Source organism: Hemibagrus wyckioides, linkage group LG02, assembly GCF_019097595.1.
Source record: "Hemibagrus wyckioides isolate EC202008001 linkage group LG02, SWU_Hwy_1.0, whole genome shotgun sequence".
NCBI lineage: Eukaryota > Metazoa > Chordata > Actinopteri > Siluriformes > Bagridae > Hemibagrus > Hemibagrus wyckioides.
The window spans coordinates 8,521,761-8,646,427 of record NC_080711.1 but is presented as its reverse complement, the minus strand read 5'-3'; the positions used below and the strand labels follow the sequence as shown (position 1 = coordinate 8,646,427).

The 124,667-nt window shown below is 41.0% G+C and overlaps 9 protein-coding genes and 1 long non-coding RNA gene across 21 annotated transcripts; 1 reads left to right on the top strand and 9 right to left on the bottom strand.

Moving 5' to 3' along the window:
• Window positions 1-1,564: 1,564 nt before the first annotated feature.
• On the bottom strand, window positions 1,565-5,792 carry ndufa4a (NDUFA4 mitochondrial complex associated a). The gene is made up of 4 exons (XM_058412577.1): window positions 5,635-5,792; window positions 3,059-3,147; window positions 2,532-2,592; window positions 1,565-1,864 (listed from the first exon to the last, which is right to left on the bottom strand). Exons 1-4 carry the CDS (start codon window positions 5,674-5,676, stop codon window positions 1,808-1,810), a joined length of 249 nt encoding a protein of 82 aa, XP_058268560.1. The 5' UTR covers window positions 5,677-5,792; the 3' UTR covers window positions 1,565-1,807.
• Window positions 5,793-8,953: 3,161 nt separating this feature from the next.
• slc35b1 (solute carrier family 35 member B1) lies at window positions 8,954-18,885 on the bottom strand. Its single transcript, XM_058412430.1, has 9 exons — window positions 18,403-18,885; window positions 15,008-15,111; window positions 14,775-14,905; window positions 14,006-14,036; window positions 13,652-13,812; window positions 11,933-12,059; window positions 10,871-10,977; window positions 10,637-10,790; window positions 8,954-9,742 (listed from the first exon to the last, which is right to left on the bottom strand). The coding sequence occupies exons 1-9, from the start codon at window positions 18,522-18,524 to the stop codon at window positions 9,690-9,692; spliced, it is 990 nt and encodes a 329-aa protein (XP_058268413.1). The 5' UTR covers window positions 18,525-18,885; the 3' UTR covers window positions 8,954-9,689.
• fam117aa (family with sequence similarity 117 member Aa) lies at window positions 18,727-34,115 on the bottom strand. 2 transcript variants are annotated; one of them, XM_058412321.1, is made up of 8 exons: window positions 33,515-34,115; window positions 29,826-30,016; window positions 27,203-27,298; window positions 26,337-26,456; window positions 24,392-24,508; window positions 23,765-23,891; window positions 23,042-23,183; window positions 18,727-21,624 (listed from the first exon to the last, which is right to left on the bottom strand). In XM_058412321.1, exons 1-8 carry the CDS (start codon window positions 33,630-33,632, stop codon window positions 21,372-21,374), a joined length of 1,164 nt encoding a protein of 387 aa, XP_058268304.1. In that variant the 5' UTR covers window positions 33,633-34,115; the 3' UTR covers window positions 18,727-21,371. The 2 variants fall into 2 exon arrangements, with proteins under 2 accessions (XP_058268304.1, XP_058268312.1); XM_058412329.1 differs by having other exon boundaries at window positions 29,826-29,974; window positions 33,515-34,109.
• Window positions 34,116-36,105: 1,990 nt separating this feature from the next.
• Window positions 36,106-55,069, bottom strand: rundc3aa (RUN domain containing 3Aa). The gene is made up of 11 exons (XM_058412310.1): window positions 54,605-55,069; window positions 42,426-42,541; window positions 42,201-42,334; window positions 41,815-41,900; window positions 41,521-41,610; window positions 41,271-41,351; window positions 40,238-40,403; window positions 39,377-39,534; window positions 37,250-37,369; window positions 37,059-37,165; window positions 36,106-36,859 (listed from the first exon to the last, which is right to left on the bottom strand). Exons 1-11 carry the CDS (start codon window positions 54,709-54,711, stop codon window positions 36,717-36,719), a joined length of 1,308 nt encoding a protein of 435 aa, XP_058268293.1. The 5' UTR covers window positions 54,712-55,069; the 3' UTR covers window positions 36,106-36,716.
• Window positions 45,500-49,710, top strand: LOC131367272 (uncharacterized). 2 transcript variants are annotated; one of them, XR_009206918.1, is made up of 2 exons: window positions 45,500-45,770; window positions 47,799-49,710. It is a non-coding gene; the product is annotated as an uncharacterized LOC131367272 (long non-coding RNA). The 2 variants fall into 2 exon arrangements; XR_009206919.1 differs by having other exon boundaries at window positions 46,966-49,710.
• A 3,994-nt stretch (window positions 55,070-59,063) lies between the features above and the next one.
• tlcd3ba (TLC domain containing 3Ba) lies at window positions 59,064-70,932 on the bottom strand. Of its 4 annotated transcripts, XM_058412503.1 has the most exons (9): window positions 68,424-68,710; window positions 67,419-67,532; window positions 65,665-65,825; window positions 64,810-64,893; window positions 63,737-63,953; window positions 62,842-62,937; window positions 62,049-62,158; window positions 61,410-61,692; window positions 59,064-61,306 (listed from the first exon to the last, which is right to left on the bottom strand). In XM_058412503.1, exons 3-8 carry the CDS (start codon window positions 65,787-65,789, stop codon window positions 61,440-61,442), a joined length of 885 nt encoding a protein of 294 aa, XP_058268486.1. In that variant the 5' UTR covers window positions 65,790-65,825; window positions 67,419-67,532; window positions 68,424-68,710; the 3' UTR covers window positions 59,064-61,306; window positions 61,410-61,439. The 4 variants fall into 4 exon arrangements, with proteins under 4 accessions (XP_058268486.1, XP_058268477.1, XP_058268472.1 ...); XM_058412494.1 differs by lacking the exon at window positions 68,424-68,710 and adding an exon at window positions 70,875-70,926 and having other exon boundaries at window positions 59,064-61,692; XM_058412489.1 differs by having other exon boundaries at window positions 59,064-61,692; window positions 68,424-68,697.
• Window positions 70,933-77,948: 7,016 nt separating this feature from the next.
• Window positions 77,949-85,754, bottom strand: nlk1 (nemo-like kinase, type 1). Its single transcript, XM_058412298.1, has 11 exons — window positions 84,383-85,754; window positions 84,142-84,271; window positions 83,045-83,100; window positions 82,832-82,938; window positions 80,868-80,953; window positions 80,369-80,578; window positions 79,406-79,507; window positions 78,870-78,956; window positions 78,514-78,712; window positions 78,263-78,356; window positions 77,949-78,177 (listed from the first exon to the last, which is right to left on the bottom strand). The coding sequence occupies exons 1-11, from the start codon at window positions 84,691-84,693 to the stop codon at window positions 78,129-78,131; spliced, it is 1,431 nt and encodes a 476-aa protein (XP_058268281.1). The 5' UTR covers window positions 84,694-85,754; the 3' UTR covers window positions 77,949-78,128.
• Window positions 85,755-86,841: 1,087 nt separating this feature from the next.
• LOC131367053 (vascular endothelial zinc finger 1) lies at window positions 86,842-93,701 on the bottom strand. Of its 5 annotated transcripts, none has more exons than XM_058412257.1 (9): window positions 92,517-93,701; window positions 92,221-92,377; window positions 91,102-91,484; window positions 90,821-90,886; window positions 90,365-90,729; window positions 89,132-89,195; window positions 88,578-88,749; window positions 87,840-88,238; window positions 86,842-87,710 (listed from the first exon to the last, which is right to left on the bottom strand). In XM_058412257.1, the coding sequence occupies exons 1-8, from the start codon at window positions 92,547-92,549 to the stop codon at window positions 87,907-87,909; spliced, it is 1,572 nt and encodes a 523-aa protein (XP_058268240.1). In that variant the 5' UTR covers window positions 92,550-93,701; the 3' UTR covers window positions 86,842-87,710; window positions 87,840-87,906. The 5 variants fall into 5 exon arrangements, with proteins under 5 accessions (XP_058268240.1, XP_058268248.1, XP_058268257.1 ...); XM_058412265.1 differs by having other exon boundaries at window positions 91,111-91,484; XM_058412274.1 differs by having other exon boundaries at window positions 92,221-92,362.
• Window positions 93,702-94,973: 1,272 nt separating this feature from the next.
• cdipt (CDP-diacylglycerol--inositol 3-phosphatidyltransferase (phosphatidylinositol synthase)) lies at window positions 94,974-98,883 on the bottom strand. The gene is made up of 6 exons (XM_058412553.1): window positions 98,716-98,883; window positions 98,267-98,401; window positions 97,161-97,314; window positions 96,933-97,014; window positions 96,677-96,758; window positions 94,974-95,869 (listed from the first exon to the last, which is right to left on the bottom strand). The coding sequence occupies exons 1-6, from the start codon at window positions 98,756-98,758 to the stop codon at window positions 95,724-95,726; spliced, it is 642 nt and encodes a 213-aa protein (XP_058268536.1). The 5' UTR covers window positions 98,759-98,883; the 3' UTR covers window positions 94,974-95,723.
• Window positions 98,884-100,547: 1,664 nt separating this feature from the next.
• Window positions 100,548-121,359, bottom strand: taok2a (TAO kinase 2a). Of its 3 annotated transcripts, none has more exons than XM_058412213.1 (20): window positions 120,775-121,359; window positions 113,491-113,631; window positions 113,297-113,368; window positions 112,815-112,916; window positions 112,657-112,702; window positions 111,610-111,706; window positions 111,350-111,463; window positions 110,614-110,705; window positions 110,196-110,289; window positions 109,607-109,688; window positions 109,069-109,236; window positions 108,752-108,958; window positions 108,455-108,598; window positions 107,859-108,095; window positions 107,609-107,737; window positions 105,827-106,030; window positions 105,443-105,682; window positions 105,088-105,309; window positions 104,565-104,747; window positions 100,548-104,447 (listed from the first exon to the last, which is right to left on the bottom strand). In XM_058412213.1, the coding sequence occupies exons 2-20, from the start codon at window positions 113,620-113,622 to the stop codon at window positions 103,503-103,505; spliced, it is 3,510 nt and encodes a 1,169-aa protein (XP_058268196.1). In that variant the 5' UTR covers window positions 113,623-113,631; window positions 120,775-121,359; the 3' UTR covers window positions 100,548-103,502. The 3 variants fall into 3 exon arrangements, with proteins under 3 accessions (XP_058268196.1, XP_058268205.1, XP_058268213.1); XM_058412222.1 differs by having other exon boundaries at window positions 105,097-105,309; XM_058412230.1 differs by lacking the exons at window positions 112,657-112,702; window positions 113,491-113,631; window positions 120,775-121,359 and having other exon boundaries at window positions 113,297-113,312.
• Window positions 121,360-124,667: the final 3,308 nt, after the last annotated feature.

The following is a 124,667-nucleotide window of genomic DNA, read 5'->3' as shown; positions in this document are numbered from 1 at the left end:
TCAGGGAGGTTTTTCCTTGCCACCATCCTGCCCATTTGGGATGAATATCATTTCTATTATATCTGTATATTTCTGTAAAGCGGCTTTGAGACAATGCTCACTGTTAAATGTTATACAAACGAAATTAAATTGAATTGAAATGGTTAGCTGACAATTTTCTAGAAAAAAAATAAGCAAAAGGAACAAGCTGATTAATCTTAATGGATTTAGAAGAATCCTATTCAAGAGATTTTCGCTGGCTGTCACTGTTTGCAGCATTTAGCACAAGCCCTACTTTGCTGCATCCGTCCATGGAAGTGTTTTTCCCCCATATTATATCATCATAAGGTATAACAGCATAATTCTTTTCATTTCAGGAACATTCACTTCCAGGACAGATAAAATAAATATTCATGGCAGACTGTGTATGGACATGGACATTAATGCTGTGTTTACAAGAGCTTTTTGGTAGCAGTCAAGTCAAGACGAACACCACAGCTCATACTAAATAATAAAGTAGTACAATTCCTCTGGAGCTACAATGAACTTACTTGGAATGAAGCTAGTTCACAGTCTGTTTTTGGTTTGTTTCCAATAAAACATTTTTAACTTTACATACTCACCTCAGATAAAGGTGCTACAACACAACCACAGCATTTAATCAGATATCTGATGAGATTTCACAGCTTGACCCCCCATCCTAAAGTCACACAACTAGACCAGCAGTGTTTTTTTCTTAGAATTCACATTTACACATCTTCAAGCTTAAGAGCCAAAGGTGGGAATACAGTGTGGATGCGACACTAGTCCATTCACACCAAGGACCAATTTATGTCAGCCAAACTAAAGCAGGATTTTGGTAGGTGGGAGAAAACTGGAGAAGCCAGAGTCAGAGTGGTAGTAACCCACGCTCAGGACCGAACAGTGGATCCTGTGCTGAGCCACCCAATGCACAAGCACACCATCAATAAAAATACTAAATTAAATTTATCTAATATGTCTAACCCAGTGCACCAGCATTAAGCTTAATACAATTGTACATTTCAGGGCATGCAGAACTGAGGTGGCAGTCCCAACGATGGCAGTAGCAGAAATACTGTATGCAACTGGGCAGCACAACAAATTTAACAATAAAGTGCCAAGTCAAGCACTTCCCTTAGTGACAAGTGGCTTTATTCGAAAATGATATCAGACCAGGACGAAATATCCAAAGCACAGGGTTCAAGAGTTTAATTATAGAAACAGCCAGCAGGCAGGACATGCCAAAGCACAATCCCACAGCAGGAAGAGAGCGAGGAGGAGAAGGGTTTTTCTCCAATTCTTCTCCCTGAGCTAAGAATATTAGAGTTTCTGCAGGGACTCCAGGAATGTCTGTCTGTACAATTCTGTCTTCTGGAAGACAGCCATTACTTGGCTCTCTTTGAAAGGTTATGCTGGCAGGAGCTATTCAGGATGACAACGCTGAAGCTAATTAGTTAAGAGGGATGACTTTTCTGACTTCTGCCTTCAGGAACTGAGGATGCTTTTAAAGACTTGAGACCGACAAGCTCTCACAAAAACACAAGCACAACCCAGAGCCATCATGTTCTCTGTACAAGGGAGATAAAACCTCCTTTATTGTGTTGCTGACAAGGAAAATTTTGTTCAAATAATTTATAAAAAAGGTCTTAGCAAATGACTACAGACACCATTGTGCGGTTTATTCCATTTTCTCATGTAGGGTTGGAAGAAGCTGGAGGGGGAAAATGGGCAGATTGCTTGTTTGTCATTTTTCTCAAGCCCTTGGTCCAGCAGTATGCAGGGGGAGGCTCCTCCAGGTCGGATGGGTTTAGAAGTCAGGCCGATCCTTCTTCAGCTTGCTGTAGTCCGTGTTCACGGCGAAAAACTGCGCAACAAAAACAAGCAGAAAATTTAAAAAAAAAAAAAAAAAGAATTTCTAAATTCCCAATTTAGAAACAAGCGGCTGCCTTAACGAGATCTTTGGAAAATTCAATAACTTCGAACGCTCTTTAAGTGTCTAACTCAACTCTGTATCAAATTCACATTAAGGCGAGTGCTTGATTAGATTTGTGACTACTAACGGAGCTTGCATAAAATGAGCTAATGCAAGGTTTAATGAATTAAACTCATTAAGGCTGGAGATTGGGTTCTGATACGGTCATTCGCTCCTGCCAGAACTCTTAATTTGATCCCCTTAGGCAACATGGCAACAGTGCAAGGCTTACACACGTTCAGGAGCCCCCAATCTTTGCTTTCAGTTTACATAAGCGTAATGATCTACTTAGCTCAGCAGCAAAACTTCCGAGATGCGAGCGGATCTTTAATGTAATGTACATTTCATTTTCACACAGATTAAGGATACTAACCTTTCTAACACTATTTGGATTTGTTTTTTTGTTAAAAGCAATATTTTGAGGCATTACGAAACAGACATCATTAATCCAAAATCTGAGGTAAAATGTATAGAAAAATTAAATAAGTAAACAAACACATAGGTGCTGCTTTTAGGTCGGATGTAAGGTATGAATCAGTCGAAGCCTCCATCTTCCTACCTTGTACTGCTGGTTGGGCGCCAGTTTGTTCCAGGGTTCGGGGTTGTTTGCTTTGTCCCAGCTGTGAATGAGTGAATGAATGAGTGAATGAATGGGTGAATGAATAATGAGGGCATGCTTCCAAAAAAAAAAAAAAAAAAAACAGGCTCGATGGAGCGTTAATGCCTTTAACCGCAAGGAAAAACGATGCAATCTAACAACCGTCCAAAGTCATTAGAGTAAAGGAAGCATGTAAAATTGCTCATTAACATTACAGAGATAGATGAACGTTTTGCTTTGACTCTTAAACGTTCCTCTTACTGGCGTCCTCCTTAAGGAGAAAATTGTGGATGGAGGAACAAGGAGTAGATTTACAGAGCAAACATGAAAGTTAATTCCTTTAGCGGAAAGCTTTTTTTTTTATTATTTTATTTTATGCTGTCTTTTATAAGGGCTCCCTAGAGCTAACAGATATCAGCCATTTAATGCATCCACAAATAAAAAGCTGATAAAACGCAGATTTGTGCCAGAGGTGCTGTTGATCTTACCAGACGTCTGGGTTACGCAGAGCCAGTCTTGCCAGGTAAGTCAGAGACATCGTACAGCCGCCTCCGATGAAGACGAGGAGGGGGATCAGCTACAGGGAAGAAAGCAGGAAGTCATTTAGTTGGCAATCCACCCCTCATAGTTTTATACAGTTTAACAAAAAAGCAGATAAACATGCTGAGAAATATTGCCACCAATGTCATGACCATCAGTGGCAGTTTTACTTTCCATAATCTAGATTTGACCTTAAAGGTACTGAGATTATCCGAAACACACCCACCCACCCCCACATTTAAACTACAGCCCGGATTTAAGAAAGCATACATTTATTACAACACAATGACAAATGATTTTATTTATTTTAATAGCTTGCCTTGGCTCTCTTCCTACAAAGATCATGCTGTGTAGAAAGACTTTAATCAAGCTGTTTAAGAGTGACACGTCATTTCAAGAGAGACAAACAATTAAATAATTTAGATAGAACTATAATAACTAAATGTTTGTTTGTAATCAGATACAGGCTGGTAAAAGGTTCCATGACGTCCGTGTCAGAGCAGAGTGTTTATACGCAATTTCCTTTTTCACTTTATGAAGAAAGCAGCTTTTCACTCTTATCTTTACTTCTGGTTAAGATAAATGTGGAAGAGAAACACACTGCAGTTCAGAACCATTTACAGTAATAAATTTCCAATTTTCACTGCGAGAGTCACAAGCATGTAAAACCAAACCATTTACGTACTATTTTAAGTAGTGAGATGGCTGAACCTTTAACAGTTTATGCCAAACTTGCTCATTTTTTAAGCTCATTAAACTGGACTAAGAAAAGGGAAAACATGAAGCGTAATTGTCATTAGGGAGGCTGTGTGCAGAATAAGTGAACAAATAAAGGCAAACAAGTTTGCATTGCTTTAATTTTACCCTCTAAACTTTGTAAAAATCTGATTTAAAAAATTATATATTTATTTATTTATTTCAAGGTCTGAAGTATCAGAGTGTCTTTAATTTCCAGGCCCAGAGGCCATACTCTCCAGGGTACATCAGGATTTGATCTCGTCGTTTGGTGGAAAACATTTTAATGTGATTTGAATAAGTCCTTATCCCAGAATAGTATTAATGAGTCAAGTTTATTCTTCTAAAAAAAAAGTCTATAATAGAATCCAACAAGGCAACATTATGAGCTTCAGCACGTTTGTTCACAGTTAATTGCCAAATTAATGACTGTTTCAAGATTTGACTATTTTTAGAGCACGTCAGTAAATTTATTTAAAAAGTCAAGTCAAAAAACCACAAATCTAGCAACTTTTTTGAGCAGATTTTTAGTGACTCTCCTGCACGCGAAACAGCTCTACAGCACACGATACAGAACACGAAACAGAACACGATGCACGAGCCAAAGTTCAATCTTTACCAGTAAACAATCAGCGATCCCCATTATTCCCAACAACCGACCGCCAGCGTTCGCGACGACCAAGCCACCGACCGCCAGCGTTCGCGACGACCAAGCCACCGACCGCCAGCGTTCGCGACGACCAAGCCACCGACCGCCATTTTTCCAGACAAATAATCGCCAATGTTCAAGACAGCCAATCAAAAACTGTTCCCAACGACTGATCGCCATTAATCCAAACAACCAATCACTGATCAGCAGTGCTCCAATTCACTAATCACCATGGTGTCTACTAACCCGTGTGCTCATTTTAAATTCTCCTACCACGACAGCAAACACGCCACCGTTTTAATCCATTTTCGTTTCTGACAAAACCTATTCTTTTCCTTCTCTCTTCATGCAACTCTGTTTAATGACCATGATAAGATGCGTATTAAGCAGAGTCGCTAGGTAACAAGCAAACGCGCCTTTGACGTCACATGTTGATTTCTCCTGACTTTTGCATGTCAGCTGCTTTCCCCTAGGAAGACGGGAGACCTAGTGCGAGGTTAGAGAAGTTACAGGACAAACCAGTGCACGGAAAGTAAAGAAGTAGGACTGATGATGTCCTTGCTCCCACCAAGTGTGTGTGGCGTGGACGGTGGAAGACAGACAGATGTGATTTAAAGATAGCTGCACGCGCCACTTTTTGACCTCGGCTTGCACACTGAATGTCCTTTATGCCCTCACAGTTAGCAATGCTAGCTTCCAGCGGTGTCGCCAACACGTCTATAGAGTTTTTTTTAAACAAAAAAATGGTTGAGTTTTAATTCTTAAACCCGTGACAATACCCAAAACTGTATAACACGATTTAACCAAACAGCTGTGCTATTTAATCACTATTTTCTCATATAACTTCTCTGCGCATGCGCAGTACACACGAGCGACCCGTAACTTTAACATTTCTTCAAACATCCTTCAAACTTTTTTTTCTTAATAAAAACGAAAAATAAACAAAAGTTGCTTTCGTGTTTCTTTTAAAATATCATGTTAAAAGCGCTAAATGTGCCCACTCAAGACGTACATAATCTCGCGAGCCAGTCACCATGCTACCTTCGAGCTAATCCGGGGTTAGCATGGCGAGCATAGCTGATTAATCTCTTTAAACTGCTAACTAATGCTACATATCGAATCGAGTTTAGCTCTACTTACAGCCGGGTGGCTTTTCAGCTGTCGGCCAACTGTGCCCAACATTTTAGTGCGCTATAAAGTGTCAGAGAACGGGAGCAGGTTTCAGCTGCGGCCTTTGGTGAGAGTCACACTGAACGTTTAGGCTAACTCTACTAGCGACAACACTTCAAGTACACCCTCAGGTACTTTAAAATGTGCCTGTCTTAAATTCTTTTTTGCCCAATTTCTCTAGTCACTGACTGATATTTCCTCAATCTATTCTAAGTAATTATTTAAGTTTTTTTAATGTATATATCTATATATATTATATATTTTTATATCAGAATGGCGAGGTTGTTTCAGTTTTCAACAGGCAATATTTTGGGCACCCGATACCGTCAGTTTAGATAGTAAATAATCATGGTACTTCTCTGAGAGCCGCTGTAACCGTACATGGGTACAGGAAGAGTAAACATGAGATACTACACAAATGCTGGGTTTATTACTGAATATAATGTTGTAGTGACCAAAGTTTTATGTACACCTGACCAGCCTTGACCATTGTGCTATTTCAACATCTCACCCCCCCCCCCCACCCCCCAGCCCTTTACTATTACACTCATAAAGGAAGGATTTTTTTTTTTTACTAGATTTTGGAGCATTTCCTGTGAGGATTTGTGTTCAATCAGCCACAAGAACATTAGTGAGGTCAGATACGAATGTTGGGTGAGGAGGTCCGGTTTGAATCAGCGTTCCAGTTCATCTCAGTGGTGTTTACTGGGGTTGAGGTCAGGGCTATGTGCAGGACACTACATGCTTTCCAGTCCAACCTTGGTAAACCTTGTCTTCATGGACCTCACTGTTTTTATGCTGGAACAGATTTGTGGATGGATGGATAGATACTTTATTCATCCCAATGGGAAATTTACAACTTCCACCAGTATCCATTGTGTGCTTCCAGCATTTGTGTCAACAAATTGAATTTCCCCACTGTGGGATCAATAAAGTTTTATCTTAACAGATTGCGGAAGAACCACATATGGTGACTTTTAGACATTTAGTGTATGTAAGACTAGTATGAGGAGGTGGTGGTTCCAGGTAGGTTTGTATGTAGTCCTTGATTCAGTCTGGATCTCAATCTGTTATGTTTTCAAGTCTTCATTGTTACAAACACGTTTCTGATGCACAACAAATTACTCCTTATTTGTTTAGTATTAAATGAATACTAGAATAAACGACATTTTGCAACCTAAGCTTGATCTACCACCTGTCTCATTTTCCTGAGCTCTCATTTTAATGTACTATTAATTACAGAGCTCAAAGTAATGCGCGATGCCAACTCTCTTCAATCTTACTGAAAATATGAGAGTAATCTAACGTTTAATTGAGGTACTTTTTGTAATAATTTATAATAATGGGCAAGTGTAAGGATTTGAGCGAGTTTGACGAAGGGCCAAATTGTGATGGCTAGACGACGGGATCAGAGCATCTCCAAAACTGCAGCTCTTGTGTCTGCAGTGGTCAGTATCTATCAAAAGTGGTACAAGGAAGGAGCAGTGTGTATATATGACCCTGTCACCGGTTCACCACTGTCCCTTCCTTGGACCACGTTTGATAGATACTGACCACTGCAGACCAGGAACACCCCACAAGAGCTGCAGTTTTGGAGATGCTCTGATCCAGTCGTCTAGCCATCACAATTTGTCCCTTGTCAAACTCGCTCAAATCCTTACGCTTGCCCATGTTTCCTGCTTCTAACATCAACTATGAGGACAAAATGTTCACTTGCTGCCTAATATATCCCACCCACTAACAGGTGCCATGATGAGGAGATAATCAGTGTTATTCATTTCACCTCTCACTGCTCATAATGTTATGCCTGATCGGTGTATATATATATACATTAGGCATTCATTACTATGAACTTAGCATAACATAAACAAGGCAACAGAAATACATATATATATATAAATGTCCACAAGCACAGTCAGAGCACAAAGTAAGATAAAAAATAAAAAACTATATGCAATAATGGAGCTATAATGAATCTGCCTGGATGAGGACACCATTCTATCTTGCAGGAAATGTTAGCAGGAGGGTTTCACTGAGGTGAGATTTTCAGAAGAGTGTAAAAGATTGAAGATTGCAGATTTTGGGGGTGAGCAAGTGTCTAAACCCACACTTAAGGCTCCACCTTCCTGGCAACAAACTACTTTTTCATTCATCTAACCACAAACATAAACAGCTAGAGATGGTCATATCTAGAACCGGGTTCTCTGTTTAGATGAGAACAAGTCTCAAGGTGAGTTTATCATATACAGAAGAATGGCTATACCACTGTGACTGTACCAGCAGACAGTCTGGCAGTTAAAATCTGGCACTCTTTGTAGAGAAGCTACAACTGGGTCATGGTTGGATCTTCCGCACTTGTAGAAATCCTGTACTGAAGACTGAGCTCAGATGCCATGCTCTGAAAAAAACTCTGTTATGCTTCATGTTGCCAAAGAAACATGGCACATAGTATTAAAAAGACGGACGTGGAAATAAGTGTTAATTCTAAGAATAGGTTTATTTCAATAAAAGATTAGATTTCTCTTCCAATGCAAGTTTAATAAGATATTCATACCCATCGTTATTAATTGTGTTAGCAATTCTAGAGCTAATTGAATCTTTGTACACACTTCTACTCTGTTGTTTATTATTTTTTACCTCGCTCATTTTTGAAGGCATTACATGTCACTAAAAACAGCTTTGAAATAAAAAAAAAAATTCAGTTTATGACCTGAGGTTGTACCCTTTATACTGGAGCGAGGAGAAAAGAGCCGAGCAGGGGTTTTGTTGCTCTGCCTGTTCTCCTCCACTGACTCTTTTAATCAGATTGCTTTCCCTGACACCCACTCGTGTTTGTTTCCCTACAATTTCATTTTCTGCTCTGAATTGAGCATTAACCTTTCGCTGCAGCGAGTCCTGGTTAAGCAAGCAGGAAGCAAACAGCAATGTCAGGAATAGGAGAAGTGGGCAGAAAGGATTTCTCCCACAAGGGCCGTTTGACCTGGTTTAAAGGCGACGCTCGTCTGCCATCGCGCCGACAAGTCTGCGAAAAATTAATCATCTAACTTGAAAAGCCAGTACTGTACAGAGAAACCTGGACGTGGAGTAAAGACAAAGATGATGGATTCATTCATGTCCAAAATAAGTTTAATGCCATCTGGTTGGATTTGTCCCCCCCCCCCTCGATGGACAGACGGACAACACGGCTTCGTTGGCAGATTCGAACACAATGTTCATATACAACAGCTGGTATCACACACCCCCCGATAGTCTGGCTGATTTTTTCCCTTTTAGTTAAATATCCAGTATAGTTCCAACTGGTCAAAAAACACGCACACTAAAACCTAATTATTTTCCAATCCTAATTATTCCATTATTTCTCTGAAATGTGTGGAAGAAACAATGATCCTTTCCCCCCACACAGTAAACAAGACACTTGACAGGAACACAAATGTAAGAGGAAAAAAAATCATGTTTAACATTAAAGAATTGACCTTGTACATCAGATTAAATCTGATATGGCTTAGAGATGCAGTGGACGGGGTGAACATTACAGATGTATATCTCAGATGGAGTGGCGGACCGAAACACATTTATAATTATTACACATACTCATGAATGTGCATTATACATTAAAAACCACAAAAAGAGTCATCTGGCAGGAATCAGAGTAAAACTGGCTAACAAATGGAGCTGTCTGTGAGGAACCGGTCAGTCTGAGCTGGTGGACATGCATGCCATGAGTGTCTACATCATGCTCAATGTCCTCTGGCCCAGGAAGTGTGGTATTTTGACAAGGGAAAAAAGAAAACCTAACAAAATTACTATCTATTACTAACCAGTCCTTTTTTTTTTTTTTAAGTTAAGATAATGACCACTGTTTCAGTGATTCATGGGTGGAAAAAAAAAAAAAAAAGCATAAAAATAAGTACATTTTGTTTTTTCCAGATTAGCCACGGATGTAGTGCACCAACAGAAACGGATGTTTCTTCAAGTTTTCTGTCCGTGAGTACAGTACACGCTTCACACACGTCCCCCTTCGTGCTTTAGTGTGTTGTCTTTTTGGGCACTTTGCCAAACTTGGCGTCCAAGCCGAGACCTGTGGGACAGAGGGACAGAGACGCTGTGATGTTCGTTCATTTAAACTTCCGTCAAGCAATTACTGAGTATTAAATTCGTCAGCGGTCTTTAGAACAAGGTTTAGTTGTTAACACAGCGCAGTTTCATTTCCAAACATATTTTCTCTTTAAAAGAAAAAGAAAAGATTCAGTGAGCGAGTGTTATATATGAGCCAGGCTTGAGCTCTGTATAAAAACTCCACTGCTTAAACTATATTATCGTCGTGATCATGGTGAGGTCAGTGTCGGGTCCTCCTCGTGCCTTGTGGATGTGGGAGTGGTCATTCTCAAAGACAGCAGTCTCGGCAGGATAGAAATGCATCACAGGATAAAGGTGATTAGTCAGAATAACTCGTTCTGATTTGCAGTGACTCATCCCTCTAAGGAGACCGGTAAACACAAACCCTTCTGTCTTCCCAAGAGAATAACAGAGACACGACTTTTCCCTTGTTTAATGTTAGCTAGTTAACATGGCTGTATTAGGAGAATACAGGGACGTTTCCAATTAGCATTTTCATGTACATTTTTTGAAATGAGAATAATGTGCTAAGCCCTTTTAGTATTTTCTTGGGGAGCTAAAATAATGTATTCATTCAACCATTCGTTACAAAACATGTCAGAGGTTATTGTAAAATCCTAAAATTAAACGTTTAAACTAAGATTTGACTAGTTGCCTGTATTTTTGGTTCTACCAGACTAACTAAAGTTGTTGTTCAAACTGAGTCACAGTGCAAATGAAGCTTAGGAAGCTGTGGGCTGCACAGGAAGACACAGTTGACCCTGAACTGAATCATTAAAAAATGTATTAAACAGTATAAAGAGGAGGAGTGAATGAGAGGAGAGGTAACGTAAGAAAGAGTGAGAGACACACTCACCTAGGAAAACAAGGATGGTCCCAAGCCACTGCAAGGGGGTGATGATGTTCCCAAACAACAGCACAGAGCCGAGGATGGTGAAGAACTTCCTTGTCGTTGTGACAATGGAGCAGGTGAGGGGCCCAAAATATACAACGGTCATAAAGATGAAGGTCTGAAAGAGGAAGGTGAGGAGAGTACTGGTAAGCAAAGTACTATGAGAGAGATATACCTGTGTGTAATCCTGTGTCTCACCTGTCCCAGAGCGCTGGTGAAGCCAAAGAGCAAAATGTTGTAGATGATGCTGGGGTAGCGTTCAGCAAAGCTTACAAACTCCCACACCTCTCCTGTCCACAACACAGCTAGGAAACAGAGAAAGCATCCAGAAACATGCCTTATTATTAATTAAACGCAACATTTTCTCCACTCTGGCATATTTTCGTACATTGTTATTTTAATCCTTAAAATTCTGTCTGGTGGTTCCACTGAGAGTGAGTCATGAGATTATGTACAGAGTGTGCTGCACTGAAAGATTAAAAGCACAAACTTGGTTGAACAGATGCTGCTTGGACTCAGCTGAGTCTGACCAGCTGTCTTTAACTCCGACTTGTGAAAAACACGCCACTACTGCAGCTACACTGGAACTCCAGCTCCCCCTGCTGGGCAGCGCTGGCAATAACAGGGACAAAAAAAATAAAAATCTGCTGCTGCTTTTCACCACGTGTTACAGATCCACTCTGGTTTAAAACTTGATGCATGGCAGAAGACTGACCTCTGTTTCGGGGTCAAGCATCTTCATGACGAAGATAGCATCTGGGAAACAAATTTATTCCTAACGCATACCTTTTAGATGTTTGTACACATACTGCACAGGTACATAAATGACACCATTTACACCTGGCTGTTTTATGTGTCAGGGTTGGCTATAGATTATGCAGGGGGAGAAAAAAAAAAACAAACAAAAAAAAATACGCAGATGTAATTTCTCCCACATCTATTTTACAACAGATTTGAATCTAAGCAGCCAAAGCAGATGGTCTGGGAAACATTCCGCTAAGCTACATGTTCCAAGACTTTCAGCATATCATGGAGGCTACCGCATGCTTGTAAATGTCACCTGCTGAAGCCTTCATTTGAAGGCATCCAAAGCAGAAAAGAGCAAACCCAAAAAGTATGAATCCAGATACAAGATGCATCAAATTACTACATTTACACAGGAATTCTAATAAAAAACAGAGAGCAACATAACACAGACCTGTGTGCATCTGAACTCTGCTTTATATTACCATACGCCTCGCTTATATGAAAAGGACACACCCAAACCCAACATCAGTGTCGACCACAGATTCACGTTCAGCATCATGTGATTGGCTCCGGTCTGGAAACGCCCCCTCATGTGATCCTGAGCTACACCAGTCAGACCATCCAGAGTCAGGGAGAGTAACTGCATCCAAAAGAGGGTACAAAATGAGTTATACGTTCATGAGTTACTGTCTCTATGAAGTTTCACGTTCTGATCAAAAATACCGCCTGACACGGCTTTTCTTCATGTGGCTGTAGGACAGGATGAATACGTGAATAGTGATTTGGACATCCCAAATCGTGACGCAAATAAACACACACACAGGAAAATTTCCAGTGTGAATGTACACAAATAAATACATGGCCATTTAACAGTTTTCAATTTATAAATTGCTTTCTGACCATTTACGGTTAACGTTGTTACATCTGCAAAACAAGCTAGTTCCCATTACGACTTATCACAGTCATGTTACTGAAAATAAATACATAAATAAAACCTCCTGCTTTCGAACCGATTACTGTTACGAGGTCACTGAACCTGGAGACTGCTCCCATACATAAAGCTTCTCCTAACGTAAAGCTTCACCACATCAGCGTTTATATAGTTCTCTTAACTAAAGAACATTAAATCAATATCGATATACATCAATATATATTTTCATTGTCTGTACTGTCTGTACTGCTTATCCGATCTATCATCGGGTCACGGGGAGTCTGTGCCTTTCTCAAGTGTCATCAGGGATCAAGGCAGGATACACCCTGGACGGAGTGCCAACCCATCGCCGGGCACACACACATTCACACACTACGGGCAATTTAGAGACTCCAATCAGCCTAGAAGCATGTCTTTGGACTGAGGGAGGAAACCGGAGCACCCGGAGGAAACCCACCAAGCATGGGGAGAACATGCAAACTCCACACAGGGAGATGGAGCAAGACTCGAAACCCAGGACGCTGGAGGTGTGAGGTGAGCGTGCCGCCTTATCGTTATTTTATCAGTGTTAAATGATGATGTAGACTGTCCACCATACAAATCCCTGCGAAGGATCTGTTACTATAGAAACAACGACGATGTGTGAAAACAGTGCATCGATATAAACGCATCAGGCTGCTGCAGAAAGTTCAACAATGCCTTCTGATTTAAGAATTCAGCAGCACTGGGAGCACTGGGAGCATAATACAACAGATTATACACCTGTGGCAGGTGGGAGTGAGTCTGCAGGAAGGGTTGGGGAATGAGCAAATTAACAAGGCACATTTGATAGATATCTGGGCTGGGTTTATTAACAAGTTGTTTTCTCTTTCACTAACAGTGTCGGTTTGTGTGTGTGTGTGTGTGTGTGTGTGTGTGTGTGAGAACATGAGCCTGTTGATATACAGATCAAAGAAGCTGGAAAGCAGCCCAAGTTTATAAAGCAGACAGCTATTTTCTTTCTGGGTTTTTCATTTCCATTTAATTAACGTGCTGCTGCACAAGCTCTCGATAACGCTCACATGCAATCTCACCCTGACTCGACTGTGTTCCTGAGCTCAGGCTGCTGTTATTGTCACGCCATATCTCTCAATCAGATAGGAAGTTCGCTTCCATCGCTCTGTTTATTCTATTCTTATTTCCGTGTTTAAGTAAGGGTTTTTAAATTGAGATATCGCTCAGATATTTTTACGGATCATTAAGACTGTAAACAGTAGGATGTAAACATGCTAGATGACAAAGAGAAGGACGGAGGAACTAACCAGCAGCAACTCCCCAAAGCCAAACAAATGTTCATCAGCAGACGTGGAGCCTTTGTTGGGTTTGTAGAGGAAAAGCGCCACGCCAGTAACAATCAGAAGCACACACAGGTACTTGGCCATGGGGTACTTCTTCCTCAGAATGGTCACCCCGAGGATCATGACTGTGGAAACAAGCCACGGAGACGTGAACATTTGGAGTCAGAAACAGAAAATAAGACAATACAATACAACACCGTTCTCTTCAAAATATTCTATGAAATCAAAGAACACATCTAAAATGTTTTAGTGAGTTAAAGAAGCAGTTTCTCATTTTTTAGATATTTTGACAATTTTTATTTATTTATTTTACTTTACCTGGGATAGGTTTACATGATTTCCCCAAAACCTAGGGACAAAACACAAAACATTAATATCATTAATATCTAGAATTGTTTTTATAAATAAATTTAATTACAAACCAACTGGAAGCAGCTTGGACATTATTGTCCCATTAACATCTGCTGTATGTTACTGGACACTTGACCATAACACTAGTTACGGTGTTATAGTCATACATGATTTCCAAACATTCCATTGAGTCCTCCTTTTGCTGTTGAAATAACCTCCACTCTTCCTGGAAGGCTTTCTATGAGATTTTGGAGCGTGGCTGTGGGGATTTGTGCTCATTCAGCCACATGAGCATTACTGAGGTCAGGTACTGATTATGTTTGAGTACGTCTGGTGTTCAGTCGGCATTTTGGTTCATCCCAAAAGCGTTCAGTGGGGTTGAGGTCAGGGCTATGTGCAGGACACTCAAGTACTTCCACTCATAACATGACTGTGTACATGCTGGAACATGATTGAGCCACTTTAGGGAAATTGTAATGCTGCAGCATACTAAGATGTTACACTATACAGCTGTGTATAATGTAACATCTGTATACATACATACATACAGTATACATGGTCAGGTTTCCACACACTCTTCACCACATTTTATCCTAAAAATTAGTTTTCTTGTGTTTGTGGCTTTAGATTCTTCATTGTTTCTTTTGCACAGATCCAAAATGTTCCATGGACACATCTGGAAGGAACTCATACTAGTGGAGGACAAAAGAGACAGAGAGAGGAAGTGTGCTCTGACCTGGGTGGGGTAGTTGACGTACTGCAGAGCAGAGTTACTGGACACCATGGCTCCCAGATAAGACAGAGCACATGCTGCATAGAGCCAGCTCCGCGTGTGGTCCGGCCTGGAGCCCTCGAAAAATTGGATCACTGCGTGAAGAGGAGATAAAAGAAGAAGAAGAAGAAAAAAATGAGGGACAATAAAAGTTAAAGCGGTGGGGAAATGAACAGTGATATGAGGGGCAGACTTACAGATTCGGGCAAAAAGAGCATTGATGATACACTGGATGAAGACAAGTGTAGTGGCATAGCGAAACTTTTCCTTTTTCTCCCCCTGGCTGTAGTCTCCTCGTGTTCTGTAATATAACAGAGGCATTGTGGGATGAAGTTACAGTTACAGTTACAGAATGAGCAATCCTACCTCTTCTACACACTAATACAGGGGACAGTCACTAGAGAGCCCATGAAATAAGATATCACAAGTCCTACAATGGTAAGCATCAGAAAATACCACACAGGCATACTCTTGGTTGTTGTTAAATTGACAACGAGGACAGTGTCTAAAGCTGGACTCATCAAATGGAGCCGATACATTACCTATCACAGTTGCTAAAATGATGTGAGTACTGAATACTGATTAGTCAGATGTTTTCAGAGCAGCCATGTAAGACTACCTCCACTGTGCTGGACCAATGAGCTGGTTTTGGATCATAAAGAGATCCTTTCTTCCTCCACACTTTGGTCTTGTCGTGTCATACACTTCTGCTCTTAAAGTCGTCTTCAAACGGCAGATTGTGATACCTTGACCACTTCCCTCTGCCCTGACCCTAGATCTCACTTCACAGATCACACAATGTGTCATCAACTGTTCCTTGATGAACCTATCATTACCTTTTACTCCCTTTCCCCAGGACATTTCAATTTCTACTGGCTATGCCTTGCAATGGTTCTGATCAATTTGCTCGGTCTTTCCTCAGCTTCAAATGGCTTGCTCTTCTCCCATAAACAGCTCTCTGCTCTTTATGCTGGTTTACACATTTTAGCAACAAATGCAGTCTTCAGAGGCAAAACCCGAGACTCCGACCAAGAGTAGCTACTCAGATATATTTATAGTCTCATACAATCAATCTTCCAGGCCACATCCTCACAACAAGAAATACCTGTTAGTCACATGATCCGGTGTTCTTTGTGCTTTTAACATATCTAGATGTAAATGTCTGGAAATGAAAGTATAAACCGTTTCGTTCATCTTTCGATTTCAAACCCAAATGTCTTCAGTTCACAGCCAAAAGAATTGCCCTTGGCAATTCCCCTACTTTCAGAGGGGTCTGTATATAGTACATTATGACAAGAGATGTCTCTTTCTCTCACGTACACACACACACACACACTCCACTAAATTTCGCCAAAATGATCAATTCATTTAAAGTCCAAATGCAAGCTCGTATCAGTAACGGGGGGAAAAAAAAATACCAGCTGAGGAAAAATTCATTTACAAGCTAGTCTGCCACGAGACGTTTACTCCAGAGGATTAGGATTTCTGACTGTAGACTCTGAGTAACAGCTGTGGGGTGGTGGTTAGTGTGGGTTTGCATACATCACATGAATTTTCTGAAAACCAAACTATTTACAGGAAATAGCTAATGAACTCTTATTATGTATAATTACGGGCTGTGGTTTTGAACTTGCGACGACTTGTTTAACCTCGTCTTGTAATCGCCTTATTTTTCAGTGCCATGTATAGCTCTGAATCATGTACAATAAGCGCTTTGTTTTTCTGTGTGTGATTGGAAACATTGTGTGAGCAGTAAAACTCTTTCTACCTGTATTTTCTTAACCGGAGGCCTTACAGCGCCAAGGCTGTGGGTTCGATCCTGAGCTCAGGTGATGTTTGACTAATTTTTCCAAAATGTCCCCTTGAAATAAATAAACTACTTCTATCTGTCTGACCGTATGTTTGTCAGAGTTAGACCATTTCTAAATTAAATTCCGTCACTTGAGAAGGTGACTCAGAAATCTTCATCTATACCACAGCGGACACTGTGGTGATCCTCAACAGGTTTGAGGGATCGGTAGATAGACAGACTTTTTTTTTTTGGAAAATATAATATAATAATATAGTTTGGTTTACTGTTATGTTTTAGTAAAAATTATAATAATGTCATTAATAAATGATCAAATAAAAAACAGCTGTTGTACTTAAAAATAGGGAGTCTAAGACACTTGCATGTGTGTCTTAGATAATAGGTATGGATAGGATAAACGGACAGAAAGGTTTTCACTGATCCGTAAAAACATAGTCAGATGTTACACTATCACCTTGTCACCTGTGTGCAGGATTGACCCCACAACCTTCTCACTGCGTAACGTGATCTGTGGCAAAAAAGCACACACTGTTTCTTCTTCATCTCGTGACGCACATATATACGCTGCTGAATGTTTATATACGTTTTATAACACTCTCTATCCAGAGACTGATTTGCTGTCAAAGTGCACCACCCACTGCAATCAGTAGTAGGAACATTTACAGGTAACTTTATAGTACAGCGAGAGGTAAGTTGCAGATACACTATATTGCCAAAAGTTTTGGGACACCTCTCCAAATCTTTGAATTCAGGTGTTGTTTTTCAGGGGTTGGGCTTGGTCCCTTAGTTCAAGTGAAAGGAACTCTTATTGCTTTGGACATTTTGGACAATTTCATGCTCCCAACTTTGTGGGAACAGTTTGGGGATGACCCCTTCCTGTTCCAACATGACTGCACACCAGTGCACAAAGCAAGGTCCATAAAGACATGGATGAGTGAATTTGGTGTGGAGGAACTTGAGTCCTGACCTCAACCTGATAGAACACCTTTGTGATTAATAATAGGGAGACTGTGAGCCAGGCCAAAACTGGGACGTCTGCCTTGACATGCACATGAATGTAATATGAAGTTGTTCCGACGTTTGTCGCTATAACAGCTTCAACTCTTCTGTGAAGGCTTTAGGAGTGTGTTCATGGGAATTTTTGATCATTCCACTAGAAGCACATTTGTGAGGATGTTGGACGAGAAGGTCTGGCTTACAGTCACCGCTCTAATTCATCCCAAAGGTGTTCTATCGGGCTGAAGTCAGGACTCTGTGCACTTCCTCCACAACTTCTGGCAGTAGTGTATGTGAAAGCAGCAGCAGGCTGTAACTGAACTACTGAACCAGCTACTTTCTGATGTGTAGCACTAATCGCCCAATAATACATTTTGACATGGGGGGGGGTGTTTGGACTTCTATGGGCAACAGATGTGGGTAGACCTACTCATGGGTTTGATGGTCCTCACACTCGTGTGTGTTACCCAAAAGATGATAATAGTACTACTATAAATAATCACACTACAGTATAGAGTCGCTATTACAGCAGAACAACACTTTAGGTATAATATTATGGGATGCTGGTAATACTATGGGATGTTGCTGAATATATACAGAGTATACTGAGCGTTCTCATCTCTTAAATTAGTTTTAAAATATGAACCCATATTTACAAACGGCTCAGTTTCAGTATTCCCCGAGTTCTCGTTTTGCACGGTGTTTGTGGGGAAATCTTTCTCCTGTCCGTTTCCTGAAAAACACCTAAGGCTAACAGCTAGCTCGTTAGCCGGTGGGTGTACTCACATGGTTTCCTGGAGGATTCCGTAGTAAAAGTAACACACGAACACTCCCAGGAAGCAGACGATGAAGCGCACTCTCTCGTTCTGCCACAGCGACGCTTTCACGCCGCCTTTCCCCGCCGTCATGCTGTCTTTCAGTCGCGCTAGTCCAGGTATGGACACCGACACCGAGCCAGCTCCGCTTCCCGCAGCCTGCGAGCCCGCGTCCCGCTCCACTCTACCGGCTGGCACGAGCCCGGAAATGATGGCGCGCTACGGTACCCCAGTGGGGAGAGTGTTTATAGACTAGCCCGGCTCCGTGTCTACCCCGCGGTCAGGGGATTTCTACTGATAACGCCGCGGATGTGTCCGAGTGTCAGCTGGGTCCTAGAGCAGAATTCCGGTCATGTTTCCCGCAGCATTTCATTAAAACCGAAGAAAATCTGTCTAAAAAAAAAAACCAATTTCGGTGTGTGATGTCCGGCGGCTGGTTTGACGCTCTGGTGTGTTGTTGATGTTTTAACCCATCATCAGACCTGAAGGACCAAAACCGCCTTCAGGAGCCGGCCGAATGCGCCTGATCCTCTGCACGTTTATAGCAGTGGAGTTTAATCCCAAAACATGCACAGGAAACCTTCTCAACATATCATTATGCTGGGGCAACGTTAGCATTTTAACTCTTAAACCACTGAGTTACTGTATTTCCTGTCGTAAATGACCAGGTTCTGGTTAAAATGACTAGTCTGCTCAGACACGGGATGTATTTAACGCCTTTAAATACAACACAGTCCATCCACTCTTTAGGCGTTTCTCTTCAATAAAGCGACACAAACCTACTCTTCTTGTATTTTTGTGTATTTTAAAAACGTTTTTGTGCCACTTTTATTATTCTTTTAGATCAGGCATCTGATTAAGGAGACTGTTTGAACATTCAGCAGGTCCTTGCCGACCGAGTGTGCTTTGAATGTTTACCCTTTTGGATGTGGAGTATTGTGATTGGTCCAAGTACAGCCCCGGGGAGAACTGACTCTAGCCACTAGCAGGGCAGGGATTATGAAAAGGGCGTGGTTTAATAAGCCCCACTGGGAAACTACACGTGTCTCGAAAAGTAATCTCAGTCTCCTATAAACAGTTATTATTGTCTGTATGTGCAAATATTCATATTCAAGTGTGTCAGAATTATTATAATAAAATAACAAACATTTTTTTTTGCGTTATTTTACTCTTTTATGTCATCCACAAAAAAAAATGGCATGAACTGAAAATAGTACAAGGTTTTTTTTTTGTTTTTTTTTGCAGTAGTCCAATCTAAGAAGAGAAGACACTGATGCTTTACTGCAGGTCACAAAAATCATAACAATTAAAAGAGGAAAAATATGTAAACCTAAGACGCAGCTTTCACGAAGCACCTTTTCCGAGAACAAAAACAACGAACTCTATGAAGAAAAAAAAACTACACCCTGATAACCATTCATTTACATGTTCCACAACAGGGAACTGAACACGTCACCCAGCACTGCGTCTGAGGCTGAAATTCAGAACAGAACCAAATCCAAACAAAACTACCCTGAGATCTGGGACGATGACAAGTTATAGGTTTAAAAACAAAAACAAAAATGGCACTACTAACAAAGAAAATCTAAAACGTGCAAAGAAGTTTGCACTGCTACCTTGTGTGAACACACACACACAAATACTGCTGTGTTGACATTGATTATGCAGTGAAATGTGAAAGTTTAGTGGTATATCACAGCAAATACCACATCAGCACACGTTACTTCCTAAAGCTTTCTATAAATCAGTGAGCTTTTCTGATGAGTCAGCTTTCCACCACTGCAAGACTAGTGACAAGAACATTTGAGTTCCCTAAAGAATTCAAAACACACACACACACATTATAACATAACCTCCCCACCTCACCCCACCCACCCACACAATCCATACTGTGTAATGAACACAAGGCTGAATTTCCACTGACTGTTTAGTGCTAGAATACAAACACACTTGTACTTGCTACATTCTAATGTACCTTGATAAATCCACAAGATTTTTTTTTTTCATAACTGGAAAATAGACAAACCAAAGAAAATATTTTTTCTGAATATCAAAAAATATATAGTTTAAAAAATAGGTATTATGAAAGAAATCAGTGCCTTTTTTTTTTTTGTTTTCTTAGGTGAACACCAAATCCATGTATGTCAGCTCTTTCTGGATATTAACAATTTGTCCTTGTAGGAAAAATACTCATTAAATCAATCAGTGTGAATGCTTAACTGAAACACTTTAGTGAACCAAATTGGTCAACTCCGTCCAGTTGACACAGTTTGTTATTTAACCGATTAAATGAAACAGAACGCATGGATTTTGTATTGCACTTCGGTGCCAAGTGATAACTGTGAAGCTGAAAAGCTCAAGGGTGACGTTGAATAATAAATAATAGGATTGTCAGCTCTGTGTCGTGAAACGAATTTAGAGTACTGAAATAACTGCACCCATGGTGGGGATCTTGTCAGTCGTCTAACCCCAGCGTCGAGTACAAAAGGGCCGGGTGGAGCAAAATGAACTTCTCTATAGAAAAAGACATTATGTAGGGTACGAGGTCTTTCTTTTGAGCGAAGGCTGACATCTTCACTAGGAATCTCTGTAAGTGCAGGTTCAAAATCCACTAAACCTTATTAAAAGCAGCTTAATGAAATGAACCGTTATTTCGACTGAGAAACAGAAGAACAGAGGATATTCAGCATTGCATACACATTTGGTACCTTCCCATATGGGGAAATGAAATATGAGGGTTTGTCCTGAGAGTGACACAGCTCTTCCTACTGTCTTTTGGCGAGAGGATGTCTTTCCTGTAGTCTAACAGAGTAAACCCTTAGTGCTTGCTACATCTACTGGTAAGCCATTGCTTGGTCAGTTCTATGATGAGATGGCACAAAACCTCAGTCCACTGGTTACTACTTCCTCCTTTTTTGCCATCTCATATCTTCCATCGTTTTAAACGGAGGAGTCTGGGAGGGGCAGGTATTCGCTCACTGGATGTGCCGTCGTCATACAGGGGGTGGCGCTTTGGCCCGAGCAGCCAGTCACAGGTGAGACTGACAGGCCACGAAAAAGCAAGTCCATGGAAGGAAGAAGGGGCTTCAGAAGACTGACAGGGCAGAAAGCTGAGCCTCCATGGGGAGTGAAGTTCACTTTGTTGGGGTCGGGGCAGGAAGGCAGAGCTGGGGGATCACCGTGGCATGAAGAACTAGACAGAGGGCAAAGAAAAAGTGGAGGTCAACAAGGTCAAGTATAAGTATCACTGATGTCATTTTATATTGAGAGAATATATCCATTATCAGTCAAAGAGTTGCTCGGATACTCATACGGCCGTGTGCATAAACAACTTAATTATCACAAGTAAGAGCAGATCTGATAAAATAGTGTTGGTTATATTATTGGTGAAAAAACCCCACAAAAAACGTTGTACAATGGATATAAAAATTCTACACACTCTGTGATTACTGCAGATATCTGTGATGTAAAAAACTAAAACTAAGCTCAATCATGTCAGCTCTTTTTCCAACTTTACTGTGCTATAGCACCCATCAAAATTTAATGAAACCAAGTTTACTCTGCTGAAATTGTAAAATGGAAACTGCACACATTAGTAGGGTGTGTGTGTTTTCTTCCTCATTCCTTCACATATCATATCCCTCATGTTATTAGTATAGGCCCTCCACCATGACCCTGACCGGGATAAAGCGATTTACTGAAGATGAATGTTTGTATATAATTTGCTGATGTTTAACGGCTGTCTTTGACTGGCTTAAAGGAATATTTTGCTTATGTTGACTTAAAGAGAATGGGGTTATTGTGCTTTTCCTCCTTTATGTCTGATGCACCTGTCTAATAGCGTGGTTGCTGTGGACTTTGTAGGTGTTACACAGGAAGGAGTACAAAAGGAGTAGTGACAGAATAAAGTCAAGCATAAGCCTTAGAAATCATGGGAGAAGTGTGTTAGACTGAACATTATTATACTGCATTCACCTTTTCAGTCTTTTTACACAGATCAGGCATAAAATTATGACCACCTGCCTAATAGTGTGATGGTCTCCCTTTTGCTGCCAAAACAGCCCTGACCCGTCATGCACTGTGTATTCTGACACCTTTCTATCAGAACCAGCATTAACTTCTTCAGCAATTTCAGCAACAGTAGCTCGTCTGTTGGATCGGATCACACGGGCCAGCCTTCGCTCCCCACGTGCATCAGTGAGCCTTGCCCGTCCATGACCCTGTCGCCGGTTCACCACTGTTCCTTCCTTGGACCACTTTTTATAGATACTGACCACTGCAGACCGGGAACACCCCACAAGAGCTGCAGTTTTGGAGATGCTCTGATCCAGTCGTCTAGTCATCACAATTTGGCCCATCGTCAAACTCGCTCAAATCCTTACACTTGTCCATTTTTCCTGCTTCTCACATCAACTTTGAGGACAAAATGTTCACTTGCTGCCTAATATATCCCACCCACTAACAGGTGCCATGATGAGGAGATCATCAGTGTTATTCACGGCACCTCTCACTGGTCATAATGTTACGCCTGATGGGTGTATTTTGCGTTCTCATATGAACCTGTGCTTGTGAGAGGTTAAAGACACCAAGAGAGTGAGAGATTTACTCACAAGGCTTCCTCACACACGCGCACTCTCTCACAGCCTTCTGGAGGCTCTCTCTGGAAGGCGTAGGTCTTGTTGGGGAGGGGGGATGAGGACGCATCAATCACATATAAAGGAGGAGAAGGAGATGGATCCAGTGGCCCACACACTACCATGTACAAGGGGAGTGCAAAACTTGCTTGTTAAATTGTCCTAAAGCATTGCATTTAACGATTAAAAATCTAAAAAAAAAAAAAAAAAAAAATACAAATCTATACAGTATCTTTAACCACATTCAGAATGCCAGTAGAAATTAATATGTATGAATATGCAAAATAAAAAAATCCACACTGTCCTCCTGCAAGCACCGCCCCCTCTGAATTTCTGCATCAGAACAGTAACTAACAGAAGCCCACTGGCTAGTTAACACTTTACAGGTTCGCCTAACAAGCTGGTAATGTCCAGATATCCAGATAGCACGTCTCCCACTAATAACAGGCATTTCAGATCATAAACTCAACTCATTAAACTATGCACAGTTATAAGCATGTTAACAATTTTTTAGAATCTAAATAGCCATCAAAGAGGACTTAACTATTTAAAAAACCTGCATGCACTATAGTATGTCAATTTACAAAATCTCAAAACAATGCATTAGGTCAGCTACAGGTCACTGTGTAAGAAATGGGGCAGCAGATTCTCGCCTTTCAAACTGATCAAATCATGTCAACAACCCGTCAGTGGACTTACCAGACTCTTCAATAGGGCAGGGTGACTGTGAGGGGGTGAGGAGACCAGGGGAAAGGTCACTCTGAGAGCCACTGCTGCACCTCTGCACTGGAACGGGTGCCCTGTGACCATCTGGTACATCCAGAATCTGATCGGTAAACAAACACACACACACGCACACACACGCACACGCACACACACGCACGCACACACACGCACACACACGCACACAGTGCTATTAGAGTTTCCCCTCATAGTCAGGACAGCCCTGGTGTGTAGGACTCACAAGATTGGTGGTTTGTTTGTTTTAATGACAAACAAAACTAAGTAAAAGCAACATCTAAATTAGTCTCACTTCCTTTCTCATTTAAATAAACAAAACCGTTTCTGCCAGATCATTCGTTCTGACCGCTGCTTTTATAGCTGATGAACCACTGTTTCGCGATAGATCCACCTTACAATACACACTGAATTAAAAGAATGGTTTGGAAGCTCTGAGCAGATTAAGAGTAATGTGTAAATATTATCTTATTGCCCTTGTTATCTAATATAGTTTACAGCAGTTTCAAGGATATGCATGTCTGTATGTATGTTTAATCTGAGAGATAAACATGGCCAATGCTTAATCATGTGTACATAATGTCTGACCTTATGCTGTTGTTCTGCTGTTTCAGACACAAAGACCCCCTCCAGCTCCAGGTTAAGCCCCTCTACACTGCGCCTCAGTCTGGGAGCCAGCCTGCTTAGAGGCAACAGAGGGATGGTCTGCACACACACACACACACACACGTAAGTAATCATAAATGAAGTCATGAAAACTTAAAAACTGACAAACCTTCATCTTACCCATAACTGCCTCTTCCTACTTTGTGGAAAATATATATATGCTTTATGATTTGACTTTTTATTAAAATACACTATATTGCAAACCATAGAATTCAGGTGTTGTTTTTCAGGGGTTGGACTTGTCCCCTTAGTTCCAGTGAAAGGAACTCTTAATGCTTCAGCATACCAAGACATTTTGGATAATTTCATGCTCCCAACTTTGTGGGAACAGTTTGGTGATGACCCCTTCCTGTTCCAACATGACTGTACACCAGTGCACAAAGCAAGGTCCATAAAGACATGGATGAGTGAGTTTGGTGTGGAGGAACTTGACTGACCTGTACAGAGTCCTGACCTAAACCTGATAGAACACCATTGGGATGAATTAGAGCGGAGACTGAGAGGCCAAAACTGGGACATCTGCCTTCACATGCACATAAATGTAATATGGAGTTAGCTCCCCCTTTGCAGCTATAACAGCTTTAATTATTCTGGGAAGGCTTTCCACAAGGTTTAGGAGTGTGTTTATGGGATTTTTTGACCATTCCTCCAGAAGAGCATTTGTGAGGTCAGGCACTGATGTTGGACGAGAAGATCTGGCTCACAGTCTCTGCTCTAATTCATCCCAAAGGTTCTAGGGGTGTCCCAAAAGGCAATATAATATATATTATTTGTTAGTTGAAATGTGCTTTAATCTGGAGCTAAATATCATAAAATAAATAACAATGTCCTGACCTCAACCTCATAGAACACCTCTGGGATGAATTAGAGCAGAGACTGCATGCCAGGCCTTCTCATCCAACATGTGCCTGACCTTACAAATGCTCTTCTAGAGGAATGGTCAAAAATTCCCATAAACACACTCCTAAACCTTGTGGAAAGTCTTCCCAGAAGAGCTGAAGCTGTTATAGCTGCAAAGGGGGAGCCAACTTCATATTACATTCATGTGCATGAAAAGGCAGACATCCCAGTTATGGCTTTGCTCGCAGTCTCCACTCTAATTCATCCCAAAGGTGCTCTATCAGATTGAGGTCAGGACTCTGTGCAGGTCAGTCAAGTTCCTCCACACCAAACTCACTCATCCATGTCTTTATGGACCTTGCTTTGTGCACTGGTGAGCAGTCATGTTGGAACAGGAAGCGGTCATCCCCAAACTGTTCCCACAAAGTTGGGAGCATGAAATTATCCAAAATGTCTTGGTATGAAGCTGAAGCATTAAGAGTTCCTTTCACTGGAACTAAGGGGCCAAGCTCAACCCCTGAAAAACAACACCTGAATTCAGTGATTTGGATGGGGTGTCCCAAAACTTTTGGCAACATAGTGTAAATAAGCAGCTCTGAACTGTAGGGGGAGACAATATATGGGCTAAAAAAAAAAGGTATGGGGTGAAAAAACAGCTTGACATATTACACAGTACAGCAATATGACAGTATCTTTTAAATCATGTGTTTATTACGCAACTATAAACACTTGACCATTCCAGTAGTGGTATTAAAGGTTACATAATGGTGTTAACGTGTGCGAGAGTGTGTACAGTGTGTGTAATGTCAATCACGGTAGCTCTGTGACACCACCTCCTAAAATAAGACCCGCTCTATTTACATCTCTGTTGCTGGATGAATGGGAAACTGTTTGTTTACTGAACATCACAACACTTACAAACCCCCCTGAAGTACAATCCCCTGGCCATCACGCCTCTCTCTGTACATTAACTAGCAGCTAATAGGCATGCGTGCACACACACACACAATATCCTGTGTATTTTTACCTGTGTGGCTCCAGGCATGTGTGTATGGACAGTAGGTGAGGGCTGATGAAGGCGCTCATAGCCAGCGGGGGGCGGTGCGTGTCTGGAGCGCTTTTGTAGTGAGTGCCTCAGCTTAGCGACCTGTCACAGAGAAATACGAGATAGTAGATATTTGAAATATCGGGCATACCAGAGTGAATATGCTACGCTCTACAGACCTTTAAAGTGTCCAGGTTCAAGTTAATCTGTTTTAAACGTTCAAGAGCAATCCGTTATCAAGTCTGTAACAAATACTAATACACTCTTCATGAGAACACAAGCAACATGAGGTTTGGAGTGGAGTGTTTAACAGAGCGTCTTTAACCCTTAAGGAGCTCTGGAGATATTTTGCCCGTTCTTGTACGCCTCTTTCGAGTGTCTGGGAATCTTTTGTTCCTCCTAGCCGATATGATGAGGATAATTCCTTTATTCACTGTATCATAAAAATGCACAAAACCCAGATTTAGAAATGTCTTCTTTAATCAAAGCCAAAAATATGCATAGGTCACATTAAGTAGGCCATATTGCGTAGAAGAGTGTTATTTGTTCTGAAACATTGCTATGACTCAGAAGATGATATCAGGAGGTCAGCCATGAAAAGGCTATACTGACACATCTCACTGTATGCATCTCATTAGCCTCAATTTAATACACAGCCCTGCCTCGCACTCTAGTGACCCCTTATTATCCATTGTGTCAAATGTCTTTCATCAAACACGGAAAAAACTATAAGCTTAAACGTAAGATAATTAACTCTTAAAGCCTATATCAATTTTAAGCAGGCTAGGAATGAGATCTATAGAAAATCCACGAATAACAAGGAACCCGAAATGATCATCCGCACTGACCTCTCTGAGGTGCTCGGCGCTGCCCCATGATGCCGAGCGCTTGTGCCCCACCCCACCTCTTCTCCCTCGAGTTTCCTCTGTCCACGAACTGGGGGTCTACCAAAGAGAGAAACAGTGAAAGGTTTGTCATTCATGATCAACCATGTGAGACACAAAGCAAAACAATGAGATTTTCAGCCTGTTAATGAGAATGCTTTAAGTTCTGAAGCACGAGCGAAACCGATGTTTATATCATAATTAGATTTCTGAGTGAACCTTTTCAGCGTATCCCTGACTCTCTGTCTTTGACGCAGGGCAGGCCGTTGAGTACTGTACATAACATGACTAATCCTGCCTTTATTGTGCATCTTGCATCGCGATGCACCAGATCACATTACAGCATCCGGCAGTTAAGGATCTCACAGCTTTGGATGGAAGTGAAAGAGGTTTCCTTAGCTCACTGACTCTATTTGAATATCATACAAAGAACAAGTAACACACCTGTTTTGCACCTGTGACACACTCACACAGCTGCATTAATGCTAACAGAAATAAAATAAACTGTATGCATGACCTCAAGTACACCTTTTGTACCATTTCACTCTCAGCTCCATACCAGTGTGGTGGATCATCCTTATGGGTTTAACTATAGACATGAGCTTTTGTTATACCCCAGCATGCACACACACATACACACACACAGGCCCACACACACATACCGCCATGACAGCTCAGGCCTTTGGTTTGTTGAGAGGAAGTGGTAGGCTGAGAGTATCGCAGAAAGCCTTTAGTGTAGCAACCGTTCAGCTTTACCGGCACGAGTGTCACCCTGCATCACGCTTCCTCTGGGTGCGAGTGTGTGTCAGAGGCTGAAGATGATGTGTATGAGTTTGCTGCATGGATATCCTCTCTCTCCTTCTCCGTCTTGCTCACATTCTTCATCTCTCTCTTTCTCTGATACGAGAGTAGGAATGTTTCACGGCGCTTCACGATGAAGTCATGACACGCATGTCGTAGGCGATCTATAAATTTAACATGTCACAAAGGGGTCACTTGCCACTGACGCGGCATCTCTTGCTTATATGTGGATCAGGAGGCCGGAGGTGGGACGCATAGGAGAACGTCATGTGCCAAACACCCTTCCTATGTAACACTTGTTTTAAATTTAGACTCAACCACCACCACCACCCCCCCACCTTTCAACATCAATCCAAACTTTAATGAAATAAGGAGAACAGGATCACAGGTCAGCGGCTATAAACAGAGCCACAGTATCTGGGCGAGACGCAGAGAGCGACATGACAGGGGTAAAGTTTCAGAGGGGTGAGGGGATTTGGCGTTATGAGAGAGAGTTTTGAGGGGCGGGGTTTGTCCACGAAGCCAAACGATAACACGGGAATGTCTCATTTGTTATAGTATTTTTGTCTTCTGGGCTGACAATTTCATCAGTTAAATATCAGAAATTGGTTAAACAAACACTGACATAATGATCACTGCATCTGTAGCCTACGTATGATTTGTACATGCCTACTTGTAAGACGAAAATGGGGGGAAAAAAAAAAAACAGACATTCATCACATTTGCAATGGCCTAGAATGATTCCGAAAGACGATGCGTTACTGTGTGGCCATCCAAGTTCAAGTTTATACAATATTATACAACATGACTGCCCTGCCAGGCTGATGTTTCACACAAATCCCTCCACAATCAACTCAGAGCTAGAAAAAGCACAGGGCTCTGGTGTATAAGCAATCTTCTTGCCTCATAAATCAAAAGGCCTGCCCTCTGGCCATACGGGGAATGTTTCTTTTAACGCAGCACATGGTGAGATTTGATACAATGCCTCTAAGGACCACATTTATTAAAGCCTTTATCCCAGTTTATCTTTTCCACAGCAATTTTTCAGGCACGGTAAACGATCTGAACATTCCCAAACCCTGGCCGATCCCATGATCCCTGGCTCGCTCGGTGCATTAACTGCATTATGAGGCAAAATCTGACCCACTGAAATGTTACTCTCACGTTGCCTGATGTGAAATCTGCTTCTGGTGGAGTGACAGATGATGTGTTTGACTTACTTGTGTTCATGTTATTGGCGAAAATTAAAATGTGCATAATTTTGTTTTTTAATCTAAAAAGGTATGACAGGACATTTAAAAATCAGCAAAGACAAAAAGTCAAAGCCAGACGGATGGACAGAACTGTCCACTCTCCGACACTGCAAGGACGATTATATGAAAGAATGAGCAAGGATGTGCTGCGTTCTGTATGCTCAAATGCATGCAGCAGGAGGTGGTGAGAGGAAACCACTGAGCTCACATGCACTGCTAGACCTGCAAATTTATCACTGATAGGCTAACATAATACTAACTAGCTAGACCTAGCACCGTGAAGACACCGCACCGTGTCCTAAAACAATGCACTTTCATGCTTTATTCCCTATTTATAGTGTGTAAGTATGTTTACTAGAGTACCATTAATAATATTTGCAAACTTCCAGCCACTGCATGTGTTATGGGCGGGGAAAGGACTAAAACTGTTCAAGAAAATTGACGTTAAACTAAACCTACAGTAAGAACTAGAATATTGTACTATAACTAAACCTTTTGATACTACACTAACTCTGAATTAGTGAAAGCTGTACCTGTGTGGCTTTGTCATTGACGCAGGTTACACTCTGGCTCTCGGGCTGTTTGGGCCACTGTCCCTGCAGGTACGGTCCCACTAACATGTCCAGGGAAAGTGTCCGTCTCAGCGTCGGCTTCGGGGGGCGTGCCTTTGTCTTGGACTCAACTGGAAAGACAGGGAGGTTACGTTTCGTGGCAGGATGATGAACTGCAAGTAGACAACAGCAAGCTAGAAATTCTCACTGAAGAACGATAAGCATGTGATTGTAATCATGGTTCACAAAAAGGCTTCAAAATGATATTGCTCAGCTTTTTGTGGACGACAAAAATAACTGTTATAAATGTTCTCGATTCTGCACCTTATTTTCCAGCCAGTCCAGATTTAACTTATGTTCTGAGCACTACATATAATTTCCTCAGTCAGACAGTCAGTATGAATTTCCTAATAAATTGCAAATGATGTGGTATACATTATGTCTTTATTTCTTGAGCCCTTAAAAAAAAGGAGCCCTTCGTTCAGAAAGCTAAATTAAAGCATGTCAAGGCAAGTATTTGATGCATCTCGTACAAACCGTTTACAGAGGCACCGACAAAGCAGAACTTTCTCAGAAAAGTCCACAAGGAGGAAGAGAAGGTTCCTCCATTTTGGTGGCTGAAATGCCCACAGTACCACCTACTGGTTTCTACTGGGTTACAAAACCAACAGGGAATTCACAAGGCAAAGTTCAGTTAGCTAAAGTCCATGTAAAGTGAAAGCATTTGCTACTAGAAGCCAATGAACATGATTAATGTCCAGTGTCCTTTCCCATTCTGCAATTTTTCTGACCGATGTGAAAAAGCAGAAAGAGCAGTGTTTTCTGGTGTCTCCTGTATTGCTGTAGCAGGAAGTCAGAAAGTCAACATGTTATGGCTCAATCATAAAGATAGCACCAATTCAATACCCAGTGTATATCAGTGTCTGGCCAATACTAGTAAAAAAAATGGTGGATCAGATCTCACAGGAAACATTGAAGATTAAATCCGGTAACAAATAAAAGAAAAGAAAAATAAATATTTAACTGAAAATATTTAAACATAAAGAGACTCGACTGTTGTGGGATAGGGCCTCTGAGGATTGGACTCTTGTCCAGAACATCCCACAGATTCTCGATCGGATTGGGAATCTGGAGGCTACACCTTCAGTTCCTTAAACCAGTCCTGAACAGCTTTTGCAGTGTGGCAGGACACATCATCCTGTTGAAATAGGCCACTGCATTTGAGAGTAATGTTGCTATGAAGTGGTGTATATGGACTGGAACAATATTCAGGCAGGTGGTACATGTCAAAATAACATCCACATGAATGTCTGGATCCAAGGTTTACCAGCAAAACATTGCCCAAAGCTAAACTCTGCCTCAACTGGTTTGCCTTCATTTCACAGTGCATACCGGGTCCATCTTTTCACCAGGTAAGAAATGCACACACACCCGGCCTGTCACATGAAGAAAAGAAAATGTGATTCATCAGACCAGGCCACCTTCTTCTACTGCTCCATGGTCCAGTTCTGATGCTCACATGCCCATTGTAGGTGCTTGTGTGAGTGGGTATGGGTCAGCATTGACAATGCACTACGTGTTCTGACATCTTTCTCTTCCTATCATCTAGCTCTTCTGTAGTTTCAGACCTGATGGGTAACTTTTACTCCTTACAGACACCAGTGAGCCTTAGTTGACCATGACCCTGTCACTGGTTCACGGAGTCTTGCTTCCTTGGACACTTTTGGTAGGTACTAATACTGCATACCAGGAACACCGCACAAGCACCTGCTGTTTTGGAGATGCTCTGACCCAGACCTGCCCATTTTTCCTGCTTCCACACATCTTCAACAACTGACCGTTCACTTATCCCACCTCTTGACAAGTGCCACCGTAACGAGATAATCAATGTTTTAATGTTGAGGCTGATCAGAGTAATCATAATGTGCATGATTTTGATGTGAAGTGCTTCAGTTTAAAAACGCTTAGTAGTGTTTAAAGAATACGTTATCAGATCGGGATCAGTAATATCAAGCTTTAAGAGTCAAATGGCAAAAAAAAAATATGAACTAATGCAAGAGAAAACGCAAAAAAAAAAAAAAAATGAAGAAGACTTTATTCTACCTGAGAGGATGCTCTGACATCTAGCTGATTTCCAGAACTGATATAATTGTTCCTTTAACTCTAAATCGCACAGTTATTTCAAATAAACAAATAACTCTATTTATCTGGACGTATCTGAAATCTGTATATGAAATTTGCTTATAACGGTTCTTTTGGTTAAAAATAATTACGTTAGACTGACAGCATGAAGAGTGTGAACTGTATCAAACAGCTGGCAAACTAGTCAATAAACAGTTTTGTTTTCTGCGACCAACTGCACCTGCAGTAGGCTCTAGTTAATACAATTTTCTTTCCCCCCTCCTGCCAAGTTCAGTAAAGGTTAAAGACGTGTTCAACCGTGTCTTTGAGATCATTTAGTAGCACACAGTGGCTTCAATATGTGAGACAGGTGTTGTCTAGTCCCCAGTGTTAGGACATGGAATGACAAGTTTGCCTCCACCCCTGTGGTCTGGAGACTCCATCAGAGCAGCGCTTCTCCCCAGCCCTCGCCGTCACGCTGTCCTTATTCATTGTGCTGCTAAAGACAAACCGCTGAGAGCTTGCTCGTTGCCAGCAGATGTTAAACCCCAAGTAAAGCGTGCGTTGCACTGTTCTGTAGGTTGCAAAACACCACAAACCCCCTGTGTAATGTCCCACTAGGCTTGTCTTAGCCCCCATCCCCCCTGAGCTCTGCTCCCCGCAAGCATAGCAAGCTGGTTACTAAAATAAACACAGTCCTGGCACAAGGACTTCAGTTACACACACACACACGGCTCCGTTCTGAACTGAACAGAACCGCAACAACTCGGACCTGCTAATGCAATGTCTTCTGTAAGCCAGACCCCAGCCAAAACCTAACAAAATAAACATAACATCAGTGTTGTCACTAAACAACTTCTGCTCAAATAAGTTGGGGATAAGGGAATAGTGTGGATTTGGGGGATTATACCAATCCTAAAGACTACAAAACATCTTATAATAAGAGTTCTACCATCATCGTATGTTTGTGAACTGCTATGCAAAGGGAAGTGAGATCTCAGGCTTAATAGACAAACATAGAAAATGCAAACCCAGCACCTGATAGAATCGTACAACACACACACACTGCTGCTAAAGGGAAAAACACGCCTCTGTTTTGCACAGTAAAAGCTGGCATTTCCACTGTAGCATGCTCAGCAGGATCCAAACAGCCCTAATACGTTGCCTACCGTAAAAGGTTTTGCTGTGCTCTGTACAACTGCACAGTTCTTTTGTTTGCAAAAGACAGAAAAACGCATGCATACATGTAGACAAGAAACATGATCAGTTGATTGCTTGCACAGTTCAGTCCTGCGTGCTGTGGTTGCAAAATAACACACTCTCAACACCAACTGAAAGCATGTGCAATGAGTATTCCCAGACACTCCCTTCTTTCATGTCCTCTAGCATCTCTGAACTCTCTTGCACTTTTGCACACATATGACTAAACAGGAAAACATGATAACGCACACCTCCATTGTATTAGATGAAGGAGGCACATAAAGAAGGAGCTCAGTGATCTCGGATCACATGCATTTCAATGCAGAAGTTTTGAAAGGCCACTTGCATACCCGATTTGGCCTCTCTCCATCTCTGTGCTGGGGTTTTCGTGGTGGTGCTGGTGGTGTTGTTGTGTAGTTGAAAGGGAACTGTAGCTCGGAGAGGCTGCAGACCGCCGCGAGACGACATCCCGAGCGCACGAGCTCACAAGGAGAAGGAGGAGGAGGAGGAGGAGGAGAGCCGCGTATTTATGTCAGTTTGTTCACCAAAACTGCAAAATTCCAGTTTTAATCTCCGGGCTCGCTTCCTCTATCGATTCCTAGATTGTTTGCACACAAATCTGACCTATCTCTGGAGATATTTGTGGCGTTAATGCTAGCTCACTTAAAGCTTAGCTAACACCCAGCTAAGTTCTTTTGTGATTACAGCTAAGCCTGGACAACTTTTTTTTGTTTAATGGCTAATTTTAAAAATACAAAAACCAAGCTCGTTACTACCTTTTAAGGGATACCTGTTGTGTAACTAATCCAACATGATCAAATCGACTGTTACACGAGTCTAAACGCGCGGACCTGCTCGTAAAAATGGGTAAAGTTTCTCGAGTCGTCTACATTGTTGGTGGACTGCCAAAGTTCTCTTCACTCCGATATCTGACAACAGCCAGCCTCCACACTTGTGTCGGGGATGGGCGGAGCGTCCGTACACACGCGCGTAATTTGATTGGCTACTGAGAAATACTACTGCTATCCTATTGGTCGGTGAGTGTATCAATAGGTTCCGGTCTGGGGGAGGGCGATATAGTGGAAAATAAATAAATATCACTGTACTTTAAAATATTCCTGCGATACACGATATGTTTTAAGATATTCCTACGATACACGATATGTTTTAAGATAAACAATTGTTTTGAACACAAATATTTTATGGTTAAGCGTCAGTCAAAACCCTGTTTTACACACACACACACACACACATATATATATATATATATATATATATATATATATATATATGAATTTGTATGGTGACCTTGAGTGACTAGAAAGGTGCCTATTAATAAAATGTATTATTACTATTATTATTATTATTATTATTATTATTATTATTGTTATTGTTATAATCATTATCACCACCATCATCATCATTATTATCATCATCATCATCATCGTCATCATCATCATTATTATTATTATTATTGTTATAATATTATTAAGTACACCTGCTAGAAATTTATAAATTGTAAACGAACAAAAAACCTTGATTTGATTTAACTTTTATTTCTTGTCTACAAACATTAACATTAATGTTTACAATCATTGTTCATGGTATAAGTTTTAGTACCAGGATAAACTGGATGATGAATATAATAAAAGATGAATGAATGAAATGTTAACTATTTAATACTTATTAAAAACATTAACATGTCATGATTAATATTTCTCAATATCTCAGAAAGGTATACAGTGACATCATTTGTTGTGATGCATATATTATATAGTTAAATGATTAAACTTCAGGTCTGTTTCAGACTATGCAGAATAAAATCTTAGTATGACAAAACACTACATCTGTTGCAGTGCACATTATGCCAGTCATCCAGTACCTATACCTGATTTACCGAGGGACAGCTGCAATAAATAGACTAGCAGCCCAGGGCTGATTCATTCTATCCCAGTTCTACCAGTAAGTCCCATGGCAGTGAAATGCCCCCTAGATTTCATCCCCATTTGGTAATGCCTTTAGATAGACTGTGCACACATTGTGCATTTGAAATACGCATTAGAGAAAAGGACAGAGAACAGAATAAATGCAGTGTTTTTGAATAGCCGGGGTTACAACTTTTCTTTCCCCAGTCTCAACTTTTCTTTTTTGTCCTCATCGGAAATACAGCATGAACTCAGCTGAGTGTTAAAATCTGGAATTGAAATCAAATTGGAAATGCAGCTAACTAAATATGTCTTTAAGTGTTTGATATTTTCCCCACATTATGCCATTAAAGAATCTTCATGATATAATGCTATAGATAGATATTATTTCATTTTAGCCTCATATCTAAAACATCTATAAAAGTGTTTTATCATGGGATGGACTACATTCTGCAAATGTAATGTTCCTGATGCTTTCTGTTGCCCAGACTGCCTTCTGAATTTCTACAAACGTTCTACATCCTTATAAATAGCATATGATCAATCCTGGACTTGCTGAACACGTCTGCTTTCTCTGCAAATATGCCTTTTTTTTGCTTTCTTCACACCTAAAATGGACAACACAGTAGTCTGAACTAATAGGGTTTGTCCACTAGGGGTCACCTCGAGTCAACAGAACCAAATGTGTACAGTAGATTACGAATAATTAAGATTCAGCAATAAACACCTTGTTCTGCAGGTTACATTTGTTTAATTTAATCCTTGGTTTCCTCTTATTTGGATCTGCAGAAAATACACACAGACAATTCAGGCAGTTTTCCATACATCTTTAACTTTTTATTGTTCAAAATACATAATGAACACTTCCTGTTCACAAAGCCATAGTCTGAGCTTTATTCCTGAAAAAGAAGACAGATTCCCGGAAATTCCTGACTTTCTCCCCTCAGTAATCTCACTTCAGTAAAAGAAGTAAGGCAGAAACGCAAGCAGTAAAAATGCGGCGGGCACAACGTCAGTCGAGTTAGAATGAAAACGAAGGCCGTTTTATTGATGGACAAAGAGCACTACCACTACATAACAAAATATATCATATGTATAAACAATGCAGCACAATTCCCCAAGCCAGTCAAAGCTTTATAAACAGAAAATAACCACAGGAGATTACATTTTGCTGCTACCTCCACATACACACAACATCAGGCATAACTGTAGGTGGCACAAGCACATCAGTGAATACATGTATAGTCGATCGGGATGGAGGTCTGATCTCATGCAGACGAGCACAATTTCATTCTCTCTCATCACGTAATGAAGCCGAGATGACTGTCGGATGTAAGGAATATAGTGATCAGTGATTATATGGTGTTGATCGGAAATTTGGGGATAATGGTGATTCATGCCAGTATTCAACACTTTCTCAGTAAGGCTACAAACTGAGAAAGACATGCCTCTCCAGAACAGTTAGACTATTACGTATTAATGAGATGATTTGAGAATATGAAGAAATGAGGATGCACAGTGGTGGAGGACAGAAATGATGAATCTCTAGTCAGAAGCAAAGAAAAAATGGAGGTGTGGTCATGTTCGATGTGTTTTTGTCACTAGTGCGGATGAACTCTTATGAGCCCTAGCTGGGGGAGAGGGCAGGGCTGGGCTCAGCGCTGATGTTCACCAAATATTCACTGGACTTAAGACTGGCCAGAGACTTGCAGCTTGGCGAAGAGGCCAGAGACCCACACAGGCCCAGCATAGATGGAGTAGTGTCTTTCACTGGGAGGAGAGGAAAGAAAAACAACAAGCATAATCACATGCGAGAAACAGGATTCTTCTCCCACAGTGGAACTGGCAGACCTGCAGTCCGTCACCCACACGCAGATCCACAGCGCCTCTAAGACTTGTGCGTTTTGGTCTGTTAGGCCATCATTATATAAATATGATTCTGTGTATGTGTGTGTTTACTTTTGTTTACCTCCTGAGCACCAGTCATTGTCCCCATTTTGTTTCCCATCTGTCTTCAGAGACTCTTTTGAGTTCAGGCTGACTTCACCAGAGAGGCTCAAACTGTGAAAACTTCTCCTGAAATCGATGACAGAAAGCACAAGACATAAATATATAACTCCACTCCATTTACACAAACCCAATACACACTTATACACTCACCGGCGGAATATCTTTACGTCCCCTTGGTTGTTTGTAGCGCGTGCGGGTGGCCACTGGTTAACCAAGGAGACTGACAGGTTTTTACACAAATGGGCCGGTTCACACGGAATAACACCAGTCCTTCAAGACACAAGACAGCGAATAGAAAGAAAAAATATAGACAAGAAAGAGAGAAAACGAGAAGGGAATCATATGATTGTGTGGGTCGGAGCTGGTATGCATTAGATTCCATGTCTTAGAAAGCAATGATGCATTTGTTTAAGTTCATGGCATTGTTTAAGTTCATAGCATTGGATGTTTTTCTGTATGAGGTTTGTGTGTGTGTGTGTGTGTGTGTGTATGCGTATAGCACAGCTGAGTGCAAACGTGTGCACACCCTTAGGACAAAGGGAAGAAGACAAAGAAATATAATTTATAACCATGATATTTAGTGTGTGTTAGGTTTCACACATAGTCTTTGCCTTTATACAGTGAGGGAAAAAATGATTTGATCCCCTGCTGATTTTGTACGTTTGCCCACTGACAAAGAAATGATCAGTCTATAATTTTAAGGGTAGGTTTATCTGAACAGTGAGAGACAGAATAACAACAAAAAATCCAGAAAAACACATTTCAAAAAAGTTATACATTGATTTGCATTTTATTGAGTGAAATAAGTATTTGACCCCTTTGCAAAACATGACTTAGTACTTAGGGTTGGTGGCAAACCCTTGTTGGCAATCACAGACATCAGAAATTTCTTGTAGTTGGCCACCAGGTTTGCACACATCTCATATCTCAAGGAATTTGAGCCCACTCCTCTTTGCATCCACGACCCATTTTCAATGCCCTGGCTGAGGGAAGGAGGTTCTCACTCAAGATTTGATGGTACATGTCTCCGTCCATTGTCCCTTTGATGCGGTGCGGTTGTCCTGTCCCCTTAGCAGAAAAACACCCCCAAAGCATAATGTTTCCACCTCCATGTTTGACGGTGGGGATGGTCTTCTTGGAGTCATAGGCAGCATTCCTCCTCCTCCAAACAGGGCAAGTTGAGTTGATGCCAAAGAGCTGGATTTTGGTCTCATTTGACCACATGACCTCTGAATCATTCAGATGTTCTCTGGCAAACTTCAGATGAGCCTGTACATGTGCTTTCTTTAGCAGGGGGACCTTGAGGGCGCTACTGGATTTCAGTCTTTCACGGCGTAGTGTGTTACCAATTGTTTTCTTGGTGACTATGGTCCCAGCTGCCTTGAGATCATTGACATGATCATTCATTCATGATCACTGAAACTCCATGAGGTGAGATCTTGCATGGAGCCCCAGGCCGAGGAAGATTGACAATCCTTTTGTGTTTCTTCCATTTGGGAATAATCGCACCAACTGTTGTCACCTTCTCACCAAGCTGCTTGGCGATGGTCTTGTAGCTCATTCCAGCCTTGTGTAGGTCTACAATCTTGTCCCTGACATCCATGGACAGCTCTTTGGTCTTGGCCATGATGGAGAGTTTGGATCTGATTGATTGCTTCCTTCTGTGGACAGGTGTCTTTCATACAGTTAATGAGCTGAGATTAAGAGCACTCCCCGAGAGTGCTCCTACTGTAATCTCAGCTCCTTACCTGTATAAAAGACACCTGGGAGCCAGAAATCTTTCTGATTGATAGGGGATCAAATACTTATTTCACTCATTAAAATGCAAATCAATGTAGAACTTTTCTGAAATGCGTTTTTCTGGATTTTTTTCTTGTTATTCTGTCTCTCACTGTTCAGATAAACCTACCATTAAAATTACAGACTGATCATTTCTTTGTCAGTGGGCAAACGTACAAAATCAGCAGGGGATCAAATAATTTTTTCCCTCACTGTAACTGCAGTTTTTGGATGTTCTCACTCTCAAGATTTGTCCCCTATTTCTTGTTGACATTTTTGTTTGAACTCTGCCAGATGTTATTTTCTGCAAGATGTTATTTTTCTTCATATCAGGCCTGGAAACCACTAGGGCCATGACCAAACTGTTTTTCTGTTGATTTTGCCTCATGTTTTGGACTGTTTCCCTGTTGCAGGAAAATCTTTCATTTTTAAGCCAAGACACCATGGGAATGCAAACTTTTGCACACAACTTTAAATATATTGTGTGTTTCTATGTACAGTTGTGCTTGCAGCTCCAGAATAATGGCCTCAAGCTCTTTCTTCTCCTGTTGGCTCTGGATTTGCAGATCCTCCAGTTTTGCATTCAGTCTCTTATTTTCGGTCTCCACATTCTTCAGCTGTGACTCTCGCAGTCGCACCAATTCTTCCAGATAGCCCTAAAAATATACACAATACATACTTTCTAAATACAATACTGGTTATATACACCGATGAGGCGTAACATTATGAGCGGTGAGAGGTGAAGTGAATAAGACTGATTATCTCCTCATCATGGCACCTGTTAGTGGGTGGGATATATTAGGCAACAAGTGAACATTTTGTCCTCAAAGTTGATGTGTTAGAAGCAGGAAAAATGGGCAAGCATAAGGATTTGAACGAGTCTGACAACGGCCAAATTGTGATGGCTAGATGACTGGATCAGAGCATCACCAAAACTGCAGCTCTTGTGGGGTGTTCCTGGTCTGCAGTGGTCAGTATCTATTAAAAGTATCCTTTAGGTCCTGTAAATTGCGAGGTGGGGCCCATGGAGGACTTAAAGGATCTGCTGCTATCATTTCGGTGCCAGATACCACAGCACACCTTCAGGGATCTAGTGGAGTCCATGCCCCAATGGGTCAGGGCAGTTTTGGCAGCAAAAGGGGGGCCAACACAATATTAGGCAGTTGGTCATAATGTTATGCCTGATCGATGTACATGGCACATAGTAAAGCACAAGACATATATGAGCTTTATTGCAACTCATTACCAAACATTAGACATTATATTGATATCAATCCTGCTACGTTAGGCTCTTGCATCTTGTATTCCTTCACGCTTTCACATATTGGTCTGTAATGTGTTTTTTTTTTTTGTATTCACCTTCTGAGCATACACGATCTTGAACCTCTGCTCCATCTTGCGACATCTGGTGCTCCAGCTCTCCTCGTCAGTGACCAGAGGAATGTAGGGATGCTCAGCCACGCTGTCTTCACTCGCACTGCTGTCCACACTGCGCCGGTCCTCCTCGTCACTCAGGTAGTCATAACTACAGAGTGCAACATCAGTCAATATGGCAACCAGAGCTACGGCGCAACCATAGCAACAGTATCCCCAGTGATACAGAACGCATGACAATGATTTTAATTAACACAACTAGAGAAAACAATGCATGTTGTCATGAAGAATATAATAATAATAATAATAATACTACATTATAATTGCTAAGATACCAGTTCATTCAAAGGGATGAATGTAGGACACTTTGCATGATCTAACCCTAATAATTAACACATTTTAGGAAATTATTCAAGATGTGTTTGTGCCATAGACCAACTGCTAACGATTAAAAAAATGATTTATTTGATTCTGTAGTAGAACGTAGTGACACTGTGGTTCTTTATATCATTCTGTGGTTAAGGCTACTCACTTAAGATATAGGCCATGTCAGTTTGCTCTGTTCACACTTGTTTTGGTCATTTCATTGACCCACTTCTTATAGGTTTGTGGTGTACAAGCCTTATTTAATCCTAAAATTTGCAATCATCAACACTCATTCACAGAGAGGAACATTTTGTCTACAGTATGCCCCTATAAGGCCTGTGCTTTCAACCATTAAATCAGGTCTTGCTGGTTCACATTGTGTTAGTTTGTTAAGTGGTCTAGGTCATCCACATGGTGTGACTTATTGCGTTAGTAACTAATGCAAAATAATAGGTTTATTGCCATGTTTTGTAGTGAGAACTGCTCTTAGATTTTGTAATGATCATTTTAATATACAAACTAGCCAGCAGCAACCAGAACATCGGCTTCATCAAGCTTGCACACGGGCTACGCTATGGTCAGAATAGTGAAATCGGTCAAATTCCTGTATAAAGTATAAATATGTTGCTGTGTTACGGTTAACTTCCCTCACCTCTGGGTAAATTTCAGGTATGGTGTATAATCGATCACAGCAGGTGTCTTTCCATCCAGTACCTCTCCCTTCAAACAGAAACTGAAAGAGAATGACACATGAAACATGAATGAAACAAGACATGTAAAATATTCCACAGTAGTCTCTGAAATGTTTTTAAATTTCAGTGTATTACAGGAATTATAATGTAGAAGCAAAGGCACAGTAGTATAGAGATCACAGATGAAATACATAGATGAATTATTTTCACCTGAAATCAATGGCACTAAGTCCAATCAGCATCCCTGTCAGGACTGTAGCTTCCTCTCTCAGCATGATGGCACCATCATCGTAAAACTTCCTGCACACACATACAGTATATTGTGTATCTGTTACTCTACACACACGCCTAGCTAAAGTGGCCCCAATATATATCTAAGGACGTCGTACAGTTTTAAAAATCACATTTGTACAGAACTTCCTATGAATTAAATTCCAAAATTACATATTTTTGGATGTCACTTTGCCCAGCTTTTTAAATGTACAATTTTTTGAAAGTTCTAACCTCGTGGTCCGAGTATCTCTTAAAGCCGTGGCAATATATTCAGACAAACGCTTCTCCATGAGAGCCATCCGAATCCATGCCCGGCCCTACAGGAGTGATCAAAAGAATTATTGAAGATAATTCACATCAAAAAGTAAAAATAAACCAAGGATTGCTTCTTCGACAGCACCATGGCCATCACATCATCATGATTAAACATTCAGATTTACTAAGTCAATGGTGCCGTAAATGAAACGAATAAATGAATGAATGATGAAGACATATTTGATGCCATATTTAGTGCCGAATTACAGAATGGTCATTTGTTCTTATTATTTAAGTCTCAACCAATTAGAGGATGCAAGAATCATGTGAGAATAGATATTTTAATATTTAAAGACTCTTGCCTTAGCCCGGGATGTGCTGATGTTTTCAATGTTCTCGATGCTGCTGATGCAGTTGTTGTGAACTTTACTGCAGGCCAGCCGAACATAATCCCAGAAACTCCTCTGTCCATCTGAGCTGAACCAACCGCCTGGACCTGATCAAACACCAAATAACAAACATCTTTTAAGGATCTGTGATTTGCAAAAAGCACTTAATTCTGTACACAAAAGATGACAGACATTCACCTTTGAAGCGGTGACTGAGTATATGCTCCAAGATTGCAGCAAAGTTAACAAACTCTTCCGACGAGTCGTCGATGGGCTCGGCTGTGTACTTCTCCAACAGAGTCTTTACTGAAAACCTGAATTAAACAGGAAGATAAAAAGGACAAAGGGTGAAATAGTTTATGAGTGCACATTATTATAAATATACATTTAGAGAGAAATGCTGTAAAATAGTGTCCACATGCACACACAGGCTTCAATTCTCCACTCTAACTGAAGGACTTGGAGCTTTTGGGAATGGTGCCATGGCAGGCAACTGAGGTCACCCCTGTTTGTCCTGTGTTACTACACAATGCACCTCTTCAAAAGCCCTGCCTCTATTAGCAGGACAGCGATCACAATCAGAGTCCTTGTAGCCCTACCCAATTGTGCAAGGCTATTGTTAGCGTGAGGACCTTTGTCCATTTGCCTGGATCCCATTCTTTTTTTTTTCCCCCTTCTTTATAAGTTCAGCTTCACAGTGAGAAAATGACAGAATACCCTAAACAAACACCCACACACTTTACATCTCTCCACCCACTCACTGAAAAAGCGATGGCCTGATCTATTTAGTGCTGCCTTCGACAGTAGCACAGCTACTCTGGATCTCCTCGGTCTCACAAGGTTTTATAGCACAGGAAAACCTGTAGGGTTCTGGTATGCCGAGACTGCACTGACCCACTCCTACGCAACCAAAGTGCAGAAGAAAGAGAGAGACTGAAACAGGGCTGGCAGCATCTCTGGAGCAGCACCATTCATGCCTTCATGGGGAACACCAGCATCACTGAAGGCAAAACAGCCCTGTCTTTGGGTGGTTCCTCTATAGCTCGTGGCAAGACCTCTATCACCATGGGCAAGTCTTCCATCACCCGCGGTGTGACCACAACTTCCATGGGCGACTCCACCATCACACGAGGCAAGACTACCATCTCCCTGGGCAGAGCAAGCTTTAGCAGAGGCAAAACCACAACTTCTTTCGGAAAGGCTCTGATGTCCAAACGCAGAACCACTTAAATGGCAAAAAGCACCACAACTGCTGGAATGAGAAGCAAGTTGTCGAAAGTGAGGAGGACAGTCGAAGACAGCCAGGAAACAGACAAACAGGAAGAAACAAGTGGCAACAGAAAAGGAGAAAGGGCATCCATTTTGATGAGAAAGACTTCCTTCATAAAAGGGAAGATGAAAATGCTCAGAAGCAAGAACGCCATCTCATGGGGACGAACCGCTGTCTCGAGAAGCAAGACCAAATTGCGGAGGGGAGAGACAGCATTTACGGTGGGTACAACCACAATTACACATGGGGAGACCACTAGTTCCTTAAGCAAGGCCACTTTAAGTCAAGGAAAGAAGTCTGTAACTGTAGTAAAAACGTCCGTCAAAAGAGGCAAAGACACTCAATGGAACGTCTACTGGGATTTTCATCTTTGACTGAAATACATTTACCAAATAGACTTTGGGATTAAAGAACGTTCATGCAAGTTAGTTGATATGTCATATGCAAGTGTACTGTCTGTCTGATCAGATGAAATAGAATCAATTGTTATTGTACCTTAAATCAGGTTGAAGTCTTATATGAAACTTCTGTTCCTGAGGTGGAATATGGTTGAAAAGTCTGAGCTGATTTAAAGAATTACTTTATGCAATGATGGAAATCAGCCAAAAATGCTGATTCTAAGGCCATGGGTGTAGAGTTTGTTTGAAGCAAGTGTTTGTATGCTTGGTGTGCTGGCAGGATTCCAGTCGGAAACAGCTGGTATGGTGTAATGACGAAGTCATGTGTCTGAAGAGAACCAATAATGTAAGAGTCTGTTTTAAGCGGTCTTATCATATATGGCAACAGAACAAAAGAGATAACCAATAGAGAAAGTATATGATACTGTATGCAGATCATAACATCTGCCTTTATTAATGTCAACAAACTAATGGAAAACTCAACTAGGGTACCAAACATTAATAAACTGTACTTTAATGTAGCTGAAAACTTTGCTTGTTTCATTTTTTCACCTCACAATCCCAGTAATAGAATACTGGAGTTCTCTGTGTGGAGCTATTATAAAAAAACAATCAAATGAAAGACTGAAAGCTTGATGACACCAAAAATCTGATTTGATATTGACTTCATTTTACAATTTACTCAAATCTATCAAATCCAATCCGCCCAGGTTGTTTGTTAGTTTGAACTTTGCTGGTTGTGTAAATCAAAAACCCTATATCTGTAAGCACACTTTCAGTACCCATGTACAGTATCACCAGAGACACCATTAGAGAACAGTTCTAGCAGAAAACAATGCCAAGGAACTTAGTGATGTCACCATCGATTGTATCTTTCAACAATGTGTCCTTCAGTTTGGTCCACGGCCTCGCATTGCCATCGGTACAATGGAATCCACTGTCCCACCGGCCCCCAGATAGGGCTGCGGCCTCCTACAGAGGTTTCTATCCATTCACTTCATACAGGGGAGGTATGTGGCCTTCTGGAGCCCACGTCGTCCTTCTCAACAACGGCTTTTTGCTGCTACATGGGGGTTGTACCGAATGCGCTTAGCATTCTGGTCCCATCCCAGCACTTGCTGCGTGGATCCGTCACACCCTGCCAGGCATTGTCTGTGCGAGTGTGCTGCTACAAGGTTATGTGATGAGCCATTACATCTTTGTCCTGTGAAACCAAAGAAGCAAAAAAAAAAAACCTAACTTCCTTAGGGAGAAGAGACAAGATTTAACCCCAACGTGCTCATCATCTCCCAGGCTGGCTGCTGCGGGAGGAGATCCCCTGCTACTCCTCCTCCACCACAAATTGGTTCTCCTCCACCATGGGTAACACCAGCTTCACAGAGGGCAGGACAGCCCTCAATCTGGGAAGCACGTCCATCAAGAGGGAGAAGAGCAAGATTTTGATGGGCAACACCTCAATCTCTCGTGGAAAGAGCACCACATCCTTGGGCTCCTCAACCATTACTAGTGGCAAGACCAAGATCTCCCTGGGGAGTGCTTCCTACAGCAGAGGCACCAAGACCACATCCTTCCGAAAGGCATTCTTGCCCAAAAGGAAGACTCTTTAACAGGGAGTGGGGCCAAATTGTCTGTTCAAGGGTGTGTGGGGAGTGTGCGGGGCACCAGGAAGGTGGAGGGGAGTTTTCTACAGTCTATCAAATACAGAAAATATCAACGAAAACTGAAGCCGAAGCATCATCACAACAGAATTCTGAGGGGGTTATTATGGGCATCAAGTTTATTTCTTTTTTCCGACACCCAGAAACTGCGGGATTGAGTTTGACATCAAGGTTTCATCTGTTCCAGTAACTGCTTTGGATTAAGTCAAAGATGCAGGTTAGTGTGTCAAGATACCTGTTAAAGTGGGTTCCAGTGTAACATGTTATATTCTCTCTTTCATGGAAATATTCTGGTCAGGGTAAAACATTAAACATGTTTAGAACACGATGTATACAGCATTTAAATATACTGCTTGGAGATTTTTTGGACTCAGGTGGGCTGTTAACTGATACTAGAGTAATGATCAAAGAGACATTTTACATTTCTTGTTGTATAAATCCACTTAATCAAATGTGGGGGATAAGGAGGAATATACCATTAAGATTATAGCATACATCTATAGTGTTTGAGTGGTAACCTGGCATATTTAGGCTTTTGGAGCTGTAGATAGAAGGAGGACAAAACAAAAAAAAAGAACAGTGGTCAGTCTTTTCTGAAAAGGTGCAATGTTCTTGTTCAAGCCAAATAGGTGCCACACTTAATAGTTGCTTCTTAACCATTGCATATGCAAGTGAAATATGGTAAGCCTCCTATTTGCCTGGAATGAAAACCTGTAGCTTCACTGGCCCTTTGTAGATATGACTGATGACCACTAAAGAAAAGCTGTGTAAAAAGTCCCCCAAAAAGTCCAGGGAAATGTTGCTATGTTTACTCATCTTCAGCGATAACAAGGTTTTTCAAAGCATGAAGACTGTTACTCACATAGAAACTCATGTATGTGATGGAGGCGTAAAAATGTCACGCTCCGAGCTAGTGAAGAAAGTTAGTTAGCTGAAGGAAGAACTTGCATGCCTCAAATGCTAATTGGTGAATGGCAGCAAGATGCTCTTGGTACGATTTGACACTGACAAACAAATGTACAGCCACAACAACAGGCTTTTGTGCCTCGGCTCTTGCCCACAATGGCAATATGCCAAGGGAAAGCCATGCTGTGCTCCTTTTGAAAGAGTCCCTCAGAACGGCAGTTTATGGAAGTTTAATGCACTTTGAAGCTGCCCTCCACATATTTTCTCGAATAGCATTAAAGTGATTATTCTCAGACCAGACATGCTGCCTTACTGTTTCTATTCCACATTCTCCTCCTCTCCAATAGCTCATTATGTCTCCTACATAGTAAGGCATCCCTCTTTCTTCTTCTCTTCTCATCACCCGTCATATGTTCTTCCCCTATCTATTTCTCAGTTGATATTTATAACACTTTTCTTTTTCCCTCTCCCCATCCTTGTCTCTCTATATGTCTTTCTTTCCCTAGTACTTGCAGGATCAGCTGACTTTATGCGGTGCCTCCATTCTTGAAGCTCAACAGCAGACCTAAGATCGACATTTAAACTTTTCTCCAAATCTTTTGGCCATTACATGACCAAGACCACATCTGATCAGGAACTATAAATACGAATTCAATTGATTCTTCTTTATATCACTTTATATCAAGGGTGCCCATAACATCAGTGTATTCAGTTTTCCATCAAGTAGGATGAAAGCGAAATGTTCATTGCATGTGTTTATTAAAAGGCAAAAGCATGTGAATTATGAAGGTTGACTGAGGCTGAGATTAGAGGGTGTGACATCCTGTATTGAACATTCGATATGTTACGAAAGTCAGAAAGCAAGCAGCTGGGATAAATATGAACGTGATTCAAGGACAGGGACTATAAGAGAGTAATGAATCTTTACACACAACATGGATCCACTCCATACTCCATACTCCAATGATTTTTATTTTCTTATTTAGCTTAAATTCATTCAGCAATCTTTAAAAGTGAGCCAGAAAATCTGTATTCTATTAAATCTTTCCTGCTGAGCAGAAAATTTCTTTTTAAAAAATAAAAAAAAATGGAGGGGATGCTTGAAGAAGGAAACAAGTCACAGCAGTAAAGGGCCCTTACCCCTTTCTCTGAAGAGCACTCCAGATAACAAGTGGCTCACTGTCAAATAGCACGTTACCTCATTTTTCCAATCGTCTACTCATTTATTCCTTCTAAGCTTAATCCCACGTTCTCCCTCATGATGGGAGGAAAAACTAAAGAAAGCAATACGAAATAAAAAAATGATAATATTAATGTTCAACTATTTTATTTTTCTTAGGTTGAACATGCTGCCAGCACCAACTTCCCTAAGCGTCTGCCACATGAATTAGCCGTCTATACAAGACAAATTACTTCTATTCCGTCTATTCAACATCCTGCACCTTCTGGCTAGTTTCCACTCCAGCCTTTGTCTTTTTAAACGTCTTTACACGGTGTTTTGAGCAAGGGCCATTGTTCCCTGAACATACGCTTTTATTTGCAACTCCAGGAATCAGTAAATTCAGGGAAGAGACTTTTATGCTAAGCTCTAAATGTTTTCTTCACATTCTTGCTGAAATCATGTCATCCAAATTTCCATTCAGCCCACAAACACGTGGAGACTTGGCCAAAACGGAGACTTTCCTCAGACCTGCTGGAACTCGGACCTCTCAACTTTGACCTGGAACAGAAGTCATCAGGCCCCATGCGAAACCCCCCGGATCACCCTGTGACGATGATTACACCCTTTACTCCTGTGTTACTGTCCGTATGTTGTTTTATATCACTGTATTCGTGCCATATAAATGGAGATCATAATAGTCACTCATGCTGAGACAGGATCAGCGCCCTCATTGGCTAGATAACATTGGGAAATGAAAGCCAAAAACTGATCCCAGTTAGCATAGTCTCTTCATTTCTATACCTATGACTTCAGACGTATGCGCCTCTGTAGAATGTGCCGTGAGGCACTGATACAGATGAAATATCCTTTAAAAAAAAAAAATACTTGTTTTATTTCAAAAAGGTAAACTGTGTAAAACTGTGTGTAGTGTGGATTATGTCTGTGAAATGTGTGAAAGGTAGAAGAGAAAAAAAAAAAAGAGACTACATCATAACTAATGCTTTAGACATTACTGCTGATCTCCACCACAGATGGAACAGGTTGGGCAAGGACAAGTGAAGGCTTACTCAAACCAACTGTGTTTCTGAACATCAGAATGTGCCATCAGCTGTAGTCGAAGCCAACAAACCTGTTCAGACTGTGGTGCTGGGAAACGAAAACAAAAAAACAAGCAAAAACCCTATTTAAATGATCGGACTATTGCACATGTATGAACTTTCCATGGCACTATCCTTTAGAACATATATTTCCAGCCCTGGTTTTGGAATACCTCATGTCCTGCACATTTTAGTGTTTTCCCTGGTCCCGACACTTCCGATTCAACTAGTCAGCTGATAGAGAGCTCTACGTTGACATGGGTGAGCAAGCAAAACATCAAATTGTGCAGGACAGGGGTTTTCTGCAAATCCACGGCAAGTGTCATGCTGCCCTCTAGAGGCTTCGAGGACAATTAAAAGCCTTTGTTTTGACCAGCACTATTAAAGAATCCGGAAAAGTAGTGATCTGTTACTAAGCCAATCCGACATTAAGTCACTGCTGATCTCGGATATCAGAGCATTTCATTGCATGGAAATTATCTGATCAATAAGTGGGCAATTTAATGGAGAACACAGTCTGGCAATAAGATCAAGGCACATGTACAACCGAGCTGAAATCCAGACCACGAAACACAGCAGGTTTCAGATCCATCGAGTTTTAGTGTCCTTAAGAACTAATATATAGCTAAAGTTCCCGTAGAATGCAGGTAACAGTCATTTACTGTTGAGATGTCTATTCTAGCAACTATTAATTCAATTTCAGGGTTTAACCATTTTATTCTATTCAAGTCCTTGTCTTGTGTAAGCTTGTCTTTAAATGTCTAAGATCATATTGGTCTTCATGTGGTCAAGTAGGAGTTCTGGTGGACAAAATGGCCACTGTTCTCGTCAATGAAAATGTCTTTGTGGTTACTGAACTTCCATTTTCGAACTTTTTTTTCTCTCTCTCTCTTGCTGTGTTAGCATTTTATATGTTTAACCAGTGTTCAACAGACACCTGGAAAGGAAGATTCTGACTGTAGTGCTTGTTTAATAAACAGTTGCTTACTTTTGCCTGTCTTTTTCTTCTTTAGTCAACAAAAAAATTCCTACAGACGTACAAACACTATACCAAACAACATATTTGGAAGGAGTCTGGATGCCTAGTTGGTACGCTCCATGAGATTTTCCATGGCCTAGGATCAACAAGTGTACATACAGAGTTTGTAGACGGTTCACACCTGGGGTGTCACTAAACCTTTCTACTGTAGAAAGGTCTGAAAATAGCCTTTCCTATTCATTGAACATTATCATTTACATCATTTGAATTATTTAATACATGATGGCTGATTGTAATGCAAGCTAAAGTAAAAAATATCCTGCACATCCTCTTCAATCACACCCCCTCACTATGCTTCTCCTCACTTCACTTTTCCCCATTTTGTTTCACACAATAATTCATAATATGACATAATAGCTGAGGACCTAGGAGAGGTAACTACCAGACTAGCTCTTATCCGTGTTAATGAGTAATATGTAAATATGTATTTGTGTTGAATGAGGATATCCTGTTTTACAGATCTGTTTACATGGCACAAATAAAATTAGCCTGTTAAATAGGTACTAAAAAGTACCAAAGTTGTTGTTGTCCTTCGGCTGCTCCCTGTTTGGAGTCACCACAGAGGACCATCCAATCTGAATATTTTGATTTGGCACAAATTTTATGCCGGGTGCCATTCCTGATGCAACCCTCCAATTTTATCGAGGCTTAGGGCCGGCACTGAAAGTTAACCCCTAATGGCTTGGCTGCTTCCTGCCCAGGTATCAAACCTGGGCCTCGGCTGTGAGAGAGCATGATCTTGATGCTAGACCTAAAAAAGTACTAAAGTACCTTTGTAAAGATTCTAGGGAGGCCTGTGCCCTCTAGAAACACCCTTGTGTCACATCAAGCCCCATGCAGACCCCCCGGATCACCCTGTGAAATGACTACATCATTCACTCCTGTGTTACTGTCCGTATAATGTTTTATATCACTGTATTTATGCCATATAAATGGAGATCACAATAGTCACTCACGCTGAGACAGGTTCAGCGCCCTCACTGGCTATATAACATTGGGAAATGAATGCCAAAAACTGATCCCAGTTGGCATAGTCTCTTCCTTTCTATACCTATGACTTCAGACGTATGCACCTCTGTAGAATGTGCTGTAAGGAATCAAACCCAGACCTCGGCTGTGAGAGAGCAGGATCTTGATACCAGACCTAAAAAGTACCTTTGTAAATTGTCTGGGAAGGCCTGTACACTCTAGAAACACCCCTGGGTCAGACCTGACTTGGGTGCCTGAGAAACAGTCATTGCCCATTGATCATACTGGATAAAACACATTATGGTACTGTTCTAAGTTGTCCTGTAGTCTCATATACAGATCCATCTGTAGTGTCTTGTTAGTAACAGTTAGAAACATCTTTTTAAAAGCTTCATCTAGCACACTTCTTCACTTTGTACATCTCTGTGGGCCTTTAAAAGATTTACGTGGAACCCTAGAACAATAGGTTCTTTTAGAGAAGGCTCCAAATAGAAAGCAGAAACCATTAACTAGTCAAAGAATATGTCAGTAATCCCCATGTGTGTGTGGACCTGAGTGGACAACATTTTATTCCACTGGATATAGATGATGATTCATGATGATTCATTCATGACTTAACTGCACTAGCTGGGTATTTTTCAACTTGGCACAACACCGACCTTACAAAAAAAGCCCTCGTCTCAGCTCTACTGATCAGAAGCTTAAATCTAAAATCATTACAATCTTTTGAACCATTTAAAAAAGGCCCTTAATCCATAAAACTGATCAGTTTGTATACTGTCGCAGTTGGAAGACTGATTTGATGCTAAATAAAATGAGTCGAATGTAAACGTTTCACTTTACTGAAGCATGACCACACAGGATCATGTATCTGTATTTGATTACTTCAGAAACTGCGCTTTCATCCTGCTGTTCCTAAGAAACTCACAGATTTCCCAGTTATCAAAAATGATCCTTCGGGAAATGGTATATCCTGCTGTTTTTTCAGCACTCTTGTATCAATAGACACAGTGGGAAAGAAGACATGAAGACATTGGCATATGACTGCTGCTGAACTGGTTTATGGGAGGAAAAAAAGATGTCACTGATATTCAGCTCCAGATTATAGCACATTTCACCTAACAAAACCTACCAGATAAGCATACATCAAATGCCTATATAAAATGTGGTATATTAGCACTTGTTTATACATGCTAATAATATACACTATATTGCCAAAAGTTTTGGGACACCCCTAGAACACCTTTGGGATGAATTAGAGCGGAGACTGTGAGCCAGTCCTTCTCGCCCAACATCAGTGCCTGACCTCACAAATGCGCTTCTAAAGGAATGGACAAAAATTCCCATGAACACTCTCCTAAACCTTGTGTAAAGTCTTCCCAGAAGAGTTGAAGCTGTTATAGCTGCAAAGGGTGGGCCAACTCCATATTAAATTCATGTGCATGTAATGGCAGACGTCCCAGTTTTGGCCTGGCTCACAGTCTCCGCTCTAATTCATCCCAAAGGTATTCTATCAGGTTGAGGTCAGGACTCTGTGCAGGCCAGTCAAGTTCCTCCGCACCAAACTCACTCATCCATGTCTTTATGGCTCTTGCTTTGTGCATCCCTAAACTGTTCCCACAAAGTTGGGAGCATGAAATTGTCCAAAATGCCTTGGTATGCTGAAACATTAAGAGTTCCTTTCACTGGAACTAAGGGGCCAAGCTCAACCCCTGAAAAACAAAAACTGGATTCAAAGGCTTTCCCAAATCCTTTGGAAATATAGTGTATATTTTTAAAAACTACTTCAGTCACCAGTGGTTCTTGAATTCAGAGCTCTATGGAAATGCAGAAAAGACTTCCTTCCTTCTTTACATGTGAATTTAGATGGAAAATCGTCCTAATACAAAGACACATATCACACAGCAAACTATTACATGGTACTAGTGCTTGCTGACTTTTCTAAGCTGTGTTGGTTTTCTCATATTAAGGTTCTTGCATGACTACCTGAATAAGAATGCTAAAAAAAAAAAAAGTGTAGATCACTGAATATTCAGTCAGTCATCAAAATGTGTACTGGAGAATGAAATGATCACATTGCTAACAGCCGCATCTATAAATCTATAATATAGACTTGATATTATATATGGTCCAATTAGTAAACTTACAGGGGGCCCAAGAACCATGGTAATATGGTGTTAAAGTCTAGTTTCCGTTCCCTGCAGGAAAATATGACCCGCTATGTTTAGATAACCACAAGACATTCATGTGCTTAATTGCAAGCAACAGCTTCTCGGGTTGCTTTTGCTAGGTCTTTTCAGCCTGTGGAAACTGTAATGACTTGTAGGTAGAGGTCAAACATCACATTTAGTCTAGTTTCAAACACCACATAGCCATATTAGCAAGATAAAAAATGCCACAGTTCATATATTCTCATGAACATACAATTTGGAAATGACTACATGCCCCCCTACTACATGACTACATGACCATGCTAGCTACTGCTCATAAATTAGCTTGCATGGTCAAACCGAAGCAGCATTTCAGCATCTGAGTCCTGATTTTATATTGTCCTATTCTCAGTGCTTTATTTAACACTTAGCATGAATGACAAAATGTACCACAATGGCCAAATTTCTGTTCAGCACTACCATTAGCTAGGTTAGCAGCAACAAGCTAAATATGCAGATTATGTGCAGGTACAATGTGACCATCTACTAATGTTTATCAGTCGTGATAGGCTCAGTGTCACTAACTGAACTGAGATTAGCTTTTACTTTAACATTCAAGTAAAAAATATTGAACTCAGTGCTTCAGCAAACACTTTATCCTGTTGAGAGTCACAGTGTAACCTATCACATGAATACTGGGTGTGAACGAATGAATGAATGAATGAATGAATGGATGGATGAATGAATGGATGAATGAATGAATAAGTTAATGGCTACTTTGCCTTTTTTCTTCAGTGTTTAACAGAATACATTGGAGATGGTACACTGGTAATAAATAATACATCAGGGATAGGCTCTGGATCAGTTTACTCATGATGGATGGATGGATGGGTGGAGGCCTCTGGTGGAATACTTCTTTCCCACACTATTTTGCCAAGTGCATGCTACTTCGGTTACCATTGTAGATCATTTCTGCCTCTTGGTAATCATATACAAAACAATAATCTGTTATCAGAGAAAGGCTTGGTGATACGTCTGCTGGTACGCAGTATGCCTTGACTAAACTACGCAATTACACAGTGAACTTAGGGACGGCCCTCCATCTCCATCTCCACCTCCAACCGAACACAGAATACACTATACACTTAGACCAATGTAGTGTCGTGTCATGATCAACGTTATGGGAATAAGAGACCGAGAGGGAGTCCTGATTTTACACTGACTCCTGTATCTTGCATCATAAGCACTTTGTCCTTCTTTAGACGTGATGAAGGATGATGATGATGATGATGATGATGATGATGATGATGGATCCACGGAAGATCAGCCGAAGGTGAATGCATTATTTCCTGTGGTGTTACTGCCTAAAGCACATTCCTATTTACAGCTCTCCTTTACATCTGAAATGAAATGCCTTGACGCAAGCTCACTGCCTGGCTGATTTACGTCAACCTCCATGCTCAGGTGTCCCACAGAGATTGTGCCATATTTTAACTCAGTAACAAGCTCTGGCCTAATCGCATATTCGCCATTGTCCATAAATAAAGCCGTCACATTTCACATGATCTGAGGCTGAAGCGCATTTCTGTCCATAGCGCAGGCTACTGACGCCGCACCAATGACGTTCAGTCAAATCGCTTATTCATTCAGCAGACTGCCCACAGGCTCCTGATGGACACGGATATGGACATGGATGATTGTCTAAAAAAATAAAAGATCAAACCTTACCTGCAGACAGTGATGAGGTTCTTGCGCTCCACCGCTACGTTTCTGTTGGACGCTTTTTTCGACGTTAGACCCATAGCCATCGCGGTGTGGACGCAAGTCGCTTCCATCCGATGGAGCCTTAACGCTTCGAGCCGTGAGCCTCCAACCCCTCCCTTTGGACCAAAACACACGAAACACACGCTTCACACAGCACACACACTCCTACACCTACACCACAGGACATTTCCTCGGACTACTGAAATGATGCTCTAAATTCTAGGCTGCCCCCCTCACTCCCTCCCTCTGATCACATAACCTGCACTATCACTACACCTGACCCTTTGTTTACACAAAATTCTACTTGCTTTAACTCTTTTCCTTTTTTTTTATCAAATCCAAATCAACCAGGCCTTTTTAGAAGCATAAACAGCATTATATCTTTTTGTGTATGGTTTTTAGCTACTTGTTTAGATTAAGATGCAACAGTTATATCTGGTAATAATAAAAGTCACCCCCAAAAACCCTCAGTTATTTCCCCCCTGTACATACCATGACAGCACGATGCACTTTTTCCACCTTTCCCTATTTGACTAGGGTTGCCACGTTATGCTGAATCCCTTCAGAAAGCTTGAAAAGTAGGGGCGTGCGTGTGTGTGTGTGTGTGTGTGTGTGTGTGTGTGGATAGATAGATATATGAACCACAAGTTGAAAGTTTAATAGTTTTATATAGATGTATATAAATGTAATAAACATTTAAAAACACCAGGTTTAACCATCCAACTACGTCACACGCCAAATTAAATTTGCCTAGTAACAAGCAGCTGATTGGCTGTTAGTCCAATATGACGATTTTTGTTTGTTTGTTTGTTTGTTTGTTTTAATTAGGTTGTTTTTGCATTTTTAAAAATTAGGCTGCTTTTCGTTGCGCAATTTATTTTGTAAACATGATATTAAAATAATTTAACTTATTTTTTTAGAAGCCTACTGTAGTAGCTAGGGATTTTGAAATTGCATTTAATTTACACAAATTGTATCTGCTCTTTAATATCCAAAATATAAATCATTCAGTTAGGGCTTTTCAAAGCACAGAGCTAACCTCAATATTGTTGTATTTTGTGTGATAAACTATAGCTACTTATTTGAGGGAGGTCTATTAGGATGAATTATTGTCGTGTTTAGTCACTGTTCAATAAAAAAAAATGTGTTAAATGAAGCCCATAAAAAAATATAAATATTTATACATTTTCGTACCATGAATGAACGGTGTACGTCTTGATCTTCTGATCTGACTGGGGTTGCCATGTTTTGCTGAATTACCACAGAAAGATCTTGAATAAACAACTATGCTAGCATATATATTAGCATTTCCGTTTATAGCATTTGGCAGACATACTTATACAGGGCAACTTAAGACATAAGATGTCTCAGCAAATTATTAAGTACGTCCTCACTCTGGTTAACTAAGACTAAAAAGGAATAAAAACCTTTTTTAATTCTAAAGTACTTCATGAATATTTCATACTTTAAGCTGCTGTTTGGATGAAGTCTCTCTATTTGGACATGTGAAAGACTTCAGTTTTGGGCTTAAAGAACTTGTAGACGTTTCAAAACATTTTATGTTAAACACCAAACTACATCACATGCCAAATAAAATCTGCCTAGTAACAAGGAGCTGATTGCTTGGAATCTGTTTTGCTTGATTTATGTCTTTCTTTTTTATGGAATTTATTTTTGTAGACATATATATTGTAGATATATACACCGATCAGGCCTAACATTATGAGCAGTGAGAGGTGAAGTGAATAACACTGATTATCTCCTCATCATGGCACCTGTTAGTGGGTGGGATATATTAGGCAGCAAGTGAACATTTTGTCCTCAAAGTTGATGTTAGAAGCAGGAAACATGGACAAGCGTAAGGATTTGAGCGAGTCTGACAAGGGACAAATTGTGATGGCTAGACGACTGGATCAGAGCATCTCCAAAACTGCAGCTCTTGTGGGGAGTTCCCGGTCTGCAGTCTTTTCACTATTGTATGCACATGTCCAACTGTTCAGTGTTTCAGTACTTTTTTGCATAACTTGCTGTTCTCTAACAAGGTGCTTAACGGCAAAATTCACAACTGGTGTTTGATCCATGAATCGACCAATAAATTTTCTGGTTCAGTTAGAATTGGTATTTAAACAGTCCTCTTCATCATGCTGTTCACATTTTGACATCATGAGACCAAGACCACACCTAACAATTGATCAACAGTACCTCGTCATTGTGAGGCTTCAAACAGGATGTTCTCAGAGGGAAGTGGCCACTGAGCTTAGAGTGTCACAGAGTGTCATCAGCAGGTTGTGACAGAGATACAGAGAGACTGGAAGAGTCACAGAAAGGCATAGAAGTGGACGTCCTTTGGCCACATCCCAAGTTGATGACTGCTTCATTGTGAACAGTGCCCTGTGGAACCGGATGATGAATGCCACTCAACTCCAGGCACATTTAAGGGAGGTGAGAGGCACCCAAGTGTCACGTCAGACCATTCATTTACATCAGCATGGTCTGCGTGCTAGACGACCTGCAAGGGTACCTGACAACACCAGGCACAGGCGTCATCGTCTTGCATGGGCAAGGGAGCATTTACATTGGACGAAGGACCAGTGGGCCTCAGTGCTGTTCTCTGATAAAAGTTGAGTCACGTTGAGCAGAAATAATGGCTGCCAACGATGTTGAAGACGTCAAGGAGAGCGCTATGCATCATCCACTGTTGTGGTGGTGTTACAGTCTGGGCAGGTGTGGCTACTCAATACAGAACTGCCCTACATCTTGTGAATGGTACAGTGACAAGCCAATACTACCTGAATAACATCATTAATCCAGTCATTGTGCCCCTGCATGAACAACACAGGCCTAATTTCATCTTCATGGACGACAATGCTCCAGCTCATCGAGGTCGCATCATTAGGGAACGGCTGTTGGAGGCTGGGGTACCTCAAATGGAGTGGCCTGCACTTTCTCCAGACCTGAATCCCATAGAAAACCTATGGGATCAGCTGAGTCACCATGTAGAGGCTCGTAACCCTGCACCCCAGAACCTCAATGACCTGAGGGCCGAAGAGTGGAATACCATGCCTCAGCAGACAATAAGTCGACTTGCAAACAGCATGAGACGTCGTTGTCAAGCTGTAATTGATGGTCAAGGGCACATGACAAATTATTGAGACATTGACATTTTTTGTTGTGGTATACCCCCCACTGTTGTTGGCTTTTGTTTCAATAAATTGTTTGAGATGAGAAAATCACCATTGCATGCTTCTACATAAATGCCCTACTTTCATGATATAATATCACTGTAGCGTGAACTTTTTACATTTTCCATAAATTTCACCCAAAGGACAAATATCCTTAACTTTTTGTGAGTAGTGTATATATTTAAATCTAGAAAAATTGTGTTATAAAATTCCATGGAGCATCAAAATATGTGAGGAAGAGACCACATCCTATGCTAAAAGGTCAAATTAGACTACACCATGCTATCTCATGACAGCAGTGAGAGGAATAAAATCGTGCAGATAAAGGTCAAGAGCTTTAATTAACGTTCTCATCAAAAAATCAGAACAGTCAAAAAATACTCGAAACCAGCCTGGTCAAAGTCAATGGGATTACAGTCTAATGTTTGTTGTGAACATCAACTCACGCTCTTGACCTTTATCTGCAAGAGTTTCTGTATTGTTTATGCATTCGCTTTAATGACCATGTGTATAGGATTTTCCTATTAAAGTAGCTGGTCTGTGTATGTTATTACATTATTATATCATAGTGTATTTTTTTTATTTGAGCCTATTTTTAATATATGGAACTTAAATCATGAAGGATCAGGTCATTTTTGTTTGTAAGAATGTAATGAAGCACGACTCTATAAGAACGAGTTGATGCGGACAGGCTCAGGGGGCAGCCCCCAGGGGGCAGCATTTCACATACTTTATCTTTCACAGTCATTTGCTCCCAAGTGGACATTCCTATATTCTCTATTCCACAGTATCCGAGTTCAGTCACTTAATGGTTTAGCTAATTGGGAATCTAACACTTATGAGTATATAAAAACAACACTGTAGAGTGAGTGAATTGCCCAAGAAGTATGAGAAAAATCTCAACAGCAGCTCTACTCCATCACAGCAGAGGAAGGTGTCAGGCCTTAAACATGAAACTCATCATGTAAAACCTTAATGAGATTAAAATGACACATGGCACAGCTTAATTTAATCTGATTTCACTCTAATCAGCACAAACTTCCCTTTCCTTTAATTCATTTAGGATGTAATTGCCCTGAACCGTGGCTGATCAGCTTCCTCATTTGTCGATTTTCCAGAAGAAAACTCTTTGTTACTCATTGCGAAGAGCATGCTCTAATAACGGTGTTGTGTGTGCGCTGTTTTTTCATGCTGGTGCATATTGTAGAAAATAAAAAAAGAGGTCTCACACAAGGTGCCAGAGTACAGTAGAAGACAGTAGAGTATATTGTAGCTGAGGGGACGAGTACAGGAGAGCCTTCAGCCAGGCAGCCACAGATGTCCACTCAACAGAACATTTAGATGTATTCATATGTACATTCAGTCTTCTCCAAATAAATAACATAAAACACTAAAATAAATAAATAATAAATCAATAAATGCAAAATATTGTTACATTACCATCTCCCATTCGCTTGACACCCCTTTACCTTATCAAATCAGACAGAGCTCGGCATAACAGAGCTCAGTCCGGAAGCTTGAGAAAGCTCTACAATAGAAATCCTGTTCTATTAAAGGGATCTGTGTAGGGTTTTCATTTCCTTTCAAACATAGCAATGCTGTTCATGTCGCAGGTGATAAATTAAAGCAAAAGGCAGTGGCTCTGTTATGCATGGTTTACGTCCACTCGTCCATGGAACTCGATGCAAACTTGTCCTGACCGATAGAAACTTTATCCTATGATAGAACAGAAAGAATAGAAAGGTCTCTTTTAGGACGACCCCGCCCTAATCCACAGAACTCTCTGGTCTAATGGGGATGCAAATGCTGTAAATCAGGTGCTATGTCCTTCACAGTCAGCAGATCTTAAACCCAACAGGAGATTCTGGATCAGCGTGTTGTTGGTGGTGGTTCAACATCTTACTAAAAACTCTGCATTGATTTTCCTTTAATTCATCACCTGCCCATGCATTAAAACAAACCCATTTAAGCTACATAGATGGCATTCAGCACAGGGAATAAATAAGTAAAATGAGAAATAAGAAAACATTTTAAGACTTAAAGGAATACGTCCGCAATATTCAAACTAAACTCTATCACATCTGTAGCATGTAGGCTTACTGCAGTCAATAATTTCTATAGCTATTTCAATATTTTCAGTTTTCTCATTTTCAGCTACAGAGGGAGGACTGGTGAGGCTCATGTCTGTCTCATCTTTTATTATCAAAATGTAATGTTTGCAGATTAGAATTGTGTTGAATTGTGAAATGTTGTGTTATCAGCTGCCCTTTGTTTAGTTACAACATATTTTCTTTACTCAGTACAGGTAAAATGCACATACACTACAGATAGCGTGAAGAGTGATTAGGTTGAAAAATGCAAGAGCATTCCTTTAAGGATCTTTGATCCAGTAAATGTGCACAGTCCTCTCCTTCTTTGCAGTGCAGTGTATTTCCTGCTAGCAGCTCAGTGATGCAGAGATGACCAGCACCCATCACAAACAGTACTGTGCATGCTGCCTGTCTCCCATGTATTACTGTTTTGGTCCGATTAATATGATGGTGAGAAAAGCGAAGCATGGACTGAAGCAGAATTTTAAGGGCAGTGTGTCAGCAGTCCTCTAAACTTCAACACCAAAGCCCTGCTGGGTTATTTTAAGCTCAATATGTAGGTCGTGGTCACAGAAAATGTGGTAACAGAAGCTTCATAAAAGGACAGGTGCAATGGGGCAGACATTTTAGAAAACAAACGGAGTTCCCCTGGGTGCTTTAGAGGAAGAGCTCAGGGTGAAAAGTGACTTGCTGGAGAGACTAGGTCAAAGGCAAATCCATCTCTCAGCACTATTTTCCCCCTTTCTGTTTAAGTCAAACTAGAGGCAGCTATTAGTTTAAATGTAATCCAGTCATAATAAATAAATAAAACCAAATAAATTAGAAGGGTAAATAATTCAAATGAATACATTCAACATAAATAATAGTAATTCATTAAAAATAAATAATTAAAACTAAACATATTGACACTAGACATTTTGCTATGTACACCCTGACAGAAAAGCTGTACCCTTTTCTTTCTATGAAACACAAAGGGCAGAGAGAGTGGGCTAGGAAGGAGAAACTAAAGAGACTGAATCCTCTCTCCTCACTCATCACATTTCTGTTAATGGCGGTTCAGCAGTTTGGAATACTAACATGCCCACAGCTTTCATCTGTTGTTTCTGCAGCTAGTACGATAATGGTCATGTACAAATGATAAGTGCTTGCGTACATTATATTACATACCCCTTCCCCAATGCTTTGAAATTCAGTCATGGAATATAACTTGGATGAAGAATACAATCCGAGCGTCTGTCCGCATCAGGAGCTTTTACATCAGGAGTATGAAACAGGCTTTATTAGCATGCTCTTGCAATTCCTCAGAGGGAAACAAAGAATGGAGATGATCATCTTCAGACCCTCTGTCTCTTTCTCCCTCTGATTCCTCTGCCCTTGACTTCTATCCTCCCCACCTAATGGAGCAGCAGGACATTTATTATTTGTAATATATTAGTATTTAACCTCAGGTTTCCCCATTATAAGTGAGGCCTAAAAACAACAAAAAAGCCTCTGCACCATCTTATGCTTCCAGCCCCTCTGTGTTTCTCAGTGTGTGTTAGGCTCTCGTTCTGTGTCACAGGGACTGTAGCCATTGGCTGGGGGCAAGATGGGGGTTTTGGGCTCAGAGTCCCTACAGACTGGGGGACGATGATGACGAGAGGCCCGGGTGAAGAGGCGAAAGGCTCCTCTGCAGATCAGACCGAACCAGTACACCTGCGGAGCCATGAGCAGAGCAGCACCCATGTTATACTGCCACGGAATGGACAGCGGCACCATATACATGGGGATATCCGCGTACCTACCACACACACACACACATGGATTTGCATGAGTATCCTGGGGTTTTAGAATCACGTTTCATGCTAACGACAATAGACTCAGCATTTATGCTGGCATTTATTCCTTTTTTTTTGCATAGCAGATATATTTTTTATATATAAGGCACATATATAAGAGCAAAGATAGCAGAGCACTGAAGAATAACATGTTATAATACGTGGAAATGCATGCAATTGTGCATTATCAAAGAGAACAAGTGTGACAATCTATCACACACAAGTATGTTTTTTTTTTTTTTTTATACCTGACCCAAGGTGCAGAGCCCCATCCAAAAAACTGATTAATGCTAAAGAAAGTTTACGAAAGAGAACATACCTGCCATAGGCGTAGTAGAGGTAGGGGAAGAGAAGAACTCGACAGACGAAAAAAGTGATCAGCATGAGTGCTCCATTAACTTTATGAAGAAGAGTGTGCTGCTGCTTGTACTGAAGCATGAGAAGAAAGACAGACAAGGCAGAAGAAAAGGAAGATACAGGGGTGAGTACCAGGCAAGCTTTTGAAAGGAGAATATTATCATGAGACACAACAGTATTAGGAACATTGCTGTTTTCTTGAGAGTGAGAGAGAGAGAGAGAGAGCAGTGCTCACAAAGAAGCTCATAACAAAGAAGTAAAGATATATATAAATATATACACACACACAAAGAGAACGCAAACTGAGCTTTGGAAATGGTTATGGATGCCACTAAATATAAAAAAAATTAGTAAGCAATAAACAGGGAAGGATAAATGGCACTGATGTTCGGTAGATGAATGTGTGATGAAGAAGTGATGAGGTTTTGATGAAGAGGTTTCGGGTAAATGAATGCCTGATGGAAAGTTAGTGCAGGATAAATGAGTTGATGTAGCAGAGTAAGCTAAATAAATATGTATCAGACAGCAGTGTTAGGTAGAGGGAGATAGATAGATAGATAGATAGATAGATAGATAGATAGATAGATAGATAGATAGATAGATAGATAGATAGATAGATAGATAGATAGATAGATAGAGTAAATGAGTGTGTGATGGAGAATATGGTGTTGTGTAGATGAATATGTAATATATATAAAATGATGTTGGGTTAATAAGTTGATGGATAATGCAATGTTGAGTAGATGAGAAAGTACCTGAATGAGTATTTTGCCCAGACAAACAGACGGAGTGCTGAGTTCAGCTAGGAACATGACACCTTGGAAATAATCCCCCTTTCCTTGTCGCCAGAACTGAAAGAAAGAAACCATTTTTATTAATTTATATTATTCATATATTACTCACTACTCCATTTTATCTCTATACTCATGACCGGTCTGTAAGTGCAATGTGCATTTGATGAGAAATTACCATTAGGGACAAGAGATCAAGTTAAAATTTCTAAATAAAAAAAAGGTCCCTACAATATTGTTTTTTCCACGGATGCTAGTTAAGAGCGATGATGTTGACGATGACAAAAAGAAGACAGTAGCCCAACACAAGGATACTGCTGCCGCTCCTGACATCATTCTTATGCACAGCATTTTTCTCCCCAGACGTTCCACCTCAATCAATCTCACTCAGTAATGCACTGTAGAGACCGACTCAATCAAATCAATTAAATTTCAAAAGCCGCTCCCTTTTCCCTCCCAGTTTCTTCATTGTTGTGACAGCGCTCAGACTTTTTCCAGTTCTATTTGTTGTTTTCACTGAAAGATGGATTAAACCTATTAACATTAGTAGCCCATTGTCTAAAAGCAGGATGGCAGGATTAGGCATACTTGGCAGGGTAAACAGGCATGTCTGCAAACTTGATATGAAAGCCGCAGAAAAAAAATGTTTACAGAGGCTAAAATTAGGCAACCGTTACATCACGGACATGAAGTGTTGAATGGCTCGTGCTCATCAAGGTCTCTGAATAGTTGCTCTGAATAGAAATAACTAAATAGGAGAAGGGCAATGGATTTGTTTTGTTTGATTGTTAGTTTTTTAGGCTTGTGGAGGATCCTCCAAGACCTAAAACACGCTGAAATATCCTCTTTTCAGACTCACCACAGACACGGGGAAGCAGACAGTAACCATAACGACATGATGAAGCACCATGAGAAACTCTCGCCACAGGTAGCTGCGAATGGCCGTGCTCATTTTTGGTGCATCCTCCTCATGACCTTTGACTTGCATCTTGTACCAGTAACACAGGAACATGGCGTAGATGTCATAGATAAAGTAAGGAACCGCAAACAGGATGTAGGTGCTAGTGAGCCAGTGCCTGCGGACACAGAAGACAGACGAGAAGAGGCGAAGGGGTGGGGGTGTGGGGTTGAGGGGTAGGGGGACAAAAAGCCATGTCTGTCATGCAGTTCAATGCATTGTTGAGGTTTGAATAACCACGGCCTACCTATTATTCCAGTGCTTGACATTAAATGCCACTAAGGGCTGCCGTGTGGATTCTACTTTAGGACTGCACACCTGTCCAAACACGGCCAGCATAATGCAGCGCAGGAGGAGGAGGAGGAGGAGGGACTATGGCACTATTCAAACTAACCACTGCTACCACTTTTCCTCAACTTTGACTATTAAAATTAACATCCAGAATGTTCTGCTTTCCCATCCTCCCTCACTTGTCCACTTTCCCTTTCTGGTCGAATCCTCCTAACCCACCTACGCATACGCACGTATTGCAGCTGAGTAATAAATCGAGGCCCTGACTGAAGCCGTGACAAAGTGAAATTCACTGCTGCAGCGTCGGAGTCTCAGACAGCTCTGCTTCATCACAGTGCTGTGGCCATTAGAACGCCACAGCGGATTTACAGAGGGAAACTAATTAGGTTGAGAGCCTATTTTGATTAAAGGGACACAAGGTGAGCTGAAGGCACATTCTTAGAAAAGCTCATTTTACACAACTTTACACTGACATGCATATATCCTTCTACCCTGTAGGTTTCTGTCCTGGAGAAACTAAAGAAATCCTCTCTGGAGGTAAAACCAAGAACGCTACAGGCTACAGTCTTCAATTATTTAACAAATCATGTTGCAAAAGTGCTTTGATATAGAGAGGTAATACAAGTGATTTGAAATAGACATCTGAACAACAGAAACAGCACTACTTTTGATCAAACACTTACTGGTCCTCGATGATGTCCTTACACGATGATGCAATGATGAACCCAGCTGAGGAAGCCAGGACTGCTTGAATGGAGGACACTAGCCTGTAAAAAAAGAAAATTGAAGAAATTCATGTAAAAGAGATGGTGTGATGTGTTACTGTTTATTATGTTACTAATAGCATGGCTCAAAGCATTCCTCTATTCATTAAAGGTACTTTTTAATCATTTTAGTTACACTTTGGTTCATTTGTGAAATCCTGTTATTGCCTCTCTTCTTTTTCTCTTGAAAATTATAAGTCCTGAAGATTTTTCTGTGGAGGAAAACCTAATGACTTTTACAAAGCACCGGCGATGGATCATAACCCATTTTTCTTTCTGAAAATGACTCGGTGAAGCAGTATATTCAGTGAGGAAATAATTTAATACACTTGAATTTAACTAGATTTTTTTTTATTTTTTAAAAATGGATATCTAAAACAAACATCTAGAGAGACCTGGATGATGACTGCTGAGAGAATAAGCCAGGGTAAAGGCTTCTTCATAAAAGCAAGATAAAACTTGCTATTATTGGTTGATATAATTTTTTACCATGCCCATGTGGTCATTGTGCATAATTAAAAATCAGAATGTGTTTGGATGGGAAAAAAAACATTTTGATTTCAATAGTATCAAGTAACTGATACAGGTGAACTGTGTAAAATATCACCAGGTTAGTCTGATTTGAGATGCCTTATTGAGAATATACCATTCTGTCATGTGTGTTTTATATTGTTTACGAAGCCACTATCTTCTCCATCTTCACCCTCACAGCTTATATCACACACACAAAAAACTAAGCTAAGCTCATGTGTGTAAGACTAAATGAAAATATACCTCGCGGAGACGATGACGGCGTCCGCCTCGCTCCATCTCAGCATCGGCGCTTGTTTCAGACATCTTTTGGACAGCAGGAAAAGGCCTGGGAAGAATATGGAGCCGGCTGCTAGGATGCTGAGCATGGTCCTTTCAATACTGCTCTGCTTCTCTGTCTATCTCTAAGAAGTGGAATGATAGGCTTTAAGACACATCCTTACATTATTATTTTTTTTAATGGGGGGCGACTACAGGGGCTGATTTACATATAAGCTCACATATTTTACCCAACTATTTTTGTATATGGAAATAAATGTTATACTATGAAGGACACAGGGATCACTTAAGGCAAGACCATTCAAACAGTGTGGCTGTGACGTACTTGAGGAATATTCTCACACCTTATTCCAAATCATAGTCTCCAAATGTAGAGACTAGACTCAATAGTTATTAGCAGGCATTTGCAGACTAAAGGTATACTTAAAGATATATACTTGCAGAAAATAAATTTGCATCACTTTTTACATGGCTTTTTGCATAGTCTAGACTTCAGAATACTCCATAAATATAAATATGGTTTGCAAACTGCAAAGAAAAAAAAACTAGTTTATCCTCCCTACATACTTATTAGTTCATCCTCCATACATATGGATAAACAGATGAAAAATAACTGTTTTAAAATGGAGCATTTACATATTTACATACAAATATACTTCTGCAATAAGACAACAATCATAAACTTGAGGCAGAATAATCCAATTCCACATATAAAGAGAAAAACAAAATTCTCTTCAGAACTTGGTTAATGAACTTTAAACTTACTAAAACCACATCTATGTAACACAGCAGCGTCTCATACTTTTTAGGTCAGTCATATCATATCATGCATTTATGTCCAGAGTCCAGCATCCCAGGAGCACCTCATCAGTCAATGATGAGATTTTGCAAGACAGGAGGAATACAGCAGCCTCTTGAAAACAAACAACCTGAGTTGGGAAACCCTGGTGTAATCCATGTTCAGTAGGGGGCTGACCGAAATAGACTCGGAAAGGATTAGCCTGCTGGAGATTTTGTAAGATTACTGCATGGCATGATAGGGGTGTCAGATGTACAGAGGACGAGATAGAGGGGGAAAGGAAGTGAGAGAGAAAGAAAGAAAGAAAGAAAGAAAGAAAGAAAGAAAGAAAGAAAGAAAGAAAGAAAGAAAGAAAGAAAGAAAGAAAGAAAGAAGTTGGAAATTCCAAGATCCTCGATTAGTTGGCTAATTATATAACTTTAACAGCACCATCACTAAATAATCACTAAAGTTTCCATTCATGAAAGTGTTTTTCCCCACGTTTGAGTAAAGTCAAATGCACAAAGAAAGAAAGAAAGAAAGAAAGAAAGAAAGAAAGAAAGAAAGAAACTTTGAATTTAAAGAAAGTAGATATAGCATAAACATATGATCACTAAAGTTTTAATTCATGATAGTGTCTATTTCCCCACTTCAGGTGACAGAAGAAAGAAAGAACGAACGAACGAACGAACGAACGAACGAACAGGGCAGGGGCTAGATGTGTTATGGAGGATGGCACTGAGTGGTACCCTGAAGAGGGTGGATGGATATAAGGGAGTGTTTTGTTCCCTTTCTACAGCAGCAGCACACACCAACAGAGGCCTCTACAAATTGCAGTAAAACACACTGTAGCACAACAGCAGCAGAACATCACACCTATTTGGAAGAAGAAACCGAATGTGTTAATGGAATAAGATCAAATATTAAAATGTTTACGCACTAAAGTTGGCAGAAACGTCCTGAAGGAATCAGCAGTAATGTGAAGCGTTGACGGAGCAAAACCATGGTGTTTGTTTCTGCATTGCAGCCGCAGATGGGACAGCTTCATTCATCCCTGATTCATTCAAACACACACACACACACACACACACATACATCAGACGAGAACTTCAGACCATTTCATCACCCAAACAAACGAATTAGAGCAAAATAGAGATTTCGAATAAAATGATTAATTTACGTGGAAACAGCTGTGCTCAATAAAACCATTACTCATGGCTAGCTAAGCATGCAGCTGACGGTGCGTTACTCATCACTTATCGGACCACTGGCACAATGACAAAATAAAAGAAAGAAAAAATTAGAAATAATATAAGCAGTTTCTACTGTCCGGGATTTAAAGATCATGATGAATAACAATCCTATCCTAAAATCCTACATTTTTAAACTGAAACTGCCCCCCCCCCAGCAGCGTGTTTGTAGTTATTAGCTAGCTAACAGAGTAGCGCAATGCTTCCTATTGTTTCCATGGCACTGCATCTCCATCATCAGTCCGGCGGCGCGTGCGGCAAAGCAAAGGCAAGATTTTAACACCGCTAACAGGCTGCGCATAAACACACATACATTTAACATGCTGGCCTCACAGCCCCTAAAGCATCATTTTTTAAAAAAATTATTACTATCATTTTCAATTTCTTTGCATTTTAGAAACAACGATCGCGCCCCTGTTGAAGAATAAACGCAGCCTAGTAAATGAATTACATTGTTAATGAATTGAGGCCGCGCGCCTCAGAGCGCGAGACGCTACTGTTACAGGATTCAGCCCGGGTGTTTTGCTCGAGGTTATAAGAACAGCCTGTTAACACAAAAAAAGCCGACGATGTACCAGATGCAAGCATTGGGAATATAGTAATTTTCTGCTGTGAGAAGATAGACTCTATGTAAAAGCCAAAGCGATAACGGGAAGACGTTTTTTTTACACCGGAGCCGGTGCTCGTGCACAAACCTGATTGAAGTCCACGTGATTGACCGGGTCTAGACCGAGTCTGAGCTTTTCCACACAGCTTTTGTGTGTGTGTTTGTTTGTGAAAGAAAATAAAAAAAAAACAAATCAAAAGATCAAAATTACAAAGCTAGGAGTGAGCCGAGACAACGTGACGCGCCATGGCCGCCTCCCAAACGTCACCCAGTTACACACCTAGTGCCCTACTCAGCTCAGGGTGGCTTTTAGCGTGCTGTAGTGGAGCTGCGCAGGGAGCACGGGCGCGTTTAGGACTCGGCCGCGTGCAGCATCACGGAGACTGAACGTTAGCTAGCATAGGTGGCTTTCACAAGCATCCGCCTCCTCACGTTTATCCTCCCTAACAACACAGCGCCCTATATGCCCAACTCCTGTTACATGGTAATAAACAACACCCTTATTCACCCACACTTACAATTAAATTAAGCATTCTTGCAGAAACTAGCCCATCCCATCCCATCACCTTAGTGAGGTCAGTCATGTTGGATTAGATAATGAGCAGAAGCGTTAATAGCATTAAAGCTAACAAGCTGCTAGAGTCAGGGGATACACAGCTCACTGGACTGACATGTAGGCAAACTTGTTAACGAGTTCAAATCAGATTTCCCTTTAACTAACATTATCTACAGCACCCATCACTAACACAGCATGAAGGTTAACAGGCAATTAACACTTGTATCAACTGTGTGTGTAAGATTTTATTAAAAATGTATTGAAGAAGCCATATCATGTACACCTGCAATCACTAAAGTTTATTTAATCCTTTAAAGCTAATAAAACACATTAAAACCTATCTATCTATCTATCTATCTATCTATCTATCTATCTATCTATCTGTCTGTCTGTCTGTCTGTCTGTCTGTCTGTATATCTATCTATCTATCTATCTATCTATCTATCTATCTATCTATCTATCTATCTATCTATCTGTCTGTATATCTATCTATCTATCTATCTATCTATCTATCTATCTATCTATCTATCTATCTATCTGTATATCTATCTATCTATCTATCTATCTATCTATCTATCTATCTATCTATCTATCAATAATACCAAAACACAATAACTAATATGAGCGAATGAATAACTAAGTAAGGCTGGTTATGTTTCAGTCTTTTTACATATAGAGACCTGTTAAGTTGGTTTAGAAACCTATTTAGGAACACTGTAGTTTAATTGCTGCAGATCAGTTTAGTCATAAATTTTAAAGAAGTACACAAAATGAATAAATACTCTTTAATAGACATGTTCTTCATTATCAGTTGAATGAACACTGATTGAAACTGAACCTCCGATGTCAGCATAAACTATGAGTTGTTGATGTTTAACAGATCCTTAAGAAACTAGAATAGAAAACAATCCAATAGAAACTAGAAAGAAAAGAAGAATCCAAAATAAAATAGATCTAAAAGGGTCACTTTTAACGAGATGTTTTATGGAGATTATCTAGGACTGGACAATATGAAGGTGTGATATTGCAGTTGATCACAACACAATACGCTTGTACCAAGTTCGGTATTTTTGTACCAAATGTTTTGCACTACTGATGTGTCTCAAAGAGTGAAGCGTATTTTTGGGGATAGTAATGTGAATTATTGACATGCCATTCTTGCTATATCTCACAGCTATACAGACATCTGATGCATGTGAACGTGTTAATATCCACTACTAGTAAGCAGCCTTTTCTCTCTTGACCTACATGAGTCCAGAATACAGAGAAGGAGATGTGAGCAGAGAGTGTAGAGCACTGAGCTTCATTTGACTGGTAAATACAGAGTCAAATAGGTAACATGCTGCTTGGACACCTTAACAGAGAAAGTTAGTAGGAAGGCATTCTTGGTGCTGGCTATGCAAAATCCATTTGTCTTATATAGCATAAAAGATTAAATTGTTAGTAATGAAGGAGTCAGAAAGCTGCTTGTGGAAGACATGGGATATGTATTCTTATCAAAATGACCCATGTCACAGTTTTACTAACACAATTACCAGCCAAGGCTGAATGGGTGTCATATTCAAAGTCAGAATTGGTGTAAGATACAATGGTAAAAGTGTAAGTTTTTAAAAGTAACTAGATATATAAATACCAGTTATATTACAACACACACACACAGTAAACAGTAAAACCATAGAAGTATTATGGTTTAATATATCGACTACTACTTATAATAAAAGTGTAAGCTCAGAGTTTGGTCATCACAAAAACCATCATATCTATCTATCTATCTATCTATCTATCTATCTATCTATCTATCTATCTATCTATCTATCTATCTATCTATCTATCTATCTATCTATCTATCTATCTATCATACACAAATTCTATTATATAGGTTATTATATGTCTCTGTATCTCTCTTCTTTAGCTGTGCACATTTAGTAGTTAGTAGTTAATCTCTATGCAATACTCAATGATGGAAAAGAAAATACATCTCACCTGTGTGACACACAGCTACAGAGTTACTCAGTGTCTCTCTGCTTCACTAAAGGTCTCGGTGAGCTTCATTTCACTTTTAAATCTCCGCCGCAGAAGCCGGTAGGTGAGCGGTGATTGGCTGAGAGAAGCCCGGTCTGCCGGCTTGCACCTACTCTATTGGAGCATTTATTTGACTAACAGGATTTTAACCCAATCATAAGTCAATATAAAGTGACCTGATGTTTGTTAGCTATTTGTAAAATCCATGCAGATGATGTTGGAAAGGATGGTGACCTTTTAAAGAAATATTAAAAAATATTTTATTTAAAATAAACTAAAAATTGTTCCATTCATCCCACATCACTGTATATATACAAATCTATCACTGTATACAGATGCCATCTTTTCTATATTTTATCTATCAAGGATTGTTTTAAAAAGCATTTACTGCTTTAATAAACAATGATTAGCCATAACATTCTGAGCACCGAGAGGTGAAGTGAATGACACTGATTTTCTCCTCATCATGGCACCTGTTAGTGGGTGGGATATATTAGACAGCAAGTGAACATTTTGTCCTCAAAGTTGATGTTTTAGAAGCAGGAAAAATGGGCAAGCGTAAGGATTTGAGCAAATTTGACAAGGGCCAAATTGTGATGGCTAGACCACTGGATCAGAGCATCTCTTAAACTGCAGCTCTTGTGGGGTGTTCCTGGTCTGCAGTGGTCAGGATCTATCAAAAGTGGGCGACTAAGACTCACTGATGCAGTGGAGTGAGTGAAGGCTGGTCCGTGTGATCCGATCAGACAGACGAGCTACTGTTGCTCAGATTGCTGAAGAAGTTAATGCTGGTGATAGAAAGGCAGCAACAGGGGAACCAACACAATATTAGGCAGGTGGTCATAATGTTATGCCTGGTCGGTGTACGTTCTTCTTACTATTTCTGTTAATCATCTGTTTCCACCAGGAAGAGTGCTTTTTGGCCGACCTTATTTCAAGTTCAGTAAGTTCTGCATGCTTATATATTTGGTTATATTTAAAAGTACACATCGTTCACTTTCTCAAGTAAAAGGTCCCATGGATGTACTCTTAGGGCATGAGTTCTCAAATTGTTAGTAGCAAGGTACCATTTTAACGGTAAAAGCAATTCCCCAGACATCCTCACTATTGATTTATTATGTGAAAATGATTTAAATAGCATTATGTCTATTTATTAAAGCCTTTTAATCCTTTCCACTAATAAGTGGATTAGTTATAGGCTGACCCGTTATTCATTTATTCAAAGTTTGTATTAGAATCTAATAACATTAATACATCATTCCCAGAATCACCTTGAGAACAATTGCTAATAATAATACTAATAATACAGTTTTGCATTTTGCACTTTGCCAACTACAAATTACTTTAATTTCATTCGTCTTCATTAACTGCTTTATTTTGGCCAGGCTTCTGAGAGATCTGAAGCCTATGGACAACTGAGCATAAAGTGGTCACTTGATCACAGGATACCATACACGCACACACACACACACACACACTAACACACACAAACACACACTTTTATGTAAATTAAGCCGTCATTTTCATGTTCTGAAACTTACTATACTGACATTTTTCCTACTCAGGATGCTTTCACTATTAAATCCACTGACAGAAATAAAAGTACACAGTAGTCTTCATTTTACCCTAAAACAAACATAATCAGGCTATATTTTACCATCTAAATGAAGGGCAGTCTTGGAGGAACATGACCTAGTTAGTCTAATTTTATTGCTATGAAATTTTAATTCGCATTAAAATTTCATCACAGTGATTTTAACATGGCAAATCAGTACAAGATCCTGGCATACTGGGGAATCTATTGTGTACTTGATATTTTGTAAATTCTGTGAATTTTTGTTTACTACATTCTGCTTAATCGATAGTTGGGGACAGTCATAGCTTTAACAAACCGGCAAATCTTTACTGAGCCAGCAATCTTTACTTTAACATACAGGCAAATCTTTTTTTGTGATGATTCAGTGGCTATAGAATGACAGAGGTTATATCAGGTTACCTATGAGCAGAGTTTTCTGTGTAACCTGGTCTCTGCAATGGAACCACTGGAAATCAGCCATATCATTAAGACCACTGAGAGGTGATGTGAATAACACTGATTATATCGCTCCATTGGCACCTGTCAAGGGCTGTCATATATTAAGCTGCATGTGAACGGTCAGATCTCAAAGTTGATTTGTTGGAAGCAGGAATAAGACCAAGCAGCTACAATGGGCATTTGAGCATAAGATCTGTGCCATGCATGGAGAAATGGAAGAAGGAGGCCTTGTCTGATGAATCATGTAGACATGAGAAATTTCAGGTTTTGGTGTTCATGTGGATGTTACTTTGACATTGGAAGGTACCATCCATCCATTCATTTTCTATACCTGCTTTATTCCAAATTAAGATCACGGGGATCAACACATATTGGGCAAAAGGCAGGGACACCCTGGACAGGCCGCCAGTCCAGACAGACAACCACACACACTCACACCTATGGGCAATTTAGAATTTAGAATCAACCTAATGTACATGTTTTTGGACTGTGGGATGGAAACTGGAGTACCCAGAGTAAATCCACCCAGGAACGGGGAGAACGTGCAAACTCTACACAGAAAGGCTCCTGCCTGTTCGAACCCGGGATTCGGACCCAGGACCTTCTTGCTGTGAGGCAACAGTGCTAACCACTAAGCCACCGTGCTGCCACTGGAAGGTACTAATCAGTGTTAAAAACCAAGTATATTCCTTTATGGCAACATTATTCCCCAATGCAGTGGCCTCTTTCAGCAGGATAATGCACCCTGCCATGTTACAAAAATTGCTCAGGAACGGTTTGAGAAACATGAAAGAGTTTGGTGGTGACTTGGCCTCTGGATTTCCCAGATCTCAATCTGAGCATCTGTAGGATGTGCTGTACAACCGAGTCCGATCCATGAAGGCTCCACGTCACAACTTACAGGAAATGAAGTATCTGTGTTTAAAGTCTTGGTGCCAGCACACCTTCAGAGGTCTAGTGGAGTCCATGCCTCTGACTCAGGTCAGAGCTGTTTTTAGGCACAATGGGGACCTAGGTGGATTTACTATGATGGCAGATATTGCTTTTTATCATCTGAGCCCAAATATGTCCAGAAAATACTTAAATAACTGTGATTATAAACTTGTTTTTGAGTAAATACATGATAAAGTCTACACAATTACATTTCAGCTCTTTAGCCTTTGTAATATCACACTGTAGGTTTAAAGGCTTAGACTGATGTATGGGTTATTGATTGACCCCCAACTGACCTTTGACAACATTTTAGAGACCTCCTGGTCATACAGATTCACTCTGTATAACATTGATTAGGCATTGTATGGTGAAATGTGCTGTTCACTGCAAGTCCTGGCTTTTATCCTCAATACCAACTGGACTATTACAACACCCAACTGTCTGGACTTCCAACATACTACGGGTTAAAATCAGCACATTTTACACCTCACCTTATCTCATGACTGATAGCTGCTTGCATGTAGCTTAAAAAGCAAGTAATTTGACACATTCTTCAGTACTCAGCTCAGTTGATACAACATTGTATGTTAAACCTGGGGACATGAGCAACCGAAGTCTGCTAGTTTGCATTGTTTATACCCGCTTTATCCCTAATTAGGGTCACGGGGATCTGCTGGAGCCTATCCCAACACACATTGGGCGAAAGGCAGGGGTACACCCTGGACAGGTCACCAGTCCATCACAGGGCCACACATATAGACAGACAACCACACACACTCACACTCACTCCTATGCACAATTAGAATTACCAATCAACCTAATGTATATGTTTTTGGACTGCGGGAGGAAACCGTACTAAACCCACGCAGGCACGGGGAGAACATGCAAACTCCACACAGAAAGGCCCCTGCCTGTTCGAACCCGGGACCTCCTTGCTGCTATTATTACAACTCAGCTTATTAAAAAATAATAATTATAAAACAGTGAGTCAGAGAAAAAAAAGCTACTCATGAGCATCAAACAGTTTCCTATGCAACTGAAAGGGTCACAATCCTGATATTACTGTAGCTATAAGATTTCACATAGAATTAAAAGGACGTGGAATTCCAATGCAGGTCTGCCGAGTTTAGGCTTCGCTTAATATGGAAATAAAAATACCAAGCATAAAAACCATAGCTGGTGTCAGCTGGCATATAAAATTCTATAAGCTGTAACTATGAATTCACAAAACATTATTTTTTACCTCGGCATTTAATAAAAAGCTTCATTATTTGCCTAATTAGCATGTTTAATTACATTTTAATAATTAAAAGACTTTCTCTTCCAGTTTTTCGGTATGTTTAGATTTTAATGAGCGGTTTTCTGTCACTGCTATTATTTACTACACCATCTATTTCATAGTTTATTTTTTACTGCCTTTTATTGCCTCATTTTTTTCACACTGTAAAGCTGTAGCTTCATGTTATAAAGTGTTACATAAATACAACGTTATTATACATTTATTAATGGAATTCCACCACTGTCTTAAAGACTGAGACACAAGCACAAGCAGTTTTAACCACAAGCTTTACCTTCTTTTCTCTGAATTAGACTGTGGATGTCACAAACATCTGTCACAGACATCTGTTGATGCCGTTATCAGGCCATCACGATAACATTTAACACAAGCCCGCACAATATGGTCACCAAATGCTCCTCATCTAGAGCTATCTTGATTACTCACCCTTTAACGCTTCTCAGAAGCCTGTATTTCCTCAACAAACTTTCTTTCGATCTTTCAGAATCTCTTCAAAAAAGCATCTAAAATCTTTCTACCGGATCATCTGATCATAAATCTCTTCTCCTTTCTGCTACCCTACATAACAATGTGACAAACATTTGCTTTCTGGCACTGTGTATATATAGCTCTGTGCATTGTGTTGAAGTTTCTTGACTAATCCCCTACAGCTGTTTTCTATTATTTCTGAAATGGAAAGTGTTAGATGGTCTGAGCTGGATTGTGCTCATCTTACTTGTAAATTAAAAGTTCTCCACCAAATAAATAACTCTTAAAGATAATGTAAATACATGGGGTGTCTTAATGCCAAGGTAAACATATTTCCAAACCAACAAACATGTACCTGAAAGGAAAAAACAAAAACCCCACCAAAAATGACAGACTCCTATCTATTCAGTTGACATGGCACTTTGTCTCCAGTGTTCGCTCTTTATTGACAGATCCACTCTAAACCACTTTTTATTTCCTTAAAAATTTCAAGCATCTGTTGTAAACACAAAGTCCGAAAAAGAAAAGAAAAACGGTTTCAATAAAATGACAAAAAATAAATAACAAAAAAACAACAAAACAGCCATCTTTTGAAGCATTTGATATTACTAACCATAATAGTTATCAACACAAATATCAAGTTTTCTTTTTTTTTTTTATCATCATCATCATAAAATGTCTAACTTCTATGAGCTCATGACTAATTCAAATCTCACCATTAATGAAAACATCCTCACGTTGTAGTTAGCAGTCGGTACATGAAATCCTAGACCAACAAGAAGTTATCTTCAGGTCACTACACTTCTAGTTCTTCTACCAACACAATAGCCAAGTGGTCAAACTACAAAACCTTAAAAAAAGAGAAAACAAATTAAAAGGAAAAAAACCCCAAAAAACTTAAAATTGGTCACAACGCATTGACATAAAAGTGGAAGAAAACTATTCATTTAAGTAGAAAATATCTTCCTATGACCAAATTAAATAACAGCACAGGGGGGGGGGGGGGGGGGGGGGGAAGATCACTGGGCTCCTGAAGTACTGGGAATCCCTAAGCAAAGTCCTTATCCACATGTGGATTCGTTTAAGTCGTCCTTGAGAACTGTGTCTGTCCAGCAGGTGCTCCGCGTCCTCGTCACCACCTAGTGGTGGCGAACAGGTACGAGTCTCGAGATGGTAGGGCGAAACGGGGCCTTTTCAGTTCACAGCACCAGGAGCGGGCCGCTGAGGCCCGGACACGCGTCCCTGTGTGTTTACAGCAGAGTCTGCAATATGAAACCTGAGCTCAACACTAGTTATGACTGAAGTGAAAAACGTCAATCAAATGAACAGCAGCATTTTCCTCCGAAAGCAATCTGAGACATGTGCATCAGCCAGAGCAAGGAGGGAGAGAGACAGACAGATAAAGGGGATTTGTAGGGATAGTGGTTCAGTGATTAGCACAGATCCCTGTACAGTACATGGTTAATAGTTGGGTTTAGTCTGAGCACACTCAGCCAGTGCACAGTGGGTTTATGTGAGGTAATGAATGTGAAATAGCACAACACTGCACATCCCCTAAATGCTCTCCGCTCCTAAACACACACACACACACACACACACAGACCTCATGCATCAAGTGTACATGTTCTAGCTTCAATTACACAGTCAGTTCAAGAACACTCCCATCTACCCTTAGAAAAGCTGTTCAGCTTACAAAAAGTAAATAAAATTCGAAACCCTTGCACTTAATGCTTAGGAGAGGTACATAAACATACAAAAGAACCTACACACCTATGTGATCTTAATCTACGTTTCAGTGACAATTAAGTCACATTATAACCGGTGGCATTATAACTATTAAAAAAAACAAAAACAGCGCCTTTCAGTAATGCGTGACAAAATAGAATGAAACCCAAATTTGTATGACACTATACAATACTGGAAATATGGTTAAGGGAGAGTTGCTGGAAATAATGGAGGAAAACCTAATTACTGCAACAGAACAGTTAAATAACAACTAAGACTTCTGACTGAACAGAACAACAAGGAACAAGTCTGAATGGCAGTTGAAGCCCACAAATACTGAAACCTCCCCCCCAGATATTGGTATTGCACAACATTGAGGGACTTCAACACACACGCACACACAATCTCACACGTATATATGTGCCACCATCATTAACGCTTATCTGTCTTCAATCCATGAAAAGGAGTTTCTTCTGAAATTCAGTATTCATAATCCTCAGTATAAAACGTTTGCAGCAGCATAATTGGACTGTCACTATTGAAAAAAATGTCTACAGAATTAGGTACTGTAGGGTGGTTTGTTTTTTTTGGACAAATGTTAGGATGTTCATCCTGTGCCAAACTTAGCACCAGGCCTAGGCATTTAAACCTACATAATCTGACAAGAACCAAATGTAAACAGTCATTCATCTCAAGCACAAGCATGCTCCTGTAGTCGACTACGTCTCCCATGACTCCTATTTTAAGACTCCTCGTCTCATCTCTCTTCTTTCCTCGATACTTTAGAGGAATGCCATGCAGTGGACCTGAAAAGGTGAGAGAGACGGATTAGAGGGATGTGTGGTCTGAAGAAACAAATGTTGAAAAAGTTATCCGCTTGCTTTTTCTTACCTGATGAAGCTCTTGAAGGCTGCACTCTGGGGGTTGATGCACAAAGGCACTCTTTTGCCCTGCTGGTGCTCAGTGATGAAACGGTGAATGAGCTCTGATAGGAGAAAAATGGATTGAAAAAATAAATGCTTTGGGTATGAACCAAAGTGATGGGCATATAATTAAGGTATATTTAGCTAGGCAAACTATTATTTTTCCCCCCTATTTAATTTGTTCAACACAAACAGGATGACATGTGACAGGATATTCACCTTTGCCTTGCCAGACAGAAAGCATGCTCTCCTCGTAGCTGTGGCTAAAGGGCCTCTCTGCAGCAGGTTCAAAGTCCCTGGTGTAGACTCTGCCACTGGGTACCGAGTAGCAGCACTTACACATGCATGTGTGGTACCGCAAGCGGCCCTCGTCTAGATATGGGTGAGAGAGCGCGTCGCTGCCGGAGATCCGCTTAGCCTACACACAATGTGGATAAACGCTTTAAAAAGCTTGTCACTGTAAATAGTTTGAGCATATCCATTTTATTCCCATAACACGGCTCAAAATTAAACGTGGCTTAGCAAAATGGTGGTTATAAAGCATTAAGAGTGTGTGTGTGCGCGCGTGTACTCACTGGATCAAAAACTAGCATGCGGCACAGAAGATGAACAGCCTCGTGGGTGGCTCCGTCTGACAGCATGTATAGAACAGACAGTGACGGCTAGTGGGGAAAGTGACAGACATGGAGATAAGCAGAGAAAGGAAAACTGAATGTACGCAAACAGTGAGTCACTGAGTAATACACTGGGGCGCGTCAAGTTTTTTAAAAACTGATCGCTTCTGCAATTTTCAGTCAAAGTTGCTGAACATGCTGCAAAAATGCCAAGTTTTTTTGCAAAAGAAATGCAAAACTGATTATAGAAATGGCACTGGACCAGATTTTTTTTTGTTGTTGTTGTGTTTTCTGGGGCCTATTCAAGAGGACTTAAGTGCAATGGGGTTGGATTAGTCGTACAATTCATCTGTAGTACTGTTGATGCACTATGCACACTAACCAAATATTAAAACGCATCTGGAAGTCCAACTTCAATAAACAGTTCATTTGTGGTCTAGGTAACGGTACAACTGATTACAAATCTTAAGTACATTCCTGAAAGAATGACATATTACCGGTTTGTGAGGTCCTCTTAGGATGTGAGCTCGAGCACCCTCACATGCAGATACCATGGCAGACAATGGAGGAGTTCCCAATAAATCAGTTATCAGATCCAACTACACACAGAAAAAGAGCGTCAGACAACAAGTTTTTTGTTACCCCAGTTTGGTCACCTGCCATTTCCCACCCACAATCCAGCTCTCCCTCATCACACAACATCTAGCAACTGGGGAGGGTGAAGACTTCCATATGCCGAGAACCTTTTCAGACTGCTGTGCACAAAAATGTCACTGAACAGTGTAACACAGAGTAACGTGCCCTTAGCTCTCTTCTACACAGGTGAACTCACAGAGGATTGTGTGAGACAATCCCTCCCTCCCACACAGCACAGGCGGTTTTGCATCCTTGGCTCCTGGCCATAAATGCCCATGACACTGTCAGGATTCAAACTTACAACTCCCCTGCAAGTGTGTGAATGCTTTTCTGTTGCTTCACTAGAGAGCCTTAAGCCATTTTAGATTTCGTATTCCATTGTATAATTCATGTTACCACAATTTATTTTTTAAAACCATTATACAACAACATTAGAGTATCTACCTTGTTCAAACATCTACTGTATTCAAAACCTGCACCTTGCTCCTAAACAAATCAATTTGCATTGGTTCATCATGTCGCACTATCACGTGAGGATAATGCATATAATCAAGGTATTAGCACTATGTGTAAGAGCAACAGGTAATAGGATTATATGTAGGCTACAAGCTGATAAGTCTTGCTTTGTAAGGAATGTTATTAATTATTGACAGCCCATGTTCCCATGCAGTTACACAACACATTAGTCCATAGTCCGAGATTTAAAAATCGTGTCTACGAAGTACTCACAGATATTAAGATGGTATACACAACTTCACAGTGCACGTTTCATTATGATCATGTAGGAAGCAAAAGACCCGCTGTGTAATGCAGTGAGTCAGTACCTGCTGAATAGGGCTCTGGGCCTGAAAGAGGATTCTGCGACCCAATAACTCGGCAAAGATGCAGCCCACAGACCAGATGTCTATGGCTGACCCGTAATGCCGTGAGCCCATCAGAACCTCAGGGGCCCTGTAGTACTGAGTCACAACTTCTTGGGTCATGTGACGTGAGGAGTCGGGTTCTTCAACTCGAGCCAGCCCAAAGTCACAAATCTGGTTGAAGAAGAAATGAAAGAGATGGTGCGGTCATTACGTACGATTACGTTACATCATAAATACAGGAATGGCAACAACAATTCTCAATATACTTTTCATTAAACTATGCATCCCACTTTCATGCTACATATCCCTGCAGCTACACTTTCAAATCTAGAGGAAAGCCTTTCCCAGAAGAGTAGGTATTATTAGAACAACAACAAAAGAGGGACTAAAGGGTCAGTCGTTCACAGACTTTTGGACGTATTCTGAAGAGCCGTGTTCGATTTAACAAGCCATCATGTACCTTGAGGAGACAGTTACTGTTGACCAGCAAGTTCCCTGGTTTAATGTCTCTGTGCAGAATTCCAGCAGAGTGCAGGTATTTCAGGCCTGAGAGAGAATCAGATCAAATCAGATGACGCAGGTATTTTGGACAGTCTTCATTTCACGCAATCAACAAAGGTTGTTCATAATTTCCTGATAATTTTTTTTTTTTTATCCAAGCCTTAAAGAATTAACACAGAGCAATATACACTACTCACAAAAAGTTAAGAATATTTGGCTTTTGGGTGAAATTTATGGAAATTGTTAAAAGTTCATGCTACAGTGATATTATATCATGAAAGTAGGGCATTTAAGTAGAAGCATGCAATGGTGATTTCCTCATCTCAAACAATTTATTGAAACAAAAGCCAACAACAGTGGGGGGTATACCACAACAAAAAATGTCAATGTCTCAATAATTTGTCATGTGCCCTTGACCATCAATTACAGCTTGACAACGACATCTCATGCTGTTCACGAGTCGACTTATTGTCTGCTGAGGCATGGCATTCCACTCTTCTTGAAGGGCGGCCCTCAGGTCATTGAGGTTCTGGGGTGCAGGGTTACGAGCCTCTACACGGCGACTCAGCTGATCCCATAGGTTTTCTATAGGATTCAGGTCTGGAGAAAGTGCAGACCACTCCATTTGAGGTACCCCAGCCTCCAGCAGCCGTTCCCTAATGATGCGACCTCGATGAGCTGGAGCATTGTCGTCCATGAAGATGAAATTAGGCCTGTGTTGTTCATGCAGGGGCACAATGACTGGATTAATGATGTTATTCAGGTAGTATTGGCTTGTCACTGTACCATTCACAAGATGTAGGGCAGTTCTGTATTGAGTAGCCACACCTGCCCAGACTGTAACACCACCACAACAGTGGATGATGCATAGCGCTCTTCTTGACGTCTCCAACATCGTTGGCGGCCATCATTTCTGCTCAACGTGAATCGACTTTTATCAGAGAACAGCAGTGAGGCCCACTGGTCTCTCGTCCAGCGTAAATGCTCCCTGGCCCGATGCCTGTGCCTGGTGGTGTGGTCAGGTACCCTTGCAGGTCGTCTAGCACACAGACCACGCTGATGTAAATGAATGGTCTGACGTAACACTTGGGTGCCTCTCACCTCCCTTAAATGTGCCTGGAGTTGAGTGGCATTCATCATCCGGTTCCACAGGGCACTGTTCACAATGAAGCGGGCATCAACGTGGGATGTGGCCAAAGGACGTCCACTTCTATGCCTTTCTGTGACTCTTCCAGTCTCTCTGTATCTCTGTCACAACCTGCTGATGACACTCTGTGACACTCTAAGCTCAGTGGCCACTTCCCTCTGAGAACATCCTGTTTGAAGCCTCGCAATGACGAGGTACTGTTGATCAATTGTTAGGTGTGGTCTTGGTCTCATGATGTCAAAATGTGAACAGCATGAAGAAGAGGACTGTTTAAATACCAATTCTAACTGAACCAGAAAATGTATTGGTCGATTCATGAATCAAACACCAGTTGTGAATTTTGCTGTTAAGCACCTTGTTAGAACAGCAAGTTCTGAAAGTACTGAAGCACTGAACAGTTGGACATGTGCATTCAAAAGTGTAGAGAAGGTCAAATGAAGTTCACCTGTAAAGGTTATAGTGCATTTTAGGCGCATCCTGAAATTTCACTCAAAAGCCGAATATCCTTAACGTTTTGTGAGTAGTGTATTTGGAAACCTCGGTGCCACATTTAAACATCTCCAACTTAAAATATTTAGCAAAGATAAAAAACAACTGGCACCACCTTGAGATATTATACATTGTTCTACTAATTGTCCGGCACTACCGACTATAAAATATTACACCAGACTATTTTTACCTGCCACCCCTCTGAGAGCTTTCAGACACAAATAGGCTCATGATGCTAAATGACATTCATATACTCATCCCCACCCATGTTTCCCATAATAACTCACCCCTGAGTATCTGGTAGAGGAACACTTTTATGTGGTCGGTGGTGAGAGGCTGTGGAGAGACTATGACTTTGTGCAGGTCACTCTGCATCAGTTCTGTGATCACATATCTATGGCACAACTTGAGTTAAGGCACATGTTTCTATTTAAAAAAAAACAAACAAATTCATCTGATCATACAGTCTTATAAAACATATGTGAAAGAGGAAAGGATACATCTCTTCAAAGCAGTCGATCTGTGGAGGCTGCAGAATATCCAGAGCAGACAATACCTGAAAACATAAATCACATTCAAGTCAAACTTCAACTCAGTTTCAACTCCGAAAGCTTTTGTTCCCTAGTGGCTCTATAAATAGCTAGATTTAACTTTCTTCCCTGAAGAGTGCATAAATGTCAGCCAGAATTAGACTGTAACATTTCAGCAATCCTTAAGATCACTTGTCAAAAGCATACAAGACAATCTCAAAAACACCTGCACAAAACGTTAAATCAGACGGTGCAATAATGCGTTCTAAATGTCAGATTACTCAAAGAACTCAATTCAAAGTTATTTGTGGATCACTTTTATCAATAGAGATGGTCACAAAGCAGCAAAACAGAAACACAAATTCCAGATAGAGATTTTACATTTACAAATGTAAACCCTAATCAACAAGGCAAAGGTGACCGTGGCAAGGAGAAACTCCCCATAGAAAATATGTGGAAGATACCTTGAAAGGAACCACACTCAAATGAGAACCCACCCTCGTCTACGTGACAGCAGTTCATTAATGCAATTATAAATCATTTCCCGCCTTTAATTTCGATGGTAGAACTTCAGAGTTGAGCTAGATGTAATAAGGAACATCATGTTTTCAAAACACTGTGCTCTTTCCACTACTGTATTTATAGCTGCCCCTGAATTTATGCGTAATCCAAGCATCATTGCAGCAGACACACTCAAATTTTATTAGGGAAAAAATACGACACTCCCAGAATTGTGTCACTGGCTGTTTTTGGTTGCAGGGTCACTACACTGGCGGTCAGTGAGCATGTCACTCAAAGACCATTAAAGAATTCTCCCCGGTCTGCAGTATTAATGCTGCTGAAGAATGCACAAATCTCTAACCCTGAGCCCAAACACTTAAACTTCCTCAACCTTAATCCAACAACTGCTTGATCGGATTAAAATGATTCACTAATCTGCAATTAAGGTACTTTGTTATTTGGGTCGGAACCAAAGCTTTCATACAGAATGATTTTGTTGTGATGTACAGGTATAGCACTTTGTAGGCTGTGTACAATTAATTCATCTAGCTTAAAAAAAGTCTTACATTGTCATGTTTGAAGAAACACAACATGCGGAGCTCCCTGAAGACGCGCTTACAGGAGACCAGGTTCTGGAAGACATTGGGCATTTTTTTGAGAGCAACTTTCCGTCCATCCCGGGGGTCTGTCACTGACCTGGTGAGGAAAGACACACACTACACTGCTGGTTTGATCGGAGTGCACACCTAACAGACGAACACGAGTGCACAGCGGCCTACTTAAAGCCTTAGGAGATGCTGCACTCACCACACGACACCAAACGCTCCGTAACCGATCGGCCTGTCTGGCTCCATCTCAGCCGGGCAGGGCACCTCGCTGGCCGGGCTGCTGTGAGGCTGAGGTACCGCTGCTCCTCCACCCGTGCTCCCTCCGATAGTCGACGGGTGTCGCGGTGTCTCGGCCGGCTGACTGGGCCCAGCTGGGTTCTGGGAGCCGTTTAAGCCGCTGCAGGCTGCGTTACTTCCTGAAGTGTTCACACAGAAATATTTGTGGCCCAAATCCGAAGCTGGGAACAAGTTTCCACACACAGCGGGCCGAGCGGAGCCATGAAAGGCCATTTCTGTTAGAGCGAGCCGGCGGTCCAGGAGGATTGGCTACGTTCAGCCACGCTTATTAATCCCATTAAAATACTTAAAATATATTGCGAGTAATTAAAACATACGTGTGTTAGCAAGCCATTATTCTCACTCGCACTCAACAGCAGCGAACGCAGTTAAATACAGTGGAAATTGCTCATAGTCTCCTGCACACAACTTGTCTTAGCTAGCTAAAGGTTTGTTGAGGTAGCTACGGTTAGTTCGGGTTTACTTCGAGCTAGATAAGACACGAGAGAGGGCGCATGTGGCATAGCCCCTAAAACAAGGGAACAAAATAATCATTGAGACACGGCGCTCTGTCTGGACCATAAACGGTAGTCTGAGTAGCTAAGCTAGTTAGCTAATAGGCATACTATGCGACAGGACAGCGGACTAACGTGAATTTAACGTCACTTCGCGCAAATAAATGTACGAAATTTATCTACGGTTTATTAAGGTCAACACAACTGAATACGCACATATAAACACTTATTCCGGTAGCGCATCAGGAGACCGAACTACACGTCCTGGTAACCTAAATGTTTGGCAAGGCAATTCTAGCTAATCATCTTTGTTTGCTAGCTAACCGTAGCCCAGCTTGGTTAACCGGCTAATTAACAACAGTTATGTTAGAAGACCTAAGTGTGTTCTTGTCTTGTGTATAAAGACGTAATTAAAAAATAATAATCACGCCATTAGAAACGTCTATAGCTAGATCTTTAAACGCCTCGGCGCTAATAAATAAAATGAAATATAAAAAACAAAACAGGGCAAACTGCGCGTCCTATCTTCTGATGTTTGTAAAGTTAGCCTTAGCAAATCCGCTACAGTGTAAGCCGGCTCGGAGCTAGCACCGCGGCGTCCCCCGTGTTAAATGATCAAAACAAGCATTATTTTGGATGCATGAAGGTTGTTGTGGTCCATCGTCGTGTTGTTTTTTTTTCCCCCTCAACTCCTTTTTCCCCCCTTGGACTCCAGGCCTTCTATGGCTTTCTCTTTATCTGCAATCAGCTGTTGGAAACAGTGGCAGGATGAGGAAGGAGGAGGAGTTGGGGGATGGATACGTAGTGAGAAATGGGGGGAGGGTAGCACTACCGGTGTAAACAAGGCACGAGGCCAAATTTTAACTATTTCACTACCTCAATTTAGCAATTTTATTTGGAACTTCAACGGAATATCTATGATAACATCTTCGGGAAAACGAGCGGATTTCATTTGAGCGCGATTTGGCAACACAGTATGCTCCAGCTTTGAAGTGCATACTTCCATACTACTAGTATGGTATGATCCTATAAACCAATAGAATACACACTATACTTTTTAGTATGGTAGTACGCGTACTGGATTCCCAGACTAGCCTAACAATGGCTCGTCCATGGTGTGAAACTTTTCGAGGGGTGCTGGAGCGTTTGCACTAAAATGAAAAATTTAACTATAGTAAAAACAAAACACTTAAGACAAAAGTTATTGGAGTTCACAAAGCATATAACTATTAAATACATTTAATAGTTAAATAACAATCTATCTTCCCCAACCCTGTCAGTGATAGTTTTGAACACCCCTGCAAAGGGCGATACCATTTCTTGTCTGCCTTGATACTGCCTTAAGCTTATCACCCTCATTACATATGCAGCATCATGAAGTATGGAAGCATTTTTTTATTTGTAACCAAGCTGTTTAGCTTAAGCCTTGTAATTTACATAAAAGTGTGTTAACTTACAGGTGCATGAAGGGCAAGGCTTTTTATTTGTCTCTTACCGGTTAGGTGTGTTCAACATATGAATGATCTTCTTTGCTCCTTCAGCCCACCCCCATTCCCACCAATGTTCATGAAGCGACAATCCTAGGATCTTAAATGCTATTCTGGACCAGAAGTCAGTTTTCCAAAATAGTTTATCTCACAAGTTATGTTAAAGACATGGCTTAATCCACTGTTTTTTTTTTTAAAAAAGCATGTTCTACATGTCTTCCAGGTTATTTGCAGAAGTAGAGAATAAAAAAAAATTGCCTACTGCACCTTTAATCATGCCCCAAATTATATTATATAAATCAACCTTGAGAGAAAAGCAGACCCCAAACACTCTGGGCTCATCCTTCCTCCACTAAGTATAATTGACAAGCATCACCCGGTTTAGTTAAAGTAAGTATAATTAGGTGCACGTTTGTCATTTGTACATTGATTAATTTAGATATTGTCACAGCGACAGCAACAAAGTTTTGGCGTTCAACAAAGCTTCAAACACAAACATGGGTCAAAGGATAGAGCATTATGTAGCTTCTCAAGCGACATCCAGCGTCCACATCCTTAGTCAAAAGCTTAAAGATAAATTAACATCAATGAGATTCCTTGGAAAAAAGATATTCAACAATAGTTAATTATATCCACACATGAACAATACAAGTGACTCCTATGTTGTACATTTAACTCTAAATGAATGGTTTACAGGCATCAGGAATTTATGGCAGGAAATGATACATCATTGTAAGCCCCTTTTCTCACAGCTGCAGCTCACCTACACAGAGGGCTGCTTTAATGTGCTGGAATATGGGTGAGTTACCTGATCCTATTTGGCTGTTTTATTAAAATACTGAAGGTAACTTATACTGGGTATCAATTGGATAGCTAAAAATAGTTAATCATTCTCAACATTCTAGATTCCTGATCATGAGAGACAGGTTATAAATAAAGTGGGACAACACTTGACAGCCTTCACACCGTCACAGCCTCTCCCTTGGGAAGCCATTGACGTAACTAGCAAGCATTGCACCACTTAATCCAACTGTCCGTCTTCGTAGAACAGTTATCGAAGTAGAGCAAATCAAGCAGAGCCAGTGGGACTGGCCAGGAGTCTGTGATAGTTTGAATTGAACAAATGATTTCTTGAGACTTGCTGTTAAAAAGTCAGTTAGCTCATGCTGACTGCTTGCAGGCTCTGAGGCAGCACAGATGGAGGAGGATGCAACATTTCCAAAGCAACCTTTTCATACGAAGAAGCAGCCTATAGGAGAGATTAAACAGTTATTTTATTTAGAACACACACATACACTAATCACATCTAAATATCTCAAACAGGAATGCATATATATTATAAAACATGAACCGGACAGTTCTTGCATGGGGACATCACCTGGTGAGTTTGCTGCTGTGCTATATCTTCCCCTGCCCTTCCCCATCTATGCCCCTGAAGCCTGGGGTTAGCTGTGGCTCTGGGCAGCGATGCTAGAGCAGTCAGTCACCAGCAGGCCCACAGTGGCTGCAGGGCTGGAGACTGGGGTTGCTGTGGAAACTGTACCCACTAAAGTGCTGCTGCTGCTGCTGCTGATGGGGTCTGGTACCGTAGGGTCCGCCTGGTTGGCATGTGTGGCCATGTGGCCCTGAAGCTGGGTGGGAGTCTTGCAGTGGACCCCACACAGTTGACACAACAGCACACCACCGGGGCCCGAGCCACGACCCATGCTGCTCTCTTTCCACTCTTGCCCGTGGTGTTTTTGAGCATGGACACGCAGATACGTCAGTGTGGTAAAGCCTGAAGTGCAAGAATAATAGTGAAGAATTGATCCTAATGTGTTAAATGTTAATTACATAACAAATGTTCTCTGTTTGGTAAAAAATTTTCCATGTAACATTCCTTGAGAGAGTCATATCTACTGCGATTAGTTCACAAAATAACTAGTATATAAATCTAGTTATACTGACCTATAAATTCAGAGCCAGATAATTATATGTGTATATTATATATATATATATATATATATATATATGTTATATATATAATGTTCTAATGTTCCCTGTGCTTTCTAAAACGTTTTCCAGTATGTGTCAGAATTTCTTTATGTACAGTACACCACTTTCTTTACGTACTTACTTCGGTTGCACAAGTGGCACACATGATGCTGGGATTGGTTGTGGACCCTCATATGATCCGTGATATAAGCAGGAGAGAGCAGTTTGCCGCAAATATGGCATGGAACTTTGTCCTCATGTCTGATCATATGAGCACGCAGCCGGTCCTTTGTGGCAAACGCAGACTCACACGTCTGCACAAAGTGACGAGGAAGGTGTTAACACACGCAAATCGCCATCACTTCTACAGCCAGTATCCTTCTTATGCTCAAATACATAATTTACATACAACTCTGTTACGTGTTACTAAAAATATGGCTTCAGTAATTTAACCCAGAAACGGAGTAGTGGCAAGGCTTTAAGTTGTGGCCTGAAGTGAGACATTCCATCTGGCTAATGCACTGCTTGGTCATGTATCCTGTCCAATTAGTGAACCATGCTTTGGATGTAAACAAGAATAGCAGGTAGATAATAAAACTAAAACAACAAGAATGACTATAAAAAGCAAGGTAAGCGTGGGCTGAAAAATGTACAAAGCCTGCAAAGAGAAGAGAAGAGGGGAGGTGCTGACGTTACCGGACACTTGAAGGGTCTCTCTGTGGAGTGCACCTGCCGCACATGACTGTTAAGATGGTCAGGCCTGGAGAGGACAGAGAGAGCTTTAGCACATAATGCACCACAATACACAAGGGGCAAAGAGGTCTGTGTGTATATGTGTCTGTGTTTATCTCTGTTTAACCACAAGTAAACAGAGTGAAGGCTTTTATATAGATATGTAATTGAACTACACTCTACGTACATCATCAGTGTACATTCAGTATATATGAGTTTCTAAATGTGTACTATATATGGGGATATATTCAGCTTGAAGGTCATTTATCTCTTGTCATATTGACCCATTTTCTGGCTTAAATTAGTAATCAGGACATATCTCACTGTCTTTCAGAAAATGGCAGTATTTTCGCCTCCTGCAGTAGGCGACAGTGAACAGTACAGTACCCTCTGTGAGCGCAGTAGTGTGCCACGCTGTACATCTACTCATTTACTGGCTGCAACCAGTCTGTTGCTAAGCCCCATCTATGAGCATATGAACACCAGTGTTCAATAACAGTTCAATAACCATAAATATCCAGCTACTTCCGGTGCTGTGGTCAGAAATGGAGCAAGGAATGGAATGATGACAAGTTCTGCATTAAAAGAGTACCTTAGGCTTATGGATTAATAAGGTAGTACTTTTACACGTGACAAATTAAAGGAAAAATTGGTTCTGGTTTAATTTGTGGCTAGAATGGTTTCCCCATTAGAGGGACACAATGGTTTGATGAGTTTGATTTTAGGACGTTTACATTTATCAGAACAAACATCTGAGACATCCATCAGCAATACACCAGTTGAAGGAATAGCTTTTGGTAGAGCAGTATTATAGTAGGAGAGCATCCATTTTCTATAACCGCTTTATTTCTAATTAGGGTCACAGGGACCTGCTGGAGCCTATCCCAGCACACGTTGGGTCGCCAGTCCATCACAGGGCCACACACACTCATGGGCAATTTAGAATTACCAAACAACCTAATGCACCGGAGTAGCTGGAGAAAGCCCACACAGGCACATGCAAACTCCACACAGACCCCGGGATTCGAACCCAGGCCTCTTGCTGTGAGGCAGCAGTGCTAACCACTAAGCCACTGTGCTGCCCAGTATAACCCTTCCAATACTATTCTAAAGACTTGCATGATCTATACAAGTTCATGTAAAAGTAAGTGCACATGGTATGTAGAGCTACAGACATGTTTTTAGGTGACCCCTCACCGTGAGAAACCCTTGGCACAATGAGGACACACGTATGGTTTCTCCACTCCACCCTGGTGGGATCTGACGTGGTAACTCATCCGATCCTTCCTCTTAAAACGCTGCTGGCAGATGGGACAAGAGTACGGCTTCTCATCCGAGTGGGACAACCGGTGCCGATTCAGATGGTACACGTCCCGGAAAGCCTTCCCGCATGCCTCACATGCATGGTTCTTCCGTACTGGGTTAGGGTTAGGGTTTGGGTTGGGGCTGGGGTTAGGGTTGGGACTTGGAGTAGGAATAGGATGTGGGTTTGTGATTGGGATTGAGATCTGAATTGGGCTGGGAAGGCTGGGGTTCTCTCCAGTGTTGTTGGTTGGCGCAGCCTAGAAGAGATCAAAAAAACAGATTTATAGTTTTTCAGAATTTTTTGACAGTATGTGAATTTTGAGAAGGAAAAAAAGATATCTCTCATACATGAAAATACTCTTCTTTTGACTTCAAACACACATCATCGGACATCAGTGTCTGTGAATATCCAGTCTATAAAATGAGGCAATGGTCAGTATTGCATTGATATTGGGGGTTATGGGGCTTTTGATACAACCTTGTTTTGACATATGTTATTCTGCACTGAGGATGAGATAGCAAGAACCAAGAGAGATAAGTGGACAAATGGAAGGCAAGATACTACAAAAGAGGACTGTGTGGTGGAACAGCAGTGTATATGAATAAAATATGATAAAGAAGACACAAACCAAGCCAACCTGCACCATTGTCCCAGTAACCACTACAGCAGCAGGGAGAGGCTGAGCTGCTGTCATGGCAACCGTTGCTGGAGTGATGGATACAGCGACTGTCTCCACCTGTTGGTTGTTGATGGGGGAAGGGTGGATCATAGAATCGGTAGCCACTGTGATCGGGGCAGGAATGGAGAGCTGGAGGAGGGAAAGAGGAATTGTTTGCCTCTCCACTCGCTGACCTGCCTTCCCTGCGTCCACCTTCTCTCGAGCTGCTCTGTCTTTCATTTTCACTCCAGTGTGGACCGACTGGTGGCGACGCAAGTTATAGCTGTTCTTAAACTGCTTGTTGCATATGGAGCATATATGAGCAGGTCGGGCAGGCCGAGACACAGGCTTAACTGTGAGAGAGAGAGAGAGAGAGAGAGAGAGAGAGAGAGAGAGAGAAAATAAGTCAGAATAATACAGAGGTTACTGCCACGCACATGACACGGAATACGATCTCACTCCATGATACTCCTATATCCATTGTCATTCAGGAAATGGCTTAATTGAGGTGCTTACACTTCAACAATACTTACACCTGCTATTAGAGTGCTGAATCCTCTTATTTATTTATTGTATGCATTCATATTCACATTGTGTTTAGAATAAATAAAATGATTCTGTATAAGGTAGCAACGTAAAGACATCATAAAAACAATAAACAGTAAACATACACTGTATGGCCCATCCTTGAACCTGACGTCCGTTGTTGGCGTGTAAGAACTCGAATGTCCTGCACAGAGCCCTGACCGTAACCTCAATGCAGACTGCAATACAGTGCTCCTCATCTGACACCTGTATCTGACTGAATGAGCACAAATCCCTACAGCCACACTCTAAAATCTAGTGGAAAGCCTTCCGACTACATATTATAAAGCAAACTGAAAGATCTGAAATGAACAGGAAGTTCCCTGCATACAAGCACTGACAATTGTTGCATTTAAAGTCGCATGCTGTACGTTATGATTTAATGTATAGTGTTCTTATTCCACCTTATTTATTTATTATACATTGAATACACTAGTAACCACAGATATCAGCCTTGCACGCAAGTAGTGGGCTGTGACCTGGCTGTGGCCCCTCCTCCCTCACCTGGCTCTGGCTCCGGCTCCTCATTCAGCGCCGCTGTGTCCACTGTAGATGGGGGCGGGGCTATGTGCTCGCTGGGCGTGTCCTGAGGCGCGTCCGTGAGCTCCGGCAGAAGATCTGATTGGAGGGTGCTCTCAGTTTGGGACTGTGAAGGCGGGGTCTGGAGTTAGCAGACGCAAAAAAAAAAAATCACACTTAAAAATCGTCCTCTCCCTTTCTAGTGCCTAGTGAGTGTCTAGCGCATGCGCGTTTATGTCTAGATTCAGCTCTCGCTTCTCACACACGTTCCGCAGTTTTACCTGAAAGAGGAAATTGCTCCAAGCGGCGTCCATCTTGAAGGAGTCGGTGGCGGAAATGACGTGGGTGTGACGACACTTGAAACAGTTACGTCGGAGGTACCGATCTCCCTTTTAGATCCCCTTTGAAGTGAATCCTCTAAAAAAAAAAAAGGTCTCCCTAGATCTGTGCTGTTTTTATATATAAGGCGAAATGATCCAGCTAAAAGTAACCCAGTACCAGGAAGAATGATGGAGTATGGACTGAAAACGCTGTGACCTTAATCATTCACAACGCGAAAATGGATTTTACAATGACAAAAAAAAAAAATTGAACAGAAAATGAAACATAGTCTAGATCACATCAACACTCTTCTCCCCACGAACACAGAGCCACAGTCGCAGATTAAAACAAGTCATAGTTCTCATGCTTTATACAATACATTACATGTAATGCTTTTTTTGTTGTTGTTGTAGTTGGAATAGTGGCTTATAAATAAGACAGTCATGTGCAAATAATTCATGCAAAAGAACACCCAACGTTGAAAAAGAAAAAAACCAAAAACAATGAGTTTGACGTTGGCAGTCGCTCGGGATGGGAGAATAAAAAAGCAGCCTATTTTATTGTAGCTAAGGTTTCGCCTTCAGGGCCTGTGAGAGAGCCTCGGTGTTGCGTTAAATCTCATCCCTGTCTGGTGAGTCGCTTCGTCGGTCGTGGTCCATGGCTCCGCCTCGGCATTTCAATCGAGAGGATGACATCTTTCTTTTTTTTTTTTCTCCCTTGTAACACGCTCCCTCCCGCCCTCGCTCTTTCTTCCCTTTTCTTTTTTTATCCCGTCTTCTCCGCGCCGCTATCGCTCTCTTCCCCCACCGCCGTGTCCCCCTTGTTTTAAAGGGATAGCATTTGGAGTGAACTCCCCCCTCTCTGTCCTCGTCCCCTCCTCCGGCCCGATGTGTGTGTATGTATGTGTATGTGTATGTGTGTGTGTGTGTGTGTGTTTCTTCTCCCGAGCCGTCGTCCTCTTTTCCTCTCCCTTTCTCTCTCTCTCCCTCTCTCTCTTTCGCCCTCCCCCTTGCCGACCAGACAAGTATTATTTGGCCGACGCAAAATCCCAAATGAAATCACGATGGCTACATATAAAACATCAGCTTGCTGTTCGCTCACGACCGAACTCGTCTCTCTACACAGGACACGGATCCTCGGCTCGTGGAAGCCGGACATTCGAGTGTGCAAGCAAAAAAAAAAAAAGTGTGGAAAAAAATGTCGCAGGTCCTTAAAGGTAAACGATACACGCAGACGCAGCATGAGCGATGCCCAGAACACGCAGTGTGTGCCACGTAGTGTACTGCTTAGTGTAGTAGTTTACATGTAGTTATTGAAACCTCAGAATTTACAGTCAAGTCTATATATATATATATATATATATATATATATATATATATATATATATATATATATATATATATATATATATATATATACACACATGTGATCTGATTTGAGACTAAACTAAATACAACATGACCCAGGGCATCCCATGCCATATTTAGCTGTTATAACCGCTTCACTTCTGTGATGGCTTTGCATTGAATTTGTGATCTTACAGCCACAAGAGCAAGCCAGGTACGGATGTTAGGGTGAGGACAACTGATCTTGAAGATGTTCAGCGAATCAAAGGTCAAGGCTCTGTGCGGGACACTCAAGTGTTTCCACTCCGGCCTGGGCAAACCATGTCTTCATGATGTGCATGATTTTCTGCACATGGGGTAAGGACATGCTGGAACAGGTTTCGGTGAAGGAAAGCCGTAAAGCTACAGCGAACAACTTTGTAGCAACAGTTTAGGTATAATAGTCAGGGCTCCACAAACGTTTTGCTGTATAATGCACTTTTCCAGTGTGTCACCCCCTTAAAAGGTCAACAGCTGTGTTGTGGGCCTGGCATATCTAATACCCAGGCCTGTATTTTACTAGCAAATTTTGATCAAATATTTTTTTCATCTCGGCTTGGGCTCAGGACAACTTTCTAAATTGTCCCCCTTATTATAGAAGCAGCTGTAAAAACACCCCTTCTGCTCTGTAATAAATATGTATGGTACATATAGTAATATATAAATATATAGAAGTAATAACATATAGCAATACATAACCAAGAGATAAGTAAATTGGTGTGTATCTGTGTATATTCCTGGTGCCCTGCTATGTACCAGCATCCCATCTAGAGGGGATTCGTACCACATACCATGTGACCTAAGAATAAGCTACAGATCCACCATAATCCTGAAGAAGATAAAGAGTTACTGAAGATGAATGAACTAAATGATGAACTAAGATTCCCTTGTTTTTAACTTTTACTTGGCCAACAAGTACATCTATAATCAAGTCTTTCTGTGGTTGACCTTGTAAGCCAATATTGCTGGCTTTGGACATTCATTTAGACCAGAAAAATAACCTAATAGTAGCAGATAATCACAGAGTCCAACTGTGAAAAGATATATTTATTGCCATACAATCTAGTACAGTACAAAGAGTACATCCATGTACAAGAATACTCTTTACCATGACCCACTAATACATTCATTAGGATATAGATGACACTGAGGAATATTTCTCCTTTTGGGTTAAGAGGTCATAAATACACTAATTTGTGTATGATGGTACTCACATATCAGCGATTCACACTGGGATATATAAGGAATGGTACACATATAGACACAGCAATAATAATAGTAATAAAACATCATATTTAATAAAATAAACAAAACATAAAGCACCTTTCAGTTTGACTGAAATGAAGATGCACATGTCGTTCTACTGTCTGAGTGATCAGGGGAGTATGGTTGTGCGTGGGAAGCAGGTGTGAGGGGGGTGTTTATGGGATAAGTGATGTACTTTCCTACAATTTAAACAAGTGATGTCTGCACACACGCATACACACCTTATCTGTGGGGATGAGGTAAAGGAAAAACGCAAACAATATTTCATATGTATTATTCAGATCAAAACAGCAGCATTCTGCTACATTAATAACATTTTCCCTAGTAGTCTACGAATAAATAAATAAATCAGTGCCCGCAATTCATTTGTATAAACACTGGCCCTTGTCCTCTATGACATTTCCAGCTCTACATTTTCCCTCATTTTATTTATTTTGTCTGTCACTCACTCACTCCCTCCCTCTCCCACATAAAGCCACACCCCTTGATTTTTCTCCTCATTTCTCTCCCTCTCTCTCATTTGCTCTTACTCCTCTCGCTTTCTCGGTCAGCCAGGTCGATGGCAGCCATGTTCCGGGAGGCGGTGATGAGGTGGAGGACGCTGATGCCGGACTTCAACAGGGAGACCACAGCACACACTCCCAGCAGCCACTGCAGCCACACTACACACACACACAGTTTAATTCATGCAACTGGTACAAATGATAGGAATACAAAATATTATTCATGATAGTTTTTATATTATTAAAGATGTAGAAGGTGTACAACTGCACAGATTCAAAATGTGCTTTATGTAGATAAAGTCATTACAATTATCCTGACAGGCAAAAAGGCCACGCCTCCTTTTCCCCCCTCATATTTCTTCCCTGTTTGGTCATTTACCAATTCCCACACACCAGCCACCTTACATCTATCACACTATAGCTACCAGCATGATGGGTGAAAGCATTCAGGTGCTTTCTCTGAGACACATAAAGCCAGGTGTCACATTTTTTGGACTGTTGCTCATACTGCATCAGAGGCTAGATTAACCTCCTCTTTGGCCTTCCTCTTTGCCTCCTGCCTGGCAGCTCGATGTCCAAAATTCTCCTACCAATATACTCACTCTCCCTCCTCTGGACATGTCCAAACCATCTTAATCTGGCCTCCCTAACTTTGTCCCCCAAACGTCAAACATGAGCTGTCCCTCTGATGTACTCGTTCCTAATCCTGTCCAACCGTGTCACTCCAAAAGAGAACCTCAACATCTTCAGTTCTGCTACCTCCATCTCTGATTCCTGTCTAGAGATGTGTAGTGACCATATTAGAAGGAAATCTCACATCTATAAGACACCAAAGATTTTGATTCAGAGTTTTGGTAAAAAGAGAATGGATACTCTGCAACAGAAGAAGAAAGGAAGAAACAGGGACCGTGGTAGAGAGCTGTGTTTTCCTACAAGAAAAAAACATCATTCATTGGTTAGACTCACCTTGTGGCTCTTCAATGTAGTAAATCACGTAAAGAAGACAGTAAAAAAGCTCGTTCCCCATGCACATGAAAAACAGCACTGGCTGTGGGGAGAAATACACAACAGACAAGGGGGTAGGATTACATGAGAGTGTGTTCGTGCATTTATTACTTATTTGAATGTCAAATTTTATACAAAGTAGATGGGCGTCAATGTGCAAGTGTGAATCTTTATCTCTCAAGCTGAATGCTGATCACTTTAAGATATGGATATTTACCCTGGAGGTATAATAGATCCTGAGAATGGGGTTGCCAGACAGGTCAATGGTCTTGTGACTGGTGGCTCCCTTAATCACAGAACTGACAGATGGACAGAAGGAGAGAGAAAAAAGAGAGACACGTTTGAACTGAATCTGTGGCATACGTTGTCTGACACAGGTTTAGACACGATTGAACAAGCCTCCGTGTCAAACTATTATTACTATTATTATTATTAAGTGACTCACCTGTGCAGGTGAAGCCAGTGGCTGGATATATCCAAGCACATGCTTAACTGGAAGAGGAAGGTGTAGGACGGGTACAGAAGTGACAGGTTCACCAACAAGCACATAGTGGCACAGCGGTCTGTTAACATGTCCAGCATGGCACCAAACTTAGTGCCTGGATTGAAACAAGGGAGGAAGAGCAAGAATGTGAGCACTATATATACACTGAACATCACAGCACTGGGCTGTTCTCAGGCCTGATCACAGGTTTAGATTAATGCACTTGTTCTACTGTGCGATGCTTTCAATACTAACAACTCATTCACACTTAACATACTCTAACGGTAATCATAAACAGTTTTGACATGTATTGCTTTTTAACAATAAATGTATGAATTTGTAAGATGATGTTATCTATAAGGAGACACTTTTATGTTGGAAGTGTAGTACCCATCAGAAAGTCATCATCTGCTGAGAAACTGTTTGTTGTCTGTTTATAGCTGCTATAATGTAAGAAATAACAAGCTCTTGCTCCAACATCGCCGCCTCACACCTCCAGTGTTCCTGGATTGATCTTGAGGTCAGCTGGTGTGGAGTTTTCAGGGTTCTCCAGGTGTCTGCTTGTATTTCCCGGGTTCTCCGGTTTCATCCCCACCCCTCCTACCCCCCAACAAAACATGATGGCAGGTGGAGTAGTGTTGTTGGATGTGTGGGTTTAGTGTATGGGTTTGTATGAGGGGAAAAAAAAGAAAAGTTGTGGATCCACTGTAACCCTGACCAAGACAAAGCGGTTACGAAAGGTCAATTAAAAAGAACTGAAATTGCTGTGTGGTATAATAGGTGGAATAAAAGGCTTCATGACGTGCTGTTGCTGGAAAACAATCAACGGTGGAGTTGCCAATCATTGTTTTCCTATAACATCATATCCATAAGTGTTTAATTCCATACTTAGAAACACAAGACATCTCTACATGCCAGATTAATTTAATTTTATTTTTTTTAAAAACTCACAAGTATAAAAACTTACAAGTTCTAGTGAATCTGGAGGGGTTCCGCTCGTGCAAGGGATGCAAATCTGGCAACCCTGAATAGACCGCGTGTGTGTATATAAACGGGTGTATAATTACCTTGATTAAGGGCTCGAGCTGCGTGTCCATCAAAGGCATCTAACAGTGCACTTAGGAGATAGCAGAACACCGCAGGAGCAGGACAGCACTGCATCAGATAGAAGGATAACAAACCCAATACGATTCGGGCATAGCCTGTGAGGAGAGAGGCGGAAAATAAAGACTTTTTCAGTACGTGTACGGCTAAATGCTAAAGGCTGCTGCTATTAGCAAGGCAAGAGTAAAACAGGTGAACTAGCTAGCTAGCTAGCGTCCTCTCTTCCGATTTGCAACATCCTGTTAGCCATATTCAACGTGAACATGCTTTTATTGTTGTATCTACTGCTGGAATTTATTTACAGTAGAAAAAGAATATAAAACAGATGCAACTTCAGTTCACGTTACAGTACAAATACCTGTAACACACAGGACCTGCTAAAGATTCAGATAAACACAAAGACAGTACTCACCGATCAAATTAGGGACAAACAGAAAGATGTTTTCTTCGGCCATTGTACTGGCCGTGATTTTCGTTCAATGCGGAGATCCAGCAATAATCAGTGACTCTGAACCTCTCTCTCTCTCTCTCTCTCTCTCTCTCTCTCTCTCTCTCCCCCTTTCCTCCGCTCGGAGATTGTGCCGAAGACGTCACTCTTCCGGCTCCCCTGATTCTCGCGCGCGCTTAAAGGAAACGCGCACTATTTCTCCCAAGCACACTAGCGTACTAAACAGTGTAGGAGAACCGACGCCCCGCCGTTCCCGCTCGGCGCACTCTTTAGTACGCTAGCGCGCGTCAGTGGACATACCCTTTAATCCATGTTGAGGAAGCCCAAAATAAATGCAGCGCAGAATCACATCCCTGCACATCTGTACAACCGCTGGTGGGGGGGGGGTGCTTGCGTCTCAACTTTTGGGTCGCTTTTAAAATGATCTCCTATTTAGACATTGATGGGATAGTACAAAAAGTATAAAAGATACTAAGCAAACATATTTTTTTTTCCACAAATGATTTTGCTCCGTGTATAACCTTTTGTTTATTTATTTTTATTTTTAAACAATCTCTGGAGCCTTTATTATTGTGTCAAACACTACTTATGTTTCATTTATATTTCATTTTTCTAAGCTGATTTGAAATGATTGTGAAAGATGCTAGACAAATTAAAAACAACCCCAATACCACCACATATGTAGAAATTACACGGGAAGCTATTGGACGATAGACGGATGGATGGATGGATGGATGGATGGATGGATAGATAGATAGATGCTTTATTCATCCCAAAGGGAAATTTAAACTATGGTTTATTGTTTAACACTAGTGATAGCTAAGAGCGGTGGATATCTGTGGTAAGGCCCTTGACTAGTTTGATGCATACCCGGTAATTAAGAATGAACATCACTCGGTCTCCATGGAAACTCTATCCGGGTTTTGTTTTGCAGCTTCAGCATCACCGTTTACTCCCACTCCGTAGTGTGGATTTTATATAAGTAAACCTTATATACATGTATAATGTATATGCGTATATAGCATAAACAGCGTAAATGTTTATTCTAAACAAAAGCATAATAATGAAAACAATAATAATAATAACAATAATTCCAGCGGGGGGCGTGGCTTATGAGGAAGCCGGTCAAATTGTGTACACTTGACGGTGAGTGAATATTTATCTGTATTATTAAATAAAATAAAATAAAAATAAATAAATAAAACTCAATTTAATATGACCTTCACCATATTTGTGTGTTGGAAAATATTATATTCACTGATCATATAACGGCTTCTTTTAAGGGTTCCTTATGATGATGTTGATGGGGCCGTAATTACTGTTACACACCGTGAGCGTCCATCGGGCGCAGACACCTCGTGGATGCTGTAGCGCCTCCATCCCGGGTATCAAAACACACAGCATGATAAATGATGTAAAATCTCCCATTAATTAATCTTATAGATGCGTGTTCTTAAATAAAATCTTGTGCATTATATTGGATTGTGTACGACCCCACGTCCGCGTTCTTATTGCTGCTCCTGCATTTCCGGTTATTTCACTAAACGCAAAGTGGAGGTTATTTTTCAGTCTGGGTTTGCGAGAAAGAAGTGTCAACATTTGAACTAAAAAATTCGGTGGGAAAAAGCTAGTCACTGTAATTCCAGTAGAGGGCGCAATTGAGAAAGAAACATTCTCTGGCGATATAATAATATATGACTTAAGAATAAATAGTCAACATACTGTATTTACACAATGGTACACACAAGGTAGAACACAACAGCAGGAAAACAAACGACAAAAGACGCCTGAAGTTTTTTTGAACCTTTTTAATTACTTGTTAATGAAGTCTGTACAAGTTCTATAAGCCATTTTCTTGAGATTTCCTGCTCTTGTTAAACCTGAACATTGTTTGGCCTCTTTATGTATATAGCACTTCTGTGAGAAACACTTCTCCCTCTCTAAACATGCTTTTCCATACAAACGTCCCTTGAGGACATACTCCGACCTGCGTGTGTGTGTATCCACACACAGGCAAGCACACACATGGACATCAGCGGTTCTGATTTCCTTTAGAACCGCAAAATGGAAAATTTTTAGCACACAATATTCTGACCAGTCCCAACTCTTGGCTCGCTCTACCCAGACCTGGAAACACGACCTTCAGTTCTGACACCATTATGAATCCAGCATGTTTTGCTGTAACGCAAGCAGGGAGGGAAGCAGGCCAAAGCTAGACCGAGATTCAGAGGTGACCTCCTCTTCTTTTTGCAGCGGTAAACAAACTGAGACATGAAGCACAGACATGAGGAGGAGGGAAAAACACACTGAACAAACTTAGAAGTTAAGATGAAAGAGATGCTGGAGAGAATGGGAGCAAAAGAAATGGAGTGATGTTATTAGAAATAATATACAAAAAGAGGCCTGGCACGCACTGCACGTGTGGTATTGCACCTCAAAATAAAGAAATCACATTCAAGTAAACGCTGGTGCCTGTGAGACGTTGGCAGTGTTGGAGCCTGCTTCAGGTTGATGTGAAATTTCTGTTTATGCGGGACAACATGCAACACGTTCCGAGTTATCAGTGTAAACAGCGAAGTTTTGTCCAGAAAAAGGAAAAAAAATTAAAAAAAATAAACCCCAGCGCAAAACGGTGCAACAAAACATGCTGGATGCGGTGTAAACATATACAATTATCTAGAAACTTTCTATACACTAAAAATTCTCTTAAAATGTCCTGTACACATTTAATACTGGCTCTAAAATACTACAATCCCTTCAATGCACTGCTCATCAGACTCCTACCCTGAGACATAACAAGGAATGCTGGGATAGGTAGTCTTTCCTCTCTCTCTCTCTCTCGCTCTCTGTTTTTTTTTTTTGTTGTTGTTGCCCTTTCCCTTAAAAAAAAAAAGAAAAGAAAAAAAAGAAAGAGAGAGACTTGTCTCAAGTTCTCCATCACAGTAATATCACTTGCATTCTCCAACTAGTGGTCAACATTGGCAAGAAAGAAAATTTTAAAAAATAATAATAATAATAATAAAAAAACAACAACAACAATGCAATAAAAAAAAACAAACAAAAGAATTAGTCTTGAATAACAAATATTACAACTGCAGTAGTTGAAATAACAGTAATTTTTTTTTCCTCCATCTCTTACTTTCCAATTACTAGTATCCATAGCAAAACTATGATTATCCTATACAAGAGTTTTTGAGTTAGTGCTTTTATGTACACACACATTATATAAGTACAATATAGGTCAAAAGTGTTTAACAGTGAACAATCTTAAACCTTGCTGTCAAACCCTTTGACAGGTATAATACACATATATACTCACCCATATATAAATGTGCAATGTGTACGTTTGTATACAAATGGCCTCTGTACATTAGCGTTTGATGCACTGAACTGCAATCAGCTCTCCTATGGACATGTACATCAAATATACATTTGCCTTTGTAAACAGAGACAAGGGGATGCATTGACTGTTGTTATATACTGCTCTTTCTGATATACTCAAACACCTCAGGTATGTTTTACTATGTAACAACCATGGGGAAAAATAAAATTAAAAAAAAAAGGTCATTGACGATTATTGCTCAGCCAGAGCTAATGAAACTGGCAGCATGTCCATATAAGGACAGTGGGCGGAGTAACTTTAGGTTAGTCAGGCCTCTGGATGGCAGTGTGCGACGTGAGCATGGTAATTAAAAAAAAAAAACAACAACAAACCAAAATGTAAAATCTCCTTGTCCCTAATACAAATGTGCATTTTAATGACCAATGTTTTTTTTTTTTGTTTTTTTTAAGTAACGTTTTAGTATAGTTTTATTATATACATAACTACATGGCATACTTTTTAAGCACCCTCCCGGTTTCAGGTTAGTCTCTAAACCGACACCATGCTAATTCTGACACTCTCCTTTAATAGTAAAGCTCACATTAAATAGCTGATATAAATTCCTGGACCGTAAAATCTCCGAGCAGGAACGGCTGAAACGGCACCATCAACAGCACCAGAATGGGCTCTGTAGTGTTTGGTGGTGGTGTAGTGTCTACAGTTGCAGTACCGAAAAACTGGTGTTGCAGCAGTTCCTGGTTGGAGCTTTAGTTACTGATGGAGCCTAGTAGGCATTCTCCATCTGCTCAAGTGTTGAAGAAATGTTAGTACTGTAGAATGTAACAGTTTCTGTTCTATGGATCTTGACAGTTTGTTACTAGTGTAGTGTTAGTTAACTTAGAGAGTGTGTGCTAGCACTCCACAGTAAGCAAATCAAGCACTGTTCTTTGTAATAAGAGCACAAAAAAAAAAAAAAAAACGGAGGTAGTGTTGAAATTTCTGATTCCAGGACTACAAACATCCCTTAGCAAAGCCTCTGGATGGCTACCCAGCCCTACAATATTGGCACTGCTCACATACTCACTTTCCATTACCAATTCTCAAACACCTACCATTCCTCTCATATTTTGCCACACTAACCTCTCCCCCATCCCCAACCCCTCCCATGGTAACCCTGAGATCTACCAGTCTACCAAAAGAGTACAGGTGATGTCTGCCATTCGCTGTATAGAACACTACTCAGAGCCAAAGTCACAGCCTCAGCTATAACTACTGCCACCTGATTACAGTTAAAGGAGTGGAATAAAGATCACTAATTCCACACTAAACACTACCCAAAAGGAGTAAATCAGCCCTCTAAATACTAAAAAATACAACTCCAGTATGTCTCCTGTTGATTAAGCTGAATGTGTCATGATGCCTATATGCTTTAAGAGTAGGAGAGATGGGAGCCATTGGAGATGTGGGAGGTGACGGAGGTGCTGCGGCTCAACCCTCCATCACCAGCTCCACCGGGCCCTCCTCCTGACGCCGTCCTCCTTAGTGGCCCTGGGCTGTTCCTCAAGGCCATTAAACTGGGGCCCCTCACTACCAGGCCCTCACTCCTTCCCCCGTAGCCACCCTGAGAAGAAGAGGAGGAAGATGATGATGGTGGGGACGAGGGTGAAAAAGAGACTGGTGGGGGAGGTGGAGGAGGAGGGAGCAGAGCCAGAGACTGTGAGGACGCATGGCTGGAGAGATGGCGTGAGTGGCCATGAGCATAAGAGGATGAGCGGTGGCTTCCCCCTCCATTGCCCCCCCACTCCCTTTCACGCTCTCGCTCCCGCTCCCTCTCTCTCTCCCTCTCCCTTTCTCTCTCGCGCTCTCGCTCACGGTACAGGTGTGGCGTGCTCTGATGGTGGTACTGCTGTGCCAGGTAATGTAGGCGATGATGAGAAGAAGAGGACGATGATGATGAAGAAGAGGCAGATGACAGAGAACTGGGTAGGCCACGTGATACTGGAGTGTCAAAATCCCTGTCTCCATCCCTGTCGCGCTCACGGCTCGAGATGGATATAGACTCCCCTCGGCTGAATGCTGGAGTGCTGTTCTGGCTTCTCCAGGATGGAGGTGCTGCAGAGTTTTGGATGCCATGGGTCCAGTGGCTGCCTGAGCGGGGTACAGGGCGTGACGGCCAACCACCTGAACCTGATGAGGGTGGATTAGCGTAGCCCTGGCTGTAGGCCTCAGCTGGGATTCCTGTTAGTGCCATGTTGCTGAAGCCCAGACGCATACTCTCAGAGTCGAAGGCCTCAATCTCTCGAGCCTGGCGCTCTAGCAGCGTTCGAATTCGCTCCGATCGGTCGTTCTGCAGGGACAGCATCTCCTCCTCAATCTGGAAAAGTTTGAGAAGGTTTCACAACATGCTAATAAGTCTCTTATCACAGATTCCTTAATAAGTACGTTCAAAAATGCAGTCTAAAAACATGACCGTGGGCTTATCATTTCTTACCCTTTGCTCAAGCAGCGCTCTGCGAATGGATACTCTCTGCTCCAGGTCTTTAACTTCCCTCTCGTGCTGTGTGTCCGTGTGCATTTTGATCTTGCTCTGGTATGCATTCAGTAGTTCCAGCTCCTGCTGCAACTGCATTCGCAGCACCTGATACTCCGCCTCCTGTGTCTCATCCAGCCGCAGCTGCAACAGTGAGCACAAGTAGTATGTCAGTAGAGACACATTCTGAAGCCAGAAGTAGCATTTGCAAGGTGTGGAAATTGTAGTTATCTGTGGTGACCCATTTGTCCAATTAATAGCTACTGTAATTGACAGGGATATCAACTAACTAGTAACACAACAAATTACAATAACCGCTTATACCACTTTTCTCCTGCACCTCTTAGGTTACTTCCCCCTGTGCAAAAAATATCAATACTCACTGATATTAGAAGTTGCCAGGCAGCTTTTGGGAGCCATATCAGGTTGCTATGATATCTAATGTGTTATGTAGTGTATATGTTAAAAAGTGGTCTCTCCTTGCCTTACTCACAGCCTGTGTGGACAGCATGTCATTTATGGAGTGGTCATACTGCTCAGCAAGGATGGCCAACTTCCGCGTTTGCTCCTCCTTCAGCCTTTTCAGCACAGCTTTGTGGTCAGCCTTGGGTGTAGTCTCCAGCAAGTGGTTCCGCAGGGCCTTATACTGTCGAGTCTGAATTTTACACGTGTCCTGAAATTGACGCTTGATCTGGAGCTCTTTAGTCTGTAAAAGGAAATGTAACCACATTAGAGGGTGACAAGGATGATGGAACTTAATTTGCCAATTAATTAATTGGCCATTGTTACCCCCATCAAGATTTATGTATGTACATCCTGAAGGGCCATTGCTCTCTTACCTTCAGGCTTTTAGGCTGCTGACGGACCTCCATGCTGTGTTTCTGACGCAGTTCCTGCTCGCGCCGCTTGTTGTAGTCCATCTGATTGGCCAGCTCACTCTGGTGCTGTGTGCGGATCAGGTCTGCCCGTGTTTGCTGCACCAGGCCCAGCTGACGGAACTCAAGCTCCTGAGTGGACTCATGATGCCGCAGCAACATGGCACACTCCAGATCTTTCTGAGTCTGCCGCTTATTCAGCTCCTACAGGGGGATACAAGGTGGAACACAGATAAAGGGAGTGAACAAGGCCCACCTGTTGTACATTACAGAAGATGCCTGCTATGCTGTTTAGTATCTTTCAGATAAAACATCTCCTTAGAATATTAAACTTGGGCCATGTCTCACCTCTCTGAGTAGATCCTGCTCCAGGTTGTGTCGTGCTAGCAGCATCTTCCTCTTATACTGTCGGCACTGGAGCTCATAATATTGTCTCTGGCGCCGCAGTAAACTAGCCTCCTCCTCTGCCTGGAACTGCTGGAGGCATTCCTTCTGCCTCACTAGCCATTCTTGCTTCTCCCGCTTAGGGGTGGACTGGTTCTCATTCAGCTCCTGAACAGACACACAAAAATAATCTACAATTAAGCCATATCACACGAGCAAAATCAGTTTGGTACCAGTTCTGTTATACAGTGGTACCACGGTCCTCGACCACCTGTGTTCAAATTTTTGGTATTCAATTCAAATTTCCGAGTCAATTTGACCTCAGTGTACGAAATATTTTCGGTGTATGGCCGTCAGGAACACCGGTTCTTGTTTCATACAGGATTGCAACGAATATCGAGTAACGAATTTTCATTTAACGAGGGCTCAGCGCCAAAAAAGGGTATAAAAATAAATAAATAAATAAAATAAAGGTTTGACTAACAGGGTAGGATGGTAAACTTATTGCAGCATTCTACTGTATTGCATAGATGTGTATAACATTTGAGTACTGAACAAGCCAAATACGAGTCCTGATCACACACACACACGTCCTCTGATCCTCGCTCTGCGACGCCGCGGTCTGCGGATTAAAGAACGCGTTGAAAGACGGAGAGGAGCCGAAGTCTGCCGCCATTTTCATATGGAATTTAAAGGGGACTGAGGCGATCACGAATTTGTGTTCAGTTTATGGAGAGTCGCAGAATTTTTCGGGGGCTGAGTAGAAATGTTAGGCTAAAGCTCCCCTAAAAATGGCCTAGCGATGCCCATGCCGCACACGCCTTCCATGCGGCATACCCTGGCGTAGACAATAGGGATGAAGCAGTTTACGCAGGTCATCTGTTCTGAAAGCTTCATCTGTGAGTGCTTGTGTTATAAGCCCACGCTATCTTTTGTGGTATAATTTCAGTAGCCATGTCTCCGAAAAAGGGGAAATCAGGCACCAATGTTGCCAAGAAGAAAGTTGTGACATCAAACATCGAGTTGAAATAGATTAATTCGTTTTACATTTCCTATAGGGAAAAATAATTCGGTTTTCAACCAAATCGGTATTCGACCAGACATTTGGAACGAATTAAGGTTGAACACCGAGGTACCACTGTATGATGGTGGATCGGCGACAGGAGATTACACACTGCATGACATCACACTAGGAAGAATCGCCGACAACTAAGTTTCACAATCAAACGCACACGAGAAGTGATAAGCCATGATGGGTGTTATTGTGGTCTAGAAGTCCTCCCTGAACTGCCCGCTGCCCTGTACCTTACTCTCTCATTGGCTATAGCATCACCCATGTATTTTTCACTTTCACATTGCAGGATTTTGAGTCGCCGACAGGTCCAGATATTTAGCACGCCAAATATTTCACGAGAATGGGCGATGCATCGGCGATTCTCTCAGATTGCGTCTTTGATAATTCACGATTCCAGCCCACTGTATTTATTTTTATACAGTCAACCCATGTAATGACAACTGAAAAAAGTCAACAGTTAGTCTTCTGGTCACACAAGCTTGAAGAAAGCAGGCATGGTTATTAGCCTTACATCAGTATCAGGTTTATTAGTTGATACCCAGAAATAAAATCGCAAATGATAACATCTCAATCTTCTTATTTCTACACATTTCTTCAAAATCACACAAGTGAAATACTACAAATATTACAAAAATAAAAATGAGTCAGAAGGCACCTAGGGTTAACCCTACCTCTTTAAGCTGCTCCTTGCGCTGCCTGTACTGGCGTTTCTGTGCCTCCAGCAGGTTGGTGAGCTCCTTCTTCTGCTGGCCCAAAATGTGCTGCTGGAACTTCTTTTCTTCAGTCTGAGCAGCTTTAGTCTGAGGGTGAGAACACCACGCAACACTTTAGTCCTGGTAATATTCACCCATGTTCCGATCAAAAATGGACAGAACGTCTCTCAAGACTCCTTATCCTAATCCATCCTGCATCATCTCTCACCTCTTTCTCCAGGATAGCCTGGTGCTTCTTGGACAGCTTGTCAGCCTCACTACTGAAGCTGTTCCTCTGGCTCTCCAGCTCTTTGTCCAGCCTCAGTTGGTGCTCATCCATCTCAGTTTTGAGTTTGTTTTCTAACGCCAGCAGCTGCTTCTGATGCTGCCGCCTCATGCGCTTATAGCCGGTCATCTGTTCGCGTAGTGCTGAGCCCTGCTCGTGTTCTTGGATCTGCCGTGTCACCTAAGCGATATATGTTTCCATATTAAAAAACCCCATTTTGCTTTATTTTTCAGTCACTAGATTTCTATTTGCATATACACATCCAACATAAATCTTAAAACCAAGTAGCATACATGAAGTTAATAATTAGAATTTATAAATGTAAATAATAAAAACATACATAACTTCACTTCTAGCATCACCTTATAGAACAGAAACTACCGTATCAGCAGATTATCAGTATAAAATGGCAACATTAAAAGTAACTTTAAAAAAGCTACAGCAAACATATATTATTAGCAATAAGGAAAAAGTTAAATATCTGCAACCAGTGGGATGTTAATTGGGTAAAGATCTCGAGAGTATGTCCAGTTTCTCACCAGTGAAGCTGTGCGAATGGTAGCGAAGTGGTCACGGTTACGGTAGTGTGCTCTCCTGCGTGCTGCGGATGATGCCTGCTGTTGCTGCGGCTGTTGGGAGTCGATTTCTGGCTGGTATGGGTCATCATAGATATTGTCAGGACCCTGTCTCACACACACACAGAGGAATAAAAGACACACATTAGAAAATTACCTTCATTCAAAAATAGGCATATACTCAGTGCACATACCTATATGCATAAACACCCCACACCCTACAGCTAAAATAAACACACAAACACACACAGGTGTACTCACAGTGGGCCGGTGTATGATGGAGCTGTTGGAAGTGACTGTGTGTTCTCCTTCCCCCATCATGGCCATTTCAGCACTGTCATCCGAGCCGTCAGCCAGGCTGTTAACTGATGAGCTTTGGGAGCTGGCGCTGATGGACATGGAGGGCACAGAGTGAGAGCTCTCCATGCTGTTGACCGTGCCCATCCGCAACAAGTACTGATCCACATCCTAAACGCAGACAGCAAAGTAGTAACCAAACCAAGCTCTTATTCTACAAATTGCAAAGAGCTGACAGAAAACATGGGAAAGTTGAAAATATATATGCATGAAAGACATGCCTCCTCCTCTTCGCCTCCGTCCGGCGCAGGGCCATTGTGCGTTTCTTGGAAAAGGATCTTCTTCATCTTTCTGTACTGCAGGTTGTCCAGTTCCCTTACGGCATCTTTTGTCCGCACTATAAGGTCCATCACCACAGACAGGGGGCGTTCTCTGCACAGGAACCGATGCTGCAGGCACAGAGCAAAGTGGAACATCCGACCGGTTTGTCTACCAAATAACTGCTACTCTAAAGCTGAATTGTTTTGATTGTCAAAAGAAATTAGAAGGTTGCTGACCAACATAGCATCATTTCACTTCAAATCAATGACGTACAAGTGACAAAAAAAAACAACTCCAAAAACAAATAAAGCTAGGGTGTGTATGTGAGTTGATTTACAAGCCTTTCCACAACTGCATATTGTGCATGTGGAAAGTGCTATCATGGCACACTATTATAATTAAGCTGACGAACAATAAACCGTATGGAAGGTCAGAGAGGGAAATCCATTAATAATTCATTAACAAAAGCTATTAAGTGTTCTGAGGCATGTGTCTTACATTGAGCAGCACATCAGAGGTAGGCCTGTCCTGAGGAATCTTCTGTAGACAAGAGTCCACAAAGTTACGGAAATAATCTGACCTGAAAAATAATAATGCACAGTGACAATTAGACACAACTGGAATTTCGGGGAAAACAACTGTTTTTAGATATTTTATTTTTGGAAGACTGTTATAGTGGACTATAGATCAACACAACCAACAGACAAGGACAAATGAATCCGAGTTCTTATGAACTTAAGAGAGCCTATACTTTTTATTTTCTGTGAGGAGTGTTGAATTTTGGTCAAGGTATAAATATTCTAGAAAGATTGTTAAAAATATGACTGAAATGGGTCTTCTTTCATTCAACATTTAGTCAACAAAATGACTTGCAAAGCCAAAAAATAAAAAAAGATTAGTAAATAAACACTGGATTAGTCTAATTTTACCAGTATGTGAAAATTAGAATAGTGATTTATGCAAACTAAGCGTCGTGAATAAATAGACGGCACGTCGTGAATAAATAGACGGCACGTCGTGAATAAATAGACGGCAGGAGAGATACATGAAGAGAAATACAGGAGAGATGTATGAAGGGGATGCTCACCAGTGATTTGACGCCAGGACGGGGCTCTCGTTCTGAGCGATGTGATATAAGGCACTCATAGCATTCATATTAAACAAGGGAGGCTTCCGCTCCGCTAGAGGGATAAAATCAGAGCAAAAGAATTAATAAAAGGAACAAAACAAGCAACAAACAATGTGTAACGGAACACAATGAGGAAAAATAAGCAAACAGAATGAGAGGAGAGACATACAAAAAGGGAGGGGAGAGGAGTGAGCTTGCCACCAAAGCGGCTTAAAAACTAAACCCCAAATCCTTCTCTGTAAGACGCCTCTCAGACACAACAATGTCTTGGGCACCACCCCGCTGCCCTTAATGTCTATAAAGACTGACACCCACAATGTGTATTGTTCAAGTTAAATGTTAAAAGGAGACTGTGTGTTACATTGGCTGCACTCACCCAGCTCTATACAGGTGATTCCCAGAGACCAGACATCAACCTTGCCATCATACTGACCCTCATCCATCGCTAGAATCACTTCTGGGGCCATCCTGTAAACGAGAGTGCAAAGGGAAGACGTCACAATGGTGTCAAAGACACTGCAATATCACAGTGTGAGATCGTGCTGGAGTTAAGCTATAAAGAGTGCATGTGGATTATGTAACAAATGATGACTAAAACTACAATACAAAAATACTAGAACAACAGGAGGCAGAAAATATCTGCATGTGCATATCTGAGAAAGGACACAATGCATGGCAGCATGAGGAGACCTAATGTTTAGCCTACATTATTCACTTATAGATGGCTCACAAGCCTGCTGTGGAAGAGGAAGCAGCAATTATTTGTGGGTGCTGCAGTCTGGAACAGGGTGTGGATATTCTACTTCAAGTTTATTTATAGAGCTAAGAGCACCTCTTGGGCACACCTTCAAGTAAAAGTCCTTCCAAGTCTTTCTGTCTCGAATGGAAATTTTGTAAGAATGATTTTGACATTCTGATTTTAATTCACTGAATCCATCCTTTAACAGGGATTAAAAACCCTCCTGGCTCCACAGACACACCCACAAACACAGATTAAACTCCACACTATATAGTATGAGGCATCTAAGAGATGCCAGTTTGGAATTCTAGCCCATAACATCACTCTATTTCTGGAATAAATCTGAACTGAAATGTAAAGAAATGTGTCTCACCAGTAGGGCGTGCCCACAAAAGAGTTGGCTGGAGCCACGATGGAGGCAGAGCCAAAATCTCCAAGCTTCACCTGCCCAGGCTCAGTTAGCAAAATATTACCTGCTTTCACATCCCTGTGAGAGAGAGAGATAGTTAGTTCTTATTATCTGACGCTTTAACAACAATCCAAATCACAAAAATGAGCAGTAAAGCTGGTGGTGTAGTCAGATATTTCTGCATCTCGAGTAAGAAAGCATGACTGGAGTAGCAGTAAACGCACCTGTGGATCATATTATGGGAGTGAAGGTAGGCCAGACCCTGCAGTGCACCATGGGTAATAGCAGCAATTTCCACTTCCTGTAGGGGCTTCTTATGGACTGCAGATATAAACAGATTTCAAAAAAGAAAAGAAAAAAGAAAGAACATTATCTAGAGAATATATAAAACCCTGTATCTACATTTCTATACGCATGAAATGGATTGAGATCCCTGATTTGTTTCTGTAGGTTGACCCATTTCCTTTGGAAGCAGGAAGTCAGAGTTGATTTGCACAACAGCCAACACCCCTGCCAAATCTAAACAAACTTAATAGGACCTCGGCAAACAAGCTAAATATGGAGAAGCGTGTAAAATCTTGAGCCTTTTTTTTTTCCAACTGTGGTGGATTTCTCAATGGTATTTTCACCAACGAGTGCCGAGTTCAACAAGGGCATGATCCTAGATGAAAAAATGTGTTTTCGAGGTTATACAGTATATGTTTAACCGCTGGCTGTCCATTGATGGTGACTGAGAGCGGTGGGCCAGCATCGGGAGGGATCGTATGTGTCTGAATGGAAAGTTTATAACTAATTTGAAATATTATGCTGCTTGATAATAATAATTATTTACTCTTACGGATGGAGAAAACCAGGCAGGATACAGAGACAGACTCCCATTCTCAATCAGTCTGAGGTAGCACTAAACAGCCCGTAACCCAGGAATTCGCAATTTCTTCCAAATAAATAAAACTCCAACAAACTTATTATCTACCCAGGGACAGTTGGAAAAAAGGAATAGTGTGAGAGAGGACACACATCCAAAGCAAAAATTGTATTTGCTGCTAGCAAGCTGCTTTTTGAGCATCAACCACACCCAAGGGCATGACAAAAATGTTCTAGCGTGAATAACACCGATAGAACATCTAGCACAAAATGAATCATCAAAAAAGTTCCAAGTGTATCAAGAGGGAAGACCAAGACAGGAAACAGGACAGTGTGGCAATGCATCAGATGTGAGAGGAAATGTGGAAAAAAGGATTAAGATGCGGAAGAAAGAAATCTCTACTCACCCTCTAAAAGATCAGAGGCAGAACCCAAGCAATACTCCATCACCAGCTATGAGGGAGAAAGACCAAAAAAAAAGAGAGAGAGGAAAAAAACACAGGTCAAAAACTCTCTACACTAACTTACACATAATTGGAAAAAAAACTTGCACGTGTACCCTTACCCATGCTGTGTGCTCCCTCAGGTAGCAGCCTTTGTACTCGATAGTGTTGGGGTGTCGAAGCTTCTGAAGAAACTTCACCTCTTTAATGATGTCCTGCCATTTCTACACAGACAGATGACAAGTAAGAACAACTGCTTAGGGGGGCAAGTCGAACAAAAAAACGTTATTTAAAAGCTGTTGGTTTCTCAGTTTGATGTCTGAAATACAATATTTGCACATCTCCGCTATGATAAAACATTTGCATATAAATAAGCTATAAAGTACCTGCAGGTCCCCACCCCCACATTAAATCAGTATGTTTGCATTAAATGATTATATTATAGGGTCATAAATGTATTCATAGAACTCTTAAGGCTTAAGGCTGTTCAATTACTAGACTGTCAGCGTTTGATCAAATGTCTTTCTGCTTCACAGAGTTATACAGACGGAAGATGGTCTTTGAATGAAGTGTACTCGGGACTGGAAAAGTTTCCGTCGCTCACCTCGTTAGACTGTTTGCCGCTGTAAGACATTTTTTTGATTGCAACCACCTCGTTGGAGCGGACATCTCGTGCCTAGCAGAGGGAAAAGTTAAATGAAGACTAAATTACCAAGACTGATTTAATATCACAGACCTACTATTAAACATTTTGTACAATTTATTAACACTTCCTGAATGCATCTTGTATGCTCTTACAAAATACACAGCTCCGAAGCTTCCATGGCCGATTTCACGGAGGTCAGTGAAGAGTTTCTCGGGGTCATCTTTGTAGAAGAGATCTGCTACCTCAGGGTCTTTCAGACTCCCGGCACGGACGCTCGCAGGCATGGCCAGCTCCTAAAAAAAAAATCCACAGCACATGAAATGAACGAGAGAAATCATAAAGCATTCTGCGGTTAGTGGTAGCTCAGTGGTTAAGGTGTTGGGCTACTGATCGGAGAGTTGTGAGTTTGAATCGCAGGACCACCAGACTGCCACGGCTGGGCCCTTGAGCAAGGCCCTTAACCTTTAAATGATCAGTCGCATAAATGAGAAATGTAAGTCGCTTTTATAAAGGCAAACGCCAACTTGTATTTTCTGTAACTTGTGTATAACTTAAATAATACTGCATAAATTAACAGTTCTAACAGAATTTAACAAATATCATATGACCGTCTAATAAGACTTTACTATGCTTCTAAGCACCATTATATAGTGCATGGAGAGGAAAAGGGAAGTCTTAAGAAATTTATCAGCCAAGATCTTTTACCCCCGACAACATGTTAAATAAACATTTCAAAAGAATCCAACTGGCCATGAGCTGAATACATTGGTCAGATCTTCACCCTGATCTGATGTGGATGGTGCTTTAGTGCCCAAGGCAGGTTGCATGGCATGAACGAGAACAAATGCCTTATTCAGTGACACTTTATTGATGTTCTATTTTAGCAAAGCTGCTCCCATATTTGCCCATGTTTTTGTAAGCTGCTGAAGACATGCCCTCTGTAAAGCTCATTTTTTAAATGCCATATGCAGGCTCAGCCCTCTCTTTCAGACTTACACTGACCTAATGCATACTTGAGGTGATAATCAGACCTGCGTGACGTACTCAACAACATATGAAATGTCTTCTGAAAGACCTTGCTGTACCTTTGCTCTGACAAGGCAGCATCAGTTCTAGGAAAATCAGTGCCATTCATTTGCTGTTTTTTTCCTCTCCACTGCGTTTAGACAACTCGGATTAAAAAAGGATGTTTGCAAGGCACATGTGGTATTGGTAACAGTCTCGCTAGAGCCTGGTACATCTCATCACTAAACGAAATCAAGAACGAAGCCATGTGAAAGACGAGGCGGAGGACCAACCACAGACGGTTTCCCATAATCCGTCAGCAGTCATGCAAGATTAACTTGCATTGTCTCCACTAACTTTCTCTCAAGATCCTTTAATGATGAGATTCTGTTGTCACTTTATCTTTCTGTGAACATGCTCAATGCCTTAGGCTGTTCAAAAGTGTTTTTCAGCTGGAATCTCCTGTCCAGAAGTGCTGACCTTTTTATGTTTTAAAGGTTTGGGCCAGAAAAGTGTACAAAAGATATCAGGCACTTATGGGGGGAAACCTCTGAGGTTGAGACTACTCCAGTAATAAGATTATCCCACTTCCCAAGGTGAAACTAATGCCTACAGGACTACAGCCAAGTCAATAACCAGGCTACAAATGTGAAAAGGCTACTTGTAGTCAAGGTTAAAACATGTTTCTATTTGAAATAGCACAAAGTTCACATCCCTGGTCTAATATTTTTTTAGTCTTAGAATAGTCATGGGGTTTGGCTAAGCTTAGTTTGGGTTGGGCTAACAATAGTCGGACACATTTCTCCAGCTTATTAAAAAAAATAGTCTTCTTACATGTACTATAAACTCTGCTGTTTATTTTCAGACAGACACCAGGTGCAAAAAATAAATAAATCACGTTGTCGCCATTAGTGGACGAACCAACAGCAGAGATGAGGATTTGGTTATAATGAGGACGAATGTAGGCCATTTTTAAATTGCACTTTTATTACGCCTGAAGCAGTAACAGGCTCTTAGAAGACAGGTCTTGTCCAGTGAGAGAGATTACCATCTAAGCACCATCTACATGCTCTTATCGGTCAACTGTATTCGGCTTCATTAAGGACCACAGTTGTTCATGTATGTAAGTGCTTTCAAACATGGAGATCCACTTCTGTGGATCTGACCGGGAAACTGCTGTCGGACACGATCCTGATTAAAAACCTCTAGAAATGTTATCTCCCTGTGTTTACCCGTCATCTAGGCAAAACAGGCTTGTGAGGTTGTGTGTAAAGTGTCTCATAAAAATTACATCATTATATCAGGAATATGATACCAAAGATGACTGAAACGTTAGAAATGCAGGAAGTTATTAGCTGCAACACCGTTGTTGCAGTAAAATGATATGAACTACACAAGCATGCGCTCCGTTTTGATCTGCAGCATCAGGGATGTTTGGTTTCTTTGCTCTAAAGGCAGTCCATATAGCATACAAAAGAGATAACATGGGCACATATATCACTCACACCACTTTATTTTTGTCAAGCAAGGCTGCAGACACCACATTTTCAGACAGGCATTTTGGATCTGACTCAACTGTCCGAAGCCTACTACACAGCACTGTGGTTCAATGAGGTCAAGCTGTAATTCACCAGGTTTCAGCGTTCACACACAGCAGATCTCGAACTGCTCTTGACTGCAGCTTACTCATTCCTGATCGTCCCATGATGCAGGTTTGTGTCATGCCTTCAAGCACACGGCTGTGATGGGAGAAAACCTAACGTCATGCTGGAATACGTGTCCGATTCACTGTATGTAAGTGGGTTTTAAAAGGACTTCAGACACACACCCAAGATTCAGACTTGAGGTCCAGTGTCACGAGATACGTCCAAGTATTTTCTATGATCCTTACATTTCTTCAATTTCTCCTCTGCTATAAAATCCTCTTAATTACATTATGCAGAGCAAAGCATTGCCAGGACTCGACCACTGACATGCTGCGATAGATAACATCTTTCGAAAGTGCACTGTTCTCCAAAAAAAGTCTACTGTCACTCACACAATCATTCATACACTGCTAAGATGTCTGAGGATCTTTACACCCATTTAGTTGATTAAGTTAGACTATATAATATCACCAGACCTAACAATATTGTGTAGGATTTTAACTTTAGGGTACGCTTATACAAGTCATGGGGTATAGTGCAGGGTTTCCTTCCCCGATTATGACACGATTCATTTGACGTATGAATCTGAAATAATCTGCTTGTGAGCCACTTTATTATTAACAGCCCCAGACATTCTACATTGAAAGGGCACTTGGGAATCAGTGATGCATATCGAGAGCTGTGCTGTATCGTTACTGTGTGCGTTTTCAGCCAAAGTGTCAGGAAAAGGTCGTTGATTTCGCTTCTAAACCGAGAGCATAGACTCGAACTAAAAGCGTCACTTAATGACTGTTCTTGAAAGACTAATGGCTAGTGAAGGTATTTAGCCTCTGGGGAAAGTACAACTCGCATGATATTCTTCACAAAGAAGTCAGTGGCCAAGAGACACACAGATTTTGCGATTAGTTGAACAATAAATACGTCAGACTCATCCCGAAACACTTCAGCTGCGTGACTCAGCTGTTTTCTGTCTTCACCGAGTGGTTTATTTATTTATTTAGTTTTGGTAGTGTGTCACATCTCACGTAAAAGAGAATCAGGTTTAGCTAGTTCCTTTATTGTCTCTACATTTAACCTTTTTCCAAAAAGTCAGATGACTTGGTCAATGAGTAATCTGGCAGTCAGAAATACACGTCCTCGGCATGTCTGACAGATGAAGTGGGAAATCTGGTACTCCCATGTTCGTGTTTTCTTAGCGACAATCGAGTGCTGTGTATATTTTCTTTCTGAACTGTATAGACAGTCTGTATGTTGATTAAAGCTAATGTAAATACAGTATACCTCATTTAAAGGCAAGAAGTCCTACAGTGTTTATTTCTGATGCCGTGCACTGCCACGCTGATTTGACGTCACTTCATTTGATGTTTCAGTTCCTGTCTTTATTATTATCATTAAAACGGTTTTCTTTAAATATACTTCATTTCATAGAACCATTGTACACTATTTGTTATAGATGGTGCTGCTTTTACAAATCTACATTTTCTAAAGAAAGTAAATGCACAATTTATATACACAGATAATTGTAAGAATCTAAGAACTGCATTAAAAAGTTAAATTGTCATTGAGACGTTTTTGCAATACTGTCCAGTCGGACTAGCCATGAAACAGTCTGGGTTTTTTTTTGTAAGAAAGAGACTACTACAGGAAGCTATAAAATCCTGTACTAATTATTTATATGAGCAAATGAATGATTAAATAATGTTTTAGAATGATTTAGAGATCATGATGAAAAAGAGTGGATTAAGGGCATGGCCTTAGCAGTTGTGTATTAAATGGTTGTGATCCAGTAATGCTTATCCGAGGCTCCCGTCAGTCATTTTACAGGCCAGAGTAGATACGGGGGGCTGAGATTTGTGAACATCTACAGTAATAAGGCTTAATTCAAAGTGTATTTGGGGAAAAAAAACTTTCAAATCTGTCTACTTAACCTTTAGAGCCTTAATCTTAGGAGGACAAAGAGTCTCTTATATTTTTATGAAATCTCATTTTTTTTTATGGCAAGTGTAGTTATCTGACAAGGTTCCATTTTGTTACAGGACACATGACAAAAGAAAAGACACTCAACCACAAAGAAAACATAAAAATAGCACAATCTCCACAACAGTGCATAGAACAGGAAGAGAGGCTAAATGAGCCAGTTCCAGGAGAGTCCACAGGGAGAGGAGTTTTAGTGGCGGTTTCAAAGATACAACAGCAGAAATGTTCTGGGGAAGGCAATTCCACACTGCTTTCCCCATGAGAGCCCACGCTAAACGGGACTTTTGTGAAGGCTCTAAGTGCTTTTATGTTAATCATCAGTGGGACACGTTTCTGTCATAAATGACACTCGGGCTGGAGCAGACAGCAGAAAAAAAGGCTGTGCCAAAAATACAATCCCCAGAGCTGTCTGATTTCATGTAATCTGTCTCCTGATATGGGAACACTGGTCAGTTTCACAACAACTAAACGAACAAGGCTTGATTTTTTTTTTTTTTTTTTTTGGATCGGATATTATTAAAATCAGATCAGTTTGAAGCAATCTGCATTCGGGACTCTAGTTCAGATTTCCTTTACAGATCATTTACAGCGTATGAGATTTGAACCGGCAAACCTCCAAAAGATAATTTTTCTACTTCTACCTTTTTACATACATGCATGTTATGCTGAAATGGTGAAATTTTTCATGTCAGTGTGATATACTATATCTACTGGGATATACGGGTTGGGCAGGAAACGGAGAGAGCAAAATGGCTGCAATTGTGAAAAACTGAATTTGATCATTCATTTTTAAAGACAACAGCCTAGACTGAAAAGCAAGGGGAAAAAACATGTTTAGTAAGGGGGAAGAAACATGTTTTAAAGATTTAAAACCATACAAATTTTACCGCTAAAGCAAATACACCACAATGTGCACTGTGACATACCATATCACAATATGGATCATATTACCAAGCCCTAGTGAGCACTTTACTCATAGCACAAGATGCTCAGTAAGTAGTCTCTCTTATTACATGATTATTGTGCTATATATAATATAAAATGTGCAATACACCAATAATCACTGAAATAAACAGACATCTTTATGGTAACTTCTTGTTTTTTGTGCATTGTTTCATGCGAGTATAAGTGGGTCAAGTGTGAATAGTCAGGATTGTGAAAAGCAGCTAAAAGTGCAGTCAATAGCGTGGGGATGGGCCACTGTGATATAGCCCTCTATTCACGTCCATTCACAGGATCTAAAGGCAGTTCACATGCAAATGTTGCCTCCTAAAGCTACAGCCAATACACATAACCAGGAAGCCAACGTATCAGAATTACAACAATGCGCCCCGTCTATGGCGGCACACAAACTGTATTAAAAGGTTTAGAATGACATACAAAGACGCAAGCAAGTTAAATGTTAAAGGACGCAAGTTATTTCCTGTACTGGGCTTCATGACATGAGAGGGAAACTGAGTCAAAGGCCTACACAATAGGCACTGCTTGCCTGTGTTCAACCTCTAGCTATTAGGTACTTATTGTCATGTGACCCTTATACAGAAACTCAGTACCCCATATAGCAGCATAATCCCAAAGAACGCTGTATGGTACACAAGTCATAATTCATACCCCACAGTCTGCACGTGTGCAATTAGGAGGCGTAATTCCAGCTTCTCCATGTTTTCCACTGACGTCTGGATCCACCACAGGGTTTTTTTTTCCCCTCTGTGGGTTTGATGCTGATTGGTCCCAGACAAACCGACATATGTTCATCTCTCTTGCTGGAGTTATTGGGAGGAAGCACACTTTTAAAATAACCTCTTCCTCCATTAAAAATGGAAAGCTGGCACCCCGGTCGACGGCCCGTACAGTCCCGTGCCGCCGGTTAAAACTTCAAAAGCTACCGGTAATGATCTTTGTAGTGAGGCAGATAGGAAAGAAAGAACATCTGGTATTTTAGCAGAAGCAAGAAAGCCGATTCGGGCGAGGACCACCAACTCTGTAACATCAAATGCTATCAAAATGTTTACGGCTCATAAAAGTTGAAGGGTTACAATTGAACAAAGCAGTCTATACACTTCTAAGGGGGGTGAATAATTTACTGTTGCTTTCCCTGTAACTGGGGTTCTACAGTCAATTGTACTAATAATACATAGTACGTATTTTTACATGGAAACGTGAATATCGTGCAATTTATTGCACGATGATTTGGATTTGGATGATAATGATTTGGAGTGCACAAATTACTCCTATTTAACATAAACCCTTACACAACAAGCACCTTTCTAGGTATGATATACAAACGGAGGACCCTTAAGAGCTCTCTTATTGAAACCCGTACCTTTAACTTGCCTATAATTAAAGTCTATCGGAATCAAATGAAATAAAAGTGTAAGAAAAAACGTATTTTGGGTAAATGTCTGAAATATTTATAAACAAGTATATCCAATAAACAGGTACTGCAGACATTTATATAACGTGGCTATAAATATATATATATATATTTTTTTTTTTTTGCCATATTTCTTCTTCATGAAGTAAATCTGTACTGCTTGGTAAAGCAACAGCTTCACTGCCATCAGGTTGGGGAGACACAGCTGTCTGCAGCTGGCTGTTATTAAGCAGATTAATAAGATAGCTAAAGTTGACACACTTCCTGTACATTCCTATTGAGCAAACTAAAGCCAGCCTTCCTGTTAAAGTTTAATAACAAACGGTGTGTAACTTTCCCGAGCTCGTGTCCCTGCAAACTCAGCCTGGATGAACACAACGTCAACATGAAAACTGGAAAAGCTGGGTTAAATGAAAGCCCAAGAAGTGTCTCACCACGGCGTGCAGATGATCCCGTCGTGCAAAAATAAATCCTTAATCGTCTCCCTTCAATACAGCAGCAGTGTTTCCGAGCTGCTTGGAATGATTCAGATGAAAATACCAGCCATAATTCTCCTACCTAGCTAACGCGTACTTCCCTTTTTCCCCCCTCCTAACTATTCACTCCGTCGCGTTAGCTAAACACTTAGCCAGCTGGCTAGCTAACGCCTTGTGTCTTTGCTTTGGTGGTCTAAACAAGCGGGCTAGTTAGCCGGCTAGCTAGCTAAGCTAAATCTTTATCCCACTGTGACGTTACTAACTGTCCGTTAGCTAGCTAGCTAGCTAGCAAGCAAGCAGCTTTGCTTAGCTAGCTAACGGTTTCCAGTCTCAACACGGCGCGCGGCTGGTATTCCTCTTCCCCCGCTCCGACTCCGGTCATATTGTAGAGTCACATCCGTGTTCGCGAGTGCTGTGTGTCATGTTAGACGGAGTGACTCTCTGTGTGATTGTCTGTCCAATCTCGCCCCTTTTTTTTTGTTCAGGAAACGAAGATGGCTACGTGGGGCGGGAGGCAACCGGAAGAAGGTTCGCGAGGTCACGCTCGCAAACATTTGCTTCCTGTGTGTGTGTGTGTGTGTGTGTGTGTGTGTGTGTGTGTGAGAGAGAGAGAGAGAGAGAGAGAGAGAGAGGCTGCATCCCAAACGGACAGATAGTGCACTCGATAGCGCGTGGAGGACACCATGTGATAGTACACGTGGTGTCTTTATAGAAGGAGAATGTGGCATTTGGGACTCGACGTGTCGTAAAACTTGCCATTTTGAGGAAGGCCGAAAGAGACCGATTTATTTTTGAAGGAGTGTGTTAATGATGCGATGGCACAAAAATGATCATATGTAATTAATTCATGTATTATACTGACTCTATTGCATATATAAAGAAGATATGGTCTAATAATAATAATAATCATCATCATCATCGTCATCAGCATCATCACCATCATCATAATCACAATAATAAGCATCATCATCATAAATTTAAATAGAAAACAAACGTCCTGAGGGCATTATTTCATTTGTTTTAACGTTTTCGTCCATATATTTATTTTTTTTTGTTTTCCCAGGTTTCACACGTTTCTTCCTTTATTTCTTTTAATTCATTTCTTAATTAATTCATGTACTATACTGGCTCTGTTGCATACATAAAGCAGATATGGTCTAGAAATTCATAAATATAATAATAATAATAATAATAACAGCAATAATAATAATTATTATTATTGATGATTATTAATGATATTATTATTATTATTATTATTATTATCATCATCATCATAACATCATAAAATTAAATAGAAAACAAACGCTTTCAAACGTTTCTTTATTTATTTCTTCTAAAAGGAGGACAACGTGTGAGAAATCCAGGCGTTAAAAGAGCCCCAGGTAGCTTTACATTGAAACGGCTAGATTTTACTTTTTCTCTTATTCAACACAAATTTAAAAAAAAAAAGTAGTGTTCTTGGAATAAACGGGACTTTGGATCCAAAAAAAAATGTTTAGCTGTGTTCATGCTCCAAACTTGCATCCTTCAGAAACATCGCAATCTGAAGAGCAGGGCGTTGCGCATGCGCAGTCGATATTTGAACCGATATTTGCGCGTGCGCATACAGAGGGTGGCTGTGGGTGAGACTGATATCAGTAGCGCGCTGAGATGAAACATCATCCGTGATAGCGGAAGGTTCTTCCAGCGCCTGCAGGCATGAGCCATGGCAGGTAATATAGAAAGAACTAATACATATGAACTAATAAAAAAAATAACTCCCCCTTTATGTATATTTATAGGTGCAGTTTAATTTTGAAATGTAATGTCTGCGATGAAATAAACACCCCCCCCCCCAAAAAAAATGGAGCAGGTTAAGAGCCAGTATTATGGCCAGAGGTGAATAAAATGTAAATTCACATAGACCATGTATACACATAAAAGCTGTTCCACTAATGGCACGCACCTCATGGCATGTATCTGGTGCACTATCTGACATCCATGGTGTTGACCATTGTGTGGCATTAATCTGCATGGACTGCATTTCTCTAGAGGCTTATAAACTTATTAGGTCTTTATTTAATGAGGTGAGGTGACTCCATCTGCCATGATTCCCCAAGAGTCTGATGTGGGCTGTTCACCTTGTGCTGGAGTCTCTTAAGGTTCCTGGAGTGTGTTAAGAGCCAACACAAACTGGAAACAAAATGGATCTCTAGAGTTGTATTTTTGCTAACTTTAGCAAAAAAAAAGTGAGAGAACTGCAAGCATCGATGAAAACCTCACCTTGTATGCATTAAATGAAAGGTCAAATGACTTTGGGATGATCTTATGGGTAAACATGACCCATTGTGTACCCTACACTACTACATAGTGCCTTGTAATACTGTAAGAAGTACCAACCTGTCAAGAATTTAACAAGATGGTTGCATCTTTATGATGACTGTATGACAGAAGCATAACAGTGACCATAACAATGACTTAATTGAAGGAAAAGAAATTTTACTTTACTTACATTTACATGCACAATTAATTATGGAATTTTTTATTTTGTTCAGCTTTGTAACTGTTAACTTTCTCTATTCAACTAAGTTTCCAGCTGCCCAAGAGACTTCTATGCCCATGAAATGATATATACAGTACTAAGTCACTGATGGTATTTAGCTTAGAATGAATTAAGCCATTATACAGTAAATTAACAGTTCACCTAAAATGCAAATCTTGGCATTTATGAATTCTTAGACAATAAGAATGAAACTGAAGTAGTGTTAACGTGTCTTATTGTTCGTTGGTATGAGTGAGCTCACTTAAAAACAATTCAGTGACACTCTCTGTGTTTTTCTGTATAGGTGTGTCTGAATGAACAACACAAAAAGACATTTCCTTGTGAGCTACATTTGTAATGTAAAAATAAAGAAGCACCAAGAACAGAATGAAGTCCTAAGTCCTGTTGAGATACACAGGGTATCTTTACTTGATATATCTGTAAATTTATATATCATATATATTCTTCTCCCCTCTGTGTATGTATATATATATATATATATATATATATATATATATATATATATATATATATATATATATATACTATATATAATTAATGTAATTAATTAAGTAATTAATGATTCTGGTTTATTCACCACCATAAACTATTACTAAATTTATATATCATATATAGTCTTCTCCCCTTGCCAAAAGTATTCGCTCACCTGCCTTGACTCGCATATGAACTTAAGTGACATCCCATTCCTAATCCATAGGGTTCAATATGACGTCGGTCCACCCTTTGCAGCTATAACAGCTTCAACTCTTCTGCGAAGGCTGTCCACAAGGTTTAGGAGTGTGTTTATGGGAATTTTTGACCATTCTTCCAGAAGCGCATTTGTGAGGTCACACACTGATGTTGGACGAGAAGGCCTGGCTCTCAGTCTCCGCTCTAATTCATCCCAAAGGTGTTCTATCGGGTTGAGGTCAGGACTCTGTACAGGCCAGTCAAGTTCATCCACACCAGACTCTGTCATCCATGTCTTTATGGACCTTGCTTTGTGCACTGGTGCACGGTCATGTTGGAAGAGGAAGGGGCCAGCTCCAAACTGTTCCCACAAAGTTGGGAGCATGGAATTGTCCAAAATGTCTTGGTATGCTGAAGCATTCAGAGTTCCTTTCACTGGAACTAAGGGGCTAAGCCCAGCTCCTGAAAAACAACCCCACACCATAATCCCCCTCCACCAAACTTTACACTTGGCACAATGCAGTCAGACAAGTACCGTTCTCCTGGCAACCGCCAAACCCAGACTCGTCCATCAGATTGCCAGATGGAGAAGCGCGATTCGTCACTCCAGAGAACGCGTCTCCACTGCTCTAGAGTCCAG

Excerpts from the sequence above, each read along its gene's own strand:
- rundc3aa (XM_058412310.1), bottom strand. The coding sequence starts at position 54,711 with ATGGAAGCGACTTGCGTCCACACCGCGATGGCTATGGGTCTAACGTCG. Across the intron at positions 41,611-41,814 it reads AGAGATACTCGGACCACGAG|GAAGTTTTACGATGATGGTG; the intron begins GTTAGAACTTTC and ends ATGTGTGTGCAG. Across the intron at positions 39,535-40,237 it reads AGATCGTGTATGCTCAGAAG|GGCTATCTGGAAGAATTGGT; the intron begins GTGAATACAAAA and ends GTATATTTTTAG.
- LOC131367053 (XM_058412257.1), bottom strand. The coding sequence starts at position 92,549 with ATGGACGCCGCTTGGAGCAATTTCCTCTTTCAG. Across the intron at positions 91,485-92,220 it reads GGAGCCGGAGCCAGAGCCAG|TTAAGCCTGTGTCTCGGCCT; the intron begins GTGAGGGAGGAG and ends TCTCTCTCACAG. Across the intron at positions 89,196-90,364 it reads TGTGCCAAGGGTTTCTCACG|GCCTGACCATCTTAACAGTC; the intron begins GTGAGGGGTCAC and ends TGTCCTCTCCAG.
- ndufa4a (XM_058412577.1), bottom strand. The coding sequence starts at position 5,676 with ATGTTGGGCACAGTTGGCCGACAGCTGAAAAGCCACCCGGCT. Across the intron at positions 3,148-5,634 it reads AGCTGAAAAGCCACCCGGCT|CTGATCCCCCTCCTCGTCTT; the intron begins GTAAGTAGAGCT and ends TCTTCCCTGTAG. Across the intron at positions 1,865-2,531 it reads CGCCCAACCAGCAGTACAAG|TTTTTCGCCGTGAACACGGA; the intron begins GTAGGAAGATGG and ends TTTGTTGCGCAG.
- fam117aa (XM_058412321.1), bottom strand. The coding sequence starts at position 33,632 with ATGTCGTCTCGCGGCGGTCTGCAGCCTCTCCGAGCTACAGTTCCCTTT. Across the intron at positions 26,457-27,202 it reads GCGCCGAGCACCTCAGAGAG|GTCGCTAAGCTGAGGCACTC; the intron begins GTCAGTGCGGAT and ends TCTCTGTGACAG. Across the intron at positions 24,509-26,336 it reads ACATGCCTGGAGCCACACAG|ACCATCCCTCTGTTGCCTCT; the intron begins GTAAAAATACAC and ends GTGTGTGTGCAG.
- cdipt (XM_058412553.1), bottom strand. The coding sequence starts at position 98,758 with ATGGCCGAAGAAAACATCTTTCTGTTTGTCCCTAATTTGATCG. Across the intron at positions 97,315-98,266 it reads AGCTCGAGCCCTTAATCAAG|GCACTAAGTTTGGTGCCATG; the intron begins GTAATTATACAC and ends GTTTCAATCCAG. Across the intron at positions 95,870-96,676 it reads CTACATTGAAGAGCCACAAG|TGTGGCTGCAGTGGCTGCTG; the intron begins GTGAGTCTAACC and ends GTGTGTGTGTAG.
- nlk1 (XM_058412298.1), bottom strand. The coding sequence starts at position 84,693 with ATGGCCTTTCATGGCTCCGCTCGGCCCGCTGTGTGTGGAAACTTGTTC. Across the intron at positions 78,713-78,869 it reads GCATGCTAGTTTTTGATCCA|GCTAAGCGGATCTCCGGCAG; the intron begins GTGAGTACACGC and ends CATTGTGTGTAG. Across the intron at positions 78,178-78,262 it reads GCCTTCAAGAGCTTCATCAG|GTCCACTGCATGGCATTCCT; the intron begins GTAAGAAAAAGC and ends TCACCTTTTCAG.
- slc35b1 (XM_058412430.1), bottom strand. The coding sequence starts at position 18,524 with ATGACGGCGGGGAAAGGCGGCGTGAAAGCGTCGCTGTGGCAGAACGAG. Across the intron at positions 10,978-11,932 it reads GACACTGATGTTGGGTTTGG|CTGTGTTGTGGACAGGAGAG; the intron begins GTGTGTCCTTTT and ends TCTGTTTCCTAG. Across the intron at positions 10,791-10,870 it reads TCACCAGCGCTCTGGGACAG|ACCTTCATCTTTATGACCGT; the intron begins GTGAGACACAGG and ends TTCCTCTTTCAG.
- tlcd3ba (XM_058412511.1), bottom strand. The coding sequence starts at position 65,789 with ATGCTCAGCATCCTAGCAGCCGGCTCCATATTCTTCCCAGGCCTTTTC. Across the intron at positions 62,159-62,841 it reads TGGGCAAAATACTCATTCAG|TACAAGCAGCAGCACACTCT; the intron begins GTACTTTCTCAT and ends CTCATGCTTCAG. Across the intron at positions 61,693-62,048 it reads CTCTACTACGCCTATGGCAG|GTACGCGGATATCCCCATGT; the intron begins GTATGTTCTCTT and ends TGTGTGTGGTAG.
- taok2a (XM_058412213.1), bottom strand. The coding sequence starts at position 113,622 with ATGCCTGCGAGCGTCCGTGCCGGGAGTCTGAAAGACCCTGAGGTAGCA. Across the intron at positions 107,738-107,858 it reads AGGCTATCCTGGAGAAAGAG|ACTAAAGCTGCTCAGACTGA; the intron begins GTGAGAGATGAT and ends TCTCACCCTCAG. Across the intron at positions 106,031-107,608 it reads GCAAGGAGCAGCTTAAAGAG|GAGCTGAATGAGAACCAGTC; the intron begins GTAGGGTTAACC and ends GTGTCTGTTCAG.